Raw genomic sequence first — 137,643 nt, forward strand, 5'->3', positions numbered from 1 at the left:
AACCCAACTTGAGAAGAAGGGGGTGACTGTGAAGCCAGCCCATGTTCAGCAATCTGGCACAGAGCCCCGAAGCGGTTGCGTCAGCACTACTCGGGCGAAGCAATACGAAGCCCAGTCTCCGCTGTCGGCACAGAGGATTGCGCAAAGGGTCCTTGCTTGCCCAGACCTTGGAGCGTGTCCGTACTGCACCGGAGCCTGCAGTTCCCGTGGGTGAAGGAAATTGGCTGTCTGGAAGTTATTCTCCCAGTTTTCTAGTCGAGTAGTAAAACGGGTTTGCTATTGCGCTAGCAAAAGCCGATACAGGAAACGTGCATCCTTGCCATTCCAGCAGCCTTTGAGTACAACCTCCCCACAAGAAATCTCATCACATCTCCAACTCTTCTAAATGGGAATCAAGAAGCAAGGCAGGGCACGAAACAGTTCTTCTCTAACAGGATTTTGCCAAATTAGGGTTCTTATTCCTATTCCCAAACTCGCTGGGGTACACGGCTTTGTTCTCTTTGATTTGACGCAGGAATTTAAGGTCAGGTCTCCATCATTGCAGGTGAGTACGACGACACTGACTACAAGTTGCCTTCAGCAGGGATGTGGAGTAAAGGCAGGTTTTCTTCCGTGTTCATGGTGGATCGACGGTCATATAGAGGGATCTCCCTTGAAGAGACGTGTCGGCTCATCGGCGAATGTGTAAAGAAGCAAAAAGGGAGGAAAAAAATCAATTTGGGGCAATGCAGAGGGCATGCCCTAGGAGTCAGGGAGACCAAAAAGCCAGCGTGAAAGGTGTAAATGGTTTTAAATGTATACAGATGACATCTGTGTAATTAATTGCCCTTATTTAAGTTACACCAATTTTTTTGTGTGTAGATAACGCCGAAGGCTACGCTGTTATCTTAGAGGAATGTTTGTGTCTGGAGATTCATTCTCACCCTGCCAATAATAAACCTTCCCTGGAGTTTCTGAAACATTAATTACAGTTTTGTAACGCGCGAGTTTTGCAACCAGCTCCAGGTAATTCTCTATAACACCGAGCTCTGACAGAAACAAATTAATCGCTGATTTGAAAACTGACAGTTGCCTAGGCATGAGCGCTCAAGACTTTATTATGTTTGTTATCTATAAATAAAATGGGTCTCACCGTACTTGCCAGCCCGTCTGCCTACATACACCCTCCGACACAGCCAGCACCTGGGAAGAACCAGTTTCTCCCAGCTAAAAAGCAAGCACCAGCAACCCCAAGCAGGAGGAAGAGTTAAAAGTGAAGATCTCGGACGCAGCTGGACATCGCTTGAGAGTATTTCACCCAGGGGCTTGCCTCAGCAAGGTGCCACCAGGACACAGGGCTTCTCACCAATGCTGCTCCCTGCTCCAGCCTCGGCACGTCCCACGCGCAGAGGGCTGCTTTGCAACAGCATCTCCTTTAGATCCATGGCTTGTGTCTCTTCTACATCAAATCCTTTAGCTTGGATCACAAAATGAGCCTAAAGGGACAAATTTAAACCTCAAAAAAAAAAAAAAGAGGAGGAAGAGTTTTTATTTCCAGATTTGTCAAGTTACCACATTGGACTAAAAATAAAAAAAGAAATGCAATTTTTAGATCATACAGAAGAATATAGATTCTGCTTAGCCCTTTCCATGTCTCTGCTGTCTTGAGTAGGGGAATGCAGCTTCCCACCCAGCCATTCTAGGACTGCCTCTCCTCCTTGGCCATCTGGGATGGAGCTCAATTCCCACTGGCATTCTAGTTCTTAATTAGCACAATCCTTCAAATTACAGTGGCTTTCCTGCAAGCCACAACTTGTTCAGGACTGTGGCAGATCTTTATAAATTGTGTAAGAAATGTCAGCTCTCTTAGTAGATACAACTTACAGCTCCCGAGCAGCTTTTCGTAGAGGTGTGTTAAAAATACAGGTAACAGCGGTGATACTGAAAGTGTTTTCTCTGCATGACTTCCTTTGCGTTTTTGTTGGTCTTGAGGGACCGGCTATCACCTCCAGAAGGAGAAAGGCGATGACACCAATTCAGAAATGAAAGAAGTGAAGCTACGAGTGTCAATAAAAAAAAAAAAAAGAACTATTTTGCCCATGGGACTGATGTCAAAGAAAAAAAATAATTCTTTAACTAGATGAGAAACAAATGCGGCATGAACAGTGCTGTACATCCAGTACCAGGTGTAGGTGGTAAAAATGTCATGTCACAAGAAAGACAAACTCGAGAAATACTTGTCTTTTATTACAATGGGAGGGTGACATGTTCATGCCTGAACACAAAATGCTTCAGAGTGGTTGAGGTTGGGAGGGACCTCCAGAGCTCATCTGGTCCAACCTCAAGCAGGGCCACCTAGAGCCAGTGGCCCAGGAAATCCAGATGGCTTTTGAACATCTCCGAGGATGGAGACTCCACAGCCTCCCTGGTCACAGTGAAAAAGCGTCTCCCAATGTTCAGAGGGAACTTCCAGTGTTTCAGTTTGTGTTTCAGTCCTGGCTCTGGGCACCTCTGAGAAAAGCCCGGCTCCGTCCTCTTTGCACCCTTCCTACAGGTATCTATAGACACTGACGAGATTCCCCTGGAGCCTCCTCTTCCCCAGGATGAACAGTCCCAGCTCTCCCAGCCTTTCCTCACACGTCAGATGCTCCAGCCCCTTCACCACCTTGGTGGCCCTTCGTTGGACTCTCCAGTCTCATAGTGACGAGCCCAGCATAGGACGCAGCTCTCCAGTAAATCCATCACTAACTCTGGAAGATGTTAAAAACAAGCCATTACTATTTTTTATTTTTTTTTTTTTTTTTTTTTAAACTGTAGGACTTAATACCGCGTACCTGGGAGTTTTATCAGCTAAGGAAAATGCTGACCAATTAGCATCGACAGTCAACAAATGCTAACCAGCTGTGGGGGGCAAAAATGTAATGCCATTCTCCCACTTGCGAAAAGAAAGCCATTAATTCCAGCTCAATTAGCCCAATCACAAGCAAAATCACCTCAGTGCCGATGTGGGACATGATGAGGAAGGACTTAAAAGACAAGGAGAAGCGACCAGCAGCGGCTGCCTCTCTGGAAAACAGATTTTAGTTGAGAAAACGTTAAAAATGGAGAAGCGAGGCACTTCGAGCCAGCGGGACAGGCCCCTGAGGCGCCTCCTGTCAGGGCGACCGGCCCCAGCCCTGAGGGGAAGGTGGGAACGGGGCCGGACCGACCGCTCTCCCACCCCCGAGCGATGCGGGCCGCGACGCGGGGCGGCCCGCAGGGCCCTGCGGGCCGCCCCGCGTCGCGGCCCGCGTCGCTCGGTGAAGGCCGCAACCGAGGCGAAAACTCCCGGTACCACCACGGGCCCAGCGCGGAGAACGGGGAGGGGGGGGTATGAGGAGAAGGGGGGAGGGGAGGCGGTCCGCCGTGCCCCGGCCCGGCCCCGCCCCGCCTCCGGCCCCGCCCGCCGCCGCCGCCGCCATGTTGCGGCCGTTGGTGCCCGGTGCGGGGTGAGGCCTGCGCGGGGTTCTCGGTTAAACGGCGGGGCCCTCAGAGGAGCCGTTCGCGTGGGTGAGTGTTGCCCGCTCGCCTGTTCCTTCGGCCGGGTTCGGCTGCGTCGGGACCCGCCCCTACCGTTCGTCCTCCCCGGCGCCCTCCCGACGGCCGGCCGGGCGGGTGCTGCCGCCCCGCGGGCAGGGCGGGCGGCCCCGCCGCCGCCGGCAGACGGAGCCCTGTTCGCCCGCCCGCCGCACTGGCTCTTCCGGCCCGCGGGGCGCCCGCTGCATCCCTCCCCACCCCCCACACCCTCCCCTTCCCTCCCACAATCGACCCCCGGGCACGGCTCCGGCTGCCGGCCCCCACGGTGGCCCGGCCCGGTCCGGCCCGGCCCAGTCGCGCTGGGACAAACTAACTTCAGCGGGGTTCGCCCACGTGTGGCCGGGGGGGCGGCGGGGCCGGGCCGGGCTGTCAGCGCGGGGGCGGGCGGCAGGGCCCGGGCAGCGGCGGGGCGGCGGGCCGGGGAGGCCCCCGGGCCTTTGTCTCGAGTGGGTCGTGCGTGGGGACGGCGTGGACCGGGGAAGGAGGGAGGGCGGGGGGTGGCGGAGCTGCCCCGGGCCGGGCGAGCCGCGAATCCCCCTGGCCCTGCTCGTACCGTTACCCCGGGGGACGCGCCGCGTTGCCGTACAGGGCTCCTGAAACTTTAACGCGTGTTAAAACGCTGGGTCCCGCCTGGTGCTGGGAGCCTCCGGTTTGATCCTCGGCCAGCTGCGGTTTCCCCGTTCCCGTACCCTCCCCGCAGCCCTGACAGCCCCTGGGCGGCCGCTTCCCTCGGCCGCTGCCAGTTGGCGAGCGCTCCCCGCGCTTCCCCGGCCCCGCTCCTGCCATCCCTGCCTTCCCGAAGCGTTCTCCTGGCAGGCAAGCCTGCCCGCCTACCCCCCGCATCCCCTTCCGCAGACGCTTGTCTCCTCTGGACCAGCCCCTGGCAGATGTTTTCCCTTGTACCCCCCTGTTGTTTTGCAGATTTATCAATATTTATTATTAATTATTATTTTTCTTTGTTATTTAACCTCGGTGTAATTGCGTTTTCGTGCTTTCTTATCAGGTGGCAATCTTCAACCTCCTCCTTGAACAGTATGTTACGCGCTGGTTTGAAAGCTGCAGAGGAGCTACTGCAGATCTCCGAAAGTCCCCAGGAATAGCACCGCGAGCGAAAGGTTTGTATGGTGCCCGTGCAGGACGCTGGGCCTGCGGTACCTCTGCCAACTGCAGGGTTTTGAAGCTTAGCCACAGCAGAAGGCCCTGGGGTTTGACATACTGCCTCAAGGCAGTTTGCAGGGGTTTTCTTGCACAGCTTGGAGGCTTCTAGGTTCCCTGCCTCCTGGAGAAACGTGTGAGGTCGCTTTTGCGCGCGGAACTACATGCGTTCTACTCCGCAAGTCCTCTTTGCTCGTTTTATTCACCTCTTCTATCGCTTTGCCAATCTCGACCTCCGTGTTTTCATAGGCCAGCAGAGAGAGAAAATTGGATTCTGAGCTTGGGTTCTAAGGCAAGTTCTTTGCTCGAGAAGGATGGAGGTCTTTATTTTCAGCTTTTCTCACAAGCCAGTTTGCGTGAGGCTTTGACGTCATTTCCTTCAATATACTTTTTCTGTTTGTTACCTGAGAACAGAAATAAATGGGATTTAGTCAAAGCTTTGAACTCATGTCACTTAAAAATTACTTCCGTTGGCAAGATACTTACTTGGTTTTCTCTAGAATCTGGGTCCCATTTTGCTTTATTTTGAGAAATTGTAGCTTCACATATGACAAGTTTAAGATGCAATTTTGCAGAGAAATTCTTGAGTAGAGACTTGTGCTCTCATAGTAGCAAAGAGCATAAACTACTTTTCTGTAGGACTCAAAGATGTACACGAAAGCTTCTGAAAACGCAGGGTTTCTTCCAAGAAAAGCATATTTTGTAATGCTGCAGATACCTCGGATTTATTTTGTCTTGTATTTTAAAACACTGCCGTGTCTGAAGATGTAGATAGGTGTTTGAGAGTGAGAACGGAAAAATCAAGAGCGATTGGCAAGCTCGTTTTTTCTCTATATAGAACTTGAGCATTCCAGGTTATGGATGAAATGTCTTCCTTGTGGAAGGATTTGTGTGCCAGAAATCTTGGGAGCTCTCTCCCAGCTGGCACAAGCTTTCCGACCCAAAGGAAGGGGAAGTTTCAGGTCCGCGCTCTTTGCCAGCCGCAGTAATCTGCGATGTTTCAAAAGTCCTTATCAAGTTGCTGGTGATGTGAAGCGTATGGATAATCTTCTGGGCTTCCAGGGACTTAACGCACAGCTGCCCTACCTTGCTGAGGGATGCAGTTGTAAATTATTGCACAGCCCTCTGTGGACATCCATATTTGTGGTTTAATTTAAGAACAAGGTTAAGCTAAGCCACAGCGAGCCACTCTTAAACCAAGTAGACCTCCGCAGAATGTTTTGCAGTAGATTAACCAAAGCAACATCTCCGGGGCTTGTCTGTAGGCACGGCTGAGCTAAAGCGCAAAGATCAGTATGTCCTCTTGTTCCGTGCTGAAGTGATTTCTCCTGGCCCGGCTCTGTAAATTGTTCCCTGTACCAGCAGTCTGGCAGGAAGAGTTGCGCTTTGTTTGGTTTTAATGTGACGCTTGACAGACTTTTAAACCCAATTGTAAATAACGAAAGCAGCCTTAAATCAGTGGCCTTTTGGGAAGGTATCAGACAGCTTCTTTCCCTCCGCCTTGTCCCAGGGTCCTCCTCTCTGCCTGCACCTCTTCCCCCACTTCTCCTGGGCTCTTGCCACCCGCTCCGTCTCCCTCGCTTGCCCTTGGCTTTGGCAGCGCTGATGCAGCCCAGGTGAAGTGAGCGTGACAGGACTTACCCTGCTGTGGGTGCCCCATGCCAAGTAGGAACTGGTGCTCCGCTAGTTCAGTTGATGCTCTTTGGGTTTTCTTTCCTCACCGGCATACAGCGGTGCATCAGTTCCCATAAATTTGGGGTTTAAATGGAACGTGTATTAAAAGAATGACTTATTAAATATTTGAGAAGTCTATATATTGCGCCAACTTGAAAATATTTTGATTAAACAGGGGAAAACCAGTATCCCTGACAGTAGTGAATGCTAATGTTCAAGTAATTCTGTGCTGTCAGTTTTCATTACGCATCTCATCAGAGCTTGATTATTGCTGTCGTGGGTCTCTGTGGCAAGCGTCTAAATCCCCACTTCCCTCCTGGAGGACTTATAAAGAGAGAGCTGGCTGGGAGCACTACTTCTTGTCATGATTTGGATACGATCCTTTATTCTGTCTTTGGGCAGTTTTGCCTCGCATTGTTACCTAATTAAGGATTGCCCCTGTTTCAAATAAACCCTGCTTGGTTTACCATGCTCTGAGTTGCTGTATTGAAATATTTACTGAAGACTTCTATTATTTAAATTGCTCTGGGTAGGGAGTCATCTCACTTTTCAGGCCTATTTCTCTTGGTCTACCTGTTTAGTCCTGCCTTTTTTTCTTGAAGGAGGACTGAACTCTTCAGATGTGACAATCCATTGAGAAATCGGCAGCGATTGTTGCCGATTTGCTCTAAAAACCAAAAAAACCCCAACCAAACAAAAAAGAAACCCCCTACTGGTGTACTCCTGAATCTTTTCTGTTGAGGCTCACGCCAACAGCTGGTTTTGGAGTAGCAATGTGTCTAACAGGTTGAAAAGATGTCCCCAGCATGAGCTTGGTGTCATTTAAAAGGTCGTGTTTGAACCAGCTCTGTTCTCAGGGACCCTGGGAAAAGGGGATGCTGTCTCCTGCCACGTTGCTTGAAGCACCAGGGGCAACTCTGCCCACAACCCAGAGAGCATGGGTTGTGTTGCAGGAGTGAACAGCTCCTGTCAGTTGTCACCTGCCCCTGCCAGCTCGAGCAGGATGGCACCTGAGCTTTTGCTGACCCTTCAGGCGCAGCTGGGGCAGGAGAGGTTCCTTCCCCACGATGCCCTGCAAAATGGCACTGTTGTGTTGAAAAAGCTGGGCTGATATCTTTGTGTATAAACAGTCAGTCTCAGAATAGTTAAAATGGCAGCCAAAGCGTCTGCCGCAGATGTTTCTAGCCTTCGTACCCTGCTGCGTTTGAGTTTTGGGCAGTTGTGTTTTTTGTCACATGAGATGTTTATGCAAATGAGCCTTACAAAGTTTGTCCTTGGGAGAAATGTACCTGATAAAGTACTTTTTTTTTTTTTGCTTTTAATTGTAGCCTTCATCATGGGGGACATGAAAACCCCAGACTTTGATGACCTCTTGGCCGCTTTTGACATCCCTGATCCGACTAGCCTTGATGCCAAGGAGACCATCCCGTCAGCTGGGGAGGAGAATGAGAATCACCTGAAGTCATCGGGAATCTGCATAGACGAGAGTGTGTCCTTATCTCACTCTTTGCCTCCCTCTGACGCTCCCGTTGTGAGTGTGATAGTGAAGAACACAAGTCGCCAGGAGTCCTTTGAAGCAGAAAAAGAGGGGAATCATCTCGGGACTGGTCTGCTACACAACGGATTTCGTGGGTCTGATCTGCCATCAGAGGCTCACGCTTTAGTGCACAATTATGGCAAGTTTGAGTCAACTTTCATTAATGGCGACAGCTCGAGAAGTTACTCTGATAAACTGGACCAGTCCAAGTCAGAGCCTTTGCCAACATTTAGTCAGTTTAGCCCAATTTCCAGCCCTGAACCAGAGGATGCATTCAAAGAGAACAGTATTGGTGACAAACCCAAACATGCCCAAACTCCGTATTTTCCACCGCCTTCAATGTATATACCGACAGGAGCTTCAGTACTAGATCATCTTAGGAAGGTACCAGAGCCCGAATTAAGCATGTTTGATCAGTACTGTAAAAAGGAACAAAAGATGGAAATCCACTGCCAGCCAGAGAATAGGCTGGAAATGAGCAGGAGAGAACAAGACAAAGCAGCGGAGAGGTTTGCGGAGTCGAGCAAGGACTTGGTAGATACCAATAGCTTTCTTGGAGAAGGCTTGGTGTTTGGAGACATCCCTCACAATAATTTAGGAGAAAGCAAGGGGTCTGTGCCCGAGCTGAACGTGTCTTCATCAGTACCGCCTCGCCAGAGGTTAAAGCCAACTCATTCAAAGTTGTCATCCTGTGTGGCGGCATTAGTAGCTCTTCAGGCCAAAAAGGTTGCGTGTATTCCAAAAGGCGATCAGCCAAATCTTACCAAGGAACCTGGTCCTTTTAAAGATGGGACAAAAGGAAGTCCAAAAATGCCCAAGTCGCCAAAGAGTCCCCGAAGCCCCTTAGAGGTGGTAAGGAAGGCCAGCAAGCAGCCCGAGAGTCCTCGAAGTGTGTGCAGCGACAGCAGTGGGAAAGGCTCTCCTTCCATGGCAGCCGGCTCTCCACCAGCTATTCCCAAAGTTAGAATAAAGACTATCAAGACATCCTCTGGTGAAATTAAAAGAACTGTAACTAGAATTTTGCCAGAAAATGATGAGTTGGGCAAATCTTCAGAAGAGTCGCCTGCGGAAACCTCATCTGCCGAAGAGTTTATCAAATCTTTCCCGTCCCCTGACACTAGCACAGTTATGGAAAGCGAGAGTAACAAGAACTCAACCAAAAACGGGGCTGCTGTGGCTATCCAGCTGTCAAACGTCACGAGTCCTTACACAGACGGTATGAAAACAGATATTGCTGCAAACAGCACGTGTTCCGTGTCCTTATCTCCGCTGCCGAACTGTGGCAGCGGTGCCATAAAAGTGGGTGTTAAGAGGCAGCAGCAGGGTATCGTGATGCAGCCGTCCAACGCAACCACCTCCAGCCTTCTTCCCAAAGCCGTGCACTTGGCAAATCTCAACTTAGTCCCGCACAGCGTTGCTGCTTCTGTTACGGCGAAGTCATCCGCACAGAGGCGAAACCAGCATCAGGTGACACAGATGTCTGTGCCGCTGGTGCACCAAGTTAAGAAAGCTGCTCCCGTCATCGTGGAGGCGTTTAATAAAGTACTACACAGTGCCAATCCAGTGCCGATATATACTCCAAACCTTAGTCCTCCGCCTGACACCAGTATTAATTTACCTGCCTCTGGGTATTGTTGCCTGGAATGTGGGGACTCGTTTGCCTTAGAGAAGAGCCTGACTCAACACTATAGTAGACGAAGCGTTCATATTGAAGTCATGTGCACTCAGTGTTCAACTATGCTACTTTTTTTTAATAAGTGTAGCTTGCTTAAACATGCAAGAGATCATAAGAGCAAAGGATTTATCATGCAGTGTTCTCAGCTGCTAATGAAACCAATTTCCTTAGACCAAATGTTTTCACCTTCTCCTACAAGCTCTTCAGCCTCTCTGGCTCCTCAGACTTTGCACTCACCCTCTCCTTCACGTAAGCCCAGTGCTGCTTCAGGAGGTGGGGTAGGAATTTCTGCTAACACTCAGCCAGCCTTGCCTCTCTATACGGACCCGTTGAGACTAATCCGTCATGGACTTAAGTGTTTAGAGTGTAACAAGCAGGCGCAGGATTACGTTGCTTTAGCAGCTCATTACCAGAGAACCTCAGAAGATAATGAGAGACTGGTAAGTCATCATTTTAATGTTATTAGTTAAATCTCTCTGAGTTGAAGAGATTGTCCTCTAGGGTCAAAAATAGGCATTGTAGTGGCAAATGAGTTGCTTTGCCTAAAAAAGTGCTTGTGGGGAAGATTTGGGATATGCATGAGCCCAGGTGTGTGCGCATGAAGAGATGGTTAGTGTTGCTTGCTTGCCCTTTTTTTACCCTTTACCAACAAAAAGAGGGTAGTGAGGAGACTGTGGAGATCCTTGAGCATCAAAGGAAGGTGTTGGAGATCAAAGATCACTTGGATGAGGCGTGCAGGAGCGCTGCAGGGGAGGACCAGTGGAGTGTTACTTGAAACAGGTTTTTGCGCTCTAAGCGTGGCTAGAGGAGATCTGACACAATTCAATTTTACCTTTCCTAGAACTTGTGCCAAAATCTTCCCTGTAACTCTTTGAGCATTGGGTGCTCTTTTTACTGTTAGTGTAGTAAAGTGTATATTGGGACAGGACTGGCTGAGAGGTGAGCAGCGTGGTAGATGGGGTGGGAGGCTGGTTTTGGCTCTTTGCGCCCTCTATTCGTGCCCTTCATCTGGGAGGGGGATGAGCCAGTGCCACATTTCCATTGGAGGGCTCAGGGGCCCTGTTAGTGGCTTCCTGCCTTGCTCCAGTGCTGCCCTGCTCGGGTCTCCACCGCCTTCGTGGACCTCCCGTGTAGGTTTGTATGGGGGGGACACGAATCCCCTTGGAAGCTCCAGCTTGTGTCTCTGCTCATGAAGAGGAGCAGATGCTCTTTGCTGTGTACCAAGACCATATGCTTTGTTTATGTCTTTTATTTTGCAAGATACGGTCAATCCTGTTTAAGTATAAACCAACCTGAAGTTAGATGAGGTGAAAGCCATGCCAGATGAAAGTCGGTCTGGCTGCTAGCAGAGCTGGCAGGCTCCCAGTGCGGTCTCCTCCACGAGCTCTGCGAACAAGGACTCCATGCCAACGTGAAACATTTGGGGAGATGACCGCCAGTCTCTGCCACGGCTGTCGTAGTACCTGCGTGTTCCAGAGCCTCCCTTTGCTTGTTAAATGGCTTGCAGGAGTATTGAGGTCGCTGTGGTTCCGTTTAGATGCTTTGTTATCTTTCTCCTAAATTCATCAGCAGCAAAAAAAAAAAAAGGATTATGGCTGAATGGGTTTTTATGTCGTGAAAAATGGTGAGGCCAGAAGGGATCGGCGCAGCCACGTAATCAGATTTCTTGCCCGAGGCAGACCAGTGAGCACTGTGCTCTGTCAACACCGTAACTTATTTTTCAACTATAATGCATTTGTAGGAAATGTCAGCAGTCTGGAATTAAAATGTTCAGGTGAAGGGATACAGTGAGCATTCCAAAGTGAGCTAAAATGTTAATCAGTCACATTAAAAATGTATTTCCTATTTTTGTCGTGGGATTATCAATTCAAGTGCTCCTTAAAGAGAGAAGGAATGTCTGATAGTAAGTATTTTTAGCTTGTAATCAAATAATTTATTCTGTAACTTAACCAAGAAAAGAGTTTAAGCCTCTCGCTTCAAGTTAGGTCTGCTAGATGTGAGATTATTTTTGTAGTATTTTTCTGAATAGAAGCATTGAAAAACTGGAAAAAGAGGCAACATTAGAGCTTGTAAAACCATCTCCTCCCTGTTTGATCTTCCCATGCTTATACTCAACGGGATGCGTACGTTGCTCCGGGAGTCCTTTTCCACTGTATCTGCTGTCCTCCAGGCTGCCCGGTGGTGCTCCGTGCTGTTCCCGGAACATCTGCTCCAGCAAAACTATTACATTTCTAAAGGAAATATTAATTCTTATTATGAACATAATAATTCTTAATGAATGTAAACGAGTCTGGTATGTGGTGTGAGAAGGATGTAAGTAAGGCTGTTGGAGTATGCATCATAAGCTCCCAAAATAGGAAGACATGAACCAGCCAAACCCATTCTGAGAAGATCCTGTGGATATGCCTGACTCTGCATTAATGAAGCTAGTTTCTTGGGTTGCTATTTTTATTTTGGTCAGAAAAAAGAGGAATGTTGGTAGGAGCTAGAGATGATTGAGTGACTGATTTTACAAACACTTTCTTAGGTGGTAGAAACAGTTGGAAAATATTCCTGTCCTCTTCTCTTCTTGCTCTCACTCTGGTTTCCATCTCTAGAGTTGCACCAGGTCACTTGTTTTTTGAGGCAGTGGCAGAAGTTGCGTTGCTCAGGAAGACATTGATATAACACCTGTATTCAACATAAAAAATCTTTTAGTGCCCCAAGTAGCGGATCCACTACCTCCACGTGGCAGAAGGCATTTTTATATACTTTAAAAAAATGCCGGAGCTTGATGCAGAGCACACTGCTGTTGCAGGACAATCTACCAGGATGCAGAGGTGGTATTAACAGTCATGGGCAAGCTCAGACGTGAACCGCATCACCAAATCTCAAGAGACTAATTAATTAGTATTTATCATAATTTTGTGAATTTGAGCAAAAAACAGTGTGTATTTCTTCCTCCATACCTGACCTTTTTCTCACTGTATTGAAATGTTGGTTTAGAAGCAACTGTATGGGGTGGGGAGGAGAGATTTCTTAAAGCTACCAAAAAATGGCAGTCTAGAATTTTTGAATTTTTTTATTTATTTTTTAATTTCTTATTCAGTCCCAGAATTCAGACAAACTCTTCACCACGCCTCCTTGAGAAACTATGGAGTATCTTGATATTTTCTACGTAAAGTTATGTCTTTACTTAGGCCTTTAAAAGAGTTTCAAGAAATATCAGGGCAGATCCTCACTGTATTATGGCCTAAAGCTTATCATCTGGGACTGTTCGGATGCCTGGTACCAGATTGTCCCAAAAATAGGAATTCTTGGGAAGGATAGATGGATGTTAAAGGGAAAGAGCACCTTTGGCTGAAGAGGAAGGGTGAAAGTGATTTATCTGCAGCACCTGGATTTGTACTAGAAGATGGAGATGCCTGACCCATGGAAAATAAGCTAGGTGAATTTTTGATCCATGTTCTTAGAAGCTCTTCTGTTGAATGACACCAAATCTGGGTTATTAACCGTGACACACGCATCTAATGTGACCATAACTTGAGAAACCGAGCAGACTTTGAAGTGCTCAGATACAGCGCTTTTAACTCAAAACCCACTTTAGATCTGATATGGAACGCGTATGTCACCTTGCTAAGAAGGAAGGGTTGATCCAACAGGGTTGATGAAGAAAAGAAATAGCAGGAAGAGGACTTAATTTTCAGTGTGATCTTTTCAGTTGTCCAGGAGTTGCAGTGGTATAGCTGAAGGACGAGCAAGCTGCGGTAGGAGGCAGGAATGATTGGATTGGAGAAGGGGAACAGCCTAAGCTGGCTCTGCTCCACGAGAAAACTTATCCTGTGTTGATGCTTAAGACTTCTCACTTTAATTAGAATTTCTTACCGTGACTTTGTGAATTACTTTGACATCTTCACATTTCCTGTATCTGTTTAAAACGAAAATAAGGTAATTTTGGGGGGTGTTTCTGTTTGTTCGTTCCAGTTGGTGGCTTGGGAAGTACTTGGTTTTATCTTTCTGAATGGCCTTGGGTAAAGTCCATATTAATAGATAACGGGTAAATGAGTTTCCTAGGTGTGGCCAAAATGAGAATAACATGGCTGGGTCACAGTTGCTTTGGAGGAAGGAAGGAAGGTGTGGATGTGGTCTGCACAGCAGGGAAAGGAGGAGATTTGGAGCAAGTGAGAGGAAGTGAGGGGGATGATGCTGTGGTCGAGAAGGCGGAGTGTAAAGACCTCTAGAAAAGTGATTGAGAGCTTGACCTTAATATTACATTTTTAGACTTGCGGTGGCTACATGATTGCAGTTGTTCGAAGTGCAGCAGGGAAATCCCACCTGGCTTGTTGTTATACAGAATATGCATAAGATGAAGGCAGTTCATCTCGGCCAGATACCGCAGTGGGATCTCTTCAGAAATAAATTAAGAACTGGATTTACCGGATGTATCTTTTGAGTGGATCGTCTTCATGGATCGTTACTTTTTTTTTGGAGACTAGCGAGGCCAACTTTGCAATTTTTGCAAGCTTGTGAATCGAGTCACTTGATGGGATCTGTTTACCATTTTTCAAGTGCAGAACTGCAAGAAGAAAGCAGTATGTGCATTTGAGTATCTGGTAGGTTGGATTTTGTTCAAACTAGAAGCTGTGCTGCATGTAGGCGTATGCTTGTCCAAATGTTCAAAAGGTGGTAGCAGATGTTTTGTGTAACTTCAGGTCTGTTTGGTCTGACTGCAGCAGCGTTATGTTTTACAGCAAGATTTTTTGGGGGAAAAAAAGGGTAATTAAATAGTAGTTTATGCCAAATTAATCTGATATATATCTTCTGTAATTTATTCTTGGAGTAGACAAATGAGTAGATCCTAATCTCCTTGATGTTCAATGCGTGCCATGTGGGGAACAGCTGTACTGAAGAAGTTGAATTATGAGGTTGGAGCAGAATCAGGCAAAAGGGAGGTAACTGCAGCTGGGGATGGGTTGTTTGTAGGCCTCCCAAGGGGTGGCTTTAGGATACCTCTGCAGTTAATTAAGGACCTCGGAGGATGGATGCGTAGATAAAATTTGCTGAACCAACAGAGTAAGAAATCACGGAAAACTGGGAATATTTTACAGGAGGACCTTGATGATCTTGAAGACTGAGTAGGAGTGGGGTGAAGGAGCTGAAAAGCAGGATGCGTGTGTTTGGACATAAGAAGAGCCTGAATGACCAAGATGACACAGTTGTGCGGGGGATTTGTGTTAACCTGTAGTACCAGTCTGGGTTGCGTTAATGCTCCCTGTCGCTGCTGGAAATACCCTACCTGGAGAAGAGTGTGTTGTTTTGTTTACCAGGGATAAACTGGAATAAGTGAGGGAAGAATGACCAGAGAAATGGAAAGGTGATCTCTTGAAAGCAAATTAAAAAACCTTTATGAGTTTAGCTTGTCAAAGACCTGGCAAATTAGGGTGGGTCTCCTGCAGCACTGTAGTAGACACAGTATTAAGGTGAGAGCTGTGGCACTTTTCCCCCCGCCAGAAACTAAATCTGCAAAAAAGAAGTGCTCACTGTACTTGCCGGGATCGCCCTGGGTAGTTCCTCAGCATCAGTTTTCTGTAGCCTTTTCAGGGCTGGGCTCAAATTGCAGGAGATGAACCAAACCCATGCAGCTCCTGGTGCCTTCCTTTCAGATGTGCTTTTCCTTAAAGAGTGAGAGTGGATACAGAGGACGCTCTGTATCCGGTGTGATGTTTATAGAAAAGAGCTTTTTAAATTTAGGGGCAACAATGATGCACGAACAGACTGAAATATATTTACATGGAAAATTAAAGGACGGTCTGTAATCATCAGAGGAGTAAATTCTGGAAGAGGTTTGCAGCAGAAGTAATGAACAAAAGACACAAAGTGGTTTTGAGATGGAGCTTATTTGTTTTTTTGGCAAGGACACACCAGTGCACAATAATATGTGCAAGAATTCAAAGTACTTCCTGACCCTCTTGGGCATAATTGTCCATCTACTGGTAACCAGAGATGTTTCATACTACTTTTTTTTTTTTTTTGGTCTTTTTTGACTTGACCACCCAAAATCCAACGAGGTAGCTAGGAACTTGAATAAAGTATAAAATGTAAACTAAGGACCTCTGAGTTGTCTTGCATCTTTGTGCTTTTGTTTCTCCTCCCTCTCTTTCTTCTTCTGTCACCCTTTATTTGTCCAATAAGAATTTTTCAATGAGTCGTGACGTACCCTGTTTACGCACCACCTACACTGGAGTTATTTAAAAGCAATTTCATTGCTGCCTTTTCTTTTTCTTCTTCCTTCCCCCTCTTAAATCAATGCTTTATAATTTATTGGTTAAAAGTTGCCAGCAGCTAGTAGGACCACATGCTGCACTGGTAATTTCCCAGCAGCAAAGTAGCAAGCAAGCAAGACAGCAGCCATATCTTCGCTATTTTTCTCTTCCTTTCCCACCCCCCTGCTCCACATGTTCATGTTTTAATTTAGAAAACAAGAGGATTGGAAAATCAACAAAAATTCCCTTGGCCCCATAAAGCACTGCTTTCTCACTCTCCCAAACCAAGGGTGATTAATGCAGTCCTTAGGTACAAGTGAGGACGGATTTTGTTTTATATGGAAATTTTCCCTCTGGATTTTGTAGAAGTGAAGGGATGGAGCACATTATGATGAAAGCGTGTTGAGGGAATGGAGCTCCAGGCAGGATCGCTGGGAGCGCAGATGAAAACATGAGTGGCAGGATAGAAACAAGAGCCTGCACCCCAAGGCCAAAACAGAGTATCGGGAGGAGGAGGAGGAGAGGCTAGGGAGGAAGAAAAGCTAGGGTGTGGCTCCATAGTCTGCTTAAATCAGTGTGTGATCCCCTTCCACACAAGGCAAGAATCCCACTGTCGTCTCCTTCCCTACCCATGCTTCTTTGCCTGGCCCTGGTGATCCTTTAGCGCCTGGTGGACTGAGACCAGCTTGGGGGAGGAGGAGAACAAGCATGGCTGCAAACTGGGGTCCAAGACATGGCTGAGAGCAAGGAGGAGGAGGAGACAGCTGGAGACAGAGGCAGAGTCTGTCCCAGGTAGGATGGAAACTGAGGCTGGAAGCTAGTGTCTTCTGGCATCAAGAGAAAGGTTCCTGCTCCCCTCTTCTTCCACGTGGGCACCAATGATTCTGCCAAGGGCAACCAGGAGAGTACCAAAAGTGACTGCAGAGCTCTGGGGGCAATGGGCATGGGGGCCTAGGTGGTGGTCTGCTCAGTCCTGCCAGTGTGGGGAAAGGGTGCGAGGAGGAGATGTCTCTCTGAAGTGTCTAATGCTAATGCACACAGCATGGGGATTAAACACAAGGAACTGAAGCTCTGCGTGCAGTTGCAGGGCTCTGATCTCATTGGTATCACAGAGATGTGGTGGGATGGCTCACATGACCAGAGTGTTGTGATGGAGGGACACAGGCTCTGTAGGAAGGACAGACCGGGAGGACAAGGAGGTGGAGTTGTCCTTTATGTGAGGCAGCAGCTGGAGTACTTGGAGCTCTGCCTGGTCATGGGTGAGGAGCCAACTGAGAGCTTATGGGCTGGGATTAAAGAGCTGACCAGTATGGGTGACATGGTAGTGGGTGTTCACTATAAGCCACCTGACCAGGAAGAACAAGTGAATCAGGCCACCTACAGATGGCTAGAAACAGCCTCACCTTCACAGATCCTGGTTCTCGTGAGGGACTTCAGCCAGCCTGATATGTGCTAGTGGGAAAACCCAGCAGGGAATAAACAGTGAAGGAGGTTCCCGGACAACGTTGATGATAACTTCCTAACCCAAGTGACAGGGGAGCCAACGAGGAGAGGTGCTCTGCTGGACCTCATACTCACCAACAAGGAAGGGTTGCTAGGGATGTGAAGGTCAAATGCAATGCCCACAAGATGGTAGAGTTCAGGGTCCTGAGGACAAAATCAGGATGACAACACTGGAGTTCAGGAGAGCAGACTTTGGCCTCTTTAGGCACTGCTTCCAATAGTCCCATGGGATAAGACTCTGGAGGGAAGAGAAGTCCAAGAAAGGAGGTTGATATCAAAGGGCCGCCTCATCCATAGCCACAAGCGGTCCATCCCAACAAACAGCAAGTCACACAAAAATGCCACAGTGCATGGATGAACATGGAGCTCTTGGCAAAGCTCGGACTTAGAAAGGGAAGTGTACAGAAGGTGGAAGCAGGGAAGAGTAACCTGAGAGGAAAGTGGAGGCTGTATCTCGGTGTGCAGGGATGACATAGGAAAGCCAAAGCCTACCTGGAATTGAATCTGGTGGGGGATGTCAAAGGCAGCAAGAAGGACTTTTGTAAGTAGGTAAGTAGCAAAAGGAAGACTAGGGAAAATGTGGGCATATTGCTGAACAGGGTGGGGGACCTGGTGACACAGGACATGGAGGAGGCTTGAGGTACTGAATGCCTCCTTCACCTCAGTCTTTACTAGCAAGACTGGCCTTCAGGAATCTAAAGACCTGGAGATTGGTCAGGGAATACTTAAACTGGACGTACACCAGTCCATGGACACTGATGGGATGCACGCATGTGTGCTGAGGGAGCTGGCAGATGTCATTGCGAAGCCACTTTCAATAATCTTTGAACAATTATGGTGACTGGGAGATGTGCCTGAGGACTGGAGGAAAGCAAATGTCACCCCTGTCTTTGAAAAGGGGCAAGAAGAGGGATCCAGGGAAGTACAGCCTGGTCAGCCTCGCCTCAGTTCCTGGGGAGGTGATGGATCACTAATCCTGGGAACCATTTCCAGACACTCGAAGGACATGAAGGTGATCAGGACGGATCACCAAGGGAAGGTCATGCTTGACCGAGCCGATAATCCTCTATGCTGAAAGGATTGCCTCTGTAGATGAGAGGAGGGAGCAATGGATATTGTCTACCCTGACTTTGTTAAGGCTTTTGATGCTGGCTTCCATAGGATCCTCATAGAGAAGCTGATGAAGTATGGGCTGGATGAACAGACAGTGAGGTGGATTGAAAACTGGCTGAATGGTCAGGCCCAGAGGGTGGTGGTCAGCGGCGCGAAGCCTAGTTGGAGGCCAGTAACTAGCAGTGTATGCCAGGGGTCAGTACTAAGTGCAATCCTGTTCAGCATTTCATTAATGATGTGGATGATGGGGCAGAGTGTGCCCTCAGCAAGTTTGCAGATGACACAAAACTGGGAGGAGTGGCTGATAAAACAGAGCATCCTGCTGACATCCAGAGGGACCTCAGCAGGCTGGAGAAATGGGCCAGCAGGAGCCTTATGAAGTTCAACAAGGGGAAGTGCAAAGTCCTGCTGCTGAGGAGGAGCAACCCCATGCAGCAGTATATGCTGGGGACCACCCTACTGGGAAGCAGGGTTGCAGAAAAGGCCCTGAGGGTCCTGGTGGACACAAGTTGACCATGAGCCAGCAACGCGACCTTGCTGCAAAGAAGGCAAATGGTCCTGGCTGCGTTAGGAGGAGTGTTGTCAGCAGATCAGGGGAGGTGATCTTTCCCCTCTACTCAGCACTGGTGAGGCCACAGCTGGAGAGCTGTGTCCACTGCTGGGCTTCCCACTACGAGAGAGACATGAACGTACTGGTGAGGGTCCAGCAAAGGGCCACTAAGATGATGAAGAGGCTGGACCACATCGTATATGAAGAGGGGCTGAGAGAGCTGGGACTGTTCATCCTGGAGAAGGCTTTGGAAGGGATCTCATCAATGCGTATAAATAGCTGAAGAGTGAGTGCAAAGAGGATGGAGCCAGGCTCTTTTCAGTGGTGCCCAGAGCCAGAACCAGAGGCCATGTGCACAAACTGAAACACAGGAGGTTCCCTCTGAACATAAGGAAACGCTTTTTGATGTGGTGGTGACCAAGTGCTGGCATAGGTTGCCTAGAGAGGTTCTGGAGTCTCCATCCTTGGAGGTATTCAGAAGCCATCTGGACATGTTCCTAGGCATCTGGCTTTAGGTGGCCCTGCTTGAGCAGAGAGGTTGGACCAGATGACCTCCAGAGGTCCCTTACAACTTCAGCCATTCCGTGACTGCCCCTTGGGTGGCAAGCATTCATTAGTTTGGCAAAAACCAGTCATGAAATCCCAGGAAGCAAGAAGCCAGTGGTAGTGATGGGGCCTGAGAGAGGCTGTTGGAAAGGGGGAGTGGAAGAGTTTATATCTTCCTTCTGGAGCAAGAGCTGAAATCTTTGAGTTGGGATTAGCAAATAAATGGTTGGTCAGGTAGGAAGGGAATCGGTGAAAAAGCAAAGTGATTGGTGACAATCATAGCAAAAATGGTATTTGAACAGCTGTGGTACTGTCTTTGATGGGATGCAAAGCACAAATAAGTGAGAAGGAAAAAGCAGAGTTGAGAGGCTACGAGATGGGCATCGCTGCTGACGGATGGGCAGAAATCAGCCCTGCAGGGTGAAGGGAAGAGCAGAGGGCTTTAACGTTGTCATCATAAGAAAGGAGACGTGCTGTGTAGCCTTAGTGGTTACACGGGTGATTTGAAAGCAGGGATGTGAAAACTCAGTGTAATCCAGTGAGTGATCATTTTAGCAACTGGGAGTTCAGATTTCAAGTCACAGTGTGAGAGGCAGAGCCGTTTGACGGTGGGTTGACCTTGGTGCCCACCCAGCCGCTCTGTCCCTCCCCCTTCTCAATAGGCCCAGAGGAGAAAATATGCGAAAAAGCTTGTGGGTTGAGATAAGGACAGGGAGATCACTTACTGATTACCATCAAGGGCAAAACAGACTCGACTTGGGGAAATTAATATATTGTGAATTAATTGTAGCAGAGCAGGATAGTGAGAAATAAAAACAAAACTAAAATCACCTTCCCCCACCCCTCCCTTCTTCCCAGGCCCAACTTCTCTCCTGGCTTCTCTCCCTCCTCCCCCCGGGCAGCACGGGGGAACAGGGAATGGAGGTTGTGGTCAGTTCATCACATGTTGTCTCTGCCACTCCTTCCTTCTCAGGGGAGGACTCCTCACACTCTTCCCTTGCTCCAGTGTGGGGTCCCTCCCACAGGAGACAGTCCTCCACCAACTTCTCCAACGTGAGTCCTTCCCACCAGCTGCAGTTCTTCACGAACTGCTCCAGCATGGGTCCCTTCCACGGGGTGCAGACCTTCAGGACCAGACTGCTCCAGCATGGGTCCCCCACAGGGTCACAAGTTCTGCCAGCAAACCTGCTCCAGCGTGGGCTCCTCTCTGCATGGGGCCACAGGTCCTGCCAGGACCTTGCTCTAGCCTGGGTTCTCCATGGGCTGCAGCTTCCTTCAGGGCACATCCACCTACTCCAGCATAGGTTCCTCCACGGGCTGCAGTTGGATATCTGCTCCACCATGGACCTCTGTGGGTTGCAGAGGGACAGTGTGCCTCATCTGCAACTGAAATTCTTGAGATTACATCTGAGATCATAAAAAGAGCTACAGACTAAGAAAATTCAGAATTAAGCTTATTTGATGCAACGTTGTCTGAGATTGGTGATGCTACTGGTTCTTTTCCATTGCAATTCCACTTCATTTCCTAAAACTGTCAGGTTTCTAGGTCCACACTGATGCTTTAACCAGGGATTTTTCCACATACACAAAAATGTATTTTGTGGTTATTGAACAGCCTTAACTTACAGGGAATAAGATTTTAGTCAAACGTCTTATTTTATTGAGGCTTAAGCACCTTGGTGTTTTGGGATGATTTAGATGTGAGGAGGACGCTAGGTTTGGGAGTGTTGGGCAGTGAGCAAGGTGCAGGAATACAAATGAGAGTGAACAAGGTCGAGAGGAGGAGGTGGGATGCAACGATGAATAGACGTGAGGTGGAGAGAGGGAGGAAGCTGGAGGTGGCAGAAGAGAGGATTGATGGGTGGATGGATGGGAGAAGTTTTGGATCGAAGGATGTCTTGTGGTCATGTCCTTTAGACTGAAGGCTAAGTGGGCTCTCTCAGTGGCATTGGCTCCTTAGCCTGATATCTTGAAATAGGCAACTGTAATCAAGGAAATAAAAATATCTTTGCTGCGCTTGGGTATGACAACGTAAGAGCATATAGGAGTTAATTAGGATAAAATGTCTGTTAGGACTGGACTTGACATGTATTCTGTCACTGAAACCTGAACACGCTGGTTTTAGGGTATCAGTTGGGTTCTAGATTCTTCAAATTAAAAATCTGGAGTTTCTGTTATAGGGTTTTTTTCTTCTATAAATAGAACGTTCTAATGCAATGATGCCTATTCATTTAAAGAGAGCCTGGGGATGCCTATAGTTTAGTCATCACGGCGACAGCAAAAGAAATTCTCTGCTCACCACTTCACACATTGTTGGTAAAATTTTGTGTAGCAGCTTTGTAACCTGGATGGTTGAAATAAACCAAGTCAAAAATATAATCCGCCAAGCCTCTGGATCTTGACTGTAGCAAACAGTCGTACCGGTGGGAGGTGGGGAAGGGGAGCGCGGAGTTGCAGAGATGAAGGTGTTGAGACCAGCTGTGCTGCCAGAGCCAGCACATCACGCCGCTACACACTGGAGCATCTATGCTGACGGATGCAGGTTGTTGGCATTTATCCCAGTGAGGCAGTAAGTGAAAGCTAATGTGAAGTTAAAGGTTAACTTTAAGTAGTAATACGCCGCTAATTTTTTTTTATAGTAGAAGCATCCTGCTAATCTCTAACTGCCTGTGATCCCTCAGCTGCCAGAAGTATCGGCTGCCCCTGCAGCTCTGCCTAAAGTAGAAAAATAAAAGCTTGCAAAAGGCTGGATTTGGGAAGAACTAGGGCTTTGGGGCACCACTGGTGGGGGATTTTTGGTTTGAATATGTAAAGGACAAACACTCTTTTAAAACATTTGCATTCCAAAAATATAATTTCTGTTCCCCTCTAACTGTTTCACTCTGAGTCCTTAGTAATTTAATTTTTTTTAATTTAGAGATCATTAGGGTTATGAATCTTTTCCTCTTTTGTAGCCCTGATCCCATGCCTTAGTGTCAATGTAGCCCTGTGTTTTCAGCTGAAGCTACGTGATTGTATCAAGGAGAACTCTTGTAGTCTGGGGACATCTCTTAAATAGATGTGAACTTCATCAACATCACTTAACTGTAACAGCAAAGAGACTCTAAAACTGATGTAAAGTTTCTTTGCTTGTGCTGTAGCCGGTTCCCTTTCTGCTTGCATATTGGGAGTAAGTGAAAGCGAAGGGGTTTGTGCCCCAAGTTCGTCTTTCAGGGGATCGTGCCCTCGCTGCTCACAGGCTTTATCTGAGCAAGAAAATTGGCCGCAGGAATTTTGCGGTGAGAAGACGGGAGCTTGCTCTGATCCGGGGTGCTTTGCACCGCCGGCGCTTAGAAGAAAACACGCTCGTGAATGGATCAAATTTGATGCCGAGTTGTGTAGTCCTTTGTTTCAGTGAAACAGAAAGGTTAACGGTGCTGCCTCTATGCAGGCACTTTCCAAAGCAAAACTGCGTTAACTATAAATTCCCTAATTTACAAACACCTCTGTGGCCACAGGCTTTGGTTTAATAGATGAACTTCTTTGGAGCAGTACGTTTTTTCAACCTTCACTCTTACTTCAGAGAGTATTTTTTTTTTTTTTCCCTTCCCGAAGAAGCTAATAAGTAAAAATGGGAATAAAATCAAGTATTCTGAAATGTCTGAGCTTCTGAGCACTTGTGTGTGTGCGCGAATGTGACTTCTGGAAGAAAAGCCCAAATGAAATGTGGCGGGCAAACTGGAATTAAAGAAAACTTGTAATAAATAACTCTTGATTAAAGTGTAGGTTATGGGAGTATATGAAAAACACAGACATTACACAACTCAAAATCATATCCTGGTAACATGCTTTAGAAATAACTGACTAATGAATGTCTCAAATTGCTGCCAGACTTCTTTGAAAAGTCATGGAAAACTAGGAAAGAGATAAAAATGTGACATCTGGAACCAAGTTACAATTTCTCATACAAAGCAGAAGAGTTGCAAAAGAAAAAGCCGCTCCGTCTCCAAGATGAAGCCTTCGGTGGGGGAACCCACACGCGGCTGCCCATTTGCTCCTGATAAACGCAGCAGCTCCTGGTGTAAAAGGATGAGCAGACCCTCCTGAAATACCCCTGGGCAGGGTTTTTGGCCTCGCATCTTCAGCGGGTGTTAAGGAAAGGATGGGTGTGAGCATAAAGATGCTGGTTATAATTTTTTCCCTCCAGTGAAGCTTTTTCAGCTCTAGTATTTTCCTTGGTTGATTCAATGGAAAAATATAACCTGCCATTTTATTATCTGGTCACTCAGTCCTGTATGGTCTTTTTGCAGTCCTTCACAGCCAGGCATTATGTGTAACACGCTGAATTACCAAGTTATGATCAGCAGTCTGCCATTTCACTGCTCATTTCCCTTTCAGATACTTTGAGTCTAATTTGAGGAGCCCAAATCCCAGCAGAATTTCCCAGGGACCTTCCTCCATCAAAGAACCAATTTATTCCTTTCTTCTACTTATTTACCCATGCAAAAGCCTTCCTCTCTTATGCTGTGGCAGCTTAGTTTTCTTAAAATCCTTTAGTTAGTGAAGGGTGTTGCAAAACTATTTTGGAATTCCAGGTAGCCTGACCCATCTGCAAGTCAGATCTTCCTTACCCGCATGGTTGTTGACTCCTCTGGAGAGCTCGGATGGGTTCGCGAAGCAGGAAGGGAGAAGCTGCGTTGACTTTTCCCAAGTACAGAAGTAATGCTGGTTAAAGATGACAGTTTTCCTTATTCTTACTAATTTGTCCTTGTGACTCATCGCTCTTGGTTTTGTCTGTTTACTCCCTAACTTCTTGTCTCTTCCACAAGACGATCTGCACTCGGAGGCTTGGGCTGGTTTTTTTATGCCCCCCCTGCAGAGCGTGGTGTCAGTGTGGGAATCCTTCCAGCTTCTTCCCCAGCGTCTGCAGACGCAATAAATTCATTTAGCCTTATCCTCGCCGAGTCTTGCTTTTTATTCCCATATTGTGTGTACGCAACTCTCTGGCAGGGGTCCTGCTCTTGCAGAGCCTGAAGAAGATAACCGCTAGTTTTGATGCCTCTTGCTATCTGTCCCCCAAACTTTTCTGCCCTGCATTAGCATATCGTGGTCCCTGCTGAGCTTTTCATGTACGAGGGAGGTGATGGGAGCTCACGGCTCCTCTGCTGTAGCCTGCACATCCCCACACAGCAGTGCCCAGGTGTGGACCTCATTAAATACCAGCTGATTTGGCTTATTTTAGATCCAGCACAAGCACACACATCAGTGAAAATTCAGGTTTTGAACGTGTGCTGGTTGCCAGAGTGCCAAGGGAGCCTTTGAGGGAGGTGGGTATGGCATGCTGGGGAGGAAGAGGTGAGCCCCAAACTGTCTCTTTGCTGCCTTAAAATCGAAACTAAGTTTGTTTCGACAAGGCAGTATCCAGGGAGAAAATGCTTCTCGCTAAGCTACAAGGGCAAAGGTGCTTTCTGCTTGTGGTTGTGCTGACTCTGCTTGAAATACTAGAGGTCAAAGCGAGAGGAGTCCTGTTTTAACAATGCCAAAAAGTTAAATTTCCTGTTGCAGATCAAAACCTGGTTAGAAAAAAATGCCATAAAAGACAGTAAAACTGCCCTGAACATTAATTTCTTCTTGTAGTTCTTATTTTGAGATTTGAGAGAGCTTTGGAGAATTTACAGTCCCGCTCAGCTTCTCGCAGAGAGGTTCTGGGAGTGTTTCTATTTCCCATTTTCCCATTCTGCTGTTGAAACTGGGACGATACGTCCACATGAAACACTTTACGTGTCAAGTAAATGATACTTCTGCAAAGTAGTGTTGATAGTAAGTGTGGCCCTTCTAATGGTAGGGAAGAAAAAATCATAAAGGGTGCAGAAACAGGGAGTCTCTGCATAATTTCTAGTTATCAAGAAGTTTCTATAAGGGTGTCATAGCACACGTTGTTTGTGGTCTTTGGAAGTTCAGATTTCATCTGGTCCAAAGAAATTTTGCAAGAGACACAACTGTGGTTTTGGTGGGGAAGGCTGCTGCACGTCAGGACTGCTCTGCGTTCAGCAGTAAGGGTTTCCAGTTAGGGTGCAATGGGGTTTTCCTGCTTTTTTTGGGTGATTTTGGTGCAGGGTGGGGGCTTGTTGAGAAAAGTGTTTTCCTTCTCAAGTGCTTTAATGCAGAAATGAAAGCAGTGACCAAGCAGAACGTGTTCAGAGCTAGGAGGTGAAAGATGTCGTTTTCCTTTTTTAGGGGAAAAAAGGGAAATAACCACAGAGGACATGGTTTAAGAATGGATACTGCCACTGGGAATGGCTAATTGTGGAATTTGTTGGGGTTGTTGTGGAAAAAGATGAGGAGGTGGCTAGCCGAAGAGCTTCGTAGAGTTAATGCTAATACTAGAGGAATATGCTGGAGCTTCCTTTAAACCTGAAAGTCGTCTAGGGTGAATTAGGGGAGGGGAAAAAAGCAGATAGAGAAAGCTAATGTAACCTTTCTTTCACCAGACGTGTCAAGTGTGCCAGATGATGCTGCCCAACCAGTGCAGTTACTGTGCTCACCAGAGGATCCACGCTCACAAGTCTCCGTACTGCTGCCCGGAGTGCGGGGCCGTCTGCCGCTCTGCCTATTTCCAAACTCACGTCAAGGAGAACTGCCTGCATTACTCCCGCAAAGTCGGATTCAGGTTTGTGCAGCTCCGGAGGGTCCGTGCCGAGATGGCAAGAGGGAATGGGAAACTGGGATTCAGATCTTTGGAAATGTGTCTTCCTTACAACAGAAACGAAAGAGGATGTAGCCCGGGCCTGGCGTGGTTTTCTGCATGACAAAACACATTTGAAATGGGGAATTACTAAATGGATTTAAGACGAGGTTTCTGAGAGCAGAAACGATTTTGAGGCAGCTTTAAGCTGAAAGATGCTTGTGCTGAATTCAAGTTGCAGACGGGCGTCTCAGGATTGATATTTACAGCAAAAAGATTGCAGATCTTAATCCTCTAAATCTCTTTAAGGTTTGAACTTATATTTGTCAGTTATAATGGACTGAGGGATGTGTGCCTTCACGAGAAGGGCATAGCTTATTTTCTTGTACGCCCCTACAACTCTCCAAACACTTCTCGTGAACTGAGACAGATGGAGGAAGGCTCCCAGGGTTCTGGATGGGGGTGTGTGTGTGTGCATTGTCTTTTCTCCAGCCAAATTGATTGTTTTAATAAAAGGCATTACTTTTCCCTGCAAGCCTTTCCTCCTTGGCATGTTTAGATCACCTCAGCTGCAGCACAGCTCTTAAGACACAGATGATTTGCTTGGGAGAGGGAGACTAGGTGACCTTTTAAGATTCCTTAAAGTTCTGTTTTTTCTCTGATTGCCATTAAATACTTTGAAATTTGAAATCAATAGGGCAGTTTCTGATCTTGGAGCTGTTCTTTTCAGATGTCTGCAAATTCAGGAAGCCTCCACTGTGTGGTTTGTTCTGAAATCACACAGGTTTTCAAGGGCTTTTTCTTTCAACCGTGAAGACAAGAGACAAATAATAAACCGATTCTGAATTTAATTATATACAGATAAGGTTTTTTTATGTGGGATCTGATTTGAGGGGGCACAGCCCACAACAAAGAATTAATTCCATTGCAAATTAAATGGCTGTGATACTTGGGCTGTTTGAAAATGAGTTAATCTGAGAGAAGGAGGAAAGCTGGAAAAGAAAATGTTTTCCCTGAGATGGAAAAAAGGGAATGGAGTAGATGTCAGAAAACTAACCATGGGTTTGGTGCAGTTCTTTGGACTTCACTGGCACCTGAGAATCCCAAATGCAGGCACAACTTCACTGCGCTGAGCTGCTTGTGTAGCATCCCCATCGATGCCTCGATCAATAATAATGTGTCACAGGGTTACGCTGGCCTGAGCTGCATTATATAGGAAGCTTGGTCTTTTAGCAGCGATCCAGCGCAAGTCCTTTCTCCTCTATTTCCAACCGATGGGCTCGCGGTGTACAGCAGAGCCTGGTCCTGCTCTTAAGTGTATGACCTGGCACTTTTTAAAAACATGATTCATTCCAGATGTCTTACAGTAATATCTTTATGATGCCTTAATCCTTGTCAGCAATGAGAGCTTCCATCCGTCTACAGATGTCATTAGCAAATATCTGCTTTCTGTACCAGGGACATTAATGAAGATCTAAACCAAGACAGAGCTCAAGAATGATACTTACGGATTTTTTAGCTTTACCCAGTTTCTCTAGAAGCTAAATTTCCTTAACTTCTCCTCTAATTCACATCTGCTCAAGCTCATTTGTGAAAACTGAGTCCACTAGACAGGTGAAATTCTGGCTGTGCCATCATTGTTATCCTCCCTGTCTGCTGTGGGGTTGATGTCATTGCCATTGTTGAAAACAGAAGAAATAAATTTTAGTTGCAGAACTGTATCTAGATAATCCGTGGCATCTGCCCTGTAGTCACGTAGCGACTTTACTTCTTTTCTTTCATTTTTGTTATTCGCAGAGCTGAAAAGCTGAGGAGTTCTTTTAAATCCTTCCCAGGATCAGCTCGACTTGTGCTGCTTCTCACTATATCCCTGTTTTTCTTGAATTTCTGATGCATAAGTTTGGTTTTGTTTTTGTGATCAGTCCTTATTCTGTCTCCTTTTCTGCTAGTACCCCACTGCATTCGATTAAATTTGGGGTAAGATTGTTCGATTTGGGTTTTAGTCATGGCTAGTGATTACACTGAAAATGAGAAAGGTCGTCTGCAGTTAAAAATTAAAATCGACAAGCCTGTCCTAAATGCTCCTTTCCACTTGGCTCCAAGTGTCACCTCCCTAACTTTTCCAAGCACCTTCCAGCTGTCCTTGCTGATGCGGGACCCATTCTGCTTGGTGCCATCTGGACAGTTGAGGGGCTGGAAGGTGATGGCAAAGGAAATGTTCAGAGGGTTAAGACAACATCTTGAAGCTTTATCTTCTCTCACAGGATGTTTTCCAAGACTTTTACGCCACCCCTCCTTGCCCTGAGGCTTCTCTTGCAAATTATTCCCCCGTGCTGGGGAGATGATAGCAGAATTTGCAATTTGCAGAAATTACATGGCAAGCCTCTGACATCCTCCATCCTCTTTGTTCTGCTAATTAGTTTACTTTATCAAACTTCGTCCTTCTGGCACTGGGATTCTTGATTACAAAGTGGCTGTTGTTTAAACTTCCATTTACTGTAAATGAAATTAACTCATGATCATTTGACCCTGAGTTAGTACTTATTTCATCCCTAATTCTATATGAGCTACTTACCGAAACCGAACGTAATGCAGAACCATCTCTTGTTAGTTCAGGGAGTGTTTGTGGAAGAAGCTCGTCGGATATTCCTGGAGGTACCAGCCAGACCTTACTGTCAGGCTTCACATTTGTTCTTCCATTTATACTTGGGAATTTATTTTTCCATAATAACACGGTTCCTGGTGTTACTATAATAGAAAGTCTCTTTCCCCGTCTCACGTGAATAAGGATCAGGCTCGAAGGCAGAGCTACCCAAGCGGAACATTTTCACACTTCCCCAAAGATGACACCAGCTGTTGTCACCGCTTCCCTCTCTAAATTTAAGAAAACAGCATTTCTGTGTATATTTTGAGGGGAGAGGGTTTGGCTCCTTCAGGCTGCCTTCTGCCTAACCGTCTTTTGAAGTGTAACTTCAAAGCACGGGCTTGTTTCCTAAACACTGTCGGGAGGCTGGTTTGGAGGGAAGGATAATCTAGCGGCTTGTTTGTTTTTGATATGGGCTTGGAGCTCTTCCAGTTGCTCGATAGCTGGGGTCCATCTGCGACGGCAGCGTCCGTGCCGCCGCCGAACACACAAACCCTAACAGCGCTGTGGGCAAACAGCAGACCTCAGAATGAAGGAAAAAAGATATTTATAAGGCGGCTTAACTCCAGGCTCACCGGAGGAAGTTATCCCTCATGTGTCTCTCACATCCAACTAGGACAAGCGCTGGCCCCCTGGATGGCCTGGCTGAGCTCCTCCGCTGCAGTGGTCCGTACGTGCAGTGCTGGCTTAAGCAGAGATCCACCATTAGTCATTTTCATCCACCGTTAGTCATTTTGATTGAATCTTCTTAGGAGAGGCTGTTCTGGTCCCGGATCAGCATAGGTGCTCCTATGGGGATGGTAAACCCTGCGGCTGATGTGGCTGAGGCAGGCAAGGGCGGGTGTCTGCATCCTCCTGTGCCCGTGTAGTGTTGGTGTGTGGCTGCTCTCCGAGCACAGCGGGCGGATGGGTTCTCGGGAGGAGCGTTAAAGTTAAAAATAGTAACGCTGGCAGTTGTTGCCGCCTTGGGGGACTATCAGACGAGGCCTGTCGCGGGCATGCGTGGGGAGGAGAGGCAGGCTGGGACCGGCGGGGTGACCCTGGCTCTCCTCTTGGCCCCGGGTCCATGTTTTCAGCTGCTGAGAAGAATCCTTTGGCTCCATGTGCAACCTCTCCTTCTTCCTCTCTCTCCTCCCAGAGCATCCATCCAACTCCCAGACAAGCACTTTCCAGGCAACACCTGTGTCTTAATGATTTTAATGAGCTTAATCAGTTCCTTGGGTGTTTCTGTTGCTGTTTTCAGTATCTTTGCTGTTGCTGTCTTTATCTTCTAGTGCTTTGGAGTATGAGAAGCAATTGTACAGGGTTACTGAATATTTTCTGGCTGAATATTCTTTTTATTTTGGTCTGGGAACGGTATTTATGCTGCTTATTGTTACCTGGAGTAACAGGTAACAGATACTTTTCACAGAATCACAGATTCACAGATTGGTAGGGGTTGGAAGGGACCTCTGGAGATCATCTAGTCCAACCCCCCTGCTAGAGCAGGATCACCTAGAGCGGGTTGCACAAGATCGCGTCCAGGCGGGTTTTGAATCTCTCCAGAGAAGAAGACTCCACAACCTCTCTGGGCAGCCTGTCCCAGTGCTCGGTCACCCCCAAAGTGAAGAAGTTTTTCTTCATGTTGAGATGGAACTTCCTGTGTTCCAGTTTGTGCCCGTTGCCCCTTGTCCTGTCACTGGGTACCACTGAGAAGAGTCTGGCCCCTTCTTCTAGAATTTCTAGCCCCTTCTTATAAGTATCTTCTTTAGATATTGATAAGTGTTGATCAGATCCCCTCTCAGTCTTCTCTTCTCCAGACTGAACAGCCCCAGCTCTCTCAGCCTTTCCTCATTGGAGAGATGCTCCAGTCCCCTCATCATCCTTGTAGCCCTCCGCTGGACTCTCTCCAGTAGTTCCCAGTCTGTCTTGAACTGGGGAGCCCAGAACTGGACACAGAACTCCAGATGTGGCCTCACCAGGGCAGAGTAGAGGGGGAGGAGAACCTCCCTCGACCTACTGGCCACGCTCTTCTTCATGCACCCCAGGACACCGTTGGTGCTCTTGGCCACGAGGGCACATTGCTGGCTCATAGATAACTTGTTGTCCACCAGGACTCCCAGGTCCTTCTCCGCAGTGCTGCTTCCCAGGAGGTCAACCCCCTGACCTGTACTGGTGCCTGGGGTTATTCCTTCCTGGGTGCAGGATCCTACACTTGCCCTTGTTTAATTTCATGTGGTTCCTCTCCACCCAACTCTCCAGCCTGTCCAGATCTCGCTGAATGGCAGCGCAGCCTTCTGGTGTGTCAGCCACTCCTCCCAGTTTGGTATCGTCAGCGAATTTGCTGAGGGTGCACTCTGTCCCCTGTCCAGGTCACTGATGAATATGTTGAACAAGACCGGACCAAGCACTGACCCTTGGGGCACACCACTAGCTACAGGCCTCCAACTAGACTCTGCGTGGCTGAGCACAACCCTCTGAGCTCTGCTGTTCAGCCAGTTCTCAACCCACCTCACTGTCCACTCATCCAACCCACACCTCCTAAGCTTGCCTATGAGGATGTTGTGGGAGACAGTGTCAAAAGCCTTGCTGAAGTCAGGGTAGACAACATCCACTGCTCTCCCTTCCTCCACCCAGGCGGTCATGCCATCATAGAAGGCTGTCTGATTGGTCAGGCATGATTTCCCCTTGGTGCATCCATGTTGACCACTCCTGATAACTTTTATGTCAGTTCTTCACTTGTACCTATGGCAGAATTGGCTTTTACAGATACAGGGCTGGCATTTTGCTGAACCACATCTTCCTTTATTCTTTCTGGGTTGTTTTAATCTCTGAAGGCTTCTTTTGTAGGTCTTGTTTGCTTGTCACTAACATCTAGTTGTGAGATCTGCCTGGCTTGTGAATTCCTGTATCATGTTCCTCCTTGATTCTTCCATGTTGCTATTGAAGAGACTGAACGAGGAGCCACTGTAGCCTGGTGCTTGCCTCCATCTGCGCCGCTTTGCGTGTGTGTTGGAAGCAACGCTGTGGCTGTAACTCGGCTCTTTCTTTGTGTGTCCCTCAGGTGCATCCATTGCGGAGTTGTCTTCATGACCCTTGCCATGCTGAAAGCACACATCCACGAGAAACACTGCGAAGTCTTCCACAAGTGTTCTTTTTGCCCGATGGCCTTCAAGTCGGCCGACAGCACCACAGCTCACATGACCAGCCAGCACCCAGCAGAGCCTCACAAGACTACTCAGTAAGTATCCTGGGTTTATCTCTTCTTCTTCTTTGATGGGTAGCTCCAGGATTCCCCCTTTTCCTCCCATTTTTTTTTCTATTTTTGGTTTCTGTCCTCATCTGAGAAGATCTGCCATTTTGTCTGCCAGCAGGGGTCCGTTCCTAGCCACAGCGTGCTCTCCTTGGTGCAAACACGGTCTCCTCCGTAGACGGAGAGGAGTTTGGGCAGGGAAGAGCTGAACATTCGTAAAAGGAACTTAATTTTCGCCTCTTTGTCCAGCAGGACCCACAGTGGCACCTCTTGGTAGGTGGCTCCAGGGCAGCTGCTGCGGACACTGGAAGAGGAGAGTTACACCATGCAGCATTGCCCCCAGAAATCACTAGAGAGAAACCTCCTTTTTTTTCCACTCTGTATCTTTCCCCTCCAAGCCTCGAGCTAGTGCAGAAAATGTGTGCTTTAGGGGAGGAGCTATGGAAAGGTGGGATTGAAAGTAATGTGTAGCTAGCTAGTATACTTTGAGTCTGCTCCCATCTGTCTGCACTTACCAACACACACACACACACACACACGCACGTAGGTAGTTATGCATATGCATAGAAGTAAAGTTATTTTTGGAAAGCTGTGGTATGTGCCTGAGGCATTTTGTTGTTCTTCCAGTTGAGTAAATGGTTCAGTTGTCCACGTGGGTGTGTGTTGACAACACATTGAGAGCACAGCCCTCCTCAGAAGCCCATCCCTTTCTGAAGTTGCTGAGAGAACTTTTTCCACTGTTGTTCTTAAGATAACTAATGAAGAGAGACTGAGTTTACTTTTTTTTCAATTGTTCCAGGGTGATCTACAAATGCTCTTGTGAGACAGTCTTTAACAAGAAGAAGCTGCTCCAAGAGCACTTCCAGCAGAACACCAACAAGTTGTTAGTGGGAGTGTTTAAGTGCCCACAGTGTCAGCTGGTGTATATGCAGAAACAGCAGTTAATGCAGCACGTTAAGGTAGGTAACTCCCACCTCTTACCGATACGAGGTCCTACTTTTTGAGTTCACAGAGAGTTTACATCAACTGTGTGAGGAAATTGGGTGAAGCACTGGAAGGTTCTTGAGGAATATTAGTGGAAAAATAGACTACAATGATTTACAGTATTATCTGGAAGCATCAGTAGAGCATTTTGTGTTAGTTGGTAATAATGCAGGCAGTTACTCTCACCTATATGTAATTTAACCTTATGACAAAGGGTTGTTTTCTACTGGTAAATCTTTTTGATTTTTAACTGTTCTATATTAAACCCAAGGAAGTGATTAAACAGGGGTGGGAGCTTTATCTTTGGTTGGGAGACAGGGAGAAGTATTCTCTGCCCACAGTGTTACTCAATTTATATAATGAAAGCTGAATCTCCCTCTTTTGGGTGCTGACCTGGAGAGTTTTGGCCCCTTTGCAGCTGCCTCAACGAGAGGCTGCATGGGATTTAACTCCCGTTCCCCTGGCTGCTCCACTTGCCTGCAGAACCACACCAGATTGCAAGAGGGGAGTGACGGAGACAGAAGCGATCGCCCTGGAGGTACCAGCCTCACTGGCACCACTGGGGCTGCTCCAGAAGATGGTCTGAAATGGATAGTTGTGTGCAACAGCAGAACTTGGTGGAAATGGTCGTCTGGAGAGTGCTTCGAACCTGCCCTCCCTCAGTAACGGATCATATTGCAGTTTACGGTCCGACTTGATGATCTTAAAGGTCTTTTCCAACCTAAATGATTCTGTGATTCTATAAGCACTGCAATAATCTCAGTATCACTCATCGCTTTTATACATATGAAAAGCCGGTTATTGTCGATTTCGTGGTGGTTTCTAGGGGGATGCATGTGAGGACTTGCAGATCTGTGTAAGCGCCACATTTTTCTGTTGTCTTAGTCAATATGTTTCTATGTACAGTGTCTAACAACACTGCCGTGGAAACCCTCTCAGAAGATTTCTTGGTGGCATTCTGAAGAAAGAGCTTGCAAAGTCTTATTTCCCTTTGATTAGGAAAAAAAGTGACATAATTTTTTTAATCAGTGACTTTATTTTGTTTATACTTAAAAAGCAAGAAGATTCGTTAGCTCACTCCTAAAAGCAAAAACCATTCAAAACTACTCCTTTGCTCTCTCCCCCATGCCTTTAACTTGCAAATCTGGAAATGCTTTGCATGCAGTAATGAATTAAAATTTGAAGCCTTCCTGTGAAGTCGATGATTGCTAATCTTCCTGTATTATAGCTAGGAAAATAGAGTTGAGATTAAGGCTGGTGCCTTCAAAGAGGCATTCAACCCCAATGCTAAAAGACGGGCTTGAGTTGAGGTACACAACTCCTTGCCACTCATTTGCAAATCCCACGCCCAGGGACTTGCCTGCAGCAGTTTGTGCAGTGCACCCTGATGTCTCCACTACAAAACTTTTGTCTTTTAGCTGTATTTGGCCATCTACAGGTCTTCGAGATGGTAATTGAAGAAGGCTTTGTCTGTGGCAGGGTAGTAATTGCACAAAGCCATCTCATCTCCTATCAGATCCTGCTCCTTTATGCAATATAGAATTTATAGGAGGTGCTGTCTAATGTGTGCCTGCATGCAAAATAAGGAAACCGTGTGCCTTCTCATCTTTCCTGGCTTTCAGATGTTGAAGTGTAAGAGTAGGAGTTAGAAGGTCTGGTTCCTGTTATTGATTCTGCAGAGAAGTCAGTTCATTTTTCTGAGCTCCTTTTTTTTTCCCCCCAGTGGTGTAATAGCAGGAGAAATGGAGCGATGGGTACTAATGTACTCTTTGCTCAGAAAACCCTCTTGAGATTTCCAGATGGGGAGAAAGGTGAACTGTTCGTGTTACCCCAAATAGCTGGCAGTGCTGTGGAGCAGCTGCCATGGCATGAAAGAGCTTCTGCGGAGGTCAGCTGGATCAGGTGCAAAGCACGCGGGCTTCTCGGATGAGACCTTGTGTTTTGAAGTTTGTTTGGTGTCTAACCCACAGAAAGACTTCCAAAGGCCTGGGGCCTTCGTGTGTTGAAACTTTACCCGTTATTAATTACCATGCACAATTAAACCTCTAAATTATCCTTTTGTGTGGATGAACTGTTGTTGTTCCTAGGGGAGTTTCTTGAGGTTTCTTTGGTATGTTGCTATTTTACTTGCTTTTGCTTTCCCACAGCTCTTCGTTTCTGGATTATTTTCCTTATGTTCAATTTTCTTTGTTAAAATAACTTTTTGGGGGACTTTGGATTTTGGCCTGTTGAACAACCAAAGGGCCTGGAGACATATTCCTTATAAGGCTGGTTTCTGGCTTTACGCTTGCTTTTATTTGTCAGGAGCAAAGTTTTGAACCGTGAAAATGTAAATAGCAATAGACGGTGTGGACTTGAAGAAAGTAGGGCTGGAGAAACCGAGAGCTCATCTCTTCCCGTCCCTTGAGCAAAGATGAAGCAGCTTTGGAGCCTCCAAGATAACAGCAAACATTTCATTCAGAGCTTACCAAAGCTCTGTATTTTTAGAGCTTAGGCTCTTGAAATAATGACAATTAACATTTCTCTTCCATTACATCTTCTCTGTTTAACCAGAGTTCTCAGAACTCACCCAAGATGTTAAACAGGCAGCACCAAGGAGCTGCTGTTGTCATGCAGGAAAACATAAATAGAAGCTTCATGTTTCTTGGGAAAATCTCTTGCCGGGGAAAGCACTGCAGCCAGCTTCAAAGGGAAATGGGAAGACCTGCAGGAGCAAGACATCAACATATTGTTTTGGGGGATGGGGAGCTTAAATTATTTATTTAAATACTAAATGTTATTTGTTTATAAATAAAGGTGTATAATATGAATTACATATAAACGTTACCTGTGATTCCATTATTATTGTTATCCAGGGTGTTCATGGAGTCCCCCAAAATCCTGAGGAGCTCTCAAACTTTCGACAGAAATCTGAGAAGGCATCAAGGCACCAGGTTCATACCCCACCAAAGGAGCTGTCGGTAGCCAATGGGACTTCCCACTCCCCTCTGCTGAGGAAGGACATGAGGGTGGAAGTACACAATCCCGAATCCAAGTCCAGACTGAGAAGAACTGGTTGGACTTGCAAGGAATGTGCACAGTGGATCCCTGATCGGGAAACCTATGTGTCCCACATGAAGAGAAGCCATGGAAGGGTAAGGACTCAGATGAAACACTTCAACTAGGTAACAAGAGATTTTTAGGAAAAGAGTCTGATAATCCTTAATATTTGGGGCAAAAAAGAAACCGAGAATCTGTTTGCCAGCTCACTGAGGAGAAAGCTCAGGGCCAGAACAAAAAAAAATTATGTAGCCTGTGGTAAGCACACTTTCTGTCCTTGATCGTACACTCTACAACCTGCGTACCGCATCCTCTTGACTCTTCCTTCTCCCACTGCATCTCATGTCAGGCTTCCTCTTTGGCTCGTCTGGGTAAGTGGATGGAAAGTTGTGTCTTCTCCAGTTACTGGTTCAACAGCCTGATCTGAACTACGTAGACTTAAAGTTACAGAAGGACATACAGTTCCTCCACATGATGTATTGTTCGGTAGATATCACTACATGTACCTGGGGAAGAGTAACAGACTTGTGCAGTGTGCAGAGTTATCGTTATAAGAACTGTAAATCTCAATTTTGTTGGTTTCATCCAGCTTAAGCCTTGTGTTGTCTTGACCTATTTCTGTCAAGCTAATCCTTGCTCGCTGGCAGAACGTAGGCCAAGATGTTGTGTGCAGCCAGATTTCTTAGTACTTTGGCATCAGAACTTCTTGTTCGATATACTGAGGTACCCTTCTCGAGTCCCATGAGCAGAGGCTGTGGAAGTCTGGATCATGGTCTTTGATTCCTTGATTGGGGAGTGCTGGATTGTCCCGCTTGATAAGTATCAAGAGAAGATGGGGGCAGGGTGAGAATGCTGGATTTTCCCATTTTAATTCTGTAGAATTAGGAAATTTGCCAAATATTTGTGTTCAATACATATATGTATTCATTAAACAAGTCTAAGAAGATTTTAAATGGAACGCATGCAGGTTGTAGGAAGGACTGGAGGAGGAGGAGGCTAGTTACGGGGCAGTTGCGTAGTGGGACATGGATATCATACATGGATAACAAGCGGGACTATATGATGCTTTTTAACATCTTGCCCTTTTATTGTGCTGAATTATGAGGAGAGAGAAGGGTAAGTGGGCTTGCACTTCACACTGGGGTCCTGCCTTCTTCTGGGGCAGAAGGGACCTTCCACTGAATTAATTCTGCAGAGGGTCCTGTAGTGAAGTGAGCCCACAGGACAAGCAGTTAATGCAATTGCTATTAAAAATAAAAAATAAATCAAGCATGTGCTTTAACTAGTCCTGTTTTTTATAAGACTAGTGCTGGTATTAACCACCTGTTGGGCTGAGTATAAGTGGGACCCCAAAATCTCAGTGATCTTTGTCAGTGGAAGAGAGACTTCTTGCACCTGAGAGGTAAGGTCCAGGTGAAGAGCATGGGAATGTCAGAATCCAGTCAGTGCCTTCCATTCCCTGTTATTAAAAGATATTTCTGTTCTTCTGCTAGTCTATGAAGAGATATCCCTGTCGACAGTGTGAACGCTCATTTAATGCCTCCAACAGTCTGCGTAGACACATCCGCAATAATCACGACACAGCAAAGAAAGTTTATACTTGCTGGTACGTACTGAACGCCACTTTTCAAAATTGTTTTCAACGACACGCTAATCCTTCAAGTTTGGAAGCCCTTTGTAATAGATCGTGTCTGCTCCTGTCTACTCCAGGCTGTAAGTTACTGAGGGAGAGTGAGAAGAAGAGTATGTTAAACATGAAAGACTTGGTGGCTAAAATAAGTCCTTGCTTTTGACTCCACAATGCCCTTTGGAAACTTAGGGTAAGGTTTGATTTGAGATCTGCAGGTGCAAATTGAGAATTATATTGTGCACCCTTGTGCAATAGCCGATAAAATATCAGGCCAGTCTTTCGCTGCTTTGTGGTTGGTGTAGTCATGCATCACTCTTGTGCCTTCCTCGTGAAAAATGTGGTACAAAAGGTCTGTAAAATCCTAATGAACCAGGGCACTAGATCTTGCCACCACTCTACACAGGCAGACCTGACTGCACAAGCTGCAGGGCAATGGAGAATTAAGCCTGCTGGATTTGCTTGGGAAGACGCACCTCAGAGTTGGAAAATGGATTTGGAGACTTCAGACGAGCTATGTAAATCAGCAGTGAATGAAAGTCATTGCTGGTGAACATACTTGTTGTGGTTTAACCCGGCAGGCAGCTAAAACGACCACATAGCCGCTCGCTTGCTCCTTGCCCCCAGTGGGATGGGGGAGAGAATTGGAATGTAAAAAAAAGGTAAAACTTATGGCTTGAGATAAAGACAGTATAATAGGACAGAAAATAATATATAATAATAATAATAATATACGAGTGATGCACAGCACAATTGCTCACTTCCCAGAGGCGATGCTCAGCTAGTTCCTGAGCCACACTGCCTCCCAGCCAACTCCCCAGTTGTATACAGAGCATGACGTCATACGGTATGGAATATCCCTTTGGCCAGTTTGGGTCAGCTGTCCTCACTGTGTCCCCTCCAGCTTCTTGGGGCCCCTCCAGCTTCTCATTGGCAGGGCAGTATGAGAAGCTGAAAAGTCCTTGGCAACAACTAAAAGCATCAGTGTGTTATCAACATTATTCTCATCCACTACACCAGCTACTAGGAAGAAAATAAACTCTCTCCCAGCTGAAACCAGGACAATATCTTAACTGTGAATACAGTCTCAGTTCAGGACAAAGCCCGCTGCTTACAAAACTGCCTCTACAACTGCTGCGTTCTCATCTACTGTTGCAGAATAAGTCGTATACCGAGCGACCGTGCAGACTTGCTTCCTGTCTCATTCTGAGACATCCTTCTGAAACGGCATTAAAGCACATTTGTGTCGGAAGGGAAGTTTGCAGTGATGTAGGTTGGGCAATTTTTTTTATTTGACTAAAATTTTAGTTTAATGCAAGTGTTTCAGAAAAGTGTGCTGTCACTTTACTGCACTTAAGTTACTAAAGGCCTGTCTTGAGGAGTACATCCCTCAGGTACTTTATTTCTTTGGACTGCCTAGTGAGCCACAGTAGCTTTTAGTAAATGGATCAAGTATTGCCATCACCTCTGGGGCCCGATAGGAATACATTCCTGATGCATTTTTCAGCCAGGACTTATAAACTTTCCATTTCTTATAACTGTGCTCTGACTTGGAACCTTTGGAGAAGATGAAATGTTGGTTCCAAGTATGTTTCGTTCTGCTTTAAGTTTGTGGGTGATGGTCTTTGGAGTTATGTGTACCTGATTTGTATAAATCTATTCTCTCTGGATCAGTTGTTTTCAAAGTGGAGTGTATTGGAATCAAAATTAACATAAGGCCTAGCTGGGAAGAAGGATTTGTATAGAAATTCCTAACAACCTGGGACATGCCAGCCTGCTGTATGCGTTAGCTTGTACAGGCCCTGGAGTCCAGTTTTTCTGTTACTTTTGAGCACGACACATGGTTGTGGATCCACAGCTTCACCCAAGGGTCCATGGTCATGACATGCTTACTGCAGAGAAGACACAGCTAGAAATTCCAGTGAATTGTGATTGTGTTTAATTCTCAAGCTTGTAGTTGCTCCTTCTCAAAATCTGTTGATGACGTCTTAATTGGACAGTGGTTGCGCTCTCTTTAATCGTTGTAGTGGGAGACTTACTGAAATCACAGCACTCTTCAAATGAAACCTCTTCCTTGAAATACTCATCCCAACAGCTGCTCTTTGTTTGGATCCGAGCTCTTGTGTTCAGTCTCCCCTTTGATCCCTCTTAGTTTGTCCAGAGTGCTGTTCTAAAAATCTCCTCCATGACTGCAAATCCTCCCATCTCTTTGAACTCTTCCTCTGCTCCTTTCTGCACTCTGTAAGGCATCACACCTCCCCGCTGCTCCTTCTCTTTTCCGTTGGTTGCTGGTGTCCATTTTCCTTCTTCCCACCAGGCAGTTTGTATCAGTCTGTGCTGTTACTCCCTTCAGGGGTTTTGACGCCTTAACTTCGTGTCGCCCTCTTTTCCTGGATTTCCATGTGAAGCATGAGTAAAATTTGTTGTTGATCCAACAACTGAGTATTTTTGTGACTCTGGCATGCTGTCTTGTAGGTGACCTCCCTCTGGCTTCTCACACTTCAAGCTGTGATCTCCCCTTCTCCCCTTGCCCTGCTTAGGTCTCTGCCTTCTGTTAAATTTGTGGGGAGAAACCAGTGATGGAGGACTTGCTTGAACACCTTCCTGCCAAGTTTGTCACTGGAGTAATTCAGGTTAGGAAAGCATCTTTCCCTGCTTACATGAAAAGAATTCTAAATTAGGACAAACTGCAAAATGTTCCAAGGTTTTGTGTATTTCCTTTCATAATTCACTTGGTTATTGTTATAAGAACTTGCTCTTATTTTCCAAGTCTTAAGTACAAACTGTCTGGTACGCTTGATTTTCAACATGTTTATTTTTGATAAATACCACTTAATAACTTCTCATCTTTCTTCCATAAGGGAGAAAAATTCCATCATCATTAAATATTGATTTATCATCTAAGCGGTTCCTGTTAAAAAACAGAAGTATTCAATGAGCACGTCTGTATTTTCACATCATTACTGTTGTTTAATTTCCATCTAGTTACTGGAAGATCAGTAGGAATTATCTTCTCTCCTTTTAAAAGATGTCTCTGTTGCCCAGAGACACTTCATCTCCTCTCCATTGGTTTTTGTCTCTCACTGCCTACATTTCAACTGCAATTTGTGCATTTCAGAGAAGCCTGCTGTTACTTGCCTCGTTGCTTGGGTCAGTGCGTAGTTGATGGACCTTCTCCGTGTCACGCTGGTGGGCAGCAGAAGAGTACAAAGTCAATCTTGGGTTTCCCAGTTGTTAACGGAGACCTCTGTGTACTTCACCCTGCTACAGGGGGGTGGTTTATGTGTCTGCGAGACCTGGTGCTTATTTCCAGTAGACCTCGGTCATCCCAGTGTGAAGGATGGCACAGCCCCTTCACACCTCCTTTTGAAACGTCACCCATGCTCTCCGGCAGCTCTTGAATTCTACGAAGTTTTAACGTGAATAGTTACATATAAACGATGCGTTCATGAGTGTTTCTGCCTAGGTTATTGATATTAAAGTTGGAAGTTCAGCAGTTTTGTAAGAATTTTGAGTGTGTTATGATACATGTGGTCTTGTAGATGGGATGCTGTACTGGTGCTTGGGAAGGCTGGGTGCAGAACCCAATTGTGCTGCAGCCTCCTCGGTGTTATACAAGTCATGATCTGTGCATAGGTCTCTCATCTGAGAGTCATTTTTCTCCCATGCGTTTTCCATCTTGATTATTTATCTTGTACTTGTGTAGCATGTATCACAGTGGGCCTGATCTCCGTGAGTCCCTGTATTTAGTACCACACTGTAAATAAGACGTGCCCTGCTTTCATTCTCATTCATGCTTACTGTGGTAAATTCTAAGCTATTCTAGATTTCTCTTAGGGGTAATGTTTTATTATTAAAACATTGATTTGCTGCATATTTTGGTAATCTAATAGTACATTAGTCACCAGCGTCTGTCTCCAATGACACCTATTGGTTTAGCACATAACGAAGAGCTGTTTGGATGGAAACGAACAGAGCTGGGCATTTCGTCTAATAAATTTTCTCCTTTTTTGTATTTCCAAGGTACTGCACAGATGAAAATCAGACATTTCCTCAGCCGTTCATGCTGGAGAATCACATCAGCCTCATGCATGGCATCAAAAACCCAGACTTATCCCAGATGGCCAAAGCAAAAGCTCCAGAGAGAGACACAGCAGAAGTAACTGATACATTTTCATTGAAAAATAAATGTACTTGGCGAGTAGCTGTTCACTGGGGGTGTTACGTTGAGCCACAGCCCTGTGGCAGTCAGGCCCTCTCGTCCACATGGCAGATTTCCTTCCCCTCCTCACAGCTGAGCTGCAGCAGCACCAGGGCAACATATCGTGCATTTTCCAAGATATTCTTGAATGCGTGGCCCTGTGTTTTTACTGGCCTTTTTTCAGTCTACTTTGTAACCAGGTCTAATTTAGGTTTGTTATTACCCTTGTTTTCACCTGCAACTCTCTTCATGAGCCTGGTACATTTTTCCTCTTTCTCCCTTGTTTTTTCTACTAGTTGCAAAAGATTTTTGTTTTAAAATACTTATTAGATCCATTATTACCTACGAGAACTGCATTCCTCCTAAGTAGGACTCTGCAATTTTTTTTCAGCAAATTTAACTACTACTTTTATTTCGGGTTGGTTTTGAGTGGAGGGTTGGATGATTGGGCTTCTTCGCTCCATTTACTTTAAAAATACACGTACATTTTCCGTATCACTGCAATTTTTCATTTGTCTGTAACCCTATAAGCTGTATCCTAAACAAAGACTGCTCAGTGCTGCTGGATGAGGAGATAACAAAACCACACGAAGGGACATATGCAAGTGAACCATCATCCTCTTGGGAGGAGAGGCACGCTGCAGGATTATGAGACAGGGGATGAGTTAACGAGAGGTGCCATGAAGAAAAAGGCCGAGTGGAGGGGAAAACATTCAGAGTTAAATCTGAGAAGGCGTGTCTGGGCTAACGAACATCTCCATGTCCCTGCTCTGTGGGCTCCTCCATCCCACACCAGGTTCACATCCTCTTTCCCCATCCTGTTTCTGCCCAGCCAACCCCTCCCAGGTCTCCCATCTCACGTGGCAGGACAGCAGTTGAGATCCTGCATGTTGGGGTGAGGTGTTTGGGTACTGGTAGGAAAGGTGGTGCACAGGAGTCCCAAGGCGTGGCTTCATTTAGTTTGTATCAAAATACCAATGTGTATTCACCCTCTGACGTCTTCAGATACACGTGGAATTTAGCGCTGCTTCTTACGTGGGTTCGAACAATAAAGTAACTTTTAAATCTTATTTTTTTAAGGCAAAATCTCCAAAGAGGATGGCAATGGATGAGCTGGGTCAGGCAGAGACCGCTGCGGATTCAGACGCGCCGCCAGCCAAAAAACTGAGAGCGCATTGGAAATGCGCTAAATGCGGATTTGCAACAGACGTCAGTACTGAGTTTCAGGAACACATACCTCGGCACAAGACAGACAGCTCCACCTACCAGTGCTTGTTCTGCGGCTTGTGCTACACCTCTCACATCTCTCTGAACAGACACCTCTTCATTGTTCATAAAGTAAAAGATGAGGAGGAGGAGGAGGAAGAAGAGGGGGAAGAGGAGGAGGAGGAGGAAGATGAGAGGCAGAAGTTACAAAGGGAGATGAGCGAGAACGGACATGAGGGGTATAACGGTGAGATGAACACTACGGTGGAAGAAGAAAACCTGAAATGCAAAGAGTGCAAAAGTGACTCAGCTCTTTGTGAACACAGTCAGACGTGTGGCGTGGAGGGTCCTAATAGCACCTCGCAGAACAATCATTCAAAGTCTCTTAAGACTTAAAAACAAAAAAAACCCTTTTGGTTGGTCGGGGGGGTTTGCTGGGGGGTTTTTACTCAAAATAAGGGTGGGGACGGGGCGAATCTTTGAAATATTCTGTTGATTTCTTGGGATGGACATTGCTTTCCGTTAACTTCTATTTGTAAGGGAAATTTAAAAAAGATAAAAAAACAAACCCTGCCATTGCATCCTAAGCACTAACTCTCTGCCAGACCAGAGAGGTGAAAAGGGAAAGCAGGGCAGGAATCCTCGCTGGAGCTTGTCCAACTCCTGAGGATCAAGGAGCACTTTCTGCAGCTGCAGTTTCCTTAAGATGAGCTCTCTTCTTGGAGTGTGCACTGCCTCAGCCTCTGCCCGGAGCCCCAGCCTTGCCTTCCCTCTCTCGCTTTCTTTCTCCTTCTATTTATGGCTTTTTTTTTTTCTCTTCCCATCCTGCTTTTGTTTTACTCATTTTAACTCATAACGCTGTCTCAGCAAAACACGCTTGTCAGGACCGTGCTGGCCAATCCGGGATCTTCTGTGTTAACACGGGACGCGTTCAAGCTGTAAGTTGTGCTAATTTTTCTTTTAATTGCCCAAATAACAACCTTATTTTCCAAAAGGCAATTTAATGAAATGTCTTGGACGTGAATCATCCTCAAAGAGAATTTTGTAGCCCCTGTTCTCTTGGGTGAGCACAGCTCAAAGCCACTGTCGCGTTCAGGAGACGGCGGTGCCCCTTGGGGACTCGCTGGCTGCACGTCAGTGGAGTTGCGCTGCCGGAAGCCGTCCCAGTGGGTGCAGCTGGGCCTGGTGCTCGGTGGCTCATCCCGGTGGGGAGCTCAGGCAGAGCCGGGCGGCAGGTTGGCACCATCCCAGAAGGGGAAAACATCCCTCGCCGCTCTCCATGGCATCGGCTGGAGCAAAACCATCCCGGCACTCCTGACGGCATCGGCTCGGTGCCAGGGCTCCCTGACCGGCTCATTTTGAGCTGCTGCGGCAGAGGAGGGGAGCAGGAACTGCCATCCCATGGTGCTGCGAAGGCTGGTGCTCCGTCAGTAGCTCTTCCAGGAACCGCCGGCCCACGGTGCTGCGAGGGTTGGTGCTCCATCAGTAGTTCTTCCAGGAACCGCCATTCTGCGGTGCTGCGAGGGCTGGCACTGTGTCAGTCGCTCTTCCAGGAACTGCGGTGCTGCGCGGGCTGGCGCTCCGCCGGTCACTCTTCCAGGAACCGCGGTGCTGCGCGGGCTAGCGCTCCATCGGTCGCTCTCCTGCCGCGGCTCTGCGTTACCTGTCACTTGGGAGACGTTTCTTTCCATGTAGTCATATTGACTCTCTTTCCTCACTCGTTCCCCCATCACACACGCGCTTCGTGTAATATAAATATCTTCCATACCATTATTTTTTATTATGTTGAGCCAGAACCCTGCTCATTATTGTTTACTATGACGATGTTTAAATAATTTAAGAACTATTTATCTTATTGCATTCGGATCGCTCACCTTCTCGTCTCGACGTGTTTTGATACGAACAGTTTGGACTCTTTGTATTTTTTGATACGGTGTACGTTAGCCTAGGGGATGTTTTACCAGGTAGCCTACGTAGAGTTAAGGATAGCAGGGGGCACTCCCGAGCCATCACGTATCTATTTAACCCGCAGCGGCGTTTGTGCCTTGCTATGATGTTTACTTCAAAGTATTGCAAATAAAAGCATCCAAGGGTGCCTGCCTGGGCGTCGTTCTTACCTCAGGCCGCCATGGCCGCCCCTCAGCCACCTCCCTGAGAGGGCGGGGCCGGAAGCGGACGTGACGCAGCCGGAAGCGGGGCCGGAAGCGGAAGCGGGGCCGGGCGGGCGGTGGTGCCGCCGCCGCCGTCGGTGCCGGCGATGCTGTCGCTGGATTTTCTGGACGATGTGCGGCGCATGAACAAGCGGCAGGTGCCGAACCGGGGGCGGGGGAGGGCGGGGGGCCGGGCGGGCCTCGGGGAGGGGGGGCGGGCCGGGTCGGGTCGGGCCGGGTCTGGCCGGGTCTGCCCTGGTCGGCCGCGGAGCCTGACTGACCCCGGGCCGCGGAGCCTGACCGGCATCACCCCCCCTTCCCCCAGCTGTACTACCAGGTGCTGAACTTCGGCATGATCGTCTCGTCCGCCCTCATGATCTGGAAGGGGCTGATGGTGGTGACGGGCAGCGAAAGCCCCATCGTGGTGGTGCTGAGGTAAATCCCGCGGGGGGGTGGGGGGGGTTAAATGTGGGCTCGTTCAGCCGTGAGGGAGAACCGCGAGGCTGGAGAACCGCGGGCCCCGAGGAGGTTTTCCGGAGGGATGGGGCAGCTGGAGGCTCCTGTCCCGTCCCCGGCGGGCGAGGGGCTCTCCAAGGCAGAGGAACGGGCGGGGGAACAGGAAGTGGGTAATGAGGCTGGCAGCCTTACGTAAAAATAGCATCTCGCTCTTCATCTCGCTGGGTTGTAGGTTAGAGAGGTGCCCCTGAGGAAGGGGAAAGAGGAGGGAGGGCTTCGAAGAAATGCAGCTAGAGCGCAAGCCAGGCGTTCCTGGGTCGTACCAAACCTCCTGGAGAAACGCTCGGCAGCGTAGGTGAGAGAGACTTGAAAAAGGAAGGCCTCGAGGCAGGGAGTGACAGAGCCCGTGGCTTGGGAGGGATCGTCCCTACATAAAAGCGATGTTTGTGGCAGAGCTCGTCGTCTCATTGAGGCTAACTTGTGCTTCCTGTAGCAGAAGTTGTGGTAGCAGAACATCGCGGTGCGCAGGTGCCTCCTCCGTGCCTGTCCGCAGGTCTTATTGCTGCTACGTGAATAGCTGGAGTATGTGGCGAGCCTTGGTCAGCGAAAAGGAACTTGAAATCTTTGAGATACCAGGCAATAAACTCATGTAGTGAAAAGGAGTTGTTGGGTCTTTTAAATGGGAGCTAGCTTGCTGAAATGCCCGCTGAGCTTTATTATGTGTTACGTTGCATCCTTAAAAGTATCCACTAACTCTTCTTTCGCAGCTGCTTGGTTTTTTCCTGGCCTTCTAGCGAGCTGTAACAAGGCCAGGAAAAGGGGATCCTTAGCTCTTTTATATGAGGGTTATCGCTCTGTAGCTGGATATGTTTCAGGTGTTGCACGTTGCCCTGCAAAAGCGCCGTGCAGCGGGTACCACCAAGCGTTAACTCCCACCCTCCTGCAGCCGAAGTTCCTGGGCCCCTGTCGGGTGCTGGTGTGGGTATCGCACGGGGCCTGTTCTGTGGCCGCATTGGCCTTTCTGTTTGTTTCTACATCAGTGTTAATTACCGCATGCTATTTAACCAAGCTGCCTCCTGATGGGTCTGTGAAGTACAGGGGAGATGTTTCACGCTGTTCCTCCCAGTGAGTAAGACAGGGGCCATTAGGTCACGTCCCTTCTTCAGTGATGTGATCTTCTATTCTGAAGAGCATCTTCTGCGCTGTCTCGAGATAAAACCCGAACGTATGCGGTACTTAAAGTTCATCATTTTGTTTTGTACTGCATTATTTATTTGGAATTAAGAAGGCTAAGTATTTTGTAACAATTGCCATTTACAAGACAGGAAAAAAATAACTTGAATAGCAGCGCTTGAAATGAGATCGTTAAGCAAAGCGATGAATCACAATAACAAATTTTTAGCACACCCGTCTGTCTGTTCCAGATGGGAATACAAGAGCCCGTATGTTTTCAGTGCTTTGTTCGCAGGGATGATCTGTCTACCTGCAAAAAGTAAAAATAAATGAAATAGAAAAAGCTTCCCACCGCTGCAGTGTTGCCAGCGTAGCCCTACCGATGAAGAGCTCAGAAGCTGAGAAGATGCTGCTTGTCATCAGCCTTGTCGTTATTAAGAAAGCAGAAGGCTTTTCCCATTTGGTGTGCTTCTAACACCGGCTGCTGGCAGCGCGCTTTTCCCAGCAAACCTAAACTGCGGGTAGTGTGGTGATTGAAAATCTGATTGTAGTAGAGGTTATTGTAATAGTATTGTAAAATCTGATTGCAATAGAGACCTGCCTGGTCTCCAGCGTGGTTTTCTTAGGAGCCCTTCAGTGAGGTTCTTGTGAGATTTTTCTTAAAGGACTATAAACTCTGAAACCTGATTCTGAGCGTTTAAATATTGTTGAATTGTTCCTCTTCTTCTCTTTTTTCAGTGGAAGCATGGAGCCTGCATTTCACAGAGGAGATCTCCTGTTCCTCACGAACCGAATTGAAGATCCAATCAGAGTGGGAGAAATCGTGGTCTTTAGGATAGAAGGAAGGGAAATTCCTATAGTCCATCGCGTCCTGAAAATTCATGAGAAGTATGTCAAGAATCTGGGGGGTTGTACTACAGATGTTTAGCTAAATTGTGTTTTTCCTCATCTCCTTGGGTGAACAAACGGGTGGGATGTCAGTAACAGATATCCAGGTGCTGTAGGAAGTAACGTAGAAGTTTCAGACAGACAAAATCTGCCTTCCTTGGTTTGCTTGTAAAGTCATCCAGCAGAACACACAAGCTGGGGAGCCCGTGCCAGTATCCTGGACTCCCCATGTCACTTAATGTCTCCCGTGCCATCGTTCCATCCCAAGCTGCTACGTAACGTTGCTGTGTTGTCTCCCGTAGGTACGGCTGCATTTGTGTGTGTGAAGTGACTCATTTGTAGAGGTAGAACTTGTGAAGAAGGGTATTTTGTGTGTAGGGTGCATTATTTTAAAGCTTGTCTTTACGGTCCTGGTTCCTGCTCTCATGTAAAGGCAGGGTGTTTCTTTTCTTCTCTGTAGGAAGTTTTGCATTGTTATACTTGGAGTCTCTGTGCGCTGTGCTCCCTGTGTACTGTTCATTCTCTAAACACTTCGCAGGTTGCATGTCTGAAGGAATGAAGCGCAGTCGCTCTGGTCTGATTGCTGAACAGGGCTTGGTTTTCCAAGCAAGGCTTCCTCTGCAGCCGTGAGCCTTCCTATTTTACTGTGACTGCTCTGGGTCAGTCTGGGGGGGTACAAACCAGCCCCGCAAGGCACTTGACTGAAAACTAAATCGCGAACTGCATCTCTGGTTCTTCACGCAAGCTCTGAGAGGGCAACGGTTGGGTGGGGTCCCAGCATCTGTTTCTGCTGCAATATGAATGAACCGGGGCTATACCAGTGCTCGGAGATCTTGTTCCTAGGTTAAGTGAATCACTCAAATTGTATGTAAAGGTGGCATCTGAGGATTGCTCGAGTCAAGTGAGGTCGATGGGATAGAGAGGGTCCCTTCCCCCAAGCATGCGTAGCAGCCATAGCTGTTGGGGCATCCAGACCATTTGTCTGGCCCAACGTCAAGGTCGACCAGCTCCGCGCACATAGATAGTCCAGCTGAAGTCCTGGCAATGAGAGAATGGCACCTCTCCCAGTAGACAGAGCAGATTCTTTGCTGTCCAGATTTATTCTGTGCCAAAAACTTTTTAACAATGTCAGTTTTCAAACTACTTTACTTTAGTAGCACTAATTTAAAAATAAGGTCAGTATACTTGGTAAATTTGATATCTAACATTGCACGCGCACTTTTTATTATGTCTTGGGAGCTCTTCTAAGTGAAACGCTACGTTCTTCCTCCTCCGTTGCATGCCAAAGGCTCAGCTGGGCTCTGGTGCTGCTGCTTGGGCTGATTATTGAGGAGGTAAGAAAGGTCAGGGTCTCCTCGCTCTGCTCTCAGCCAGCGTACGGGAAGGAGAAGCAGAAATGTGTATTCTTTGCGGCAATTCATCTCCAGATATTACCCACCGTTGTTTGGTTTTTTTGCCTGGCTCTATCTCAGCACTAGGTATTGAGGTATTCAGCACTTTTTTTTTTTTTTTTTTTAACAGAACAGGACCTTAGCGCCAATCCTAGATTCTGTGAAGTAAAGCCATTCTCCAGTATTTTAGGTTTCATTTAAATAAAACAACCAAGCACAAACCTGATCTTTGTTAGGCAAATTTAAAATCTTTATGTGACCTGAGGCTGGGCGCTGAAGGCAGGACTCTGAGGTATCAGTTGCTGCTTTTACTATTTAAAGAACATTTTTCTCGTGCCAGTTTGGAATTCAAGAGCGTCCTCTGAATGGCTGGAGTTTCCCGTTTCTTCCTGTAGTCATGAAAACTGTGAAAAGTCTCTGCGAAAGCTGACAGGAGTATCAAAATGAAGGAAAACAGAACCCCTGTTCTCCGTGATTTGGTGGCCACTCTGGCTCCAGTTCACATCAGTATTGTTTCAGTGAGAAAATGGTTTTTTACTTGCGAGCCTTTTCTTCTTGTTCAGAGCAAAATTGAGTTCATTCTTTATCACTAAACACAGAGTCTGCAGTAAAAATTCACTTAGTGGTTTTGGTGCAGGACAGCCGGACTGGATTTCATTCACCTTTCAGACAGCAGAGCCACTGTGCTGTGGGCTTCTTGCACCAGTTCATGATAGAGCATTGAATCCGCTCAATAAAATCGTGCGCTCCTACGCCATCAGTCTTCAGAGCTGAAACGACATTATCTGCACCTTTGGGTATCTTCATCTTTTTCCAGACTATCTGTAAGCTCCTAGAGTGTTTGCTGCTCCCACACTGTGAGCCAAATGTGCTTTGAAGAAAGATCTGTTCTTTTTTTTCCCCCCTTTTTTTTCCTTCCAAACTTCTCCTGTCAAGTAACACCCATTGGTATTCAGGTATGACGAAAACAGCGTGAGCTCTGAAGATCTTCTGCATGCTTTCCCGAGTTGTATCTGATCTGTCGTTTCTGTGACCAAGCTGACAGAACCAAACAATGAGAACGCTCCTGCCCAGCACCTGCCTTCAGATGCCAGAGGGAGAGCGGCCGGCCGGTCCCCGAGGAGCGGCACGAACTGCTGCTTCTAAGCAAGCACTGCTGGCTGTCCAGCAGGCTGAGTGGAAATGACTGGGGAAGGGCGTGTAACGTGGTGTGTAAAGCTAGAGCATAACAGCAGCTGTTTCCAGGTCAAAGCAAAGGTTCATCTGCTCCAGGATCCTGTTTCTGACCAGCTAATTCACCTCAGGATGAATTAAATACTAGAGAGAGCGTGTAGCAATAGTTTCCCTGCTTTCTGCAAGTTACAATTTCGGGCACAAAATGACAGTTCTTTTTTACGTGGACTACCTGGTCACTTTTTGAACCGATACAGTATTTTGGCATCCAAAATAGCCTTCCAGAGAGATGTGATTTAGTTTGCACTGTGTTAGTTAAGCATAACACCTTCTCTGGCTTGTTTTAACCTGTTACCTCTGAGTTTCACGTGATGCTCTCTAGGTCTTGTGTTGGAAGAGGTGGTGAAAAGCTGTTTGATTGTTGCTGTCTGTGTCATTTGCATTGGACTACCGTCATATCTCCCATCAGTTCTGTCTTTTCCAGGCTGAAGAGTCCTGGTCTGTTGTTTCTTGTATGGAAGTGGTTCCAGGCCTTGTTATCCGTTTCTGAACCTTTGCCAGTTCTTCTCTCCATTTCAAAAAAAAGGATCTAGGGGGTTCAGAACTGCACAGAACATTCAAGATGTAGGCACATCGTGAGTTCATGCAGTATCATAATGGTATTGTTTGTTTTGTTCTGTCCCCCTTTCCTAATAATTTCTAAGTTTCAGCTTGCTTCTGACCACTACTGAGTAGAACTGTATGCTTTAACCCCAAAATCTCATTTTGGGTGCTAGTATGGAGCCCAGAACGCAACATTTGTATATGAAGCACGAGAAGCATCGACATGAGAGAGGTCAAAAGCAAAGCGACGATAGCTGTGTCTTTGCTAGAAATGGCTCATCCTGCTGGTTAAACTCTGCCGGAAAGCTTGGCTGGGGCCAGAGTTCATTCTTCCCTTGGCAGTTTTTTTTCCAAACCATCTGCTTTCCACTGCATTTGACAGAGTTTCCCTTTTTTCATCCCGCTTGAACTCATAGGACACGATCGCTTCTAATCTCTTTGTGTTAGTCTCTACGCGCTTGTTCTAGAGCAGCTTTTAATAAGTTCTTTTTCTCTGACTTACCTGGCTGTCTTGTCTCTGCTAGGCAAAACGGTGACATCAAATTTTTGACAAAGGGAGACAATAATGCCGTTGATGACAGAGGGCTGTACAAACGAGGGCAGCACTGGTTGGAGAAAAAGGATGTAGTAGGACGAGCAAGAGGGTAAGTGAAGTTGAAAAGGACGCGGCTTTTTACACTGCCCTCCCCCAATGCCATCTGCTAATCCCCCTGTCCTCTTGAACTCTCCCCGCTGGGTTTTTGTGACCTGCCTGAAAGCATTTCAAAAGGTGCTGTGGGGAGTTAAAAAACAAAGGTAGTTCAGTTCTTAGCAGGGCTTAAGTGAAGGTATCAAGCTGTCAGCTGCATCCTGAGATTTCGATGCTAGATCAACAGTGATGCGAAAGCAGCGCGTGTTCAGCCATGATCAGAATTTTCATTGAAATTATTCCGCAAGGCACAGTCTTATTATACATGAGTACACACCCTTGAATATGGTTTGTTTTAATAGAACCTTTATTCTTGTAGATTTGTGCCCTATATTGGAATAGTGACTATCTTAATGAATGATTATCCAAAATTTAAGGTAAGAGCTCTTTCATTTTCTGCCTCCTGCTCCCACCCCAACTAAAATTACTTCATGAGAGCTTTATATGCACAGGCAGAACCATTTACCCTGTATGTTTGCTGCTGCTACCGCATCTTTAGATGTGAATGTGCACGCTTGTGTCTTCTCTTCTTTCTCTTACAGTATGCAGTCCTCTTTTTACTGGGTTTATTTGTGCTGGTCCATCGAGAGTAGCCTCTTGCACTGAAGTATGAGGTGAAGGTGCCATGGATTTTTTTAGATGAACGTTTTCAGTAGATGATGGTCCGACATGCCAGGAGGAAGAAGAAAACATGCATTTCAAAGCTTCTTGCCAGTTTGGGTTTGTTTTGGTTTTTACTGCATAAGGGCGAATGTTTGTCACAGTATTTCCAATGGTTTGTCACATTCTAGCATTTTTAGTGAGTTTTTTATATTAAAAATTTAAGCCAAACTGTTCAGTGTTTGTACTTTGAAGCTGAGCTTCCTCTCAAAGTGCCTACAGGACTGTGTCCTCTAAGTCCGTGCCTCCGCTGGGCAAGCGCGACCTCTCCCTGTACTGACCGAACTGTCAAACGGCGAGCTGTGGAGGTGATGTTTTTTCCAATTCAGAACTGGAATAAAGATTTTGCATCTCGCCCAGTATGAGCCCTGCCACGTTCTTCATTCTTGCCCCGAGTGCAGCCTTGTTTCCCTGGGGGGGGGGCGGTGCCTGGACTTTGCCGTTGCAGATTGACTCCTAGAGCCTGGCAAACCAACTTATCCTCTCTTTACTGAACAGTAGCAGCTGCTCCTCTCCTTTCTTTTTGGAGAGTAAGCAGTCCTGAGCTGTAGATCCATTCCATATATCTATGTTTCTATAAATCACACTGAAATAATCCGCTTAAAGACTGTGAGGCTTTTTGGGCAAAGGATTACTTTGTGCATAAGCTGTGATTGCAGCACTAGGTAACAGAAGAATTGAGATGGGAAATACCCATAGCTCTTTGGCAGGGACGATTTAGTAGGATGGAATAGTAAAATTTTCTTAGTTTTGGAAACGGGTTTTAGGTCTCTAATGATCCCTGCAGCTGGCCACATCTTACAGCTCACCTGAAAGCTACAGAAAGGCCAAGCCTCCGTGGCCCTGAGGTCTGAAAGAAGAAACCGCTTGTCACCACGTGCAACAGCTTTTTTGGGTACAGTGATCCTGCTTGTGTAGACGTGGTGTCAGAGGGCAGCTCAAGGAAGAGGTACAAGGCAGAGCCAGCTTCTATATAAAGTTGTGCCACCTGCACTGAGCGAGTGATGATCGTAAGTCACCTCTGTGATGTCAGTACCGACCCATGAAAGCATTTTACTTCCCCTTCGCTAGGGCAGATCTTCACAAGAGCAGGCAGTGGGAGCGTGGTGCTGTTGCTACCTCCGGCCAGGGCTGCCTGACCCCTTGTGCAGTTTACTCACCCGTTGTCTTGCTGGGACAGCTTCCCCCGGCGGCGGGACCCTGTCTGCTCCCCATCTGCGCTTTCCCTGGCTTAACAGCTCCTCTCAATCTTGCAAAATCTACAGACAGTTCTGTGCGTTCATTCCACCGCATCCTGCATTCCCTCTTCTTTGTGACTGCTCCAAGGTTGCACAGCAGCAGGGATCATTCAAGATGAGTACTGCTGCCGAGCGCGCAGCTTGTGTAGGGTAAAAACAGGCAGGGCAACAACCCAATGAAGCGTTTATGGTCTGTGTTTAGTTTCTTGCATATGTACATCATTAGGCTTGTCAGGCCTGTCCCATCTATGGAGGTGACTTGTGCCGTTAGTTCTGTCCCTGGGACAAATTTGCTTAACGCTCAGCGGCTGGGCTGATCAGTGGTATCCCAACACGAGTGAGTTTAACAAGTCATTTGTTCCCTGGGTAGGATGAAGCAAAAAATCTTATGTTTGGGACACTGCAACAAGTCTACGAATAGGTCCAGCCCCTAGCACTGAGCCTTGAGCCTGTGGCTCTAGGAGTAATCATCACTTAGTAATTAAAAAATGGTCATAAAGTCCATAAAAGAATTTGGATACAGAGTTTCTCCAAAATGCTTGAGTCATGGATGGGATGTTTTGTCAAAAGCCAAACCTGGGCGCAGCAAGGGAACGCAAAATCTCTCTTTGAGAGCTGCCGTCAGCATGGACCACCTTCCTGAGGGCTTGGAGCAGCATTTTTGCCTTTGCAGGCAGCACTGAGGCCAAGTCTGGTCCCTGCTTTGCCTTTAACTTAAACTGGTTTTGTGCATAAATTTTTTTTCAACTTGGGCTCACGTTAAGGACTGAGTTGAGCTCTTCTGAAATCTGCTAATCAACACCTCCCAGTGAAAACTCACTGAAAATGCTGCTGTTGCTGTTCTCTGAGTCCTCTCGCTTTCGCACCTTTTGCAAAAATCTGAGCACACAGAAGCAGTTGTGTTACTGTTGCTGAGTTAATTTTAACAAAAAAGGCTAAAATACAAAAGATTTATGATTGTAGGGGATGCAAGGATTAGCTCTTAAAGACCATCTGCTGAAATTCCCAGTTATGAAAGAAAGGAAGTGTTCCTTTTGAGATGTTGGGAAATAATAGCGGACCTGTCCTGCTTGTGGCAGGATTACCCTGCTGGCGTTGCTGGCAGTAGCAGTCTGTGTGGCAGAGGACACGCACTTGTTGCCAACATGGGTGCACACCCATGCCTTGGCGCGCGTAGGAAGGCGTGCCTGTCCCAGCCTTGCTCTCGCATGATGCTATGTGAAGTAATTGAGCCAGAAGCACTTAAAAAATGGAGAGCGGTTGGGGTGAAGGGTGGGATGAAGCCCACTGCAGCCCAGCTTCAGTGGGTTTCTCTCTTCAGGGTTTGTGGACGCTTTAAGAACAGAAATGATTGCCCTAAATCAGGGGCTGCGGTGTGAGACTTGGGAATTCATCTCTGTGGCCCGTGTTCTGCCTATTTTCAGCTCAGTGTAGCTGAGAACGTGGTTCTGTGTTATCTGCAGTCGTGAAATGAGGTGTTGGCTCTAATTAGAGCAAGGATAAATAAGCAGTTAATCCACTCACAGCTCGAACACCCACCAGCTCCCGCGCTGCCTCCATCACCTCCGGCATCCCTGTAACGCCTTTCCTGCCACAGTGGGAAGAGAGGGCGCCGGGGACGAGCCTGCACAAGCTGGAAACTGAGAACGTGGGGGCAGGATGACAAAGAGTTGTTGCTGGCTCTGTCCCCGCCAGACTCATTCTGCTTTGCTGAGCAGAAAAGCTACAGAGCGTGCAGGATCTCTGGTTCAGCTGGGTGCTAATGCCGAAATGTTTGGCGAGCACTGCTGTGCTCCCACAGAGCCACGGGTCTTGCTGTTAGAACTTGATGTGTCTTTGTTTCTTATTTCAGTTTTCTTCTTTTTGTTAAAGGTGAAGCTGTCAGGCCAGCTCCGACAAAGCCTTTGAGACTTAAGGCTTAGGAAAGATGTAGATCTTTGTGTCACAACAGGAATGGGATTTGTTTGTAAAGTATGTGGGTGTCGAAAGGTCTGGTTTATAAAGAAAAAAAAAAAAAAGAAAAAGCTCTGCCAGGGCTAAGAATGCTTCTGTCTCTGTTGTGGTTACAGCCAAACAGAGCAGGTTTTCTGGTAGGCAATTTCATTGCTTAATTACTGTTCAATCACATCCGCAGTTCAGGGCACAGATTCCTTCATGGGTAGAGCTGTTCCACTGACTGAAGCAATGCTGGGCTATTTCTGATCGTTGCTAGAATTTTGCTGGGTGACTTTTCATATCGAAGCTAAACGCATAAGCGAAAGCACAATGGATGGGAGGTGAGCTGTGAGGAGTAATGTGCTGAAAGTTGATGCTCCCTGAGACAAAGGCTGTCTTTGTATGCTTATGATGCTTGAACGCACGGTTGTCAGTTAAACAGTAATAAGCATTACACTGTTTCATCCAGATCTGTCGCTGCGTATTGCTTAGCAGGGGTCCTAGGGCTTGGATTTGTAAGATGATGGGTTGCGTGCTTTCTTTAACGAGACCTGGTAATCTCATGGTGGTTTTCCTGCCCTTCGAATCAGAACAGGTCAACCTTATTTTTTCTGAGGAGAACCTGCAAGGCAAAGACCACTTCCTGCTGGAGAAACGCATGAATGCAAGCCCAGCGCGCAGCTCCCAGAATGGGCTAAGCTTGTTGGCCAAGGGAAGGAGAGGTGGCTTAGGCACAGCATGTCACTTGGGGATGGCTCCTGTGCTGGAGCAGGGGAAATGCAAAGCAGATGTTTACGTATCCCGGGCTGAAGACCCACACGGTGTGGGTGACTCAGTGGCTGAATCAGATGAGGAGTGTCCTGGTTCCAGCCCGCAGACGGCAAGGTGCGCCTGGGTGATGCCAGAAAGGCACGGTCTGGTCTTCGCAGTTCCCATCAGTGTCAGCAGCTCCTGGAGGAGTTGATGCGTAGTAGATGACTGGTCTGGCCATCTCACCACTGGCTGCTGGGAGAAAAGAAGTAGAAATAGCATCTGCATTGCATTTTGAGACAATTTAATAGCTTCCTGCCCCTTTTACCTTCTCCCCTCCCTTGCAATACTTCCATCCCTCTGTCGTCTTGCTCATCCATCAGGAAGCCAAAAGTCTCTGCAGAGGTAGCTCCGCCAGCCTGATGCACGTTGGATTCAGAAGGGGCACAGTGGCTTTCCTGCCAAATCTGCCTTGTTGGATCTAGTTAACCATAATTGGGTGGTAGTCTGCCCAGCCATGAGGAGCCCTCTGCATGGTAGCAGCTTTTCTGCTGCTGGGTGCTCGTCCCTGCTTACCCCTCAATTTCTATAAAAGACCCACCAGCTCCTTCACACGCAGTCCTGCTTCCCCGTGGTCCCGCTGGCTGAGCACGTCGTGTGTTCCTGCTCATGGGGCAATGCATACGCGTGTTCAATTCCAGCAGCTCCTTTGAATGCTTCATCTAGCAGAGTTCCCTAAACCTCAGGGGAAATCGAATATCTCCACAGAGAAGAACAGTCTAAATAGGGATGGACTAGAAATGCACCCTCTGTGATCCAGGACAGAGCAGACACGCTCTCTGTCTCTTGCTCCCTCTGCCCAGCTCCTCAGCTCTTGACTTTTTTTGCTCCTTCTGTTCAATAATTTAAAAACACTTCCCGGAGCTCTCTCTGCCAAGCATCTTGCTATCACCTTTCTGTTCCAATCTCTCCTTTCCCTGTAAAAACTAACCTTGCAAGGGTTTCAGTTTCCAGAGAGACAGAAGTAAAAATAATGTGGAGAAAATGAACTTCAATTTAATTTCTCTGAACCTCAATTCACTCAAACTGGGATGTCAGGTTTCTGCCACATAATTCTGGTCAGGACACTTCTGAGCTAGGCCTGGATTTGCCTGTAAGAAAACAAGATTTTGTTCTCTTAAGTCTTCTTGCAGAGCTGTTATTTGTACTATGTCCAGCGGGCGTGGAGTGAGTGGGAAACCTCAGGGAAAACCACGACTCATTTACGGCTTAAATGAAAATTGAAAAAGTTGAAAACAAGATGTGCGAGATTTCAAATTTTATCTTTTATAAACAACAGTTGTTGCCTGTGGACGAATGAATGTAACAGAGGGATTTAATCTTTGTAAACGAGACAAATGCATCAAAAGAGACCCTCAGGCATATGGCAGGACTTTAAATTTGACCTGGCTTTGGCGAAGCGGTGAAGAAGAGGCTGAAACAACTTAGCCGCTGCTGAGAGTTTTATTGGCACCAGGAGCTCTGTGAAAGAGACAAATAGGGGGATTTGAGGCCTTTGCTCTTTGTATTTGTTTTTTATTAGAGCCATCGGTTTTGAGCATCCATTTGCCTGCCCGGGCGGATATCTGCAGGGCCGGGGAGTGCCTGCACTGTGTTTCTGGAGCTCTCCGGCTCCGAGTCTTCCCCAGGCCAGACTGGCCACCTCTCTGGGAGATGCATTAGTCAATGCCAAGGTATCAAAGCATAATTCAACAGAGAAGAAACAAAATGGACCTTGCTTTAAACACTACGAACCAGGCATTTCCAGGTTGGTGTGTTATGTTTGTTCATTATTAGCTCAGCATTAGCAAGGCCCTCTTAGCTGCGCCATTTTTAGATACATTTATTTTGCATAGTTATGGAAAGGTCTCCCTTCTTTGCCTGGTGAAATCTTGCTTCATCTTTAGGTACATTTGGAGGATGTTCCACAGCTCTGTTACTACTACTAGCCCCACATGGACAAGAGTTGCCCTTTGATAGGGAACAGGGCACCCCAGGTGTCCTGTGCTGCCGTCAGCTCCTGGACACCAGCAGTGGAAGAATCTGCAGAAGGTTCAGTGACCAAGAGGATAGCAATGAACCCCCAGGCCTGGGTGGAGCAGCCCATGGGCTCTGAAGGGACACAAACCTGAAAGTGTTGAGCTATTTGCCGTGGTAAGCTCCCATTCTGTCAAGCCCACCATGGCACCAAGGGACAGAACAGTGCCCGAGGTGGAGAAGCTGGGATCTATAGGCTATAAACCAGACCTGTGGACTGGAAAGGAGCAGGACTGCTTTAAAGAGTAGACTTGGAGCTTGTTGGAGGAGTTAGGAGGTGTATGGGCAAGGTGATCTCACTGGGATCATCCACCTGGATTTCTCAAAGGTGTTTGGCAAGGTCCATAGAATCATAGAATCATTTCAATTGGAAAAGACCTATAAGATCATGAAGTCCAACTGTTAACCTAGCACTGCCAAGCCCACCACTAAACCATGTCCCCAAGCACCACATCTACATGTCTTTTAAATACCTCCAAGGATGCGGACTCCACCACTTCCCTGGGCAGCCTGTTCCAGTGATTGATAACTCTTTCCATGAAGAAATATTTCCTAATCTCCAATCTAAACCTCCCCTGGCACAACTTGAGGCCATTTCCTCTTGTCCTATCACTTGTTACTTGGGAGGAGAGACCAACCCCCACCTGGCTACACCCTCCTTTCAGGTAGTTGTAGAGAGCAATCAGGTCTCCCCTCAGCCTCCTCTTCTCCAGACAAAACAACCCCAGTTCCCTCAGCCGCTCCTCATCAGACTTGTGCTCCAGACCCTTCACCACTTCGTTGCCCTTCTCTGGACACGCTCCAGCACCTCAATGTCCTTCCTGGAGTGAGGGGCCCAAAACTGAACCCAGCACTCGAGGTGCGGCCTCACCAGAGCCGAGTACAGGGGCACGATCACTGCCCTGGTCCTGCTGGCCACACCATTTCTGATACAAGCCAGGATGCCGTTGGCCTTCTTGGCCACCTGGGCACACTGCTGGCTCATATTCAGCTGGCTGTCAACCAACACCCCCAGGTCCTTTTCCACCAGGCAGCTTTCCAGCCACTCTTCCCTAAGCCTGTAGCGGTGCCTGGGGTTGTTGTGACCCAAGTGCAGGACCTGAGCCTTGTTGAACCTCATACAGTTGGCCTTGGCCCATCGATCCAGCCTGTCCAGATCCCTCTGCAGAGCCTTCCTACCCTCCAGCAGATCAACACTCCCACCCAGCTTGGTGTCATCTGCAAATTTACTGAGGGTGCACTTGATGCCATCATCCAGGTCATTGATAAAGATATTAAAGAGAACTGGTCCCAGTAACTGAGCCCTGGGGCTGAGCCCCTCAGCAATGGCTCCTAAAGAAGAGAAGCAGCCCTGGAATAGGAGGTGAGGTCCTGACGGGGAGGAAATCATTTGCTAAAAGGTAAGGAACAAAAGGTAGGAGGCAACAATCTCTGTAGCAGAAAACACCAGGGAGCTGTGTGGGGACTGCGTTCAGCATATTCAAAAATGATCAGCAAAAGCCGGCAGATACTGAAGTTCACTGCTGATACAAAGGGCTGTGTGCTTGAAGGCCAACTGTGGAAAGAGACCGGGCAATAAAAAAGATGAAATTCAAATGTACATAAATATAAAATGGTGCACAGGGGGAAAAAACAATTTTAACTCTATTTATAAAACAACGGGTTCTGAGTTAAGTGTTACCATCTGGAACATCGGGGTAGTAACAGATTGTGCTATGAAAATGTCAGTTCAGTGGTCAGCAGCCATCAAGAAAATAAATCGCGTGCAAGAATTACTAAGGGAAAACAGAGAGCAAAACAGACAGTCACTGTTTCCTCCAACTGGAGGCATCGGGGGAAACCAGTGGTGCAAGCTGAGTGTTCCTGGAGCTTTGAGGCTGCTTTGGGTGAGAAGGGACGGTTCCTGGCGGGTGTGGATCTGTGCAGGGCTGCGGAGAGGTGGCTGCAGGCAGCTCTCGCTCAGCCCCAGAGGGTTCACCCCACTGGGAGAGGGGACGGTTGGCTCTGTGCAGGCGCGTGTTCTGCCTCACGGACGTAACCATCTATCAGAAGTCTGGCGTTTGCTGAGTCACCTCTGTCCTTCCCTGGCTCCATTGCAAGGACCTTGCAGGAAGCTGGTGGCTGACAGGCCGATCTCCTGCACCACCTGCGGAAGCCGGTGCGGTGACCTTTGCCAGCAACATCAATTTCTAAAATAGAATTTGTACTGCCTTTTTTGATATATAAGCTGGGACGATTCCTTTGGTGGCTGGTGAACCTCTGCTGAGCTGGAGAGAGCAAGCAGTGGAGGAGCACTGCAGTGACAATTCCTGCCCTGAATGGTGGGGGGAGTCTCAGCAGGCTCCAGACCAAAGCTATTACACCAGCAGGCTCCAGACCAAAGCTGTCACATCAACAGGCTCCAGCCTCCCCTGCCACCCAGTTCTGGCTCCCCTGCTGCTTGGCGGATGGGTGTGCAGGCGCTGGGGGGGCACGCAGCTCTGCACACCTAAGTTGGAGGAAGGCAGAGACAATCTATCACAAACCCTGCCAGGCTGGTGACCGAGGGTTGGAGTTCAGGTTATGGTGCCAGTTATTTTTCCCAAATTAGGAACAACATCACCTCTTTGCAAGAAGATCCAGAGAAAACCTGGTCTCCAGTTGTAAGCAAGGCCACTTTTGTTGCAGCCACCTCTCAGGCTGCATTTGTTCGGTTTCAGGGGGACAGGGGAGGGGGCAGCTCTCTTGCCTTCCCAGGAATGGAGGAATTTGGCCACAGTGTGATCAGCCCGCTCTGGCCACATACGACCGAGCTGCAGTCCCTGTTCCCAGGTGCAGTAAAACACCCTCTGGATGGACCCATCGGAAAACTGGCTTGGCTGTAATTACGCCACTGGAGAGGGCGTGAGCTGCGCTGAGCCTCCTGCTCGGGATCTGTCTGTTGGTGTCTGGGGCTAGTTTTGGAGGAGACTGCTGCAGAGGATGAAATCGGTGTTCTCAAAGCCCTGCCTGGATTACAGCTGTGCAGTTTCCTTTAGCACCGATGCCGCTGCTCAGCGAGCGGTGAGCTCAGGTCTCTTGCACAAGTTGTTATCTATAAAACCCCACTGGCTGTCCTAATTATGCTCCCACTTCCAGCCTCCACCAAGTCCCTGAGCAGCTATTCCATTGCTCTTCCCAGGCTTGAAATCACGGTTATGGGCTCAGATCTCCCACACATGCCCCATCCGGCCAAGCCTCAGTACTCAGCAATTAACCTGGTGTCCCCCCAGTTTCCGAGCATTTGTTATGACGCTGCAACAGGGCAGGAACTCCCTACTTTCCTTTCCCCAGCCTTTCCCAAGCCTGCCTTGCAGTCCCTCATCAGTACCACTGGGATCAGAAACGCCTGTTCCTCCTCTCCCACCCTAACCGAGGTAAGGCGTGCAGCCCGCAGCCGCCAGCTGCAGAAGAAGAAAGATGTGTGTCAGTTCGGTTGTGTTATGTAGTTAAAATCAGATCAGCACAAAAAGCCTTCGCCCTGTTTGAAATGCCGTGCTGGTTCCCGCTGCTTGTGCTCTGTCCCCGGGGCTGCCTGTCCCTCTCAGTTAATCTCCCAGGAACACTGTGTTGCCCTGAAGGAGCAGGACTTAAGACCCCCCCCATCCCTGTCACGCTTCGGAGGATGCTGTAATTGTCCGGGGCTCTTTTCTCTGCCCTCTCTGTAATTGGTATCACTTTATCCCTGGCTTCATCCTCCATAATCCTACAGGTAACCAACTCCTCGTCTCGCTCTTCTGGCTGCGGGTGTGCAGGGACACAGCGGCTATCGCAAGCGCCAGGACAGATCCAGTCCTGCCAGGCCACCAGGCAGAGTTTGGACCCCATCACAGGAAGAGGTTTCCCCCCCGCCTCACCAGCACACGGCAGCTCCCTGAGTGAAGCCCTGGAATTTCTGGGACAAAAGGAGCAGACAAATCACTTTCATGTGCAGTGGAGCAGCAGCTCCAAGGCACCCATGCAGGAACACTGCTCAGCTTCTCAAATAACGCTCCTTCTCCAGCGTGAGGATAAACCAGACTCCTCTGTGCCAGTGCTGGGCAGTACCAGGCTCTTCCTTCACATCCAGCGCCCTCTCTGCACCTCACATCCTCCTCTTCCTCCTTCTCCTGTACTGACTACATCCCAAGCCTTCTCCACACACCCGACATTTCCAGCACGTTTGCCACCATGAATTAATTTAAAACTATTTTGAAAAAAAAAAGCTTGAGATTATGTCGGTCTGTTTCAAGCCGCGTATAATCAGTACGTAGTGACAGTGTAGGGCATTGGAGGAGAGACATGGGCTGCAAGAGGAAATAGATAAGAAGTGTGTGTGTGTGTGTGCGTGCGTGGGTGTGCACGTGCATGCAGCTGGAGCATCAGCTGCAGCAGCAATAGCCCTGCAAGTACTCCTGCCTTCCCCAGAAGGTAGTGGTGCAGATGGGGCAGTGCAGATCAGCCTTGGTGTTCCTCCTGACCAAGATAACGTGTGCTGCCTCCAGCTGAAAAAAAGAAAAGCTCTGTGTTGGTTCTGGTTGGGTGTCCAGTTCCAAATCAGACAATAGAATTCCAGACTGGTTTGGGTTGGAAGGGACCTCAAAGCCCATCTAGTTCCACCCCCCCTGCCATGGGCAGGGACACCCTCCACCAGCCCAGGTTGCCCAAAGCCCCATCCAACCTGGCCTTGAACACTGCCAGGGAGCCAGGGGCAGCCACAGCTTCTCTGGGCAACCTGTGCCAGGGCCTCAGCACCCTCACAGGGAAGGATTTCTGCCTCACATCCCATCTCCATCTCCCCTTCTTCAGCTTCAGGCCATTCCCCTTGTCCTGTCACTCCCTGCCCTTGTCACCAGTCCCTCTCCAGCTTTCCTGGAGCCCCTTTAGTTACTGGAAGGTGCTCTAAGGTCTCCCCGGAGCCTTCTCTTCTCCAGGCTGAACAACCCCAACTCTCTCAGCTTGGCTCCATAGCAGAGGTGCTCCAGCCCTCTGATCATTTCCATGGCTTCCTCTGGACTCACTCCAACAGCTCCATGTCCTTCTTATGTTGGGGGCCCCAGAGCCAGACACAGTAAGATCAGAGTGGGATCATGGGCATCATCCTAGGCAGCCCAATCAAACACTAATGAAGCCTTCCCACAAGGCTTGTGAGGACTGACAGAGGACATCAGAGCCAAAGTGGTGGTCACAGCCACCTAGCACCATCAGGACAGAGGGCCTCAGTGCTCCTCTCAGCTGACTTGACGGAGGAGATGCAGCTGCCGTGATGTGAACATGAGAGTCAGGACCACAGTGCTGCAAATGCCACGCTCATGATGGATATTGTATTCATGTACCCTATGCAGTTCATGGAGAGCACCCAAACGGCCATCTCCTCAAAAGGTGAGCAGAGACGTGGGCCCAGCACTGCCTTGCTCAGCAATACTCCTGCTGAACACACTCAGGGAAGGAGCATGGTGAGAAAGTGGACCAAGATTCCCCCTTGCAGCCCAGCACGCATAGACACAAGGCTAGCAGAGTCAGCCACCTCCCTGATAGGTGGTGGACCAACTAGAAGGCAGTATATCCTAGTTAGCCTTGCACATCATCATGGCACACCTCCCAGGCAGTAAGGGAGCACGTGCTGGCCGGCCAGCTGGCCACCCAAAGGGACACACACACACACACACACAATTTAGACAAATGCATGTCTGGCACAGGAGTACTTTTCAATTTTTTTTCCTCCCATTTGCAGTTTGGACTCTAACCCCCTGCTGTTGAAAAAGAACAAATCTCCCCCAGCCCTTTTCTCTTGAACAGCAGTAAATGCTAAGAAGGGCATTGCTAATAAATCTTCCCTGAGACAGTTCCCAGGAGAACTGGGTCATCTCAAACACTTCCTCACCCACCAGCTAGCACCTCCTGGCAAAGTTATGGAGCTGTAAATTTGGAGAAGCTGAGTGCCCCTCAGGACACTAATAGGCCTTAATGGATCTCACCTGAGACCTCCACCCTCCACCCCATGGGCCCAGGAACCCATTTAAGCTCAGTCCTGGGCCCTTAGTCTCTCATTGATCTATATTGTAGGTGCATTGGTCTTGCCCCAGGACCTGCCTCATCACCATGAACATGCTTGATGATTTGGACTCTCTCTGAACTTGGTGGCCATCTCTGTGTCTGCTCTGATTGTCCTTCAGGTACTGTGGCCGGTGAGAGAGCTACATTGCTGGCCACCTGATCCTGGTCAGGCCTCAACCATTCAGACCTTCTGCTTCCTGATAGTGGTCTGTGTATACAACACAAAATGGAGATAATTCAAAGCCCGGCATGCTGGGTGTGAGATTTCTGGGCACTCTTGCTCACCTCTTCTTTACCATTTTGGACACGCAGGTTTGTGCTGCTCTGGTCCAACCCCTGAGAGCACACCTGTGTAAAGGTGGAACCTGGAAGCCCCTGTGGGCTGCAGGCAGGTGACAAGAAGAAGCAGAGCACAACCTGTGTCTCAGGGCCCTCTGATCAAATGCTTCCAGGTTTACAATGACTTCACTTGAGCCCAGGGCATAAACAGTCCATGTCCCGGGCCCCCACTGTTGCCGTCCTGGTGTGGCTGGGCACAGCTCTATCCATGCTGTCACTGGGCATGTGTAGCTCTGTCCCATTAATGGAAGAGGAGGAACTGATGGGGAATGTGATAATCAGTGGTAGGTTTGGGTGTAGCAATCAGGAAACAGCGGTCTGCAACGCTGAAGGGTGAGTAGTGATATGCACACTCTGGACTTCACCCTCTACAGGGAGCTGGTAAGTGGGATGCTGTGGGAGGTCGCTCTGAGGAGTAAAGGAGCTCGGCAGAGCTGGCAGCCATAAGGACGGGACCTTCTGAGTCCATCCCAACAGAAGTACTACTTTAGTTGTAGAAGATCTGATGTTCCTTGCACATCTCTACAAACTCCTTTAGTTGTAGAAGGCTGAAGAAGGAAAGTGTTCACAAAGGCAGTGGTACCTGTGATGGTGGCCATGGACACAAAGCTGAGGTACTCCATGCCTTCTTTGCCTCAGTCTTCACCAACAAGGTCTCCCAGGCAGGACTCCAGCAGGGTGGTTATTCCTTGGAGAGCTTGACCCATAAAAACTGCTGAGCCCAGAGAGGCTGCGGCAATGGGTGCTGGCTGATGTCCTTGCAAGGCCACTGTAACATCATGGAGCACATTTCTGGGCAGATGGAGAAAGCAGGAGGTGATGGGGAATAGGCATCTTGGGCTGGGAAAGGGGTAAATCCACCCTGACCACCTCCTGTGACAGGACCATGGGATTTACAGGTGAGGGCAGAGCAGTGACACCGTTCACCTCAGCAGTACGTCTGGCACCATCTCCCCCCACACCCAGGTGGTGGGATGATACGGTTGGGGATGGGGGAGACAAGCAGAGGGATGAGGAGCCCGTGGGGCTCCGAGAGTTGCGGTTAACGGGTCGTGCCCCGCCCTGGATGTGGGCAGCGAGCGGGGTCCGTCCCGACCCTGACAGGGCTGAGAGGAGCGATCGGCGCTGAGGGACGCCTGAGGGAAGCGGGAAGCCCAACGGCTACCGCGGGCGCGTGGGCGGTGCGTGTGCCGGCCCCGCCCCCCCCGCGCTCTATAAGGTGGCGGCGGCGGCGGCGGGCGGGAGCGGGTCCCGCCGGGGCGGCCATGGCGGCGCTGCGCTGCCTCCTGCTGCTGCTGTGCGGAGCCGCGCTGGGGCCCGCTGTCCACCTCGACTTCGCCGAGCACCGCAGCCAGGCGGCTAAGATCAAGGTCAACCCTCGCGGCAACCTCTGGGCTACAGGTACCGGTGGGGAGGGGAGGGACGGCGGCGCGGACACGCGTGTCGTGGAGCGGCTGTGGGACGGGGGCTGCTGTGCCCCCTGTTGCTGCCTGTGGGGAGCCCCCTGCTCCCCTCGGTACCCCGCAGGGTGTGGGGCGATGCTGGGAGGCTTGGGGAGAAGGGCAGGGATGAGGCAACCTCCTCCCGTGTCTCCTGGGGACAGCTCCAGCGTCTCCTTCACCCCGGGGATCCCCTCAGCGGGAGGGAGAAGTTTCCCCAAAGTCCCCTGTGAAATGAGGACCTGGGGTTTCGGGGTTTCTTCTCATTTTGTTGTACTCGGCTAATTTAGGCGTTAGGTTTGCTCAGTGCTTCTTGTTGACTCGTGCCGGTGTGAGGCGGCAGGTAACAGCTTAGCCGGAGCCCCTGCCGCTCTCCCCACACGTGCTTGTACAAACACACAAGTGCGTTGTGTTGCAGGTCACTTCATGGGGAAGAAGAGTGTCACCGGCTCCCCGCACCTGGAGTCGCCGGAAGAGCCTGTGGTGCCGATGGTCTTCGGTCCCTCTCTCAGAGCCTTGCTGGAGGACATGATGGAACTGCTTACCCGTGAGCTCCTGAAAATCCTCTTGCAAGAGAGACTTTTGGATGAAAACCAAGGAAAATATGACCTCACTGACCAGGTGAATATTGACTAAGACAGAGGGAGATGCTCAGAGCAGGGAGGTGGTGGTGATGTTAATCTGCAGCAGGCAGCCTTGCTGGAGATGGGAGCATCTGCACAGCTGCTACAGGTGTATCCCCCCTTTTTGCTCCTCTTAACCTTCCTCAAACCACTTCTTAAGACCAGCCACAAAGGGGCCGAGGAGAAGTCTCCCTAGGCTTGTGTCTAGCTGGGCAGTGGCTAATAGTCCCAAATGCTTGGGAAGGGTGTGAGGATGAGCAAGGGATGCTGCGATGGAGCTGTGGCAGTGGCGGTCCCCAGCCTGGGGGCTGTTAATAAGCATCTGGGTCTTTCTCAGCCAGGTGCAGAAGAGGATGGCTGGCCACTGTCTTCACTGCCGTGAAGAAATGTCCCCTTTTTCAGCCACCGCAGGGACAAGGAGATCCTTTCTTCCCTTTATCTCTGTAGAGAGAGGCCAAGAGGGACACACCTCTATGCCTGAAGGGAAAGGAGTCTGTCCTGCACAGAGGTCTTGGGTGTCCGATGTCCCTATCTTGGGTCTGTGTTGCTGTGGTTGGGATCCCTCGTTACTGAGGGGCACGTAGCTTTGTTAGCTTGCTGTGCAGAGGAGGTGTGTGTTCATCGTACTGCTGCAGAGCGGGTCTCGGGGAGCGGGCAGGAGCTCCGGTAGTCCCACTGTGCGTCAGCAGATCCTCAAGCTCCTCGGTGTGGCTTTTGCTGTGGAGCTCACCCAGCTCCTAGTGGAACCCTGCCCCTGGGAGCAGTGTGCACGCACAGATCCTCACACAGGACGTGGAGATGGAATTGCTCAGTCCGTGTGGCTCTGCTTGTCTGTTGCCTGATGCGTGCTTCCCTGGTGTCTCGCCCTTTCAAGTCACTGCAGGAAGCAACTGAGAGTCTAAAAGGGATGAAATCCTCTTAGGTGGGTCCTACATGTGCTGTCCCACTGAGCTGCTGTACTTGAGGAGCTATTCAGTAACACTGCACACAGGTAAAGCTACTCCTGTTATCCAGGTTTAGGCAGTGCTTGTTCCTGTTCTTGGCTTTTTTTGGGAAGACACAGGTGGAGCAGCATTGCAGGGATGCGAGCCTGAGTGCTGCTGATTGTTCAAGCACCTTCTTGACTCAGTTTCATCAGACTAAGGTAAATTGAGGCTTTCCTAGAGAGCTGGTCCCATCGGGATAGAGGGTTTTCCACCCTGAAGATCCAGCTGGGCATGGCTGGAGACACCAGCCCACCCTGCTCCCCTTGAGATGCTGTGTGCCGTGACTGCTGCGCTGTTGCAGCTTTTGCTTCTCAGATGCAGCTGAAAGGGAGGAGAGGGCTGTGAAGGCTCTGGACCCTTCTCCATCCTCCCTGGGGAGCCTTTGAGGAGGAGGAGGGTATTTGCCGCGCTAACTGAGATGATGGGGGAGCTGGTGGATGCGCTGCCCTGCCTCGTCCGCTGAGCGTGCAGTGTGAGTTTGACAGAAGCGATCCTTGTGGCTCTCCTCTGCGTAGGTAAGTTGCGCGGTCACCGCTCGCACTGCAGATATGCTTGGGCAGAGGCTGCCCCGAGCGCTGGTGCTGTCTTAGGCTGCCAGCTGGGTGCCGGCGCCCCACCAGCCCTGTCTGTGCTCATTCCTGGTGCTCGAAGGCAGGTCCTGGCCAGGGGTAGCACCCAGCACTGGACATCAGCCTTTGGTGCCTGCGTGCTGGGTGTCGAAGCTCTGCTGCTGGAGGGCCGTTTGGCTCCTGCTCAAGCAGATGCTGCCAGCTGCCTTTCCCACTGCCCCAACGCCTCTCTGGTGGGAGGTGGGATGCCCTGCATAAATGTGTGGCATCGCAGCTTAGGTGCCTGATGTGCAGCTGGCTCCTACCCCCTGCCTCCTCCTCCCAAAGCCTCTCACGTCTCCTTGGCCAATGCCAGCTGTCCTCTCGGTGGCAGTGGAGACCTTGCTGGGTGATGGGTCTGGTTCTGCCCATCAGGCACCCCTGGGCACCTCACTAGACTCAACTCCAGCCTGCCTGCTCCTTTCTTTGCCACCCGTCCCCCGGGGCGTCTTTGCCTCTGCTGGTTGATACTGCAGGACTACTTCTCCCTGGTGCCTTTGAGTGCCGTCTGTGTCGTACTTTTCTGTGGGACCCTATTTTTTTTTTTTTCTTGTGGGTGACACAGTGCCAGTGCAAATTCCTGCCTCCCTGACAGCTTTCTCCTTCAGTGTGGCTGTTGTTGGACACCTGGGGTCAGCACCTAGCCTGTGTTTGAACTGATCTGTGTGTCGTGTTCGCCACCTGCCTAACAAGCTGTTTAATAGCTCTGCTCCGTGGAACTCTGTCCACTCCCTGCTTGGGATCTGTCACTTCCATCTCAACTCGGTTTAGTAAAACAAAAGTGCTTCTCCCTTCCTTGGTCACCAAGGCAGGAATTAACGTGCTCCCCAAGCGTTGCTCCGCTGCCCCAGCACGCGTGCTGTGCTTTGTGGCAGGATACGTGTCGAGGGAACCTGACTTTTATTGAAAAACCCAGTGGGCTTTTCCTTTTCTGAGGGTGTTGCTGATCATTCACAAGTTGGTTCTTCCTTTCTGTGAGGCTCCTCTAAGCATTAAATAAATCCCAGGGCTTTGTCTTTTTGCTTGCTCTCCCTTCACGTGGGTTAGTTCTGCCTGCTGTGCTGGGGTTTCCCATCCCTCCGCAAAGCGGGAGCCCTTGCGATGGCAGAAGGGGTTTGCAAACGGGGATTTCTGTTTTGTCTTTTTAACCACATCTGGCAGGCAGGGCTTGGCTCTCAGCATGCCAGGGCTTCGCGGTGCCACCCTGTTGCTGTGTGTGACAAGGATTTGGCTGGCAGAGGAGGATCATCCTCATCCCTTGTCGTCTTCTTGGATGTGTGTCTGTCTCCTGGAGAAATACTGCCAGGCTGAGACCACGTGTGTGGAGTGGAATGGCTCCAGGGGTGTGGGGACAGCCCTTCTGCGTGAAAGCAGATGCTGCCCTGCGCAGCTCTGGGACCTCTGGGCAGTACGTAATCCCACAAAATCCCTCTGTAACTCTTCCCCGCTGTCTTTTGTGTCTCTCTGCCTTCTTGCACAGCTCTCTGCTGAATCACCCCCCGAGGCTGCTCTTGTTCCTGAAGCCCAACCCAGTGGCTGCTGTCTGAGTGGGCTGGTGAAGTTTGCCAGCTGTGGTCCAGCTGTTGGAGCACAAGATGGGAGGCAGGGGCCAGGCTCCTGGCTCTTTCCTTCTCATGTGCTGTCCCAAGCCACCTCTGAAAGTGCCACCATGGTCCAGCACGGGACACTTGTCTGATCTTCTGCCCCGTGGTACCCAGGCAGGTGATGTTGTTGGAGACTGCGTATGGGACCCGGTGTCTCACCATTGTGCCTTTTCTTGTAGGAGACAGGGCTTTTAACAAAGGTGCTGGAGAAGTATTTTTCAAACTGAAGAAGCGCAGCCGTGGAGGATGAGGTCTGCAGGCTCGGCCGTGCGAGGCGAACGGAGGAGAGCATCGTCCTTGTGGGTTACTGTAGCAACATCACTTTTATTTATTCTTTCTGTAATATTGTTAATAGTGATTGCTTGTATGAAAAGCAGAGCCTCCCTGTATATTTCCTGTATGTTTTCTGCTTTCTTGATGTCTGGTGTGCCCCTGTGAATAAAACTGGCTCTTTGCAGAGACTAGCTCAGACCTTTCTGCGGGGGTGGGAAGGCAGACCCCCAGGGCCTGTGCAGGAAGAATGGGGGGTGGGAGCAGCTTGGTTGGGGGGTGGAGGGAAGCTCCCAGCTCTCAGCAGCAGGGAGGGGATTGGATTCAGTCCCTGCAGTCCCTCCTCGCTGAAGGAGACCCTAACTGCTGCATGACAAAATGACAAGCTTGGATGAGCTGATTACTCCACTTGCTACTGGAACATCTTTATAACCCTCTTTGCTGGAGAGATTACCAGCAAACCCTCCTGAAAACAAAAAGCATCCTGCTCAGGGCATTGCTGCGATTTCTGCTTCAAGCAGGGTCCCTGCTTCATGGGAGCCCAGGGTTTACTGTAGGCCCAGTGGCCTTGGCTGGACCTTCTTCTGCTGTCCCATTACGTGCTCAGCCTGTTTATGTGCCTGCTTTGGGATGATTCCGTGTGTGTGTTGTCAAGGTACAGCCCTGCCTGTGGTCCTCTGTTGTGCAGACAGTTGAAGAGGGCTGCCCAAAATGGGTGATGGAGCAACAGCCTTGTGCCCAGGCTCTGGTTCCACACCTGAAAGTGCTGCTCATAGATATACTCTATGTCCCCTGTCACCCCTGGGGACATCCCCAGGCAGAACTAAACCTGGCAGCAGATCCCAGAGTGATTCCATAAGTGAAACCATAAGCTTTCTCTGCATGCACGTGCTTCTGATGCTAAATTCAACTTGAACCTTTAAGCTCCTGCAGGGAGGAGAGCCCTTCTCCCATGAGCAACAGGAGCCCTGAGCTGTGTCATGCCAAGCCAAGGGATGATCCAGCATCTGAACGTGCTGATGACCAGTAGCAGGGAGAAAGCCATGGTAGGAGATCTTCCCATCTTGGTCCCTATCACTTCAAGGATGGCTTGAAGCGCAGGTGGTGTTTATGAACATATTGCTCCTGTGGGAACTTACGAGCAAGGAAAAGGCTTGTGACCCTAAACCCATTTCTGGGGAGCTGCAGGAGAGAATGGCTGGTCTCCATCCCAGGGCAGATGTGGGGCATGCAGGCATAGATGCACTGGCCCACTCGTGTTATGGCACAGCGCTTGCCTCCTGCCCGGCCCCAGGCCTGGAGATGCTTCTCAGGAGATGGTATGGTGCTGCAAACCCACTGCCAATGTCCCACAGGATGTCCCAAGCCAGGTGAGATCTGGAGCCATCAGTGTAGGGGACAGCTGGGGACATCACAGGATCTCCAGGTCCTGCTTGGGGCAGGCTGGCAACTCTGGGATGTGAAAGAGAGATAGGTACTGCAGAAGTGTTGTGTGATGGGGTCACAACTCCTTCTCTGAGCTTAACCTTGGGGTGCGGGCCCTGTTGTGGGCACAACCAGCATTCACACTGCTCATGTTTGGAAAAAAATGAGCCTGCGGGTTATTTGCAGAGTTGCCTGTCTCCCTAACAACTCGCCTGTCCCCCCTCTTGTCCCCTGTATGCCCCTCCTGGGTTCCCTAGCAGCAATTGCCCAGGTGTTGCCAACTCAGAATGATGTGCTTCAATAATAGAGACCCAGCATCCCTCCATGCAGCAACCACAAAACCCATGAGTTGGCCTCCAAAGCCTACAGATCTTAGACCAGTAAAGGAGCATTTGATTTCCACTTACAGGCTGGCTTTTGGGCCTTCAGAGTTGGCATTTTCACAGCTATTCAAAGATTGGGTTTGGTGGGTAAAACCCAAATGTCCTACCACTAGTTTTCCCCAAAAGTTGCCTTCAAAACCTAGTGGTCCCCATCAGATGCCCCAATGCTAGGGCCCTTCATCCTTCAGGAGAGCGGGATCAAGCAAGGAGGGACTTTTCCAGGAGGCACGTGATGATGTTTCAGATCATGCCAAGTCTCCCCTGCCTCGCTGGAGCAGTTGCACAGCTGCAGCCCCTGGGGAGACCATCATCTCACTACTTCTTGGAGCCATCCCGGGTTCTCCAACCTGCCAGTGAGCAACCCACCTGTAGCACCACAGCAGCCTCTATTCCCATCTTGTGTCCTTCATGGTTTCCTACCCACCAGCTTCACTCAAGAGGTGTCCCGCTGTCCTTCTGAAGTCACTCATGCCCAGGACTGCAGGAAGCTCTCTTCCAACCTGTATTTTTTTGCCCAGGCTTGCTGCTGTGTGCTGCGATGTGGGTGACCCCCAGCTCGCCTTTCATTAGCTGTAGCAAAGCCTTGGCTTAAAACTAATTATAAGCAAGGAAAATAATGACATAGTGTATCGTGTTTGACACTGGAGCAGACCAGATGCCTCTCAGCCGGCAGTGTGATGGACTGACAGCCTGATGGGATTCCTGACCTGATGTCATGGGACCACCAGCTCACGTCCCGCCCAGGCAAGCCCATGGGGGAGCGAGCAGGTTCCTCAACATCACAGCAGAAACCCACCATGAGATACCTAGGTGAGATCCTCATTCTCCCACCTACCCAGCAAGAACTCGTCCAACTGCCAGTCTGTCCCCCATGTCCTCCCCATCGCTATCTTGTGGGTCAAGACAAAGATGGGGAGTCACTTGGTAACTACTGTCATGGGCAAAACAGATTCAAATTGGGGAATTTAACTTAATTTATCGTCAATTAATACAATATAAATATTTGAGTACTGATTCAGGTTTTGGAAACAAACAAAAAAAAAACAAACCACAAGCGTTTTCACACTTAGGGAAAGCACCTCTCCTCCCCTTCGCCAGGCTCGGCATCGCTCCCAGCATCTCTGCTCCTCCTTGTTATCCCTGCAGGTGACACTCGGTCCCCTTGGTGAAGCAACAGGCGATGGCAGAGGGATGCTGTCAGGTTGTAGCAGTTTCCTCGCTGCTGCTCCTTCCGTCTTGCTCTTTTCCCGTGCTCTGCTGTGACTGCTCAACACTCACGTCTTCCTTTGGGGGTGTACCTGCTCTGTCATGGGCTCATTCCTTTGGGGATATATATGCTCCAGCATAGGTCCTCCATATGGTCATCAGTCCCTTCGAGGGTTGCCTACTCTACCATCTTCACCGCTTCATCCTCCTCCTCTGAACTGCTACGTAGACCACTGGAGCAATGTTGGCCCCCCCTGAGCCACGTGTTGCTGAGAAGCAAAGTGTCCAGCACCTGCTTGGACACCATCCTAGAAGCATAGGATATCTCAGGCTGGAGAGGACCTCAGCAGATCTCTAGTCCAGCCATCTGCTCAAAGCAGGGTCAGCTCTGGTGTCAGACCAGATTACTCAGGTCTTTGTCCCGTCAGGTCTTGAAAACCTCCTGGTATGAAGACTGGGTCACCTGCTCCACTGCTTGACTGTTCCGATGTTCCGCCTTCTCCCACACAGGCAAGCAACCTCTCAAGCCCCAAACCTGCAAAACCCTTCTCAATTTAAATTACAAACTGAGAGGGTCAGAAAAAATTTTGAGGAATACCGTTTTTTGACAATTTGACTGCTTTGCCCTGGCATTTGCCTTTCTGACACTTATCTGCTGGTCCACAGCATGCAGAGTCTCTCAGTACAATGCCCTATCACTCACCAGGTGATATTCTTTGGAGATTTCCAGGACCAAAGCTTTGTGTCCAGGCTAGGGAAATGAGTAAATTATTATTCTTTTTTTCTTTTTTCCCCTCCAGCTCTGTGTTTGATCCCCTTGCTGCTCTGGTTCCAGGTCCATGCTGCTGCTTGGACTCAAGAACCTGCTCACAGCAGAGCTTGCTGCTTCTGCACACCACAAGCAGAGATGCAATGAGGCCACTGACTCAGCTGAGGTCACTGGGATGACTTCCCTGGGACACACAGACCACCGCAGAGCAGAACTGCAGCACAGATCCTCAGAAACCATGACAGTTCAGAGCATGGACATCTGTGATCGTAGCTGGTCTCCTGGAATTCCTCCACCACCTGTGGCCATGGTATGACCCCAGGGATGGGAAAAAGATGTGAAGTGAGGTAAGAGAAATGGAGACAAGCCACCTTCACCACTGACATTTGTTTCTGTTTAGTTGCGGGACTGCCCCAGGAGGAGGAGCTGGCTCAGAGGGATGTTTGTGAAAGTCCACTGCCACCGCTTGGTGTCATTGGTTTCCCAGGCTTAGCGAAGTGCTTCCTGTCATGCACATTCACACAGGACTGGCTCTCCTGCTATGCCCTCAGCAAAGACATCAGGCCCAGGTTGGTGTGTTCCTTCCCTCAAAGTGTCTTGAGATCTCTCTTCCACAGGAGACCAACAAACCAGGCAATGAGGAAGGGAAAGAAAGAGGCAGAAAGGAAATCAGGTTGCCATTGGGAAGCAAAACAATCTTAGTCTCCTAAACACCTTTGCCATGCTCCTCCAAGGAAAGCTCTTCTCATCCTGACATGGACACCAAAAACTGACCTGGCCAAGGTAAACCAAACCAGTACAGAGGCTGAGACAGCCTGAGGAAGCAGATGTCCAGAGCTTGGCACCCCTATTGTCTTGAAAATGATTTCCAGGTCACAGGGAGCAGGGCGTCCTAGTGCAGAGGAGCCAAGGTTAAATGCAGGGTAGGGTTGCAAACCATCTGGATGCTCCATCAAGGATATAGAGGCCTTTTTGCCACGACAAGACCCAACAGCTCATTGCAAAGCACGGGCAGCATGGAAAGGGGAAGGACACCAATGACACAGAAGGATCTCATGTAAAGGCAAACGGTGGACAGAAAGGATATGTATCCTGAATCCGGCGCTGGTGCCTTCAAAACAGTCCAGCACCATCATATGTGCTCAGGTGGCCAGCTTTCCTTGTTCAGCTGTAGGGACTGAGGATGGGGTCTCCTGAGAGGTGAAGAGAAGGGAGATCTAAGCCATGTACCAACTTCCCCTCCTCCTCCACCTGAGCATGGCAGAAGCACTTTGGAAAACGGTGATATGGGACTCTGTGGTGAAGCATTTCATTGCATCAGGTCCTTGGCTTCCAGCTGAGGCCCCCAAGAAGGTGGTCAGCTAAAGATGAGCAGGAGACATGCTCTGGTAGACAGTAAGAGGCCTGAGAGAGATCTGGTACCTCCGTGGGAACCCAAGCAGTTCATAAAACAGCTCCATCTCACACTGGAGCTGGCAACAGCTCCACAGTTTCACTTGGAAATGAGAAAGAGTCAAACTCTCCTGGTCCCACCTAGCCCCCAAGCAAATGCCTTGTTCTGAACTTGCATAAGCACCTGTGATAAGGACATCATGGAACATGGTGTCTTGAAATCCTCCAATTTGTCCTGCTGTGATTAACCTGGGGAAGGAGCCACGAGTGCTTGACTGTGTTGGGAGAATCACAGTTCTCTGCCCGCCCAATTCGAGAGGTCTCAGGGCCGTGCCTGACCCAAGGTCCTCTACATGACCCTGCTCAGAAGGAGATATTCTTACAGTGTTTGTGTACCAAATGCTGCTGCTTGAGGCTAGAGAGATGGACCATCCCAGCTACAGACCCGCAAAGACTTTTTTATGGGCTTTCTTTGCAGCACCCGTTCCTGGCGGAAATGAGAAGTTGGTCTTCAATGGATGAAAACAGTTCTAGAGCAGCAGGGACAAAACCAGCCATGAAGCTGGATGAGACCCCTCCTGTGACAGGACCCTCTCTACACAGGACTCCAAAAATCATCAGGGTGATGGATTGCAGGCAGAGGAGGTCTAACACAATCTCACTTCCATTTTGTATCAGTTACGATGCATTTTTAACCTCCATACGGTGCTGAGAACCAGCCAAGGGCTGTAACAGGAACAAAGTATTAATATATTAACTGGTTCTTCAAGCTCGTGGTGTGTAAAATATAGTGAGTGGGCTAAACATGACATAGCACCGGGAAATTGCTTTGCACTGGCAACAGCTCCTGCAGCACGTGCTCCCGCCGCACTGCAGAGAGGAAGGTGCCATAAACCAGCTGCTACTGAGTCCACCTGAATCCCACACTGGTTTGGGTTGGAAAAGCCCATCTAGTTCCAACCCCCTGCCATGGGCAGGGACACCCTCCACTGGCCCAGGTTGCCCAAAGCCCCATCCAACCTGGCCTTGAACACTGCCAGGGAGCCAGGGGCAGCCACAGCTTCTCTGGGCAACCTGTGCCAGGGCCTCCCCACCCTCACAGGGAAGGATTTCTGCCTTGCATCTCATCTCCACCTCCCCTTCTTCAGCTTCAGGCCATTCCCCTTGTCCTGTCACTCCGTGCCCTTGTCACCAGCCCCTCTCCAGCTTTTCTGGAGCCCCTTCAGGGACTGGAAGGGGCTCTAAGGTCTCCCCGGAGCCTTCTCTTCTCCAGGCTGAACAACCCCAACTCTCTCAGCCTGGCTCCATAGCAGAGGTGCTCCAGCCCTCTGATCATTTCCATGGCTTCCTCTGGACTCACTCCAACAGCTCCATGTCCTTCTTGTGTTGGGGACCCCCAAGCTGGATGCAGTACTGCAGGGGGGTCTCACTAGAGCAGAGGCGCAGAATCCCCTCCCTCGACCTGCTGGTCACGCTGCTTTTGATGCAGCCCAGGACATGGTTAGCGTCCTGGGCTGCCAGCGCACATTGCCGGGTCATGTTGAGCTTCTCATCCACCAACCCCCCCCACCAAGTCCTTCTGCTCAGGGCTGCTCTCAATCCATTCTCTGCCCAGCCTGTAGTTGTGCTTGGGAACCTGCCAACATTTGGACTCCTTGTACAACACTGAGACTGTGCTAGGAGTTGTAGATCTGGCAGAATTGCTGCATAATTGATGGCTTTTATAAAAGGCATGTAGATCAGTACTGCTATGCTGAGGTGTCTTCCCAGTGTGCGAAGCCAATCAAAATGGTAATTCAGGCAAGTCCCCTTCCTGAAGCAGTAGGCAGAGGCGGACACAGTAAGACCCCTTCCCACTCTAGGTAGGATCTAGAAAGCATGAACTTAGGACACTCCTTTCCATTTCCAGCTCTCAGTGTACCCATGGTCTTGGCATCCCGCATCCTCTGATGTGCCAGGTAAGACCTTTGCCTCCAGGAGGAAATCTGTACCTATTCTGGGTGTTTTCAAGCCAAAACCTGTTGCACAAATTGGTCCAGGGTGGAGGCACTGATGAGGGAGCCACCAGCCTCCAGTATGTCCTCAGGGAGCAGCTCCAACCTGGCCATGCTGCTGGTGTGGAGGGTAGCAGCCTGCTCCAGGACCTGGATGCAAACGCCATGGGAAGGGAAGGGCTAAGAGAGCTCCCAGCAGGGCAGGAGGACTTGTAGGAATACATATCTGGGACTTGGGCCAAGGTGAAATCTGTTCCTCTTGCCTCGGAACATCCAGGTTACAGCATTAGACCTCAAAGACCATGTTCTTTCATGAATGGCTGGCTTCCCAGTTTCCTCACATGCCATATGCCCTTCTGGAAGGATGGGAGACACATGCCCTGAAAGGTTTTAAGGAACCAGCTCTGCTGGGAGGTCTTTGAGACTATGGTAGGAGGAACAGGGCCACCAGATTTGTATAAATGCTAGTGGGAGGACATCTGAAGGTCACTAGTTCAACCTCTCACTCACAGCAGGATTGTCACCAACTGCAAGACACTATCCCAAGGCGATGCTGGGTGGGAAAAATTCTGCACCACAACCCACAAGCCCTTGTGACACGCAAAGCTGATAGAGAACATGCATGGGAGACCTGGCCAACCTCAGATCTACCTTGGATATCTTCCACCACAATGTTTGTCCTCCTGCTCCAAGATCTGCAGGCTCATCCACAGCAGGAGGTGGTCCAAGTCCAACTGGAGGGACTCTGAGTTTATGAGAGGTCCTTGGAGGGCTCTGGGACAACGAGAGGGTCTTGCAAGACCAAGACGAGTTGGAAGGTGGTTCCACAAGCTCTGCAAAAATCTGCACTAGTTCCACCTGGATTGAAGTCTTTGTTGGACATAAGCTAAGGCAACTCCATGTCTGCTTGAAGACTACCTTGCCTCTATGGATTTTTTTTTTTTTTTAATATTAAGCAAGCATTTGGTTGTAATTTATCTTCTGATATTTCTGCCCACACACTGCGGAGCAGCCCTTGGGGCTTCCCACTGCTTTTCAGACAGATGTACGATTTCTTATTACACCATGTGCTATTGGCACTTTTGCCTGGATGGAACAGATATTCAAATGATCTTCTACCCGCAGCCAGGGTACGGGGTGCAGAGTGCTTGTGTGCGCTCAGACACAGACCTGCATCGCAGTCTGAGGTGGGGTAGCATTGCTCCGTCCATTAATTTCAAGGCTGGCAGGGACACACTAGACACAGGAGCTCCATGGAAAAAATGTGTATCACTTTAATTAGGTCTCTAACAACAGGGATTACAAGAGAAAGCTTCTCTCTAAGTCTCATCCTGGGATGAAAGTGCTAATTACCACACAGCGTATCATTAACAAGCCCCAGCAAAGCCTGGAAAAGCTCAACTCGCTGGTAGTTACGTCAAACTGGCAGGAATGGCTGTTGTCTGTGGGGACAGGGTTTCCCAAGCCCGGACGGTAAAATCCCTGATGACGTGTGTCCCAAAAGCTAATGCACTTCCCGACGCTCATGTCGGGGCAGCAGAGCTCCGTTGGATGAGCGGGTCCCTCAGGGATAAGGCTGGAGACACAATCTGGGAGCTGGCAACCCCACTTGCTCTTTAGTGGAGAGGCAATGTCTCTAACATAGATGCAAGATGAGAAGTGATGTCCTCCTCCTCTCCTCTGTCCTCCCAGAGCATCAGGGTGCTCAGACCCTCCCACACTCCCTCCCTGTATCCCAGAGCTACAACACTGGGATCAGGGCAGCCTGGAAGGGGCACCTGGGGTCTGCGGAACAGGAGAGAAGGGCTGGACCTGCAGCCCCTCAACCAGGCTGGACAATCCCAGCAAGGGGCACGGCACCTGGCAGGGAACAGGGACCTGCCCCAGCCCCAGCTCCACATCGAGGTGTTCCCTTCCCCATCACAGGCACTGGTCTTAGTGCCCATGGGGTCAAACATGGGGTCTCTGGGCAGGATGGAGATATTCAGAAGGGCAACAGAGCAGCTGGGTTTCTGTCCCTGGGTCTCTGAGAGCACACGGAAACCTGCAACAGCACTGGCAGAAGGTGAAAGTCTGGTCGGGGCTGGGAGAAAAGATGATCAAGCAGCCCCAAGTAAGATGCTCTTCCTTGCACATGCCTTTGAAGGTCCAGGCCATAGGAGACTTGTTCCTCTCCTACGTAATGGCTCTTGGAAGGAGCAGAGGGCTGAACCCTCAACACAATTTCTGGATGAGAATTTCCTCAAAGTGTGGCAGAAACCCCTCCTGTTTCGATTCCCACTAGGATGACGGGTGGCTCCTGCAGAGCCCTGCCTCCATCTCGGTTGACCCTGAGCTGTCTCCATCATGAGATATGAAACCCAGCTCGCTGGGCAGTGTAATGGGCAGCAACACCTTCCCCTTCTTTCAAAATCTCTAAGTACCTTCCAAGCAAAGCTGGAAAAAATAGATCCTTCTTGCAAATATATCTAGAGCCAAACCATGGCCACAGTACCATGAACCTCTCTGCTCAGCTAGGTGGAAACTGGCCAGAGGGGGTCTTCCCATCCTTCCTCCTGTCCGTCCCTTCAAGCTGCTCCATCATGGGTCATTTAGCTGTTTCAAAGAGTCCCGGCCAAGGAGCTGCATCCAGGCATGGCATGGGACACTGGACGGGCTCCATCGCAACACATCACCAGCCTGACCCCAGCTGCAGCGTCCCCCACGCCAGGGACCAGGACAGAGGGGCGACGGGGACAGCCAATGGGGCAGGGTGACACCTGGACACAAACACCACGTCTGTCCCATTGGCACCCATGGGTCAGGCAGAAATCCTCTGAGCAAAGGATGGCCTCTCGGGGCTCCGGCTCCATCCCCAAAACTGCCTCCATGCCCAGGCATGTCCCCGCACCTTCCCCGCCTCAGTTCCTGGCACCACAAGAGACGGAGGCTGATCCAACGCCGCGTGGCTGCTTGTGCAAGAGGTGATGGGTGCTGCTCCCCTCGCCCCCACCTCCCTCAGATGACCTGGATCGGTTGACTCATCCCTAATCGCCCCGTCCATGGCTCACAAGCGAGTGAAGCAGGAGCTGCCCAATAAAAGAGGGCTGCCCAAGCGATGGCAGGGTGCTGGCAGTGGGAGCAGCGCCCTGAGCGTGAGGCTGCGAGCTCCTGGTGAGCCAGAACAAGTCCCCAGACCTGTTCCCTGGAAACTGTCCAATGAACTGCACACCTTTACTACCTGCAGAAATAGACAGAAAATTAAAAAAAAGAGGAAAAAAACCCAAAACCCCAGTTATCATCATGGCCTCAGGCTTTCTGTAGGACCTCTTTGTGGATGCAGAGTGCGGGGTGAGGGGTAAATCCAGCAGTTTTCCCACGCTTGCCAGCCCACGACCCCATCAGCACGCCAGGGAAGTGGAGCACCCCCCCGCCTCCGCCATCACACCCCATTTCCATCACCACTGGGGACAGATGAGGGAACCAAAGCAGCCCTGTGAGCTCCCCTGATGTCCTCGCACACAAATGCTGTGTTGCTGGGCACCTCCTTTAGAGAAGGAGGGAAGCTTCCTCCCCACTGCTTCCATTTTTGGCAATAGGGCATCTCCCCAAAAGACATGTTTGTGGCGCTCATCTGAACAGCACAAACCCCACAGCACCTCGACCTCTTCCCCAGCCAAACCCCATACGTTAGCTTGGCCAAGCCAGCTCCAGGGAGTGTAACCCCTGGCCAGAACACTTCTCATCCCACCTCATGTGATTGCATCTTCCCCGCCTTAATTAATCTCAGCCTGCCAATTACCAGGCACCTCCTCGGTGGGAGGGAAGGTATTTCCACCTTTCCAAGAAGTCCACGTGTGTCCGACACGATCGTCCCTGAGGATCTGCACCGTTTGCTGTGAAGCCCACGTCTCCCTCTGCTTTGCAGACGCTGCCGGAGCCGGAGCTGACGGCACATCCCCGGCGCTGCCTGCACCAGCGGACACCTCAGCAGTACAGCTCCGCACACGCGTTTCCCAGCCACGTCACCCTTGCCACCTTTTATTTAATTTTTTTTAAACAACCCCTGGGGAGGGATTCAGTGTTCAGATTGGGCAGCACCGGTCTGGGGCTTGAGGGGAAATGGCAAAGTCTTTGCCCATAAATGCCTTTATTTCCTGCTGGGCATGAATTAAAGCTTGTTTTTACCTCCCTCTGCCAAGGGGGTGGGAAGCACGGCTTTTCAGGGCACACAGCCAGACCATGCGCTGGGATGCAGAAAGAAATAGCCAGGGGATGGCAGTAATTGTGCCAGCTTCGGAAGAAGCCCCCGAACATGGGTCAGGAGAGTCTTTCTGCCACACTGGGACCTCTTGGCATCATTGCAACCTTCTTAAGCCAACCAAAATGCCAAAGAATGAGAGCAAACCCCAAAATCTTGAATTTCCATGATCTTCACAATATAGCCAGGTTAGCAACCTGAGCATCTTCTGCATAGCGGGGCTGGGAGCCCCTCTGGATCTGTGCCTCTCTGCTGGTCCCCTTTGCCAGCCACGATGTCACCTTGCCCAGTGACCAACAGGGCGGACAGGACCTTCCCAGGGAACCTCCCCCCGGGGGATGAAGTCAGGAGCAGGGTCAACGAGGAGACCGTGCAGCCACAAACCATGCTAGATGACATCAGTGGGGATCGTTCTCCAGGCAGTGCAGGTGAGGGCTTGAAGCTCCTGAGCATCCCGGCAGCCCCAGGGTCTTCGTGCCATAAGGAACAGCTGGACTTGTCACTGCTCTGCGGGAAAATTTGAGGAAAAGGCGGCAAAGCCCCCCGCTGGGCTCACTCACCTCTGCAACGCTGCACAGCACCGCGCCAGCCCGCAGCTCCCCGGTCTGCCCCGGGGCTCAGCAGGCGTGCCGGAGGGGGCCGATCAGCCCTGGGTAAGGCTGCACGATCCAGCCACCTCTGGAGGCGGGCACCGTAAAAAACGCTGGGAGAAATAGAACCGTGACACGTCGGGCTGGGTTCTCGCCCGCAGCCCGGGGAGGCAGCGCAGGCAGGGAGGCACAGCACCATCCTGACGCACGCCACAGCTCTGCACAGCAGCCAGCCCTTGGGATCAGCCGCAGAGGAGGTAGGCTCGGCGCGGGGAAGGGGGTACTGGTGTTTCTGCAGCCGCTACTGGGACGGTCCCCGCTCCCAGGGGATGCTGAGCAGCTCTTTCCCGTCAGGGAAGCGCCTTGGCCAAGTGCCGTGGCAAAAACCATCCTGAGCAGCATCTCTCTGCCCACCGCGGCACGGCATTGCCTCCAGCCAGCTCCTGGGACAGAGGGTTGGCAGGCGGTGACTGGCAGCCTGCTGCCAGGGACAGGCGGTTTCTCTGTCCCCTCTGGGTTATTCCTGTTTCCTCAGACAGCGAGGAGTTACCTCCATCTGGGGCTCAGTGAGGAGCAGCCCGACGGGGCGCAGCCTGCGCGTTTGTGCGGTGATTCACCGAGCGCCCTGAGCACAACACCCACAAGCGGGAGCCAGGCTGTGTGAGAAAGAGCTGAACCAGGGAGGGTGGGAGCACAGGCAAGAGACCAGGGGTCGAGAACAGGCAGAGGAGGGGAGCGAGAGGCCCAGCGATGTGTGCATGTCTCGCTGTCGCATCTTGGGGACCATCTGAGCTTTGCAGAGGATTCCCTGGTGACTCCAAACCTGCTTTGCTATGGGATGTACCCTGGGGAGATGGAGGGCTCCCATGGGAGATGTCTGGACGTACGCCCAGATGTGGGACTGCAATGTGCATGGGCTCTGGAGATGCACGCACAGCTGTGCCTGGGACAAGCAGTGCCCTGGCAAGTGGGCAGGAGATGGCTCTGTGGAGAAGGATGGGTGGGGTGGAAGTGCGGAGGTGATTTTTTTTTCCTCCACGATGTTTCTCTTGGTGCTGATTTCCAGCTGTCCCAGGCAGCAGGATGACGCTGTGGAATGGATCCTTCCCCTTCTACCCCGGCACCAATGCGTGCTTCCCCTTCGACATCAAATGGGCCATCATCATCTCCGTCTTCCTCTCCGTGTTGGCTACTTTCATCATCATCCTGCCAGGGATCCGGGGTAGGGGGGTAAGTAGAGCGGCTGGAGGAGCTCAGCCTTCTGGTCCCTGCTCTGTGTGTCCCAGCCTCAAAAACAGATGTGGGGATCAAACATGCCCACAGGTTCATGGCCAGGGCTCTGGGATCTCTAGCGAGCCATGGGGCTCAACCCAGCATGCACCCCCGTGCTGGAGACACCAAACTCCACCATCCCAAATTTACAAGGCAGCCAGACCTGAGCTTGGCTGGATTTCTCCATAAGCAAGCCCGAGTGATTTCACAGGAGTGGAAAAACAGGGTGAGGCTCCAAGTCCTCGCTCCACCTTCCCTGAAACCCTAATAAAAGAAGGAGGTGTGCACTATGCGTGCCCCAGCGCTGCTCGGGGGGCAGTGGCCACCCGATCCCACTGCGAGCCCACCGCTGGCATGCCGTGCGCGTGTCGCATGCTTGGCTTTGCAGCGGGGCTGGCCGAGAGGCGTCTCTTCCCCAGGGGACACGCGGCGAACTCCCGGCTGCTGCTTTTGTCTCCAGCTGTGGCCAGCTGCCAACCCATCCAAACATGTGAGTTTTGGATAAGTGTGGAAAGCCCAACTCGGAACTACTAAAGGGAGTGTCTCCATCCTCCTTCCCTGAAAGGGAAGAGTTTCCCAAATGGGCTGTTTTGACCTTCTTCCTCTGCTTGGATCTCCCTGCTGCCTCCCCACCCCACGACAGGGATGCCTCAGCCATGTCCCCCCCCCCGATGCCGGCCACTGCAGAGCCCATGGGGTGACTCCCCAGGGGAAGGACAGGCTCGTTTCTCACCAGTTGACATTTCTAAATGACATGCTTAGTGCTGAGGTCCCCATGGCAAAATCTGACTGAGACCTGTCCCCCCTCTCTGCTCACCCCTTGCAGCGACTCTTCTGGTTCTTGCGGGTGGTGATGGGCCTCTTCGTGGGAGCGGTGGTCCTCAGTGAGTACCAGGGACCTGGGGGGGGAGCTCAAGGATGCCCAAGACTTGGGGGATGGAGGAGCAAGGTGAGGGAGGGTGAACAGAGCAGCCAAACGCCAAGTCCAGCCCGCAGGATGAGTTTATGGGGAAGACCGACCCCCGTCTGTGTCTGGGACCTGGCTCCAGCAAGTGGTGGGAGGTGCAAGCACCCATCTGTCTCCTCTCTGAAGGCTGGTGCAGACCACCTCCAGGGCAGTCACCAAAAGCCCACCACCAACTGCCAGGGGACCCAGACAAATTGGCAGGTGCTTAGATGAGGACCTGTGTCCACGCATCAGCCCCATTGCCTCTAGGGCTAGGGACTGCACTGGATCTGGGGAGAAACCAATGCTCTCAGGGTCATGGATCAGGGCTGATGTGGGGGAAGGACATGCAAGGCTTCTGCTCCTTGGGCCTCACAACCCAGGTCTTGCCCTTGGAATGGGGTAGATGATGCTCAGGCCATGGTGACCATCATGGCAGGTGCTTCCAGCACTAGATGTCTTGCCACCAGCCTATGACTAACCTTTGAAGTCTTGACAGCCATACAGTTCACCAGGGACTGGGAGACCGGCTGGGTGAAGGCAAACACCTCCTACAAGTCCTTCAGCCGTGCCATGGTGAACGCGAACATCGGGCTGCACATTGGCCTTGCAGGGGTGAACGTCACACTGGTGGGTGAGTGCATACCACAACAGGGGAAGACTGGGTACACGTTTGGCAGCCATGCACCTGGGTACTGGGGCTGTGGGCCCTGAACCTCCACACCAGGAAGTGTTGGAGCTGCCTCCAAGGCTGAGAAAGGTCCTTATTCTTCACCATCTGGCAGGAAACCCAGTGAATCAGATCAATGAGACCATCAACTACAATGAGCATTTTGCCTGGAGCTTCGATGCAGACTATGACCACAGCTATGGTGAAGGCCTGGAGAAGGGGCTGCCCAGCCCCATCCTCTATGTGGCGGAGAAGTTCACCACGCAAAGCCCCTGTGGCGTGCACAGGCAGTACCGCATCTCTGGCCACTACGCGTCCCTCACGCTGTGGTAAGTTAGAGCAAGAGGTCAGCCCTAGCTCTGCTCAGTGGGGAGGTGGAAGGAACCAGGTAGAGCAGAGGGAGCTTGATGGAGCCACCTTCTTCCCTGTGAGGCCATGCCAAAGCCTTGGCTTGGTCTCTGGCACCCACCCTTCTGCAGAAACAAGGATGCTCATGCTTCCTGGCCTGCCCATCTCCCCAGAGTCCTCTTCTGTGTCCTCTGCCCTGATGTGCAAAATTGCTGTTGGAGAAAAATTGTTCTTCATTTAAAGGAAAGGTGCGACTCTCTGGGGCTTATGGTCCTCTCCCAGGCAAGATGTGGAGCCCCCAATAAGACCAGCCATGGGGGGGTGGGGGGGGGTGGGGTGTTCCTCTTGCATGCCCAAGAGGGCATGAGACCTGCTGGTGGGGAGCAGGAGGGACCATCAAGAGGGTGCTCAGAGTCTGTCTTGTGGTGTAAAGCTGAGATCCCCTGTGTGTGTTGTGATAGTGGAGTCTCAGAGCATCCCCATGTGTCTCAGAGGTCATGGGGAAGGCATTTCAGAGAGGGTGAGTCTTGTGATTCCCCCTATGGGCGTAGGCTCCAGGTCCCTGCCCACATCTCCTTTTTTTTATTTTCAGGAAAAATAACTAGCCCTACCCAATTCTTTCTGCTACTGAGAAGGACTATTTCAAGGCAGGGATGTTGATGTAAACTTATTTTTCATTATTATTCTTGGAATCAGAACAATTTGTTAAGTTCACCTCCCCAGCAAGCTAAACCCAAACCCCCCACACAGGGCAGGGCTGACAACTGGGTTCACTCCAGATGCTGAATCAGATGTGGGCACGGCTCATTTTGCGGTTCTCCACACAAAGGTCTCCCTTGTTGCCATTCTCCCTTTGAACAGGTGGGAACTGCCTGGGGCAGCCGGTTGTGGAAGACCACAAGACTCAGAGAAAGAATTAACTTGGAGGGACCTCCAGAGGTTTCTACTCCAGTCCCCCGCCCAGAGCAGGGGTGATGTCAAAGCTGTATCAAGGGGCTTAGGGCTTCATGAAGTTCAACACTGGATGCCCCCAGGCATGGAGATCCCTCTCCAGCACTGTGGGACCTGTCCCACAGCTCTACCATCTATGGAGTTACAGAATTGTTTGGGTTGGAAGGGACCTCCTTAGGTCAGCCTGTCCAGCCCACCTGCTCAAGCAAGGCCAGCTAGAGCAGGTTGCCCCAGGCTGTATCCCTCCATTGGGATGTGGACAGGAGACCCTGAGAACAGGCCCCAAACGTGACACTTTCTGCTCAGTTTTGTGGTCCTTTCGCAGGATGGCCTTTTGCACATGGCTCATTTCCATCCTATTGTTCTCCATGCCCATCCTGCTCTACGGTGGCTACATGCTCCTGCTCACTGCCGCGCTGATGCTCTTCTCGCTGCTCTTCTTCTTCACTGCGAGGAACACTCCGAAGTGTCCCATCCAGTTTGGCCCAGCTTCCCTGAAAACAGACTATGGTGGATCCTTTTGGCTGACATTAGCGACAGGTGAGTGCTCAGCTCACTCCTGGGGCTTTTGTTCTCCATCCCTGCAGTGATGATGCTCAGTGATGCCCCAACGGTGCCTCATCCCTTCCGTCCCCATGGCTGGTCACAGAAAATGACTTTGTTTATATGACATACAAGAATTTAGGGTAGCATCATCGAGACTGTGGGGAAAAGAGCTGACCAGCCAGGAGATCTGAATGCCAAAGTTATCTGTGTGGAGATGTGCCCAGAGGAGTGCCGTGAAAGTCATGAATCGCAGAGTCAGGGAAAGACCCTCAGGGGTGTCTCTCCCAGCCCTTGCCCAGGTCAGGGCTAACCTCAAAGCCCCATCAGCCTTGTTCAATCTGGTGGTGGATGTCCCCATGGCTAAAGATCCCCTCTGTCTTTCAGGACCTGCCCCACAGCTGTCCCACTCACGGGCAGCAGTTATTTCCTTTTATCAAACCGGAATTTCCCATGTTACAACTGTGCACTTCCGAAAAGAGACTGGCTCTTTTTCGGTAGCGGAAGATGGCAATCAGGTCCCCCTGTAGACTCCTCTTCTTCAGGCTACACAAGCCCAGCTCCTCCAGCCTTTCCCCATATGTGGTGGGCTCCAGCCCCAACTCTCTTGGCCATCTGCTCCAGTCCGTTGACTTCTCTTTTCTACTCGGGAGCCCAAACTGGTGGCAGAGTCCAGCCATGGAGAGGAAAATAACACTTCCTCTTGACCTCCTGGGTGATGCCACCTGCTGTTGGCCTCCAACCCCAGATCCAGGTCTGGATGGGGCGGGAACACAGCGGGCAGGAGGTGGTAACATGTCTCCCCATGCTGTGCGTTGCAGGGCTGCTGTGCCTGCTGCTGGGGTTGAGTGTCATCATCCTGAACTCTGTGCAGCCACAGAAGCTGAAGCTCGTCTTTAACCTGGACGAGGGAAAGCGAAAAGAAGAGGAGGGGCAGGACAAGTCCTACCTGCCAGTTGAGCCCAGCTCCTCTGTGCAGGACGTGCTGATGGTCCCCCTGGGTGAGCTTTGCGAGGTGACAGCCACCCAGCTGTAAGGCACCAGGGGGAGGCAGAGCAAAGCCCAGGGACACCCCTCCTGAATTCATGTTCCGGTCCAACCCTTCCAGGAGCCCAGGTGGGAAGAGACACAACAAGAGCTGGGTGACAAGAATATCCAAGTCTGGAAAGGTGTCTCAAATATGACAGTGTGCCCTTTTTTTTTTTTTTTTTTTTTTCCCTGCTGTTTTACTCACCAGCAGCTGGAAGAGCTTTTGGGATGAGGAGAATCCATGCCCCATCCCTGGCTGTCCAGTTACAGGCACTGCGCTACTGCCCTTCCCCTTAGTCCACCCCCAACAAACCCTAAGAGTCCTCCCTAAGATACAGAGACTAAACCAGAACAAACTGGAGAGAAACCAAATAACTGCAGACACACAGATATGAACCAAAGAAGTAGAGCCCCTGCAACAGCACCCCCACCCTGAAGGCCCCCGAGAAGTCCCCTCTGCCCAGGGATGCTCTTCCCATCATCAGTCAGGAAGAGCGAGTAGAGCTGTGCTCACCGGGCTGTCCTGTATCCAGCATCTCCTCTTGGTTTGGAGTGAAGGGCAGGTTGGCAAGGAGGTCCACGATTTAGTAGGATGCTGGAGGTATGAGACCTTGGAGGCCTCCTGGATTTCAGGCTCATCCTGACACCGCACAGCTCAAGTTCGATGTAAGTCTGAGATGTGCTGGGCTGCACCTTGGGCTGGAAATGGCATGGTCAGAGAGTTGGTTGGTTGGGTCCTGCTTCTTATGGTGCTTATAAACATCCCGAACCACAGCCACCAGCCTGCAAGTTATCGGTGCTCTCACAGCTCTCCGAAAGAAGACAAAATGTTTTGGTGGGAGGGAAGCAGAGGAGGAGATGGGAATGGAGGTGTTACAGTGCCCCGGAGAGCGGCTGTAGTCAATTAGCAAGAGGTGAGCATCACACCGGGTCTGGGAGGCTTGGTTTCCTCCTGCTCAGCCGTGGAAATACGCGTGTCGTGGGGCACACGATGCTGAAATCCTGCACACCCAAGGTGGATGCAGCCGCCCACTCCTGGCTGCTGACAGCTGGCAGATACCTTGCCCACGCAGGGAGGGAGCATGTTTCAGGTTTGCACCCCTTTACCTCTGTGCAGGTTTTGCAACTTTTTTTTTTTTTTCCCCCTGTTTAGTGCTCGCTTATTTTCCCCTCTGTCTCAATAAAATGAGTCGGACCCGGTCTTACTCTTGTTGGTTGATAGAGGCGTCCCTCTGGGGGCTGGCAGGCTGGGGATGCTCTGTTGCTGCGACGTGACAGCCGTAGGGAAGGGAAGAAGGCAAAGGCAGAGCCCTTCTGTGGTCCCGTATGGGGCATCGCACCACGGCTAGTCGGCACAGGGCAATACTGGCAGTTCAACATGCAGTAAAAAAAGGGTATCGGAGCATCCCCAGGGAAATGAGCAGGGGGGATATGGGAGGACTTTAGCTCCTGGAGTGACTCTGGCAATGTGGAAGGTTTGATGGGAGCGATCCCCAGCACAGCAGAGAGGTTTGCAGAGGGACCACCATGGGGTAGGTTTCTGGGGAGGGGGTGCTCAGACATGGCATCCTGCCCCATCCCACTCCGGATGGAAGAGTCTTCAATGAGGACCTAGAGGACCCAACAGGCATTTAAAAATAGGTTGGAGTTGAACTGCCTGGGCTTGGGAGACCTCAGCCAGGATGTTCCCAATGGCATCTACCGGGAGATGCTTCAGCCTACAGATAGACTAGATCCAAGGTGCAGCAAACCTCTTTTATTTATTGAATTGAAGTTCAGCCCTCACAAACCTCTGCTTTTCCCTGGCATGTTCGCCCTTGCAGCCCAGCCTGGGGGAGATGGCATGGTGTCTGCATGCCCTGGTGCAATGCGTGCCCCCAGGCATGAGGACCATGGTCCTTGCAGACCCCCAGGGCTGTGCTCTCTCTGAGCACACTTACGGCGTTTGCTCCATTGCTGGCACTGACTCTCCGGTCAGATGCCAGATTCCCTGGACAGCGTGGGGCCAGAAGCAGCCTGGGCTGAGAGCCAGGGATTTAATGGCAATTATTTTATGTCTTGTTGTCCGACAATGGCTCGGTCCAGCCAGAAAACTGAGCCGGGAGCTGTGGTGGACAGAGGAGGTAGGACCTGCAGCAGCACGACCCCGGGGCTGTACAGCCGCAGCTCTTACAGTGCAGGTGAAGAAGCTGCTATGACAACAGGTAGTGAGGCAAAATAATCATCCCTGAGCAACGGCAAGGGAAGAAGTCCTCCACCTGCAAATCTCCTTGCAGGTGGCCAGCCCTCCCCGTGACACAGCCAGCCCCTGTTGTCCTGCTCTGCATGAGAGACAGTGTGGCAGGGGGTCTCTGCCTCCCACCATCATGGCCACTGCTCCGTCAGCCCCGTGCAAGGTCTGCTGCAGAAAACCTGGCCGACCTGCGTTTGCTAGGAAGCGGGCAAGACACGCAGGGATCTGGTGTCTCTGTGCTTCACGCAGATCAAATTTTTGTTTACGTTTTGTTTATTTGGGTTCACGTCCCTGTGCGTCTGATGCAACAGGCCAAAGCTTTTCTTCTGGTGAGGATGCTGTTGGGGGAGGAATCATGCGTAAGAGCAGGAGATGAGGCTGGAGAGTCCCAGATGTGGTGGCAGAAAGGATGGGGAAACCCCCCAGCCTCCGGTGCTTTCAGGGCATGGGATCTGTCCCACTCCAGCCCCAATAACTTGTGGTTGGTTGTAGCATCTTTTCATGATGCCTCCGAGGACCTGACATGTCTGAACGCAAGGAAGACTTGAGAAAGAATCCTGCTTTACCTGAGGGAGTTTTGTTGATTTAATCTTATGGTTTTTGTGCTGCCGCTCAGCTAGTCAGAGTCTTTCTGAGGCTCTCCTGCATCCCTCCAGCGTGCTGCTCCCCATGACAAGGGTTTCTCAATGGCTCACCTTGAAACGTGACAGCGAGCCTCCTCCTTCCTTGGGGCCACCTCTGCCAGGGCAGCTTCCCCCCGTGGGAAGGATGCTGCTGCTGGGGTCTCGCCTGCAGATATGCCCCAGCCCCCCAAAATGCCCAAAGTGTTTCAAAGGAGCGGGTTTTTAATAAAGTTTTATTGAAAATAATAATTGTCGCATATAACAAATCACAGTGCAACGCAAACAGCACGTGAAAGAAGTAACTTAAGAGCAAGGATCTTTTCTCAGAAAGAAAAGAGCCAAAATACTGAAATTACGTCCTTTACAATTAATTGGACTGAAGCTGCCTGGGTCTCCAGCGTTCAGGTACGGCAATCTCCTCGTGCCAGCCCGTGGAGACTTCACCAGGCCGGTGGGTTTGGTGCCAGAGCCCATCTTCTCTTTGTAATAACGCAGCGTGACGCGCTTCATTTCTCACCTTGGCTGGCTCTGGCTCCTGGCCTGGGGCTTGCGTTTCGTGGTGAGCCCAGCCAGCCCAAGTGTGCTCCAGCTGGATGGGGGTCACTTCATTCTTCCCTCTCCTTCCTTTCTTGTGCCCTCTTTTTGGACCACGCTAGGCTGCAAGTCTTACCTAATAAAGCCCAAGTTTGAACGTGGAAATAATCACATCGCCACATCCCCACCCAGCAAACACCATCGTACGTTTACTCAGTCTTTATTTCTGGAGCAGCTTTTTTACTCTAGCCCGTGCAGCATCCAGCCTGATGGAGTCTGGGTCTGTGTCTGGCTTCCCTAGGTACATCTAAAGGTCTATGCTAAATGTCCGCGCTCGGGAAAGAAACAAGCGGGTTTCATCACCGGCTTTTGGAGTCACGGGTGCTCCCCATGACAAACCTCACCGGTGAGCTCGGCGTCTGGCGTGGGAACTGGCCATCGGAGACTCACTGTGCCAGGGCATGGAGCAGGAAGGACATTTCTCCCGGGACAGAGATCCCAGGTGAGCGTGCAGCTCAAGTCGCTGGAGCTGCGAGCTGCTCCGATTGCAGCCTGACGGCTCTCTGCAAAGCCTGCCCTTGTCCAGAGGGCACGGTCAGGGAGATACAGGCTGCAAAGGTACTGCTCAGCAAGCACCCACCCCAGCGTGGACGCGTACACTCATCAAAGGCAGTTGGATGGGGAAATGGGTCTCAGGGGACATCAAGAAGCGTTTGTGCTCTGCCCTTTCGGGCCCACCTCCAGGGAAGGGGTGGGAAAAACGTTCTTCTAGATCTTGTTGGGGTTGAGTTTGGAGGGTGGAGAAAGAGACAGTCCTTTGTTCACAAAATGAGGGTTGACGTACACTTCAGTCATTTCCTGGTACTCCTCTGCTTTTTCCTCACGGAGATCAAAGAAAGTTTTCAGTAGGTCCAAGTTGAAGTAGTGCAGTGAGACAACAGTGATCCCAGCCACAAAACAGAGCAAGCCTGGAAGACAAACGTGCTCTCTGAGAGCCTTCCTGTAAACACCAGCACACTTCCCACCCCACACCCCTCCTCTGATGGCCCCTTGCCATTGAACAATGCCTTCTCCTCTACGAGCTGGCTTCAGCTGCTGCACCCAGCACCTTAAAACCCAGGCATGGGTCTTAAAACCCAGGCAAGTGATCCCGATCTCCTTGCATTACTGCACCTCAGGGACTAAAAATCCCTCCACCACCCTTGAGATGGTGATGGTGTTCCCCCTTCCACCAGCCCTCTCCACATCTCTGCCAGGATCTGCTTTGCCAAGGCACAGGCTGGGGCTCTGGTGGGCTGCGGTCCCCGAGCTCTCTCACCTCCACCTTCTGGGGGGGGAAAGCCCTGGGACTCTTGCATGCCCAGAGGGACAAGGTGGCATGCCCTGATGTAGCTCGGTGTCCTTACCAATCGCTAGCGTGAGCCAGAAAGATCCCCCATAGCCTATGCGCAGGGTTGCGGTCCCAAACTGGATCGGGCACATCAGGGAGTTCCTCACAGTGGAGAACGAGAGCAACGAAAAGATCATGAAGGCCCCTGTGACCAGGAGCATGTAGCCACCGTAGACTAGGACGGGCATGGAGAAGAGCATGTTGGAGATGAGCCAAGTGCAAAAGGCCACCCTGGAGATAAGAGAAGGCCAACGGATGAGTTATGCAACTGCCACGGATTAGGATGCTCTATGTGAGGATTTCCACGTGGGAGGAGGAATCTGGACTCCAGGTTGCATTGTATGAGTCCAAGAAGCCCTGTGGGCAGGCTGGAGCGATCCCTAACCTCCCAGGCTGAGTAAGCAGATGTGTGATGCTCACACTGCTACATCCAGAAGGCAGAAGCCCGGATTTCCTCTTCCCGTTGCTCAGCCCACAGACCGTACCAGCCTCAAGGAGGCCACGGCAGCCCACTCAGTGTATCTAGACCATCTCAGCTCCCTGCCCTTCCACGTGTGGGGCAGCGCAGACCCCACAGAGACTTGGGATAATTGCAGAAGCAGGCATATTTGCAGAAGCTCTGGGCTGGGCTGAGGAGCTCGGTGACGGGGAACCTTCAGCTATGGGCCAGGAGCTCTTGCTCCATGGCATTGCCAGGCCCCTCTCCTAGCTTCTGCATTCCTGCTGTCAAACCCAAAGCACTGCAATGTCCCTTGCCCTCCACAACCCATGGTAGAGGGGACCATCTCCTGACAGCTGTGGACCGGCTCTCCCTCAGCCCAAGTGAGCAGCAACATGTCGCTGCCCAGCAGATCCTGCTAAAGGATCAACACGGACCCCACAATAACAGCATCATCAGCTTTTCCTCACCTGGTCCCACTCTGAGACATTAAATACCCTCACAGATGAGGATGGGAATGTTCTGCACATGCTCATGGGCCTCTCTGGGCCACCGAGGACAGCAGCTCCAACTCCCTCCATAGGGATGGACCCCTGCCATCATCACCGCATCACGGCAAGGATTTGCACCACGTTCTTCTCTCCTGTGCCAAGCCCTGGTGGAGCTGACCAGCAGAGAGAGCCAGGACCTCCTGTCTGCTCACCCCAAGGTGCCTACAGGGCCACCGGTTTGACTGCAGACCTTGCAGAGGCCCCTCCATGTGCATGGCTTTCCTCCCGGCAGCATGCAATCACCATCCATCTCAGAGGCCTCGGGACAAGGCAGCAGAGCCCTTCCCACATCCTTGCATCTCCCCTGCCTGCACCAGGAGAGAAAGGCTCACCAGAGAGTGGCCGATGCGTAGTGGCTGGAGATACGGTACTGCCTGAGCATGCCGCAGGGGCTTTGCGTGGTGAACTTCTCCGCCACGTAGAGGATGGGGCTGGGCAGCCCCCTCTCCAGCCCTTCGCTGTAGATATGGTCGTAGTCTGCATCGAAGCTCCAGGCAAAGTGCTCGTTGTAGTTGATGGTCTCATTGATCTGATTCACTGGGTTTCCTGCCAGAGGGAGAAGACTGAGGACCTGCTGGGTCCCGGCAGCATGGTCGCTGCCAGCCAGGATCACAGGCACCCCAGGGACAGCAGGGTCCCAGGAGCCTCCACGCAGACCAAGGCTATCCACAGAGCACTTGGAGATCTCTGGGTCCATGGCCAGAGCTGCAGACGGGGACATCAGACTCACCCATGAGCGTCACGTTCACCCCCGCCAGACCGACATGGAGCCCGATGTCCGCGTTCACCATGGCACGGCTGAAGGACTTGTAGGAGGTGTTTGCCTTCACCCAGCCAGTCTCCCAGTCCCCTGTGAACTGTACCGCTGCCAGGAAAAGTAAAGCTGGGGTTAAAGAGGGGCTGGGCTCAGGCTTTGCTGTGCTCAAGGGGGTAATCGTGGGCGAGCACAAACGGCGGGCGGCATTCCCTCCTCAGCACTGGAAGGGAGGGTAAGGAGGGCAGGACAGCTGACTCAGCCACCAGGACATGCCTCAACCAGCTCCCACGCCCTGGAAGAGCTCATGTCCTCCCCTCGCTGAGCATCCACTCCCTCGATTCGGGAGCGGAGGAGATCAGATCCCCGGGGACAAACCCCGTGACCTGATTCCTCCTTGGACAACCTCTCCAGGACTTCCCTGCAAGCTCCCCACCACGGCGAGGTGATGAGCCCATTCCTGAACCTCGGGAACAGGGGTGAGTTTCATTCCAAATGTTAAGCTCCCTAGATCGCACTATTAGTGAATAGTGAAGATCACCGTCAAATGGAAGGCGGTGGAGAGGGGTGGCAAGTGCCACCACAGCTCTGACAGTAATTTCAGCTGGGGGAAAAAAGAAAAAAATTGAAGCATTTCTGGGGTTTTTTGGAACAAAGTATCTTTTTCTGAAACACTTTCGCTTTGTGGTGGGCTTAATTTTCCAGCACTGAAATGAGCTGAAAGTGAAGGTGATGATTTAATCGCAAGCTGAACGAGAAAACCTGCCCAAAAATAAGTTCAGCTGCTGAATCAACTTGTGAGGGCACTGATCCAGTAGCAGCTCCGCAGGAACGTTTTCTAGCTGCAGGGTCGAGCGTGCCCTGCTGCCGCCAGACAGAAACCCTGATGCTGGCTGTAAAACAATTAATTCCTCCTGTGTGCCCAAGCAGCGCCCGGCTCCATCCTCCTAACGAGAGCGGCGCTGGATGGCTCTCCAGGGCTGAGCTGGTTAAGGCTGCGGAGCAAGCCCTGATCTCCACCTCTCTGCCATCTTCACCCTGGCACCATGTTCCCGGGAAGCTCTGGTGGCATCTCCCAGCACCTGGACGTGCCCATGTGGAGGGTGACCACCGCACGTTGGACTGGCCCATGTGTCAGCCGGCAGAGTCCCGCGGCTGGTCACAGCCTGGCTATCTTCTTCTATTGCCTGGTCGAATCAGGGCTAAGTCATTTAGGTTGTGCTTCATCTTCCCTCTCCAAGCAGCCTTGTAAACCATCCTGTCCTTCTCAGCAGGAGCATTTCTTTGATTTAGGGTCAGGTTGCTCTCCCCGTCTGGCATCTTCTGTCCCCTCAGTACATCTTTTGCTTACACGTCCTATCGCCCTGTCCGAGTTGGAAATCCCACAGCCTGGTTTCCACCACCACTCCCATTCATTAACAGAAGATTTTCTGGTTTCTACTAAATCATCGCGTCCTGCCTTGCTCCTTGGAAGGTCTTTATCCCCCCTGCCCCAACCTCTGCCCTGCCTGTGTTTTATTTCCACCTGCTCTCTGCACATCACTGCAAGGCTCCTCTCATCCTCCAAACGTGCCTGGCTGTGGTCCGAGCTGCTCAGCCGTGCTCCCTCAGCAGCGGGCAGCTCAGGACGGCTTGCATGGTCAGAAGAACATGGGGCCGTGCAGCCCACCAGAGCTGGAACTGTTCGAGCTCCGCGGAGCAGTTACAGCCAGCAAAGCTCCCTCTCAACTCAGACGTGACCAGGGCACCTCCAGGTTCTCTCAGCCCCCGTGCCTGGGATGGGGAAGCCCTTTTGGGAAGCTGTGTGACTGCTTTGCAGAGCAGGGGTAGGGTAGACCCTGCAACCAGCCTCGGCCAGGCCACAGCTGTGACCACCAGATCACGTTTCCCAAACGCAGACCCTGCCCCGGGGTTTAATCCTGCCCCCAGACCCACCCTCCGAGGGCTGTGCAGCACTTACCGACGATCACCACTCCCACGACAAGGCTGAGGAGAACACGGAGAGTCCAGTATGACCTCTGCAGGGAGAGAGGTGGGACATCAGGCGGGGAGGAACAGCCCCGGCTGTCCTCCTGCCTCAACCCAAACCAGCTGGGAGTGTCCCGGCATCCAAAACATGGGAAGCAGATGTTTATCCCCAGGGAGAGGGGTCACGCACCGCCCGTCCGCGGATGCCCGGGATGATGAGCAGGAAGCTGCAAGTGAGCGTTAGGAAGACCACGATCACTATGATGGTGCTGACGTCGAACACGGAGACCTTCCTCTGCTGCAGGTAGAAGGGGTAGATGCCATCAAAAAGAGTCATCCTGGACCTCCGGCAGCCTGCGGGAGAGAGGTGGTCACAGCGGGGACCCTGCACTGCCCTGCCTGCGGTGGCCAGCCCCAGCTCAGGTCTGGAATAACCAGCTGCAGGAGGTCCACCTCAAAACTCCCCAGACGGACAAGGAAATGTGACGCTGCAAAGAAACAGGCAGGGCGAAATACTCCCCAGCAGAGAAACACACCACCCAAAAGCCCTCGGAGGAGGCGAGGAGGTGCCTGGGGCAGGGCTCCACCAGCCTGGAGGGTTTGTAGCAGCCTGGGGAACCAGGAGCCGCTGTCCTGCTGCAGCCTGAGGAGCAGCCCAAGCCCAAAAACCTGCTGAGCAGCTCCTCCCCAGACAGAGCTGGGTCCTTCCCTCCAGCAGATGCAGCCGGGGCTTTCTGCTTCGCGGTGCACCCTTAGAGGAAGCCCACGAGACGGTGACCACTGGCAGATGCAGCCTTCCTCCAAAATGACAAGGAACCACTGAGAACATCAGTTTCACAGCAGCAAAATTATCCCCAGCCAGGGGCCAAGCGGAACGACGCCCACCACCCCCATTTCCAGCCCCTCTCCTCAAAGAGGCTTTTCCCCAGGAGCTGTAAAGTACGGTCTGGGGAGGGAGGACTGTTCCTGCGCTTGGTCCAGAGGGGCCAGAAGCAACCCCTAGAGCTGGGATGTGGGCCCAAGGAGCGCGCTAACATCAAGGGCACATCTCAGGGCTAAAGGAAACCGAGATACACGAGACGACGGAGTGTGTAATTCCCATAGACGGCTTTGAACTCCCACTGACACTTTAGTTCTAGAAATTACAGAGCTGCCCCCCGTTCCTGGGTTAGATCTTTCCTACCAAAACTGATTACATGCTTAGTCCTTCTATTTTGCTTCTCTAATAGCATCTCTGCATGTAACTACCCCGGGAAGTCTTCTAACGTCAGGGAATGCCAGAGCTAATATGACTCATGACCAAATACAATTTCATTCTGTCCCTGCATGGAGGAGTTGATTTTATTCTCCTTTTCTGAAAACAGTATTAATCGTAATTTTAGGTAAGATCCAACCCAGAGCAATTCAGCCACAAAAAAAGCGGGTCCCAAATCCCTAGAAGTGGGTTGGGATTACATTAAGTATCATAAAACAGTTTACCTGGGCAGCTGAAGTCACTTTTCAATGCACAAAGCAATACTTGGTTTCAGAATAATTCTCTGTCCAGTAACCCAGACCATTACAGCAAACAGTTTAACAGACACTGGGTTTTTACAGCTCGCTCACAACTGATCCGCACCTGACTTTATCTTGACTCTCTGCTCCCGACTAACAGAGCTATCATGCATACTTACAAATCTTGGGTTGGGCTATTTTGCTGTAACTGTTTTGAGCTATTTCCCTGGAAAGCCAAGCCCAGAGAAAGGCAGCCTTCATGAGTCATTCTTGCTAGGATTACCTGGCAAGCAGGAGCTGTGATTGCTTCCCAATGCTACGAGATTGGACTGAAGTCCAGCTGTGGGTCCCCAGCCCAGCAAACGTGCCCATAAAACAGTCTGAGCAGCTCTAAGAGAAGAAATAAATGAACGGTTTAGCCTAGGACAAGTTAAATCTTGATTGCTTGAATTCCACTGGTTCTGTCTTTGCCCAAATTTCGGTGAGATACAACGGGGGAAGGAATGATTTCCAAGTCTGCGTTCACCGAAACGCAACTCTCCACAGCTTAAAACAGATCAACAATACGTAACAATTGAAAACGCAGAAAAAATGGAAAATGTTGCCTTGTTAAATCTAAATCTAACTTTCAAACAATATCAAAGGATGTTTGAATTTCCTCTACACTTTGCAGCTTCTGGGAATAGTTTTAGAATTTCCAGGGAAACAACTCTTTCTGTTGCTGTTTGCCCAATCTTTCTCACTTGATTACCCTGCACAGAAGACCAGCTCCTTGGCATTCTTACAGATTTGAAGTGGAAGACTGGTGCCTGCAGCTCAGGGCAGGAGAAACTGAAGCTGTTGCACCTTGGAAAGCATCCTCCATGCAGAAGCATGGCTGTGGCCTTAGAGTACCTGTGGTTTCCTCTGTCAAATGTACGGAGAGGGAAAAGACTAGAGACATCTTCAAGGAAGGATCAGCAGTTTAGCAGAAATGGACAACTTATCTTTTGCTTAAAGTATTCTGGACTGGCAGGGGAGAAAGGCAAAGGAGGCAGAAAGTTTTCCCAAACCCCAGCAGTTTCTCCTTACAGAAATCCCATTTTTCTGCCCCAGACTGAATCAAGCTGGAAAGGACCATTTGGAAGTGCCCCGCCAAAACCTCCTCACAGCAGACCCAGCAGCAATCCTAGATGAGGTTGCTCATGGCTGCAGACCGGTATTTTCCATTGAAACAAGAGAAATCCTGTCCCCTGGAAACTGAATGATCAGAGCTGCAATTCAGGGATGGCGGGGGGGTGGGGGGGGATGTTGGAAACCTCCCCGCATTTTCCTTTCCCCTGTCAGAGGCCCAAATCCGGACAGGAAAAACCACCGGGCTGACTCACGATGGAGATGCATCCTCTCCTCCCCACCCTTGCCCAGCCGGGACCCTTCGAGCAGGGCAGGCAGCGTGCGGTGGCCGCTCCCCGGAGCGTGCGAAGGGCCGGGGCAGGAGCGGGGCGCCCCCCGGGGGTGAGGGCCAGGCGGGCAGCGGGGCGCGGGCGGGGCGGGGCGGGGGGCGGCGGTCCTTTTGTATCCATCCATCCATCATCTACCTACCTACCTGCCGGCGGTGGTGGCGGCGGCGGCGGCGGCGGGGCTCGGGCGGCACTGTCCCGTACTGCGCTCTTATAGGCGGCGGCGGCGGCGGGCGCGGAGCCCTATGTAAATGCCGGAGCGACCCGCCCCGCCGCACTTCCCGCCGCACCGCCGCGCAGGTGAGCGCCGAGACGGGGGACCACGGACACGCGTGGGCCCGCCTGCGTGTGTGTGTGGGGGTGTCTGGGGGATCGGGGCCACGCGTGTGCCCGTCTCCGTGTGTGGGGATCGGGGCCACGGGTGTCTCCTGTTGCGTGGAGGGTGGGAGACGGGGGCCACGCGTGTCACTCCTCCCCCCGCGTGGGGAAGTGGGAGCCAGGGCCGTGCACGATGCTGCCTGCGGGGGTTCGGGCTACGCGCGTTGTCGCCAGTGGAGGGGGCAGGGGGTCGTGCTAGTCCCGTCCCCTCCTGCTTGGGGGATAAGTTGGGATGGGGTCACGCGTGGGGGGGATGGAAGGGGTCGGGCCACATGTTTCTTTCCTGTGTGATGGACAGGGTGGGATGAGGTCATGTGTCCCCCCACGTGCATGGGAACCAGGGTGCTGGGCTACTGCTGTGCCCACCTGCACGGGGTGAGATGGGGGTACACATCCCCGCCTGCATGGGACACGCACCTGCATGGGGCACTAGGAGGTTGGAGCCACTCGTGTTCCTGCCTGAACGGAGAACTGGAGGTGTCCGGGTCATGTGTGAGGACAGGGTGGGATGGGGTCATGCATGTCCTCACCTGCAGGGTGCGATGGAGCCACGCACATCCCTGCCTGTGAGGGAGCGGGGCCGCAGGACAGAGGGTTGGGACTGTACGTGTCCCTGCCTGCATGGGCACGGGGCACCGTGGGGACAGGCAGGGACCCCTTGTGTCACACCAGGGGAGGGAGTCCCTGCTATGCACTGCAGTGGCAACTGGGGCATCTGGCCCCAGGGGTATCCCCAGGTGGGAGAGCTGGAGACAACGTTGGTCCCTGCGTGCGTGCTGCCCACAGCGTGTGCACAGGTTTGGGATTTTTCTGGATGACATCCAAGGCTGGGGAGATGCAGCCGGTTCCCAAACCCAGGAAGGCGGCAGTCCCACAGACTGTCCCACCAGCACTGGGAAGAGCTAGAAATGATCTGTGACTAACAAGGACCATAGGGATCAGGCTCCAGGCTTCTCAAATGCCTTGAAACCGCTCTCCTCTACTTGTATGGTCACAGTTAGCTCTGCAATGGGGATGCTGCTCTCAGGATGCTAATGTGTCCCACAGTCCCAGATGACGCATGGCTCTGGAGAGAGCTCAGGAGACACTTGGAGGCTGAAGCCCTAACTTTGGGGGAGCCAAATCTGCTGAGATCAGGTGGAGCAGGAGATCATTGCTCTGGGATCTCCATGTGAAGCCACGTGTTTCCACTCTGTGCAGCATGGGTTTTGGAGGGGTGTGAAACTCCAAACCTTGATAGGGCACAGGGATCCTCTCTGATGGGAGAAGACAAGGCTGGCGAAGCGGGTGCTGGATTTCATTAGATGCAGAGAGAGGGAGTGACTTTCCAAGGGTGTCACAGAAAATCTGTGGAACAACAGAGCCTGGAGGGCTCATCAGACTTTACAAACTTCCTGATGCTTGATAAGTCTGTGGAGCTAAGCTAAGCCTGCAAAGCTTTCCCTCAGCAAGCTGCACCATGGGCTTCTATGGTTGTTCTGGCTTTGTTATGTCAAGGAGCCCCCTGGGTGGTTTGTGAGATTTGAGAGGCAAGTGTGAGGGCAGGGGGCTCTTTCTGGTGAAGCCTGACAACTGGTCCTCAACACATGGGAGAGCACACTGGGAAGGGTGAAGCCGGAGCTCTCAGCTGAAGCATGGAAAAGGAGCTTGTGGGACTGCTGAGTACCAGTCATGAGATGCCCATCTTCCTTGGGCATGAGGTCCCTAGTCCAGATGTTCATGTTCCTCTTCTTAGGTGCATCCTGTAAGGACTGCTGTGACTCAGCCTTGCCTGTGAGGAGATTCCCAGCAATAGCTGGAGAAGGTTTGATAGGCAGGAGAGATGTGGTGACAGTATTTCCTCATGCCTTTACAGAATAAGTTCTGCCACAGAGAGCTGCCCCTGGGGAAAGGAAATGGCTCTAGTAGTTTGATTGGGAGACACATACTGCTGATGTGCCCAATAACTCGTGGGAAGACATAAAGGCAGTGTAGAGGCATGGAAAAGATGTTCCATGTTGGTGGGAAAGGACATTAGGAGTCTGTAGTCCAATCTACTGCTTGGGTCAAGACCGCCACTGTCAGTGTCTCATGTTGGCCATGGGTGAGGCTGGAAAACATCCAGAGACCCCCGCCCAGAGTCAGGGATTGACCAAGCAACAGGTGGGTTTTCAGTGCTGGGCCATGGAGAGATGAAAAGTGCATGAGAACTGGCATGTCGTCTCATGACTTAGGTCAAGAGTAGTTCCCGGATCTGAGGAAAGGAGAGGTTTCTCAGTGACAGAAGGAATTTTAAAACACATTTTCTGTTGGATCCCTGCGAGAAGACCCAAGGGGAAGGGGGGCAGGTTCTATGCTGTGACTGCGGTGATGTGCTTTGAGCCTTGGCTTTGATCCACGTTTCCTGAGCGACTTTGGTAAATCTTCTGCAGCACCTTCAGACCTCAGCTCTAGATGGAGGTTGCAGTTCTGTACATTTTGAGTCAGCAGGAGATAAATCCAGCTGTGTCTATGGGGACTCCCTTCCTACAGTGCGGGAGGTCGCATGGACCTCTGTGCACAAGCAACCCACAGCTGCTGCGGGTTGCTCAGGATGTCTCTAGCCATGCAGCCCTTCACATTGGTTTCAGCAGGGAACAGGGAGTTTCAATGGAGAGCGCTTTCTGGCAGGAGAGTCCCATGTGATGATGGTGACAGGGCTCTGCCGCTCCTGGCAGAGGTCCTAGGCATCTCCATCCTTCACCCACTGGCCAAACTTTTGTGTTCTTTCTCTGGTTCCCACCAGCTGCGCAACCCAAATCTCACGTCCACGAGACCATGGGCAGCAGAGGGCTGTGGGACAGAAGAACTCTGGGGCCCCTTGCACAGGGACGTGCTCTTGGAGGACAGGGGTGGCACTAGGTGACCTGGGACACCACGCGATGCTGCTCCTGGCAGCTCTGGGGCTTTCAGCAGCCCCAGCTCCCATGCGCATGGAGGTGAACCAAAAACACAATCAGTGCAGAAGTATTTCAACAATGATTTTACGTTAAATCCATGCTACGGAAAGCCAACAAAAGCCACTTGCCTGTAATTATGTTTTGCGAGGTGTAGAGTGCGGGTGAGCGGTTGTGACGGAGGAGGAATGTGGTAATGTCCATTCTTGAGAAACAGCTTCTTTTCTGATGCAAAAGGCCAAAAGTACAGAAATCTCTGGCGGCAGAGAGTTAACGCAGGTTGCACATTATTCTCACAACCTGGCAAAAAGCGTTGTTTTTATGAATGCAATTAATGTCAGCATAAATGACAATATTTAAATCTGAAAGCGCTTCATTTGCCAAGTGGACAGTGTATTTAGCGACTCACATTTTACAGTTTGCGCCACTGGTAGCTCTGAGTGAAAAATCCCCACTGCAATTCCCAGTAAATAAGAAACAAAACTTACAGAGCTGCTGGCAATGTCTAAGCCTTTCTGAAAGCGTCATTTCTTTTCGCTTTGATTAAAACAATGGAGAAAAAAAGAAATTAAAAACATCGCTTTGGCTTGCAACAGAGCGATGTAGGAAAAGCTGAAACCTGTGCCATGCCACATCTTTTGGTAACACAGCTCCTCTGAAATGATGCTAGACTTTGGATACGCACCCGCAGTGCTGGAACAAGGGACAAAGAGTCGTATTTACTAGAAAACTCTATTTTGGAGTTAAATCCCAGTTTGGCATTCCTGTGCACGGAAAGCCAGCAGCAGCATTGTATCATTTATGACCAAAAAATGCAGCCTGTTTGCTGTTTGTGGCTGGGAATCCCTCTCTTCAGTCAGGTGTTGGCCAGGATTTTAAAGGCTGAGGTCCCACTGGATCCAGGGTGTTTGTGGAAAGTGAGATGGTAAAGCATCCCGAGAAAGGCTGGTCATGAGAGAGTGCCGTCGAGTTAGCCCAGAGCAGGTCTTGATCTGCAGTACCAGCACACTTTGGGATGCCTGACTGCATGCTGAGGCTGTTCCCATCATGTTCACAGCTGGATTTTGCTTGGGTGGGACAAGAAGAAAGAAATTTCCAGCTGAAATATGTCTGTTTCTGTAATGAAGAGCGTGTTTCTGTAACAGAGCTGGCACAGCTTGACGTCTTCCTGCCACAGATGACGAGTTGTGAACCTATAGCTGGAGTACCCCAAGGCAGGGGTACTGGTCCTGCTCCAGCAGAAAGGTCTTCTCAGGCCAGTTGACACCTCCTGACAGAGCTTTCCCAGGGTGATGGGGGTCTCATGTGTCCCCTGCCACCTTCCCACAGCCCAAATTGGGAGATACTGCTGATGGATGATGATAGCAGCGGGGTTTTACCAGGCAGCAGAAACCACAAGAGGGAGCTGAGATGATGGTCTGTGCATGTTCCCAGCCTCCAGGAGCAGCCCAGCTCCAGCTCCCTCCTTGTCCTCCCTGTTTGCAGGTCTCCGCTTCCAAAGACCCAGTGGCCAATGCAACCTGAGGACATGATGTTGAGTTTGACCGCAGTTCTGCTGGTGACGTGGACCTTGGGGGGTAAGTACGGTTTCAGGGAAGGAAATCCTGGATAGTTTTTTCCCTTAGGAGAATTTCCTCTAACTCATGTGACATCATATCAGAGATGGGGATGATTCAGTTTGTGAGGAGATAAGAAAAAAAAGGAGCAAAATGCTGAACTGCAGAGCTTCCAGGTTGGGAGACTCACCTACTGCTGTTTATATGTGTACACAGCTTATAACCAGGAACTGGAGCTTCTTGCTAGTATTATAATAAAAGCAATAAAAATTAAGACAAAGGAAACAAAGTATATATTTATTGGCAAAGGCCGATGTTGATACACGATGCACGGAGGAGAGCATAACTCTAGAGTCAAGGCATTTGCTTGACTCACATGGACATTGTGGGGATCGGAAGGAAGGAGAGACTTCTGATACAATGAGAGAGAAGGGGAAAATGAAGATCCTTTGGGAGTAGGCTGGTGGGGGGCCAGAAATTGATTTGGGGACACCAGGATCACAAGCATGAATTTCTTATTTTAGACATTGCTTATCCCTCAGAAGGAGTGCAAAACTTGCCTAAAAACTGTTTGTACAGAAAGTTTCAGCAAGAATATGGGAAAATATCACAATATAATCCTGTAATGGAAACGCTCATTTCATGCATTTTTTTTTGCTGCTCACCAAGTGGGTCCGGTCTCTTCCAGGAGCCCAGGAGAACATCTCCTGGGAGGTCCAGCGCTATGACGGCTGGTACAACAACCTGCTGCACCACAGTCGCGGCTCGGTGGGTGAGTGCCAGCCCTGGGGATGGGGATGGTGGGACGGGGCGAGCTGGCACTTTGGCATCTGGCTCGCTTTACGACTGAGAGGGAAACCCTTTCTGACTTGAGCCTGGTGACCAGGCAATGCCACCTCCTGTGTCCCTGAGGGGTGGCTGTCTGAACGCGGGGTAGGTGCCTAGATGCACCTAACAGCCCCATTAGAGCAGTCTGGAGGGGACAAGCAGCCCATGTCTCCCACGCCCTGGCCATGCCACCTTTACCTGCTGCCCAGGCACCATCTGCAGGTCGCGCTGGTGTTGGATCAGTCCCAGAGCAGAGCTGTGCCTTTGCGGGGCCATTCAAAACACCTGACTTAGGGAGGACCCAGCTCTTCCCAGCAGGCATTTCTGTGGTGGTCAGGGATCCCAGAACTGGAAAAGGCATCTTCAGCCAAAATCAGCATGCAGTATTCAACACAAAGCCAGAGGTAGAAGAGTTCATGGTCCAGGCATGCTGGACCTACTCCTCTTCCACTCTGCACAGGACAGATATTGCGCTGTTGGGCTGCAGCTTGTACTGGTCTGTACTGGGATGGGCATGCGGGATTTCCCTGTGCCAGTGGTGAGCTGTTTTATCATTCCTACGACCAGCCCATGGGTCCACCTTCAGGAGATGTCCCTGAGCCAGGCACCAGGGCAGATCAGGCAGGATCTTATCTAAAGTATTAAAGATGATGAATCCTCCTATTTCCTGCAGCCAAGATTGGTCACCTACACGGTGACATAAGGTGCAGTGGCAATTACACAGCTTTCTCAGAGTCTGAAAGTCTCTCCAACATGACATGTGCATCATCAGCCCTTTGGTTACACCAAAGCCTGTCAGGGAGATCCAACAGGTCCCTGGCAGACAAGATCTCTCTTTTCCAGAGCAGGCAGATCAAACCTTAACAATTGGAAACAAATCTATGGAAACTAAGCCTGAAACTAAGCCAGTAACTCAGGATTTCCCCCAGCTCTGGGGAGCTCCAGCAAATGAAGCCCACTGCACTGGTGACGAGCCATTCAAAACAAACTCGATCATAAGTTAGAAAAAACCTCCCAGCTCTGGGCTTTTCAGTGACGGGACACTGGGTGTGAAGCCAGGGTGTTTCTCTCTCATCTTCTCCTTTGTCTCTCTGCCTCTCCGACTGTCCCCTATGGCGCTGGCAATCACCACGCTTGTGTAGGATCACACAGTCAACATGGGCAGCTTAACATCATGCCAGTTACCCACTGGAGCACCACCCCAGACCTCCAGGAGGCAACGGGAAGGGAACATGCCCATGGAGGATCCCTCCTATTTCTAAGAGGACAGATCCCAGTTTTGCAAGAAGTTTTGGGTGCCGGTACCAAAACTGGCGTGTTCTTGGCCACTATAAGCGTCTATGCCATCCTCTCGCTCTCTTCTGTGACCCCCACACACATCGGCGTACCCCGCTATTGCTGCATCTCCCGGGTGCTGCCAGACCCACGCCGTGTTGCTTTGGTGCCGCAGGTTCCAGGCTGCTGCGTCTCCTGCCGGCCAACTACGCGGACGGCGTCTACCAGGCGCTGCAGGAGCCCCACGTGCCCAACGCTCGCCAGCTCAGCGACGCGTTGGCGCGGGGACCCTCCGGGCTGCCCTCCCGCCGGAACACAACCGTGTTGGCTGTCTTCTTTGGTAAGAGCCAGGGCCTGGCACTGGGTGGAGAAATGTTGGTTTGGGTGGAAAAATGTTGGTTTCTCACTTCACAAGGCCAATGTGTCAGAGTGCTCCTCACCCACCGCCGCTTCATAGCAGACCCACACCTGAAAGATAAAGCTTTGGGTATTGCCATCCCAAAGTACCGCCAGCCAAGAGAGTTTGCATGAATTTTTGGTGACCTTTGGCAGTTGCCCCAAATGCTGATTATTTGTCGTTTGGGAACTTCCTCATTTGTTTTAGCAGTAAAGCTACCCCGTTGCAAAATGCCTGAGAGATGTGATAAGAGCCACGCCGAGGGTGACTGCTGGGCAGAATTGCTGCAAGTCGGAGCAGTTTTTGCTGTCACTCAGGAGCTTGGCGGGGTCTTGGGTCTCCAAGCCTGGGGATGTCTCTTTCTGGGAAATACCCTCAGCTCATTGAGCAAACAGGCTGAACTTGTGAAAGAAGTGGAGACAATTAGCTCCCCATGCAGCTTAAGGTTCGTGCACGTTCCTGGACACCCAAGCCGTGGTGCTTGGCACCAAGATGGGCCACAGGAGGGGCAGACACTAGTGCAGTACCGTTTAGCTTCTCCCTGGAGGTAGTTTTTCCCCATCACACCAAAGCTCAAATGGACCAACAGCAGCCACCAGGCTCAGCATCAGCAGCAACCCTTGACCTTGAAGGCCACAGGCAAGGGGGAGCTCAGGGAAATAGTGGCTAAATGCAGAGCCTGCTCCTGGTGAAGTGGTGGCCAGCAGATGATCCAGCTGCCCGTGGTCTCTGAACATCCGCTGGTTGAGTTTCTCCACCCTGGTCCCTGAATGACCCTACCCTACTCATGAGGTCTGGCTGGGGCACCTGGAGCCCTGTTCCTGTAGGCTGGAGCCCAGATGTGCTGAGCTCCTTTTTCAAAGTTGTGGAGCAAACCAGCAGTGAAGGCAGGAAAGAAACCACTCTTGCTGCACTTGGTGGTCCCCTCAGCTGCCCACCATCATGCCCTGCTCCAAGTGCTAGTGGCAGTCCTCCCAGCTGCTGACCATGCTTGGGTCTCTGGCAGGTTTCCATGTGCTCTCGGACATCCTAGGGACGGAGAAACCCGGCTGCCCTGCTGAGTTCCTGAACATCCGCATCCCACCCGGAGACCTCGTGTTTGACCCTGCAGGCACTGGAGATGTGGTCCTGCCCTTCCAGCGCATCCAATGGGCGATGGAGACGGGGCAGAGCCCCAACAGCCCCCGGGAACAGGTAGGTAGCATTTCCTTTGCTCTTTGCCTTTTGGCTAAATTCCTCTTCACCCAACATTGGGGTCTGTAGCAGCCAAGACAGTGTTTGCAAAAATAAAAGAACACTGTTTCCTTAAAAATATACGTCTCTCAAGTGTTTGAACCAGTTTCAAACGAACCCAAAGCACAACCTCCCTCCAAGGTTCACATGGAGCAACATTTGTGGTTGCTCAAAATCAGTGCTTTTCTTGGCCAAAGAAAACGTAATTTCTCTAGATCTGCCTGTGTCGTCTCTTTTAATGCAAATTTGAGTATCTTCAGGGGTTTTGGAGGGCAGAAGAGGAAAGGGTAAAGCAGGAGCAATTCGCAGTCTTCCTTGGCTGCCAAAGTTTTTATCACTTCAGTCAAAATGAGCAAAGGTAGGGCTGTCTGTATGCGGTGTGACAAGCGGAGCCTTTTTGGTACAAGTGTAATGAACTTCCACAACCAATTTATACATTTCTGCCGCTCCAGGAGGTCAGTAATTATGACACATTTTTTTTTTAGGCATCAACTCTTATCTTTAATAATGCATCAGAAAACCGAGCCGGTACTGTCATAAAGTTGTAAATCCGTAAAGCTTCTCTGAATTTCAATCATTTTGGAAAAAATCCAGATTTCCCCCCCCCAATTTCTCTGTATTTTGCTGTGCTGAGGCTGGATGTGTTCCCAAGCCTGTGTGCTTTTTCTTTCCTGCTGGAAAGCTTCCCAATCAAAATTGCTGAAGCAAAATAACCCCCCCTGAACCCTTCATGTGACAGACCATGATGAGACCAGATTAGCAAGTCATGTTTTTAGCAGTATTTCAAACCTTTTAAAAATGAAAACTCCGGCATGTTTTCAGACTAAAAAGGATGTTTTCACGAAAACATTTGGCAGGAGAGATATTCGTCGTGCTGCCAGGGCAGAGGGACTCCCTGCTGCGAGGACAGAGCTCCCCAGAGGGGAAAGCTCCAGTGTTACCAGTTTCCCCAGGGATGGGTTTAGTCCCCTTCCAGCTTGGTCTTCCCTACATAGGCATTCAAAATTTCTGCTTCTGGGCATGGCTGAAAATAATTGGGAGGAAAGGAAAAAAAAAAAAATCCCAACTCATACTTTTGGAAAAGCTGTACCTGATCTTTTCTTGTACCTGGCACTTGTTCCTGCCGTTTGCACAGAGTGTTGATATTTGCATCCTGATAGTTCATGTTAAAACAGGGGATGGGGTGGCTGCCTTGTAAGACCAAAAGGGCTGGACTGGGGCTTTTCAGATGTTTTGCATCTTTCCGTAAGACCCTGGTGCCTATTAACGCCCCGTTCCCTGTGCTTGCCCTAGACCAACGAGGTGACGGGCTGGCTGGACGGCAGCTCCATCTATGGCCCCTCGCACTCCTGGAGTGATGCCCTGAGGAGCTTCTCAGGGGGACAACTGGCGTCGGGGCCCAGCGGACGCCTCCCGAGGGAGACGGATGGGAGGGTCCCCATGTGGAAGGCGTTGGATCCATCCACGGGACAGGGTGGTCCCCGGGGGATCTACGGTAATGGTGGCATCCTCAATGGGTTCTCACCTGCTTGGCTCCATCCCTGACCGTGAGCAGGGGGAGCAGGAGCCCCCTGAAGCTGAGCCCACATGGGACCCTGGGAAAGAGCAGGGGCAGGTGTGGTGACATATGGGTCAGGAGTCCCATGGGAGAGCAGGCAGTTTCGCAGCCCAAGGGGGAGGAAGATGTTTGCCCCGGCGAAGGCTTCCCAGCAAAGCCACGCTGTGACCTTAAGGTGCCGCATCCCCGAGAGGCAGCAGGACATTTCCCAGCCAACACACAGAGACCAGAGGGTGCTTCTCCCTCTGATCCAAGATGACGTCCTCTGGGGCAAAGGACTGCTGCCGATAAAAACCTGCTCAGCTTGCTCCGAATTCCTCACCTGCCTGACCTTTGGTCCATGCTGGGCACACAGTGCTGCTTCTCGCTCGCTCGGGCTGCTCATCTCCCCAGGGAGGGAGGAAGGGGGAGGGGACAAGGGGATGCTGGGCTACAGCCACAGGGCTGGGGATGCTCCTCCAGCCACAGGCAAAGCTAGACCCAGTGGCATCCCCCACTGATGGTCCCGGCGGCTCTTGCAGACCTGGGGAGTGCCTGGGGGAACGAGAACCGCTTTCTGCAGGCTGAGAGCATCGCCTGGTTTCGGTACCACAACCACATGGCTATGAAGCTGGCCCAGGAGCACCCCAGCTGGTCTGATGAAGACCTCTTCCAGCACACTCGCAAGCAGGTCATCGCCACTTTCCAGGTGAGGGATGGGACCCCCTGGCTCTGCCGGGACCCCTGACATCCTCCCCGGTGCTGGCCCTGACCTGGTTCCCCTGTGCCCTAGAACATCGTGCTGTACGAGTGGCTGCCGACCCTGCTGGGGCGAACTATCCCGGAGTACAAAGGTGAGGGACACGGCAGGTGATGGAGCATGGGGAGCAGGGGTGGGGGGACCAGGGGAGCAGGGGGACGGGGTGGGAGAGGGGTCTCGGCCCCCTTTCCCTGCAGCCTGGCTGCTGGACTGTGGCTGCTGCCCCACAGGTTACCAGCAGCACCTGGACCCCAGCCTCTCGCCGGAGTTCGTGGCAGCTGTGGGGCAATTCCTGGCCACCATGGTGCCACCAGGCGTTTACAAGAGGTAGGATCAGCCTGGGGGGGGCTGCAGGAAAGCTGTGCCCATGCCAGGGAAGGGGATGCCTGAGCTGGGGTGGTGGCTGGGGATGGTCCCAGTCCCTTCCCTGGGACAGCCAAGCCCTGCCAGCTCGGGGCAGCCCCAGCTGGGGGATGTGGGTCCAGCCCTTCTCTGCTGTTCCAGAGACCCCAAGTGCCGGTTCCAGAATGTGTCTGGCCCCGGTGGCCCATTCCCAGCAGTGAGGCTCTGCAACAGCTACTGGAGCAGAGAGGTACGGGGAAGGGAGCACGAGGGTCCTGAGGATGTGGCAGGCTGGCTGGGGGCGGGGCTTCATTCCTTGCTTTACATTACGGAGGACCCCACAGGGGTCTGAAAGGGAAATTGGGTGCAGAGCATGACAGCCAACCCAGGGGTGTGAGATCCTCCCCATCCGGACATCCCCAGATACCACCTCCAGCCGCAGCGGGCTCAGACCTCAAGGTTGAGCTGATGTGCAAAAAATGAACCTGGAAGAAGTCCCTGGTCCCCCTGCGCCCAGGGCCTGCACCCCTATGGGCACCAGTTCAGGGGTGTGGGGCTGCCCCACATCCTTGGTCCTGCGAGGAATCATCTGCTCTTCCCATCTCCCCTCAGAGCACCGGGCTGCAGCAGGCAGAGGATGTGGACGTGGACAACCTCCTGCTGGGGATGAGCTCACAGATTGCCGAGCGGGAGGACAACATTGTGGTGGAAGATCTCCAAGGTCTGCACCCCCCCCTGCACCGCAGCTGGCGTGTCGGTGGGGGACCCTCTGTCCTGGGACTGTGCAGGGACCGAGGTGGGGAGACAAGTCCCATGGCCACTGCCATCAGCACCCAACCACACACGCCAACCAGCTTCAACCTTGTTAATGGAGATGCAGGGAAGCTGCAGGGCATGTTAAGCATGTTACTGGGACCATCCTGGCAAGGGCATGGAGATGATCCCCATGTTTAGCATGGCCCATGGCAGAGGGAGGAGGCCAGCCCAGCAGCTATGGCGGTTGGGGTTGCTCCTCTGGCTCTGCCTTGCCATCACCGCAGCTTCAAATCCCCCCACAGATTACTGGTACGGGCCCCTGAAGTACTCCCGCACCGACTACGTGGCCAGCTGGTTTCAGCGCGGGCGAGACCTTGGCCTGCCCACCTATAACCAAGCCCGGGAGCGATTTGGGTTTGATCCTCTCCAGAACTGGTCAGACCTTGCCCCACACCTGGAGCAACAGGTAACAGGGAACTGGTCTGGGCACAGAAATTGTGTGGGTCAAAGGACGTTGGGGCAGTCCAGGCAGTAACTGGCTTCTCCAGCAATGTAGGAGAACATCACTGTGCATCCTGTCCTAGCTCATTTTCATGCCTGCGGGGCTGTTGCATTGGGGTAACTGTGTTAATTACATGTCATGAATAAATATATCCTGCCCCAGTGCTCCTGTGCCACTGCGTGCTCTGCTCCTCCTGAAGCTGAGATGCTTTGGGAGTGACGCTTAGTTGCTCGAGTCCAAGTCATGAGCTCGAGGCTGTGTGGGGCTGAGCATCCTCCCAGATCACGGATGAGTGATGCCTGGGACATGCACGTTCCTCGCTCCTCCTGAGGCTTGCCAAGACTTTCTGAGGCCCTGGCCGAATTCCCTCTGCTCACATGTGCGCGGCGGGGGTTTCTGGCCAGGTCCTGGAGAAGGTTGCTGCTCTGTATGCCAACAACACAGCCAGGCTGGAGCTGCTCCCCGGAGGCATGCTGGAGGCTGACGGCTCCCTCTTCAGCGCCATCATCCTGGACCAGTTTGTGCGCCTGCGTGATGGCGACAGATTTTGGTTCGAAAACACCAAGAATGGGTAAATGCCTCTTCCCCTTCTGGCACATGGAGTAGGCTGCCCACTGCTCTAAGACTTAACAACTAGCGCTGGAGGAAGAAACCATCCTCCGGCTTCCTTGGTTCCTAAAACAGTGCGGGGGGGAACAAATCCCTCCTGCTGCCAGACAGTGACACCTAGGGCCACCGCTTGGCCCCGCATCTTTTTCCCCAGGCTGTTCACAGTGGAGGAAACCAGTAAGATCCGTCGCACCACCTTCCGTGACATCCTGGCTGCCGTCACCTCTGCAGACCCCACAGACCTCCAGCCCTGCGTGTTCGTCTGGAGCACGGGTGAGCGCTTCGTGTAATGGCAGGGCGCAGGGAGCGAACGGCACCAGTGAGGGAGGGAGGAGAGCAGACCCGTCTCGGTGACACGGCTGGTGACTCAGCGACACAGGGAAAGCATCGGGCTGGCTGTTTCTCAAGCCTGACACCTGCTATGCTCCTAAGCCAGCAAAATGTGTGCAAAATGCACACAAGAGTTGCTTGTAAGCAAGGCGGGCAGCGCTGATGTTGAAAGTGGGCTGAAGTCCAGGCATGTGCATTGCATGAGTCTTGGAAAGATCTCCAGGAACAAAAATGCAACTGATGCTCTGGAAGGTCATGCTGTGGTTAAAGCTTGCCCTCTGCCTACCCCACGCTGTGACACGCTCCTCACTGACGTGTCCTCTAGCTCCTTTAATATACAAGCACACACAGGTCTGCAGGTTAAACTGATGGGTGACCTGAAAGGTGATGAAGTTCGTGGATGAGTTAAGCTTTGCGTACCATGGCTGTGTAATGTTCCCTACTCTTGCCTTTAATTGCATCAATCCCTGAATGTGCCCTGGGTGCTGGACCACAATGCCCACTCCTGCCCGGCCGCTCTGCTGACGGGGTGGCTGGTTAACCGGGGCTGCTGGAAAGGCTGGACAGGCTTTCCTGCAGATGTGGTTGCGATGGCAGTGTGAACTGTGCCAGCCAGATTTCAGCCCAGGGAGAGCTCAGGGCTTGCGTCCCAGCACGTTTTGGGTTCCCAGCAGGGTAGGAGCAGCCTAGTCCTGTGCTGGTGTGCAGCCCCTCACCCCAGTGCCCTCCTGTGCCTTCCTTGAAATGAGCTTGCCTCTCCCCACTGAGACCTGAAGAGTCCTGCTGCCATGCTCAGGGTGAGGTGTGGCAAACACAGCAGGATGCCTTTTCCTCTCAGGATCTTGCCACACCCTTCCCATTTACCGAAAGCATTTTACCTGGCACACATTCCAGCCCTTGCAAGGCATTTTGGTTCCCTTGGCACACGGTCTCTGCAACTGCACCAGGAGCACTCCCTGGATTTGCAGCATACGGATGAGCAGAGGCTCTGAGCCCCAATTTTCTGTGGCCCAGGGTGCTTCTTGCTCAGCCCATCCCATCAGGAGAGGTGATGGTGCTGAACTTCCAGAGTGCTTGACTCCAGTTTTGTGCTTGGTTTGCTGTGGCAGGTAAAGGTTCAACCCGAAAACAAGGGTTGTCCCCTAAGATCTGGAGTTTAATTTGAGCATCCCAGTGTTGCAGTGCTCCTTGGGTGACTCGGCAATGAACCCCACCGGCATCTTAATGCAGATGTTCCTGGGGTATGAGAGGGGTAAAAGGTCCATGACACTCACAGCCTGTCTCCCCCCACGCAGGGGACCCATGCCCCCAGCCCCAGCAGCTGACAGCTCAACACCTGGCCCACTGCACACCCATGACCGTGCTGGACTACTTCAAAGGCAGCGGCGCAGGCTTTGGGATCATCATCGTTGTCCTCTGCTGTCTGCCTTTAGGTTTGCTGCTCTGTTTCTTTACCCATCTCCTCTTCCACCAGAGAAAGGGGCTGAGTGCCCCATGGACCAAGCACCTCCCAGCAGGAGCTGCTGAGTCTTGGCCACTCTTGAGGTCCTTGAGGTGGCAGGGTCCTTGGGCATCAGGTGGGAGCAGGGATTTCATGGTGCAACCCTATGTTAAATAAAACTGGGGGGTGATGGGGAAGAAGTAAACCCCTGTCTGCCCCAGTCGTACAGGTGATGCTGCCAAAGTGGGAAGGAGATTTGTGGTTTCTCATGCATTCTTCTCATGTGTCCCCAGTGACTCTGTTTGTTGCCTGGATCGTTGCCGTTCTCCGCAGGAGAGACTTCAAGAAGCTGCAGAAGAAGCACAGCTCCAGTGTGCGGAGGGAGGTGACCATGGAGGCCTTACACGGTGAGGCAGCACTGTTGGATCTGCGATGGATCTGGTGATGCTGCTGAAGTCAGGGCACATACCGAGGCAGGGCTGGGCTTGGAGCTTATATCCAAAATGGATACAAGGAGAAGCTGTTTCCCCAGGAGGATAGGCAAGCAGTGGAGCAGGTAGCCCAGAGAGGTTGTGCAGTCTCTATCCTCTCCAAGACCTGACTGGACAAAGCCTTGAGCAGCCTGGCCTGACCCCGTAGCTGGTCCTACTTCAGGCAGGAGGCTGGGCAAGAGACCCTTCCAACCTGAGTCCCTTCCAACCCAAGTCATCCTATGACCCTGTAATTACAACCCTCTCTACACCTTATCTGAAGGAAACTTATGTAGAGCAATTGGACCAATAGCTCCAGGACAGGGACTGTATCTCCTTGTCATGGACACTGGAAAAGTCCTGCCTCCCTGCTCCATGGTCTGTACTCCTCCACTCTCCATGCGCTTGAGCTCTGTGGTTGGGAGATCATCACTTTTCCCTTAACATGTGTCTGGTCATGCAATCACGCCCAAGCTGCATCTCAATGAAGGAGGTGCTGGGATGAATACAAGCGCAGGTGCGCCTTTCCAGCTGAGTCCTCTGCTCTCTCCCACCAGCCATGGAGTGGCACGGTCCCAAGACAGACAGCTCTCCCGTCTTCATTCAGCTCCAAGCTGATAAAGTGCTCAAAGTGCTGGATGGGAGAGGGTCTGTGCTCCGGAGCATCAGCCTGAAAACCCATCAAAGGGTGGAGGTGATCCTCTCTAGCAACAAAGGGAACAAAGCTCTGCTCCTGAAGAGCCCCAAGGAGTATGATCTGGTGAGTACCATGATGCCTGGGGTATGATACCTTCTCGTGGACTCTCCACCATCCTCTGCCACTGGTCGCGTACACCCTGGGCACTGGGAGCCGCTCAGTCCTGGGCACTGGGAGCAGAGTAGGTCCCTGAAGCATGGCTGCGGCCTCCTGAGAACCACCAGGTCCAGCTCATACTGTGGAGCAAGCACTGTGGTGAAGAGCAGCAGCACTCACGTCCCAAATGACCCTCTGCTGCTCACAGCCATTGGTGGGGTCTTCTGCAGGTGCTGCTTTTCAGCGAGGAGGCAGAGAGGAGCAGTTTCATTGGGAAGCTACGAGGCTACTTGGAGGAGAGCGGCCTTGATCTGCAGGTATCTGAGACGAAGGAGCAGAACCTGATGAAACGGGCAGTCACCCAGGAGCAGAGAAAACAAATTCTTGAGACTTTCTTCAGGCACCTGTTTGCTCAGGTATGTAAAGGTGTGGCAGGCTCTGTTGCATGGCGGAAGGTATTTCTGTATTGATTAAGCAATGAACGTTGCTGCTGTTGCTTTCCGTAAGAGCTGGTAAGCCACGCACAAGGAAGCTGCCGATACTTTCAGGACCGAGGGACATTTTCCCTTGCGGAAGACAAAGGGACTTCTGCTGTGGTGATATAAGGGTCTAAAGTTGCAAAGAGACTTTTGGATGATGTAATCAAGGTCTTCATAATGGTCAGTGGTGTTTAGTGTGAAAGTCACATTGAGTAGGAGAGACACGGGACTTCCTTGTGGTAGCTCCCATGAGTTTTGTGCCAGAGGAGCCACCGGTCTCTGTGCAATAGGTTGGGCAAGTGAACACCAGCCTTCTGCTCTGCTAGCACTCATGGGATTTCTTTTGCGGGACGCAACCTGCAGGTGCTGGAAATCGACAGGTCTGATGCTGGAGAGCTCAACTTTGAATCTTCAAAGAAGGCAAAGGAATCTCTGACATGTGAGCTGAGCAGGGCTGAGTTTGCGGAGGCCCTGGGGCTCAAAGCCCACTCCATGTTTGTGGAGTCCATGTTCTCCCTGGCCGACAAAGACGGCAATGGCTACATCTCCTTCCGGGAGTTCTTGGACATCTTGGTGGTCTTCATGAAAGGTGGGAGCTGGAGCTGGTCTTCATCTGTTGCCCTAAGTCCTGTTTCTAGGGTCTGGCAATGCCACCAGCAGAGTGAAGGACAAGATCCATCCAGCAGGTCAATCTGTAGAAGTGTCTACAAACTCCCATCACTTAGGACAGCTTCAACTTGAGTTACGGGGCAGTAACAATGTAATTATGTTTTCTGTAAGACTGTCCATGAGGGGAGCTATCTCAGAGCAATGATTTGCTGATCTGTCACTGCCATAGACAAGTCTGCCCCATCTTCTGAACGGACCATGCATCCTGTCCTTGACAGATGGTAACAGCCATGTCAGATACCATAAATGACCTCTGGAAAGGTAGATTCATAGATGGAGGTGGTAAATGCCAGATTCAATCAAAGCAGCTCCCAGAAAAATTTTGAGTTCGCAAAATAATGCTCAAGAAATAGTGCCTATCTACCCGATTTTTCACCTTGCACTTGAGAAAGTCATGCAGAAGGGCGGCACACTAGTGACATTCAGTCACTGCTCAAGCTGAGATCAGCAGTGTGCTTTCAGTCTTTCCAGAATCGGGTGAGACTTCACTGCTGCAGGTCCAGACTCGCAAAGACAATGTTTGAAAGCACTTTTGCCGATGAAAATAGGATCTTGCTCTTTCTTCGCCTCTCTCCTTCCCCCCGCCAGGGTCCCCAGAGGAGAAGTCCAAGGTGATGTTCAGGATGTATGACATTGATGAGAACGGGTTCCTCTCCAAGGAGGAGTTTCTGAGGATGCTCAGGTACTTCTCATCTCTCCAGATGTTTCCACCATGTCTGTAAACAAAAGCAGCTCCCAGTTTCTGTGCTTCATTCCCCAAGGGTGCTGTGTGAGAGACCATGGGCTCAACACTCACAACCAAGAGCCCATATCTCCTGTGAAACTGGTCTGGGGCTCTGCCCTGGGTTATTTGAAGGACTCAAGCTGTGGTTCTCTGAGGTTCCCATCTGCCCTCCTTGCTCCAGGTCCTTCATTGAGATCTCCAACAACTGCCTGTCAAGAGAGCAGGCAGAGCAGGTGACCGAGTCCATGTTTCGGGCCTCAGGGTTTCAGGACAGGGATGAGTTGACATGGGAGGATTTCCACTACATGCTGCGGGACCACGACAGCGAGCTTCGCCTCACCCAGCTCTGCATCAAAGGTCAGTGGGCAGGAGCCCTGGGTCACCCTTGCAGGGCTGGAGGCGATGGGCAGCACCCAATGCGCAGCTCCCAAGTCTTGTCCCACCAACCTCTCCAGCCTACTGCAGTAACGGGGCATCAGCTGTCGCTCCGTGTGCGACACGTTTGGGTCAGCTCAGAGCCCCTCCCCACCCCACCCCTGCCCAGGGGAGATGCCTAAACCTTGTCCACCGTATGTCACACACTTGAAACCGCTGTTTGTCCTTTTGGCTCCTGAAGGTATTCCCGAGGTGCTCAAGCAAAACCTGCACAACCGCGTCTCCTTCATAAAAAAGAGCGAGCCAAAAGGGTAAGCTCTCCTCCTTAGTCTTGCTGCTGCATCTTCTTCTTTTTCTGCCCAGCTGTGTATCCATCTTTCATTGCAGCCCCTCCAACAAATGCTCCCACCAAATGTTCACACACCCAGTGCTGGGAAAGGGGGACAACCACACTGGGACATGCCCATGAGCAAGCCAGATGCTGTGGTGGGGCTGCTGGCATGCAGGCAGGCAGAGGGGAGGAACTGCCTCCTGCAGGGCTCCCATTGCATCATCTACTACGTGGGGATGGAAGGCCAACCTTGCTTTTCAGAGGGGAGGGTTATCTTGAGTCAATCCAGCCCATGTACTATGCAGTTAAAGTCAACGCAAGCAGGCTTGCAGGAAAGAGCTGGACACCTCCTCAGCCTGAAAGGGAAAGTGGGGAAATGGGGGAAAACTTTGGCAAGCCCATCCTGGAAGTACAGCTTTAGGCTAGACGTAACTCTATTCCCAACAGAACTGTTGCAGAGGAGGAGAAAGAACTGGACACCGTGAGCCACTACGTGGAGCGAGAAGGGCAAGAGCTGAGGAAAAGACCAGGCAGAAAGTGAGCATGCCCTCTCCTTACTGACCAAGCTTCTCGTGTCCAGGCTCAGCCTGTCTGCTGTTTCTCATGTCTCTGTGTTGGACTGGGTAGCCCTCTGGTTGAATGGCACCGCCGCAAGGAGCCAGCACCCCCATGACGGTGGTGCAACGTAGAGAGGGGATGTGAGACCGTCCCTGCAGGAGATGCCCCAGCCCAGGCAGGCACAGCCGAGGAGCTATGGGAACAGCCCTGTCTTGGCGGGGATGGTGCCGTAGCTGGGACTGGGTCACGTGCCTCTATAAAAAAAAACCAAAACCCAACCAAACCAAAAATGAAGTGGCCAGCTCCAGAGCCCAGGATAGTGGTTTTTAGAGTGTTTGCCTTGCCCGCAGAGAGGGGCTTTGCCTGGCAGGTCCTGCCCGCGCTCCTTGGCCCCCTGGGACACTGCTGGTTCACCCGTAGGCTGCTGCAGGAGCTGCAGGAGAGACTCCGGTCCTCACTGCTGTGGCAGCAGCAAGTATTTCTACAAGGAAGCAGTTAAGTGTTTGTTATTCATGGCCAGAATATCCTGGTTTGCCCTAATAGCTCCAAGAACCTTCCCCTACCCCAGGATCAGTTTGGAGGGTTGAATATTAAAATTATCTTTTAGAGTTCTTATCTACAGTTTCATTTGTGAGTCACTATCTGCACATTTGTTATCAGCTTTCAAAAGTGTGTAGACTGCAGCAACCTGAGATCAGCCGCTGGCACTGTGCTCTGCAGGTCACTGCTGTCACCGGCGTGCAGAGATGATCGCAGTGCTGTACAGGGAGGAAGACCCAAATCTGGGCAGCATGGCCCTGAGCCATATCTTGCCTGCTAAACCTCGAAATGACGCCAGCCCTCCTGTATTTTCCAGGGTGAATCAGTACCAGCTGCATTTGTACACTGAAGCGCAACGGAAGAAGTACGAGCGGAACAAAGTTCAGCAGAAGATCCAGGAGTTTAAGCGCTTCGTTGAAAATTACCGGCGCCATATCGTCTGTGTGGTCCTCTTCTCTGCCATCACCGCTGGCCTCTTCGTGGAGAGAGCCTACTGTGAGTGCCCATCCAGCCCCAGACGCTTGTCTCCTCAAAGCTGCTGGTTGCATGGGGCATGCTGGGGTGTGAAAGGTCCTGGTACAACTTTGGGCAACAGTGTTGGTCCTCCCCTGGAATAACCAAAGGATTACCGAGGTTGGAAGAGGCCTCTGAAGGGGTCTGGTCCAATGCTCTGCTCAGAGCAAGGTCAATTTCAAAGTTGAATCAGGCTGCTGAAAGCCTTGTCTAGAGAAGGTCTGAAGAGCTCCAAGGTTGGAGATCCCACCACCTTGTTGGGCTTGTGCTAGTTTTTGACCATCCTCCCTGTGAAGGGTTTTCATTTTACATCAAACCTGAATTTCCTTTGGTGAAACTTGTGCTGTTGCCTCATCCTTTCACTGTGCATCTCTGAGAAAGAGTTTGGCTTTCTCCCCTCTCCAATACCCATTAAGTGATTGCAGACAGCCATAAAGTCTTCCCTGACCCATCTCCTCCAGCCTGAACAAGCCCATTTCCCTCAGCCTTTCCTCTACACGTCATCCAGCTCCCATCCATCCTGGTGGCCTCCACTGGGCTTGTTCCAGTTTGTTGACACCTCTCATGTTGGGACGCCCAACTGAGGACACAGTACCAAGGTGCCATTTCACAGTGTCTGGCAGAGGAGGACAATCCCCTCCCTTGACCTCCAAGGAGACCCTGTCACCCAGCAGCTCTGGGGGGTCTGACGCAGAGAATTATGTCCCTGTCCCCACACAGCCCCATCCCTGGTGACCTTTTCCTGGTGGAGCCACACAGGTGGCCATCCCCTTGTTGCAGGAAGGCTCATGGCCCACAGCGCCGGGCTTGTTGACTCCCTCTCTGCTCTCTGTCCCCAGACTACGCCTTCGCATCCCCCAGCACTGGAATTGCACAGACCACCTTTGTGGGGATCATCATCTCTCGAGGATCGGCTGCCTGCATCTCCTTCATGTACTCCTACATCCTGCTCACCATGTGCCGCAACCTCATCACTGTCCTGCGGGAGACCTTCCTCAATCACTACATCCCCTTCGATGCCGCCGTGGACTTCCACCGCTGGGTTGCCATGGCAGCCCTCATTTTCTCAGGTAAGTGGGCTGCTGGGGGATGTGTCGTTAAAGCAGGAGGACCAGCCCATCATGGCACAGCAGGACCAGGCAGAAGCTTGAAGACCCATACGGAGCCTAGAGAGACATAGATGCTTTGCGGCAGAGACGAGGAGGAATTGCCAGGTCCCTTGGCACATCAGCAGGGTCTGCTGCATCTCCATCCACAGCAAGAGTGATGCTTTTCTCTCCTGGTTTCTGTCCCTTACAGTGCTCCACACTGCAGGTCACGTAGTGAACGTCTACATCTTCTCGGTCATGCCTCTCAGCGTGTTGTCCTGCCTCTTTTCCAGTGTCTTTATGGATGATGGGTAGGTGAAATTTAAAGCACAGTCCAGACAGAGTGTCCTGGGCAGGAACAGGAATGAAACTGGAAACCAGGAGTTGGCTCTGTCAATCTCTTGTCCCTCTCCAGGTCACAGCTCCCACAGAAGTATTACTGGTGGTTCTTCCAGACTATTCCAGGTGAGACCACCTAGCAGGCAGACCACCTGCATGCCCATGCCCACGATGGGCAGCCCACTGGCTCAGCCCAGATGGGGTCCCTGTGGGGCTGCCCTGATCCCCACTGGGACCTCCCAACCACTTCACTCACAGGCATGACAGGAGTGCTGCTCCTCGTGATCCTGGCCGTGATGTATGTGTTTGCCACCCACCACTTCCGACGCGTCAGCTTCCAGGGCTTCTGGATCACCCACCATCTCTACGTGCTCCTCTACGTCCTGGTAAAACATTTGGGCTGAGAGGGTCATGGGTCAGCCTGGCCAACAAGGTGAACTAGTTGGGGAGGTCCCAAGGGAGCTGGTGGCCGCAATCCTGGCTCCTTGCTGCTGCTGAGCTGCCACCAAATCAGACATGGGGCGATGGCTTACGGTGCCGAGTGCTGTGCTGACGCGGGCTGCTCCCTGCCCAGGTCATCATCCACGGCAGCTACGCGCTGATCCAGCAGCCCCGCTTCCACATCTACTTCATCATCCCAGCTCTCATCTACAGCGCGGACAAGCTGCTCAGCCTGAGCAGGAAGAAGGTGGAGATCAGCGTGGTGAAAGCCGAGCTCCTGCCCTCAGGTACCGCATCCTCCCCAGTCATGCATCTGGGGCTGCAGGTAGGGAAACTGAGGCACAGAAGCTCAGGCCATCACACCCTGGGATCAGTTATTTACGCAAGAAGAGCTGATTGGCCCCAGGGCCAGGTCCTGAGCCCCATGCCTGGCTCCACGGCTCGTCCCCGAGCCCCCTCCTACCCACCCTGCACACAGCTCTAACGCTCCATCTTTCCTTGAGCCTGCTCATCTCCCCCAGCCCCATGCTCAATGTCTACACCTTAATGAAGTCCCCATCCCCCCCGCCAGGCGTCACCCACCTCCGGTTCCAGCGGCCGCAGGACTTTGAGTACAAGTCCGGGCAGTGGGTGCGCATCGCCTGTGTGGCCCTGGGCACCACCGAGTACCACCCCTTCACCCTGACCTCGGCGCCGCACGAGGACACGCTGAGCTTGCACATCCGGGCTGTGGGGCCCTGGACCACCCGCCTGCGGGAGCTCTACTCCCCGGAGAGCCTGGCCCTCATCGGCAAGCTGCCCAAGGTGAGCCCCACGCTGTTTCTCCAGGGATGGGGACATCCGAGCCCAGGAGCATCTCAGCAATGGGTTGTGCCCAGCCTGAGGCACTCCTCCAGCCTTGAAGGTGGCCAAGACCTGGGCAAGTGGAGGAGGGAGATGCTTTGCTGATGGCTGGCTCCCTTCCAGCTCTATCTGGACGGGCCCTTTGGGGAGGGCCACCAGGAGTGGAACAAGTTCGAGGTGTCAGTGCTGGTGGGAGGAGGCATCGGGGTGACGCCCTTTGCATCCATCCTCAAAGACCTGGTCTTCAAGTCATCCATCAGCTCCAAGCTCCTGTGTAAGAAGGTAAGAGGAAGCATCTGGAGGCCAAGAGCCCTTCTGAGATGCCCCCTGCTGCTGGTGGCCTCTTCAGGGGCAAAATCCCCCATGACCCAGCTGGGAAGGAGCCCCATGGATGTGCGTGGGGTGTTGGCCCCACACTGAACCTCGTCCCCGTGTGCCACAGATCTACTTCATCTGGGTGACGCGCACGCAGCGGCAGTTTGAGTGGCTGGCAGACATCATCCGCGAGGTGGAGGAGGCAGACGGGAATGACCTGGTCTCCGTGCACATCTACATCACGCAGCTGGCTGAGAAGTTCGACCTGCGCACCACCATGCTGGTGAGCCTGGCCACCCACCTGGGAGGATGCCATGCTGTGCTGGGCCATGCTGTGTCATCTGATGTGCACTGATGTCTCTTCCAGTACATCTGCGAGCGGCACTTCCAGAAGGTGCTAAACAAGAGCCTGTTCACGGGGCTGCGCTCCATCACCCATTTCGGGCGCCCGCCCTTCGTACCCTTCTTCAGCTCACTGCAGGAGGTGCACCCCGAGGTCAGTGCCTGGCTGCGGGCAGGAGTGGGGGCACCTGCCAGCCAGTGTGGAGGACTGGTCCCAGCCTGTCCCCAAGGCCCTGGAGATCTTGGTGGCATCTGCACCAAGGGCAGGGCAGAAGGGGCATGAACCCCACTTTCCCTCCGGAGTCGGGATGAGCTGCGAGAGTCAGCAATGCCTCGCACCAGCCGAACACTCCCCGGCTACGGCGAGACCCCGGAGCTGGCAGAGACCCTGGGGGATCCCATCCTTCCTTCATGGCCCCAGCAGCTCCACGGGGAGGGGACAACCTCCCCAAAAGCCTCATCAGGCCGGGACACACTGCTCGGCCAGCATCCATGCACAAAGCTGCCAGAGGGCAAGGGGCCACTGGGGCTGGGGGCAGAGCTGGTGCTGCTGGGTTTGACCCCGTTGGCTCACTCCTTCCCCAGGTGCAGAAGATCGGGGTGTTCAGCTGTGGCCCGCCCGGGATGACGAAGAGCGTGGAAAAGGCTTGTCGGCAGCTGAACAAGAAGGACCAGACCTACTTTGCACACCACTACGAGAATTTCTGACCCTACCTTCTGCCGTTTCACCCCCGGGCTGCAGTCTTCATTGGAAATGTGTTTTCAACCCCAGCACCTGTGTGGCAATGCTTCAGGTGGTCATGGTCCTGGGCTCCCACCCACCGCCATCCCCAGGAGATAAGCCATCCACGGCCGAGAGCATGGATGCTGAGGCCCGCAGAGCTGAGACCGGCATGCGGTGTGTCAGTAAAGCATTGCCATCCCAGCACAGCCCCACTGTGAGCCCAGGGCATCCTGCTACCATCCACGCACTCCTGCAGCCCAGGGTGGGGTGTCCCAATCCAGACAACCCAGTGTTTGAGTTAAGCCCGGCTCTGCCAACTTAATACCGCAGGGCAGAGCTCGTGCTCTGCCAGGTGGCTCGGGGAATGTCTCTGAACAGCTTGGTGCCCGCACAACCTGAATTCACAGCACTTTGTCCCAAGACTCGGGTGGCAGGCACACGGGGTGAGGAGCCGGAGAGCTCCCCACCATCCCTCTCCTTGAAACAGGCTCTGCTTTCCTAACGCACGTGTTCCTGCCTGCTCGTTAGCACTCCGAGCCTTCCCTGGGTTTGTGTAGGGCCTTAGTTGTGTTTGCGTTGGCTTCCTTCAGCAGCATCACCGTCCTTTGATCAGGGATCATTTCTGCTTGTTTAAATAATACCTAGCTTTAGTTAAGCCCATCGCTGGGCTGCTGCTCTTGCAGGCTGTGATTGAGCTTAAATAAAGCTGATTGAAGTTTTAAAACATTTTTCTTGCTCCTTGCATCTGGGTCTCGGTCACCTGGAGACTTTACTTGTGGCATAGTGCCAGCCTTGCTCCTGTTACAGAGCATTTACACCAGCCCGCTGGGAGATGGGTTAAACAGGAGTTTCCTCTGTGCTGGTGATGTACGTGGGGTGGAGTTGGGGGGACACGGATTTGAGCCCAGGCACAACCCCACAGAGTGTGTCCTACCAGGTTCAGCACCCCCAGCAATGCCCCGATGGTGGCAATGCCCCGCAGCAAGACCTGGCGTGGGAGCAAATTGCAGCCAAAGAGGCTGAGCCACGGGAATAGCTTCAGCCCTTGGGGTGTTAAACAGCCCCCTCAAGACCACAGGGAGCAGCTCTACATTTCCCGGTAATGACGGGGTCTTGCGATGGCCAGTGGGGCTCCCCCCAGCACGGGAGTCGGGGGCCAGGAGAGCCCCATGGCTCAGCAAGAAGCCCTGGCTCACTCTCACTGCCAAAATCGGGCAGCCTTCCCCTCCCCGGCCATCACATGCCCTTCAGCAAGGTGCGTTTTAGCAATTTTTGGACCAGCTCTGCCAACATTACATCTGAGTACAGGGCCAGGCTCCCGGGTAGGCTTTACCTGCTCAGGCTGACACGTTAACAACTTGCTTTACTCTGAGCAGTACTTTGATCACTTCTCCTTCTGGCTACAGGAACTCCCCCTGGGTTACATCTCAGCCCTGTAAAACACAGCGCGGACTTGCAGGTCTGCCTCTGCCAAGATTACCGTAGCCACCTCTGCAATAAACACAAGCTTTGATTTGCAAGTGGTTGGGTCATTTAGGGTTTCATGGTCCTGCCAGCACCGAGCTCGCCTGCAGCCTGGCGAGACCCAGCAGTGCAAAGGCCCGGGGGTCTGCACGAGTCCCCAGGGCCCAAAGTCACTGACCCCCTTCAAACCACCCGCCCAGCACTTCAGTGGACGCAGGCACACCAGGTAGGTAGCATTTATTGAGGAAAGTTCAGTACCGGCCCAAGAAAGGGATTGATCTCCCAGTACTAAAATTAACTTGACTGTAATCAAAGATTAGATTTTGTTATCTGCAACCTGCTACCTTGCTAGTACCTCGTTCACGGCTCACAAACTCAGCAGGAAGGCCCGATATCCCCAAATTCATTCGCAGTGGTAAGACCTCTGAGTGATGCTGTCCCCTTACTTCTCACCTGAGCTCCCCTCCATGCTAAAAGCGAGCTGTGCCCCACAGCAGCAGCCCCTCCTGGGGCTCCTGGCAGTCCCAGCCAGAGGCAGGGCAGTTTACCTGCAGACATCGCAGCCTGCTCTGCAGAGCTGCTTCTGCCCCACGGGGAGCTGCTGGTGGGGATTACACAGCAGAGATGGTCCCAGCTGGCTTTTAGACTATCTTCTCAAAAAAAACCCCCTGGTCTCTGGGCTTCGGGCCCACAGTCTCCTATTTGCAAAGAGCATGGAGAGAATGACCTGAATGTGCAGATGCTTCCTGCAGAGACGGGGTGGCCAGGCTTTGTTCCACAGGCTGTTAGAGTCCCCGAGCGTCCCCGAGGGAAGGTGCGACTGGAAGGCAGAGTATTCACGTAGGGCTATCCCGCGCCCAGGGATTGCCACGCGGGAAGAGCTGCGGCAAGAACAGCCACAGGGCAGTGCTGGGGCGGGAAGGTGGAGCGCCAGCGTCTCCATCCTCGCTTCACCCACACGTGTCCACGTGGACAAACCCTGCGGCCACGCAGGCGGCTCTGCCCGACACACGCAGACACCCAGGATCTTAAGTGCGTGGTATCTGCTGGAGGAGAGCTAGCCATGTGAACCATCGCCTCTACCCAAACAGCAGCGTTTTGATTCAAACTATTCGTTCTCCATTTGTAGTTACCTGTTAATGCTCTAACGGTGTATCCCTCAGTGCCGTTCACCCTCATTATCATTTGATTTTCTAGGTCTATTACAAAGCAGCGCCTGCATAAGGTGACTGTGTAAACACGCAACAGCCATATATCAGCCTCCTGCGGCCTCATGCTTCGCGTCTCAGGCAGGCAGCGTAATGGGGGAGAGGGCCGGGCACCGCAGCATCTCAGGGGTTGTGGTCTGTGGGGTCACACTTCAGCATGACTTTTACCCCCTCGCCCCTCTTAGTGGTCTCGAATGCCTCAAGAGCCTTTTCCAGGGGGAAGCGGTGCGTAACCAAGGGCTTGACGTTGATCCGCTTGGATGCGAGGAGAGCAATTGCCACGGGCCACCTGCGAGGGAAACGGAGAGCAGGAGATGAGAGCGGTCGCCAGTTTGGTGCCCCGAGGAAAGAGCACGGAGGAGCCTGGTTTCATTACAGCAATTTCCTCAGCCCAGGCAACCCAGGGGAGTTTTGCCCACAAACAATCTTCCGGAGGAGGAACCTCACTCCCGCATCAGGCATGGGAGATGGGACAAGCCAACTGCTTTGGGCTGCTGAGCACCAAGGAGGCAGGCACAGCTACACATCTGAAAACAAAACTGCTGTGTGCTGCTCTCCTCTTGCCCTGCCTCCTCGCTTGCAGACTGATCACTGCGGAGTTCAAACTCACTGACTTGGTGCAGGGAGGAGAAAGGAAAAGCCTCGGTCAGCGTCCAACCTCTTCTTTGGTGGAGACTCATGCAATTTGGTTGCCTTGCCGCTCCCCTTAAATGAACCAAATTAGAGCAATAGGGACACAAAGGGATGCAGCAGCTAATCTAATTCCCAAACCACCTACTTAAAGACATTCCTCATTTTAAGGAGGAGTTTGACTACATCTCATAAATCCTCCCTGGAAAACAACCTCTACAGACTAAGCACAGATTCCTGCTCTGCTAGGAAGAAATTACAGCTCTGAACGCAGCAGAAACCAGGCTGCAAGTGTGCAACCCTAGTCTCAAGCCCTGCCCAAGGAGAACAAGGCCAAAGGGAGAACAGCTGAGCTTTTCCTGCCTTCAGGGCAAGGCCAGCTTTTGGTACACCAAAAGATCTGCCCGTCCACAAGCCGTGCGGCTCAGTTCTCCATAGAGAGCACACACGCCTTCAAACTGGTTCCAGATATATCTTCAGCTCCAGCAAAATAATGAAAACTAAACATGGCTCTTGCTTATCCAAGCATTCACTGATCTCCAACGAGACCGACAACATCATTTTGTTCCATGACCACCAGCAAAGCTGGGATTCACTGCTTGACACAGGATGAGGCGCTCGGGATTTTGACTCTTCACCCAGAATTAAGATTCCCTGTATCACTCACCTCAACACTGACAATATCACAGTTCGGAAGGTGGATGTTGGGAAGCAGCCTGCTTTTCACAAAGCAGTGCGGAGGGTCAGTGCCAGGCCAGGCTCCTGCTTAGAGATCTCCCAGCACACAGCGTTGAAGCGGCTAAAAGCTGTGTGTTCCTCTCTGCCGTGCCATGAGCCAGCACATTTATGGACAAGCCAGTCTCTAAAACACCCCCAGCACCTGGCCTTCCCTTTCTACAGGGCATGAGTTGAAGGCACAAAAATTAATTATTAGGTTTTTTTAATTTTTTTTTGGCCTGCTTGCTCACAGCAGAGTAAGGGTTTGTTTGGTCTCTTCCTTTCTGTACACCAAATGCTGCGTGAAATAGGACAGTGGGGCAACTCAGTTGGACAACCCAGTTGGACAGTGAGGTGGGTTGAGAACTGGCTGAACAGCAGAGCTCAGAGGGTTGTGCTCAGCCACGCAGAGTCTAGTTGGAGGCCCATAGCTAGTGGTGTGCCCCAAGGGTCAGTGCTTGGTCCGGTCTTGTTCAACATATTCATCAGTGACCTGGACAGGGGACAGAGTGCACCCTCAGCAAATTCGCTGATGATACCAAACTGGGAGGAGTGGCTGACACACCAGAAGGCTGCGCTGCCATTCAGCGAGATCTGGACAGGCTGGAGAGCTGGGCGGAGAGGAACCACATGAAATTAAACAAGGGCAAGTGTAGGGTCCTGCACCCAGGAAGGAATAACCCCAGGCACCAGTACAGGTCAGGGGGTTGACCTGCTGGGAAGCAGCACTGCGGAGAAGGACCTGGGAGTCCTGGTGGACAACAAGTTATCTATGAGCCAGCAATGTGCCCTCGTGGCCAAGAGCACCAACGGTGTCCTGGGGTGCATGAAGAAGAGCGTGGCCAGCAGGTCGAGGGAGGTTCTCCTCCCCCTCTACTCTGCCCTGGTGAGGCCACATCTGGAGTTCTGTGTCCAGTTCTGGGCTCCCCAGTTCAAGACAGACTGGGAACTACTGGAGAGAGTCCAGCGGAGGGCTGCGAGGCTGATGAGGGGACTGGAGCATCTCTCCAATGAGGAAAGGCTGAGAGAGCTGGGGCTGTTCAGTCTGGAGAAGAGAAGACTGAGAGGGGATCTGATCAATGCTTATCAATATCTAAAGGGTGGATGTCTAGAGGAAGGGGCCAGACTCTTCTCAGTGGTGCCCAGTGACAGGACAAGGGGCAACGGGCACAAACTGGAACACAGGAAGTTCCATCTCAACATGAGGAAAAACTTCTTCACTCTGGGGGTGACCGAGCGCTGGGACAGGCTGCCCAGAGAGGTTGTGGAGTCCTCTTCTCTGGAGAGATTCAAAACCCGCCTGGAGGCCATCCTGTGCGACCTGCTCTAGGTGATCCTGCTCTAGCAGGGGGTTGGACTAGATGATCTCCAGAGGTCCCTTCCAACCCCTACCAGTCCAGGACTCTGTGATTCTGTGAACCCAACCGGGCTGCTTTGCTGTGGTCAAGTTTGCAGTGCAGGGCTCTTCCAGGAACCAAGGCAACAAATGCAAGCCACATCAGTCACACTGTTGGCAGCGCTGGTATTTCAGAATGACATGAGGTTTAACCAGCTGTAAGGAAAAACAGTGTTTTCCATGTGCTCTCTCCTAGTGGAAAGCAAGAATTTCTTAAGGACGGACTTGGAGACACATCAGCCCACCCTGCACAAGACTCACGTGTTGCAGTAGCGGAATATCCCCCGGATATCCACCTCCCGCACAGCGGCGTTCACGATGGGCACGGTGACCATGTCAGGCCCCAGCCCTACCAGCACCAAGGTCCCACCAGAACGAGTGGCCTGGAGAATGAACACACAAATATGTTATATTTTGCAAAAAAACAGTCACCAGAGCCTACACAGAAGTCTGTAAAAAAATAAAGCCACACTTTGTGGATGTAATGGACTGTCCAGGGCACAGTGGAGAAGCCAGGGGAGAGGTAGGATTCTGACAGGAGCCCATAAACATGAAATATGAATAAAACAAGGCTTAAAAAGCAATCTTTTAAAAATCTCTGAAGGATTTTGGTATCTAAATCTCATTCTGAAAAACGACTGGCACTTAGGAATACGAGAAGTACTTTTGGTTTTCAGTGGGAAAGATTTAAAACTAAGAGCCTGACGCTCCACTGGAATTTCTCTTTTTGCAGCTTGTCCCATTTGTCTCCTGCCCGTTCATTGTGAAACTCTGCACTACCTTCTCCACATCCTCCCCTCAGGCAGCTCATGACAGCAAAACATCCCCTCCTTAACTGCTTTCTTCACCTGCTGGAATTAGTTTTCTTAATTATTCTCCTTATTTAGAAATAATTTCAGCTTAATGGGAGATGCTGCCCTACTTGTACCAGCTGCCTGACGCTGCTGCGTAGCCATGCTTCGGTTTCGGGGTCCTACCGTCATCTCTTTGGTAAGTGGTAAAGCACCTGATCAAATCAGACAATTATCTCCATGCTGTCTGCAAAGACATTACATCTTTAATTGTCTCTCTTGGTTTGTTGTCTAACGAGCATCTTCTCTCCCCCACACCAAGCCCATTGAAATTAAACACTACAGGAGTGCAATAACTGTCATTCACTGCTGCGTCCCAGAAAGAGGAAGGCCAATGCCATCACTGCTCTACCCTGGGGATAAGTGGTACTCACATAAATGCCAGCCTGGATGCAAGCTTCCACTCCTGTACACTCTACAGTTATCTCGGGCATGCAGCCAAGCAGACTTTCCACTTTGGAGGCCACCTCCTGTGGGGTCTCGTTCTTTATCTGGATGGTGAAATCTGCCCCCACCTCCTTGGCTTTTTGCAGGCGAGAGGCAGATAAATCTGGAGAAAGACAAAACAAGTCAAGAACTGGAGCATTATATGAAGCAGAAGAGGAGCAAGAACCTGAGCCTGCAATCTACTTCCTACCCCCATTTGTTGTCTCAACAGAGCCCACCTTCTTCGGTGACCAGCTGTCAACCATCTCAGAGAGAAGAGAGTATTTGTTACATAGTAGGAGAAGATGGAAAGCTCCAGCCTGCTAGTACCTTCTCAAGGATTTATGTAGACCACCCAGATCAAAAGGCTTCCCACCCTTGAGGTAAGTAGAAACCATCAAGGAGCCCTGATGGAAGCACACTCGTCTGGGGTTTGAACATGTGTTCACAGGGCAGCACACAACCAGGAGAGGAAAGGGTCTACATTTCCTCCCTCAAATTCATGCAGCCTTCAGTGAGGATGCAGGGAGGAGACCTGCTCACTTTTCTGGGCAGGCAGAGAAGGACCAGCAACGGGGACAACTTAAAGACTCAGGAGATGCCAAAGGCTTGAGGGCGTGCTTCAAAGACATTAAAGTATAAACTCAGGGGCGAAATCCACACCATGCAAAGCAATGTGCAAGTGAAGGAACAGTGCTCACCACTAGACGCGAGGGGTGTCTTCTGTAAGAACATGAGTTCATAGATCTCCCCATTTCTCTACAGTACTGCAGGAACATTGAGAGTGTGCCAAGACAAACTGGAAGGCCAAGCTTAACTCCAAAAGGCATGCACATCGATGCAGGAACTGCAGCAGGAACAGCCGTGGCCAAGCACTAGCGTGCTGCTGTGCCTGCCCCGGGCTACTGCGTGTTGCCATCCCGAGGCTCAGCGCAGAGCAGAGGAACCTCAGCGCAGGCAGAGGCAAACGATGGAGGAGGGCAGGACAGACAGGGTAGGACAGACAGGGCAGCGCTGACCTACACGCACCCTGTTTGAACAGCGCTGTTGTGTCTTACCAAACCTGCCACTGTCCAACCCTGCGCTGCCCAGTGCCTCTCTGGCCATGACTCTTGCATGAAGTAGCTTCACTAATTCACACGGGACCTTAATCCACTAGTGAAAAGGACTGTAAAAAACCCACATTATAGCAAGTTAACCTAGGGAGAAGCCTACAATGAGGCAAAGCCCCACCACTCGCTTTTGCATTTTCCTTCCCTGGCTCTCTAGATGATTTGCTATTGCTCATACCCTTGAGGATCTCTCTCAAAGGGCACAAGGCAGAGGCAAGGTTGCTCTGACCTTGCGCCCTGATGGCTCGGAAATCACCTGGCTATGGACAGCACAGTGCCGAGAAGCCTTTCTGACAGGAGAGGTCGGGCTCAGAGGATCATTAACGTGGCCATTTCATTTCTAATGGTAGATTACAAGCTCGAGCTCTCCGAGGGCTTCCTCAATGAACCATCAGCAGATGCTTTCAGCCGAACGAACTGCAGAATGCATTATTTGGCAACACTAAGTGCGTCCCTGCTGTTACAGACCTCTCCCATCCTTCTACCCTCCTTCTAACAGCACTGGAGGCTGCTGAGCATCTCTCAGGGGAGCTTCCACCGCAGATGAATAAGCAGGCAAGCCCATAAGAAAAAGGGAGTGGATTTGGTAATATGGTGGACCTTGGATACCCCATTAACACAGAGCAACGAAGCTGGTGATGATAAATGTCAGTGAAAGCATGGCTGTACTCTGGTACCTCTTGACAGTGGTATAAATATCTTTTGAAGATCCATAAAATGGTTTGTACCATGGAGCAAGCTGCCCTGGCAGGCAGCCACACTGTCTCTTTTCTTCCATGTCCCCTGGAAGGAAGCCACCCACCCCTCTGCAGGCACCACTGGTGACCAGGACATCTCTGGAGATGAGGAGGTGGACAGCAGAAGAGTGGCATTTCCCAGGCAGAAACAGCCTCCCTGCCTTGCACTGAAGCAGCGGTCTACAGGGACCTGTGTGTCGACACTGGAAAAGACATCTGGATTGAAGGAGGATGTAACAGCCGAGATTTCCTAAACTAGAGGGGTGGGCAATGTCTCCTGCCAGAGGTCCTAGGCTTGAAGACTCAGAAAATAATGCCTTTGCCAGGGGCATGGTTGTCTCCAGGACACAGAGCATGCTCACCACAAAGAAGAACATACTGCTCTCACCGGGACGCAGCCTTAGGCGGGAAATATTAAGGGAAAAGAGAAGGAAGAGGCCACTGCTCTGACATGAGCTGCTCTGATTCAGCCCCAGCGCTGGAAGGAAGCCAGGCCAGAGGATCTGCCCTGCCCATCATGCAGCAAATGTGACATTACCTACTTCCAGGGCAGGTGGTGGACATGCCTCCACCAGCAGCAGGAGGGCTTGGGATGCCTGGGTACGGGCACACCCATCGAGATGAGCACCCAGGAGATCTGTGGAGGGATTTTCAAGAGAGAACAAAGAGTAATAAAACGCAGATGAAGGAGGAGAAGCCAAGGCTGAAAAGTAAGGGCAGCATCATCCTGGAACCCTCGATGTGGGCTCTTGTTCCTGTGGCTGCATGAGTCACCTCTGTCCCTCCCAAGCTCTCAGCGTTGGGCCTCGAGCTGCGTGTGCAGTCATGCTTGACCCTCTGCTAGCAGAGCTGCACTTCGAGACCTCCCAAGCAGCAAGAGCTGCTATTTTTGAGGCACTTGAAGATCTAAGAAGCACTTCTGCCTGGCACGCCTGGTGTCTCCCAAACCTCCGTGTACAGCAAGAAGACCATGGGGGCTCAACAGTGGTCCCAGCAATGGACCAAACTCCTCACGAAGTGCCCTGCTCAAAACACCGGTGTGCAGCAGATACAGCTGGATTCAGCCGTTTGTAGCATCTGCCCACTCACTAATATATTTTATACTGTCTCTCTGGCAGAAATACCTCCAGAGGCAGCGTCCTGGAGCAACAGGAGAGACAGGCTGTCCACATTTCCAAGTGGCCACAAAAGTTGCTCTCAGGCAGCAAAACCCCACTCCTCTCCTACAGCTGGCCTCCGGTTTGCTGACCAGCTTGGGAAAGGAAGTCCTCATGCTGGAGATGCACACAGGACGCAGCAGCGATACCATCAGACCTGTCAGGACTGCGATAACATCTTGGTACACCTGGCCTAAGTGAATCACCGCTAAGCACAGAACCTGACAGATCTGCAGGTGACCAAATGAGAAGGTTACCGTATTGTTTAGAGATTCAGACACTTGAGAAGGATCAGGTCTTTCAAATTTTAAACCTTACTGTGGCCAAACCCCACACAACTCTTGGGAAACTGGTCAATTGTACAATAAAAGGGTTGCATCTTGCCTCTAGTCAGAAATTTGTTTTCACTTCCCGGCCACTGAAGCTAATTAAAGTTTTGGCTGCCAGACTAAGAGTAGCCCGCTCTTGTACCTCTGCTCCCACGGAAGTTATCAAATTACATTTAAGCTTCTCATGATGGTTTATGAGCCAACTTAACAGGCAAATATTCTTGAAGCCCTCACACTTCCTATGTTGATCTTCTTTCACAAAGGAGTTGAACTCTGTCCAATTATTTATCTTCCCTGTCCCTGATTTCCAGGGTTTTTGGAGGCACCAGCAGCCAGGACTTCAGATTTAGATAGCACAAGGGTAATAGTTTCCCTTAAGCAGGAATTAGTAAGTCTACCTTTACTGACAGAGTAAGGCAAGACAGCCCAACACCACAATACGAATACCCAAACTGTCACTCCACTTGCTTGGGAATAAGGCTGCTCTTTTACATGCCTCTAAGGAGAAAAGCAGCTTTTCAGAGCAACAGCAATGTCCACGGCAAGGCAGAAGGACGGGAGAAGGTTGCCCATAAATATCAATCTCAGCAGTGGAGTGGAGAAAGCCATAGACCTTAGGGAAGAGTAGATGAGGACCCATGAAACAAACCGATCTTCTGCACCCAACTGCAGCCCGTTAAATACATCAGACATACATCCCCCTGGCCCAAAAGGGAGAACACCAGTCTGCCAGGAAGAAAGCACTTCAGGGAGAAGAGCAAAGTTTATCAGCAGCACTATACTTTTTATCAGACAAGCTGCCGTATCTGGGAGGAAAGGCAAGCTTTGACGCAAAGCCTTTGGAAGGGTAGGGCTGCGCATTAGTCTGTAGCTACAGTGCCAGCCGTTCTCTGGGAGTCCCAGAGAAGGGACCGGACCCCTCGGCAGAGATGTAACTTTCCAAAATTCGTTGACTCCAGGTGTGACAAAGACACTCACTGCAGAAGCTGTACGAGATGAGTTCTCCCCAGGTCAGGAAAAAGCTCTTCTGGATATTTCTATATTGATGTGCGGCTTGTCAAAACAAACACAAACATTTAAAGCCTTAAGTGCTGCACAGACAAAGCTCTTCACAGACAAATACATAATAAAAATTCCAGGCAATGAATTCAAAGAATCTGGTAGCAAAGTACAAGAGGGCCTTTGTGGGCAGACAGTTACCTCACAGGTGTGGGCTCCTAAAGCCAACACAAAAAGCAGTTCCTTGAGAAGGGCAGCAAAATCCCCTGCGGCAACGAGCCAGACTCAACTCATTCCTTTGCTCATGTCACGTACGTATATTTGACTAGGGACAGCACCTCCATGGGTGTCTCTGAGCATCTCAGCCAAACACCTCTCAGGTGGGAGATATCCACAAGTCAGGATCATTACCTAGGCCAAGGCATAAAGATAAGAAGGGGTTGATGCCATGTAGCTGAGCTTGCTGACCATACAAACCACGTACCAAGAACTTCCTACAGCCACCTGGAGCCCTGTGGCACATGCTATACAGATCTGCTGGCCAGTGGTCCCCAGGAACAGTCTACAGGCAGAGGCTACAGCAGCTCCAGTGTTACAGGGAAGACTACATCCAGGCAGGATGGGGTGGCAGGCTGAACCAGCTGCCTCAGCCCCACCAACCCCTGCCAGCTCACCAAGCCCTTCTCCACCCAAGGACCAGGTCACCCACCAGCCCCTGCACCGGCTCAGCTCAGCAGCAAGGTTCCTCATACATGATTCAAGAGGCAGAGCTGCTTTTCCTGCTATAGCAACCATCATCCTCAAATTACAACACTTTGCAAAATCTGAGGCCTGGACTATCACGTCCACCAAGCACACGCCTAAAGGGTGGGGCCAGCAGAGCAAAAAATGCCACGGACTCGGCAGCAAGAGGTTTTAGGGAGGAGAAGGCAATAATCTGCTTTAGGTCTTGTCATGAGCCACTGCTGAAGGATGCTTCCGCAAAGGCAAGAGGGTGGGACCTGAATTTTGTCTCTAAACCCGAAGATGGATACACAGTGATAGAGGTCAAAAATATACCTGGCCCCAAGTGTGGGAGGTGAAGTAACAGCCTTCTGAAAGGTCCATGTTGGGTCTTTGGCCCCAAAAACGCTGCAGAAACCTGTGCTCATTGTCCAGTCGTACCTGTAACCGCTCCCTCCAGCCACCACTGCTCAGAAGGATCAAAGAGTAGCGGAAACACCACTCCCAGGCCCTGTCCAAACCTCAGGTGGAAATTTCAATCAGGGAACCTCTCGAGGTTACTCCAGCTCTCAATTCTTCTGGGCAAGCTCCACAGAGAAGAGCCTGACCTTTGAGGAGAGGTGCTGGGTTAGCAGGGCAAAGAGAAGGGGGAATCGAACGGCTTTCTGCAACAACCAGAAGGGCAGCTGCAAAGACGATGGAGACTCATTTCAGTTGTTACAGACAATACAAGGGGAAATACCCACAAATGTTTGTGAGTGGACTCCAGAAAAAGCGTCTTCATTAGGAGGTGGTGCAATCCTGGAGTAGGTACCCAGAGAGACGTGATCTCCATCCTCAGCGGTTTTCCAGGCACAGACAAAAACATGGCTGCAAGCAGCAGTGGACTAGAAACCTCCAAGGCACAGTTAGGCAAGGAAGGCTCATTTCTGAAATGCAGGGACCCCGAAAAGGCCATTTCAGTCATTGCGGATAATCAGTGGAAAATGATCCCCCCAGCAGGACAGCAGAAGGAAGGGTAGCAAAAGAGAACGAGAGAGGGACACAGTGTGGCTAGGCCATCACCCAGCACTACAAGAGGAAGGAGAAAAACCTGCTCAGAGCAAACCTCCAAGAATAGCTCCAAACAGAGTATAAAATATACTGCATTGCCTGATCTGCATGTGAAGACTAGAAGCAGATATAATCAAGGTCTACAAGCACTACAGGGAAGACGAAACCCGATACTCAAGACTTGATCTATGAGACAAAGGTAAAACACAAAGCCGAGGTCAGAAGAGCTCAAAACGGAAGAAAAAAAAAAAAAGGGAAACCAGTCGATGATCGGAGGCACCAGGAGCAAGTGGAGCTTCTGTAACTCAGAGCTTTGTCATACAGATGCATTGCCTCTTCCCAAAAGACCTGCTCAAAGTCTGAAAAAGGTCTCTAGGCTTGATCCAAGGACCACTCATCAGCCTCTGGTTTATTCTCCTTGAAGCACTGTAGCTACTCCACCCGCACAACTTGTCTGCTAGGAAGCAGAAGTTATTACCCTGGTCCACTAACCTAGCAGAGAAGCACCAGTTGCAACCTGCACTTTTTTACAGATCCCCATTAGTGCAAAGATCAAGGTCTTGTCCTGGGGAATGGAGTGTTTATTAGGATTCCCTCCTACTCCACTCATGAACAGACTTTGCACTGTGCTTGGGCTGCCTTCCCCAGCAGTTACCTTGAAGGAATAACGTGGAACTAGTCAAAGTGTTGTATTGTGGGAAACAGGCACATTCTAAAGGATTAAAGGGACTTACCTGTAATTACCACAGCTGCTGCACCCATCATCTTAGCAACAAGCACGTTAACAAGGCCAATTGGTCCTGGGTACAAGGGGGAGAAAGAAAACTTATACAACGGCCAGACAGCACCAGCCACAGGCTCTGAACGTGCCCAGAGCTCAGCATGTTCCTAGGCTAAAGGAGGCTCCAACTGTGTTTCCAGGCAGGCGGCTCTGGGATCACAGCATCACCGCGATCCCAGGGCACTGAGACCAGCTGCTGAGAGAGCAGCTATTGCCACACGAG

At 51.1% G+C, this 137,643-nt stretch overlaps 7 protein-coding genes and 1 long non-coding RNA gene across 20 annotated transcripts in view; 5 read left to right on the forward strand and 3 right to left on the reverse strand.

Annotated features, from left to right (window-relative positions):
* Positions 1-1,310: 1,310 nt before the first annotated feature.
* LOC129210545 (uncharacterized) lies at positions 1,311-3,187 on the reverse strand. Its single transcript, XR_008578572.1, has 3 exons — positions 2,814-3,187; positions 1,864-2,729; positions 1,311-1,495 (listed from the first exon to the last, which is right to left on the reverse strand). It is a non-coding gene; the product is annotated as an uncharacterized LOC129210545 (long non-coding RNA).
* An 86-nt stretch (positions 3,188-3,273) lies between these two features.
* Positions 3,274-45,241, forward strand: ZNF592 (zinc finger protein 592). 3 transcript variants are annotated; one of them, XM_054836346.1, is made up of 10 exons: positions 3,274-3,309; positions 4,559-4,670; positions 7,713-10,036; positions 26,021-26,199; positions 31,902-32,078; positions 32,890-33,049; positions 35,930-36,208; positions 37,607-37,719; positions 41,764-41,899; positions 43,022-45,241. In XM_054836346.1, the coding sequence occupies exons 3-10, from the start codon at positions 7,721-7,723 to the stop codon at positions 43,541-43,543; spliced, it is 3,882 nt and encodes a 1,293-aa protein (XP_054692321.1). In that variant the 5' UTR covers positions 3,274-3,309; positions 4,559-4,670; positions 7,713-7,720; the 3' UTR covers positions 43,544-45,241. The 3 variants fall into 3 exon arrangements, 2 of the variants coding, with proteins under 2 accessions (XP_054692321.1, XP_054692320.1); XM_054836345.1 differs by lacking the exon at positions 3,274-3,309 and adding an exon at positions 3,392-3,528; XR_008578571.1 differs by lacking the exons at positions 3,274-3,309; positions 37,607-37,719 and adding an exon at positions 3,392-3,528 and having other exon boundaries at positions 43,022-43,157.
* Positions 45,242-45,304: 63 nt separating this feature from the next.
* SEC11A (SEC11 homolog A, signal peptidase complex subunit) lies at positions 45,305-52,691 on the forward strand. The gene is made up of 6 exons (XM_054836347.1): positions 45,305-45,455; positions 45,623-45,732; positions 47,665-47,814; positions 51,506-51,625; positions 51,989-52,046; positions 52,212-52,691. Exons 1-6 carry the CDS (start codon positions 45,405-45,407, stop codon positions 52,260-52,262), a joined length of 540 nt encoding a protein of 179 aa, XP_054692322.1. The 5' UTR covers positions 45,305-45,404; the 3' UTR covers positions 52,263-52,691.
* A 13,282-nt stretch (positions 52,692-65,973) lies between these two features.
* Positions 65,974-70,438, forward strand: NMB (neuromedin B). 8 transcript variants are annotated; one of them, XR_008578616.1, is made up of 4 exons: positions 65,981-66,122; positions 66,579-66,781; positions 67,658-69,694; positions 69,858-70,438. XR_008578616.1 is itself a non-coding variant. In XM_054836845.1 (4 exons), the coding sequence occupies exons 1-3, from the start codon at positions 65,987-65,989 to the stop codon at positions 67,703-67,705; spliced, it is 387 nt and encodes a 128-aa protein (XP_054692820.1). In that variant the 5' UTR covers positions 65,981-65,986; the 3' UTR covers positions 67,798-70,438. The 8 variants fall into 8 exon arrangements, 4 of the variants coding, with proteins under 4 accessions (XP_054692822.1, XP_054692819.1, XP_054692820.1 ...); XR_008578618.1 differs by having other exon boundaries at positions 67,658-68,284; positions 70,161-70,438; XR_008578617.1 differs by having other exon boundaries at positions 67,658-67,774; positions 68,085-70,438.
* An 11,935-nt stretch (positions 70,439-82,373) lies between these two features.
* On the forward strand, positions 82,374-88,016 carry DUOXA1 (dual oxidase maturation factor 1). Its single transcript, XM_054836988.1, has 7 exons — positions 82,374-82,507; positions 83,317-83,480; positions 84,349-84,406; positions 84,968-85,102; positions 85,254-85,467; positions 86,763-86,977; positions 87,802-88,016. The coding sequence occupies exons 2-7, from the start codon at positions 83,334-83,336 to the stop codon at positions 88,014-88,016; spliced, it is 984 nt and encodes a 327-aa protein (XP_054692963.1). The 5' UTR covers positions 82,374-82,507; positions 83,317-83,333.
* Positions 88,017-91,249: 3,233 nt separating this feature from the next.
* Positions 91,250-96,838, reverse strand: DUOXA2 (dual oxidase maturation factor 2). The gene is made up of 6 exons (XM_054836989.1): positions 96,692-96,838; positions 96,494-96,551; positions 94,510-94,644; positions 94,112-94,325; positions 92,806-93,020; positions 91,250-92,367 (listed from the first exon to the last, which is right to left on the reverse strand). The coding sequence occupies exons 1-6, from the start codon at positions 96,836-96,838 to the stop codon at positions 92,168-92,170; spliced, it is 969 nt and encodes a 322-aa protein (XP_054692964.1). The 3' UTR covers positions 91,250-92,167.
* A 7,402-nt stretch (positions 96,839-104,240) lies between these two features.
* Positions 104,241-124,385, forward strand: DUOX2 (dual oxidase 2). 2 transcript variants are annotated; one of them, XM_054836799.1, is made up of 33 exons: positions 104,241-104,304; positions 104,972-105,055; positions 106,562-106,726; positions 107,790-107,977; positions 109,310-109,511; positions 110,096-110,262; positions 110,347-110,407; positions 110,544-110,640; positions 110,818-110,905; positions 111,268-111,376; positions 111,714-111,877; positions 112,318-112,484; positions 112,677-112,795; positions 114,148-114,285; positions 114,587-114,700; positions 115,321-115,523; positions 115,787-115,972; positions 116,399-116,624; positions 117,293-117,386; positions 117,610-117,785; positions 118,045-118,114; positions 118,582-118,671; positions 119,549-119,727; positions 120,585-120,815; positions 121,045-121,144; positions 121,249-121,298; positions 121,431-121,558; positions 121,747-121,900; positions 122,185-122,417; positions 122,580-122,738; positions 122,899-123,054; positions 123,139-123,267; positions 123,699-124,385. In XM_054836799.1, the coding sequence occupies exons 1-33, from the start codon at positions 104,241-104,243 to the stop codon at positions 123,819-123,821; spliced, it is 4,614 nt and encodes a 1,537-aa protein (XP_054692774.1). In that variant the 3' UTR covers positions 123,822-124,385. The 2 variants fall into 2 exon arrangements, with proteins under 2 accessions (XP_054692774.1, XP_054692775.1); XM_054836800.1 differs by having other exon boundaries at positions 104,256-104,304; positions 118,045-118,105.
* Positions 124,386-125,523: 1,138 nt separating this feature from the next.
* SORD (sorbitol dehydrogenase) overlaps positions 125,524-137,643 on the reverse strand; it is a 22,430-nt gene continuing 10,310 nt past the window's right edge. For 2 of the 3 annotated variants that reach the window (XM_054836909.1, XM_054836911.1), the window contains exons 6-9: positions 137,374-137,439; positions 130,478-130,653; positions 129,514-129,635; positions 125,524-126,798 (exon numbers count right to left, since the gene is read on the reverse strand). In XM_054836909.1, coding sequence (XP_054692884.1) covers positions 126,633-126,798; positions 129,514-129,635; positions 130,478-130,653; positions 137,374-137,439 — 530 coding nt within the window. In that variant the 3' untranslated portion in view covers positions 125,524-126,632. The remainder of the gene's footprint in view (positions 126,799-129,513; positions 129,636-130,477; positions 130,654-137,373; positions 137,440-137,643) is intronic. The other variant, XM_054836910.1, reaches the window with a different exon arrangement.

Source organism: Grus americana, chromosome 10 (assembly GCF_028858705.1).
Source record: "Grus americana isolate bGruAme1 chromosome 10, bGruAme1.mat, whole genome shotgun sequence".
Taxonomy (NCBI): Eukaryota; Metazoa; Chordata; class Aves; order Gruiformes; family Gruidae; genus Grus; species Grus americana.

Bases quoted from the DNA above. Each gene is read 5' to 3' on its own strand.
- ZNF592 (XM_054836346.1), top strand. From the start codon at position 7,721: ATGGGGGACATGAAAACCCCAGACTTTGATGACCTCTTGGCCGCTTTT. The intron at 32,079-32,889 runs GTAAGTATCCTG...CAATTGTTCCAG, and splicing joins GAGCCTCACAAGACTACTCA to GGTGATCTACAAATGCTCTT. The intron at 41,900-43,021 runs GTAACTGATACA...TATTTTTTTAAG, and splicing joins CAGAGAGAGACACAGCAGAA to GCAAAATCTCCAAAGAGGAT.
- SEC11A (XM_054836347.1), top strand. From the start codon at position 45,405: ATGCTGTCGCTGGATTTTCTGGACGATGTGCGGCGCATGAACAAGCGG. The intron at 45,456-45,622 runs GTGCCGAACCGG...CCCTTCCCCCAG, and splicing joins GGCGCATGAACAAGCGGCAG to CTGTACTACCAGGTGCTGAA. The intron at 51,626-51,988 runs GTAAGTGAAGTT...TTATTCTTGTAG, and splicing joins GTAGTAGGACGAGCAAGAGG to ATTTGTGCCCTATATTGGAA.
- NMB (XM_054836844.1), top strand. From the start codon at position 65,987: ATGGCGGCGCTGCGCTGCCTCCTGCTGCTGCTGTGCGGAGCCGCGCTG. The intron at 66,123-66,578 runs GTACCGGTGGGG...GTTGTGTTGCAG, and splicing joins CGGCAACCTCTGGGCTACAG to GTCACTTCATGGGGAAGAAG. The intron at 66,782-67,657 runs GTGAATATTGAC...CGCCCTTTCAAG, and splicing joins AATATGACCTCACTGACCAG to TCACTGCAGGAAGCAACTGA.
- DUOXA1 (XM_054836988.1), top strand. From the start codon at position 83,334: ATGACGCTGTGGAATGGATCCTTCCCCTTCTACCCCGGCACCAATGCG. The intron at 83,481-84,348 runs GTAAGTAGAGCG...CACCCCTTGCAG, and splicing joins CAGGGATCCGGGGTAGGGGG to CGACTCTTCTGGTTCTTGCG. The intron at 86,978-87,801 runs GTGAGTGCTCAG...TGTGCGTTGCAG, and splicing joins TTGGCTGACATTAGCGACAG to GGCTGCTGTGCCTGCTGCTG.
- DUOXA2 (XM_054836989.1), bottom strand. From the start codon at position 96,838: ATGACTCTTTTTGATGGCATCTACCCCTTCTACCTGCAGCAGAGGAAG. The intron at 96,552-96,691 runs GTGCGTGACCCC...CTCTCCCTGCAG, and splicing joins CGGGCATCCGCGGACGGGCG to AGGTCATACTGGACTCTCCG. The intron at 93,021-94,111 runs GTGAGCCTTTCT...TCTTATCTCCAG, and splicing joins TACGCATCGGCCACTCTCTG to GGTGGCCTTTTGCACTTGGC.
- DUOX2 (XM_054836799.1), top strand. From the start codon at position 104,241: ATGCAACCTGAGGACATGATGTTGAGTTTGACCGCAGTTCTGCTGGTG. The intron at 115,973-116,398 runs GTATGTAAAGGT...CGCAACCTGCAG, and splicing joins TCAGGCACCTGTTTGCTCAG to GTGCTGGAAATCGACAGGTC. The intron at 118,672-119,548 runs GTGAGCATGCCC...TGTATTTTCCAG, and splicing joins AGGAAAAGACCAGGCAGAAA to GGTGAATCAGTACCAGCTGC.